The sequence below is a fragment of the Trifolium pratense genome, linkage group LG2 (assembly GCF_020283565.1).
Source record: "Trifolium pratense cultivar HEN17-A07 linkage group LG2, ARS_RC_1.1, whole genome shotgun sequence".
In the NCBI taxonomy this organism is placed as follows: Eukaryota; Viridiplantae; Streptophyta; class Magnoliopsida; order Fabales; family Fabaceae; genus Trifolium; species Trifolium pratense.
In genome coordinates, this window is record NC_060060.1 from 58,085,943 (window position 1) to 58,197,910 (window position 111,968).

General features: G+C 32.0%; 8 protein-coding genes and 2 pseudogenes across 9 annotated transcripts; 3 read left to right on the forward strand and 7 right to left on the reverse strand.

The window, feature by feature from the left end:
• Positions 1 to 11,798: 11,798 nt before the first annotated feature.
• On the reverse strand, positions 11,799 to 12,740 carry LOC123905108 (uncharacterized mitochondrial protein AtMg00810-like). The gene has a single exon (XM_045954750.1). It carries the CDS (start codon positions 12,738 to 12,740, stop codon positions 11,799 to 11,801), a length of 942 nt encoding a protein of 313 aa, XP_045810706.1.
• A 9,749-nt stretch (positions 12,741 to 22,489) lies between these two features.
• Positions 22,490 to 27,264, reverse strand: LOC123910162 (homeobox-leucine zipper protein HDG11). Its single transcript, XM_045961221.1, has 11 exons — positions 27,185 to 27,264; positions 26,516 to 26,679; positions 26,261 to 26,378; positions 25,803 to 25,991; positions 24,881 to 25,351; positions 24,666 to 24,767; positions 24,303 to 24,512; positions 24,045 to 24,225; positions 23,485 to 23,750; positions 23,316 to 23,405; positions 22,490 to 22,932 (listed from the first exon to the last, which is right to left on the reverse strand). Exons 2-11 carry the CDS (start codon positions 26,653 to 26,655, stop codon positions 22,504 to 22,506), a joined length of 2,196 nt encoding a protein of 731 aa, XP_045817177.1. The 5' UTR covers positions 26,656 to 26,679; positions 27,185 to 27,264; the 3' UTR covers positions 22,490 to 22,503.
• Positions 27,265 to 40,417: 13,153 nt separating this feature from the next.
• On the forward strand, positions 40,418 to 42,911 carry LOC123905109 (uncharacterized mitochondrial protein AtMg00810-like). The gene is made up of 2 exons (XM_045954751.1): positions 40,418 to 41,533; positions 42,813 to 42,911. Exons 1-2 carry the CDS (start codon positions 40,418 to 40,420, stop codon positions 42,909 to 42,911), a joined length of 1,215 nt encoding a protein of 404 aa, XP_045810707.1.
• A 9,029-nt stretch (positions 42,912 to 51,940) lies between these two features.
• Positions 51,941 to 58,128, reverse strand: LOC123910175 (beta-amylase 1, chloroplastic). Its single transcript, XM_045961244.1, has 4 exons — positions 57,348 to 58,128; positions 53,921 to 54,131; positions 53,039 to 53,149; positions 51,941 to 52,924 (listed from the first exon to the last, which is right to left on the reverse strand). The coding sequence occupies exons 1-4, from the start codon at positions 57,941 to 57,943 to the stop codon at positions 52,136 to 52,138; spliced, it is 1,707 nt and encodes a 568-aa protein (XP_045817200.1). The 5' UTR covers positions 57,944 to 58,128; the 3' UTR covers positions 51,941 to 52,135.
• LOC123908568 (ribosomal protein S12, mitochondrial) lies at positions 55,811 to 56,185 on the forward strand (the record flags this gene model as incomplete). The annotated part of the gene is made up of 1 exon (XM_045959239.1): positions 55,811 to 56,185. A coding segment is annotated over one exon (360 nt), but the record flags the coding sequence as incomplete, so codon positions are not given.
• Positions 58,129 to 60,817: 2,689 nt separating the features above from the next.
• Positions 60,818 to 71,119, reverse strand: LOC123910174 (annotated as a pseudogene).
• Positions 70,869 to 75,019, reverse strand: LOC123910166 (TMV resistance protein N-like). The gene is made up of 5 exons (XM_045961227.1): positions 74,333 to 75,019; positions 73,018 to 74,122; positions 72,607 to 72,894; positions 71,723 to 72,514; positions 70,869 to 71,644 (listed from the first exon to the last, which is right to left on the reverse strand). The coding sequence occupies exons 1-5, from the start codon at positions 74,839 to 74,841 to the stop codon at positions 71,120 to 71,122; spliced, it is 3,219 nt and encodes a 1,072-aa protein (XP_045817183.1). The 5' UTR covers positions 74,842 to 75,019; the 3' UTR covers positions 70,869 to 71,119.
• A 1,002-nt stretch (positions 75,020 to 76,021) lies between these two features.
• LOC123910165 (disease resistance protein RUN1-like) lies at positions 76,022 to 80,733 on the reverse strand. The gene is made up of 5 exons (XM_045961226.1): positions 80,004 to 80,733; positions 78,497 to 79,619; positions 77,966 to 78,259; positions 77,088 to 77,873; positions 76,022 to 76,998 (listed from the first exon to the last, which is right to left on the reverse strand). Exons 1-5 carry the CDS (start codon positions 80,513 to 80,515, stop codon positions 76,378 to 76,380), a joined length of 3,336 nt encoding a protein of 1,111 aa, XP_045817182.1. The 5' UTR covers positions 80,516 to 80,733; the 3' UTR covers positions 76,022 to 76,377.
• A 5,502-nt stretch (positions 80,734 to 86,235) lies between these two features.
• Positions 86,236 to 90,643, forward strand: LOC123910173. Of its 2 annotated transcripts, XM_045961243.1 has the most exons (8): positions 86,236 to 86,939; positions 87,027 to 87,089; positions 87,453 to 88,214; positions 88,334 to 88,468; positions 88,918 to 89,001; positions 89,811 to 89,870; positions 89,958 to 90,044; positions 90,138 to 90,643. In XM_045961243.1, the coding sequence occupies exons 1-8, from the start codon at positions 86,616 to 86,618 to the stop codon at positions 90,429 to 90,431; spliced, it is 1,809 nt and encodes a 602-aa protein (XP_045817199.1). In that variant the 5' UTR covers positions 86,236 to 86,615; the 3' UTR covers positions 90,432 to 90,643. The 2 variants fall into 2 exon arrangements, with proteins under 2 accessions (XP_045817199.1, XP_045817198.1); XM_045961242.1 differs by having other exon boundaries at positions 86,478 to 86,939; positions 89,811 to 90,044.
• Positions 90,644 to 92,135: 1,492 nt separating this feature from the next.
• LOC123905111 lies at positions 92,136 to 99,877 on the reverse strand (annotated as a pseudogene).
• Positions 99,878 to 111,968: the final 12,091 nt, after the last annotated feature.

The window sequence follows — 111,968 nt, forward strand, 5'->3', positions numbered from 1 at the left end:
ACGCCAAGATTTGCCTACAATCTTCTAACATACACACAACAAACCTATGGTGGACTTTGAATTAACCCAATTCAATGGACCTTTTCACAAACCATCAACCACTATGATGAACCACACAAATTGGCTCATTATTTCCCTCACATGGAAACTCTATGAGGATCACTTTTCTCTATTGAGCAAGTCTCTCTTTCTCTATTGCTTCTTGTTGTTCTTCTATTGTGTTGAGGAAAATCCAATTCCAATTGATGTTGATTCTGATGAAGACTCACAAGTTAAAGAGGCAGACAATGCTGGAAAACCTAGACGTTCTCATGCTTGGCTTCATTTTCAAAAACAAGGTAAAAGGGCAATGTGTAATTATTGTAAGAAGACATATGCTGCCGATGGTAATACTCATGGAACCACAAATCTCAACAAACATTTTAAAAATTGTCCAAAGAATCCAAATAGGGTAATTGACAAGGCACAAAAAACTATTGTACTTGGAAAGTAAGTAGAGGGTGATAATAATGTGTCTTTTAAGCTTGTTGAATTTAATCAACAAGAGTGTAGATTAGAGCTTGCTAAGATGATTATTATTGATGAGCTTCCCTTTAAACATGTTGAAGGTGTTGGATTTAAAGGTTTTATGAGTCGTGCTCAACCTCGTTTTAAAATTCCTAGTCGTGTTACTATTGCTAGAGATTGTATGTAATTGCATAAGGAAGAAAAAGTGATCTTAAGATCTTTATTGTCTCTCAACCATCAAATGGTTTCATTGACCACTGATACTTGGACCTCCATTCAGAATATGAACTATATGTGTGTGACAGGTCATTTCATTGATGACAGTTGGGAATTACAAAAGAAGATCTTAGGCTTTGGGTTGATTGCTAATCATAGGGGTGACACCATCGGTAAAACCTTAGAAAAATGTTTGAAAGATTGGGGCATTACTAAAGTTTGCACAGTTACAGTAGATAATGCTAGCTCTAACAATGTTGCTTTATCTTATTTGATTAGAAATATGAGTGCTTGAAATGGAAATACCTTGCTTAAAGGTGAGTTTATGCATTTACGCTGTTGTGCTCACATCTTGAATTTGATTGTGTCTGATGGATTATATCTTATAGATTGATCCATTTCTAAGATAAGGGCTGCTTGCAAGTATGTTAAGGGTTCTCCAGCAAGATTGGCTATGTTTAAAGTGTGTGTGAAAAATGCAAACATTTCTAGATCCAAAAAGGTTATAACTGATGTAGCAACAAGGTGGAATTCCACATATTTAATGTTGGAGGTAGCTTCGAAATATGCAGAGGCATTCAACCGCTTAGAGGATGAGGATCCTTCATATGTATCTGAACTTCAGGTCATAGAAGGAACTCCAAATGCGTATGATTGGAACCGTGCATGCGTGTTTATCAATTTTTTGAAGATATTTTATGATGACACTCTAACTTTTTCTTCTTCTTTGCATGTAAGTGCTAACTGCTTCTTTAGAAAGTTGGTGAAGATTCATAGTGCATTGGCTTCTTGGATTCAAGGTGGAGATCTTGTGTTGAAAAACATGGCAGTGACTATGAAATCCAAATTTGACAAGTATTGGAGTGATGAGAGTATAAATTATCTATTGTTTGTAGCAGTTTATCTTGATCCTAGATACAAGCTTGAATATCTTGATTTATGTTTTGAATGGATGTATGGGGCTGAAAAGGCCAAAACTATTGTTGCTAAACTTGAAGAACTCATAAGTAAATTGTTTGATCATTATAAGTCATTGCATCCTGTTGGTTTTGTTGATAGTGATGTTACCTCTAGCTCCAATAATACCATTCAAAGTGATGTTGTTACTATGAGTGTTGGAGGTAATGTGGATATGGATGCTTTGCACAAGAGAAGGGTTAAAAAAAGGCAAATTGAACAAAAATCAAGTGACTTGGTTAGATACAAAGAAGATGAGGTTGAAGATGATTATGAAGGATTTGATCTATTGAAATGGTGGAAGCGTAAGACCACGAAGTACTTTGTTCTTTCTCTCATGGCTAGGGATATATTAGCCATTCCGATATCTACTGTGTCTTCTGAATTTGCCTTTAGCACTGGAGGTCGTGTCCTTGATCCATATCGCAGTTCTTTGAAAGCTGAAACAGTTGAGGCTTTGATATGCACACAAAGTTGGATCAAGCCTGTAACCAGATTTGTTTTAGATGAAAATAAAACTTTTGATGTGGTGGAAATTGAAACAAGTATTAATTATTTCTTAGCTTTTAATTTTAGCTGTTCATTTCATCTTTTATTTTTATTGTAACATTTTTTTTTGTTATGTCACAAGAAATGGCAGATTTTATTGGTCTTGAGGACGAGGAGCCTGCAGCTGAGTCTCTTGATGAGTAAAGTAACTAGGTAGTACTTTCTTGTCTAATAGTTTAGATATTGATATAGCTAATTTGGTTCTACCTTTATCATGTAGTTTTTTAGTATTGTATTAGTATTATATTTATGCTTATAGTGTTATCAACTTTCTGAACAAGTTCTGCATCCTTATTTCTTCAAATTATCACACTCATTTACTTATTGAACTATGATTTGTCCACAGATCCTCCACTCATTAATGCAGAAATTCACAACATCAATGACAAGATACATACAATACCAAGATGGCAACGAAGCTCAAGCTGTTTAGATATTCGATTCATGGGCAACATAGCTTAGTCCAGTGGATTTTGGACTATGTTTTGGACTCTTTATATATTAGTAATTTGATGTATTTTAATTTGGTTATTGCAATTTTAGTCTCTTAAACATTTGCTATTATCATTTTATGATGAATATTTGCAAGATTTTGATGAATTTTGATTTGCTTAGTGCAATTTTAGTCTCTTGAACATTTGGTATGATTATTTTATGATGAACATCTGCAATTCTGCAAATTGCAAGTAATTTATTACTTTGATACTATCATTTTATATTAAAAAAATAATAAAAAATTATTTGAGTAACCCACTACCCAACCCAATCCAACCCGAAAATTAGTGGGTTTACCCAACCCGGCCAAATGTTATAACGGGTGGTTATTTTCTTGGACCTAATCCGGAGTACCCTATATGATTCGGGTTTTGATTTTGGCCAAATTCAACCCAATCCGACCCACACACCCCTAACTACATACATAATGATAATTCAGTCGCTTTGACATCCACCGTAGAAATAAATAACCGACTAGTCAAGTTTTATCACCTAAAACAAATTAAACACTAACCAACAATTCAATATTTCTTCTTTTACCTTCAAATGTAATTCTCGATCACCTAGAAAAAGTTGTTGTTGTTGTTGTTGGCCCATTAGCAATCAATTGAAAACTCCACAATATTTACATATATTGTTAGATTAGATCTATTCAATTAATAAATTAATAAAATAAAAACAACTGATTTATTGTGTTTGAAAGGTAAATTCATATATCCACTGAATCATGCGGCACTTTGGATATCCACGTATGTGACCATGGGTGGTGGTGGTGTACATGGCTATATAGATGAGGAAAAGGTGTTGGCTTTGACGATTATGGTGAGGGTTTCGGCGAGGGTGGTGTTGGTAGCAGGTTCTAGACGGTGCGGTCATGGGACACTTGTGAGTTTTGTGTTTGTCAATGATATCTCAATTATTATTATGTGGCCATCAAATACAGGATATGATAAAATAATCATATCATATTTGTTATCATGTGACCATCAACCACATGAGGTACGAGAAGCTTACTATTTTTTTTTTTAGTTTTAAACTTTTTTTTATTGTTAGTTGGACGATTGAATAAATAGAAGTCTTAGGGAAGTGGTAAGAAGTTCAATATTTGACTCTTGCATATGAAATTTTTTGATTGAGAGGAAAGAATTCACCTTCTACTCTTCACGAATTCCCCAATAAAAATTAATCACCGCATAATAATGGTGAAATCTTCGTAGCTATAACATGATAACAAAAAAAAATTATATGTTGTGTCAAAAAAAATTATATGTACAATATTTATAATTATAAAACCATACATAGAAAAATTAAATTGTTTTTGGTTTGTCCATTGAAAGTATTTTAGGATATATACTTGAACATTTATTGTTTGCATATAGTGAGATTGTTGGGCTTGTTATACTCTTTTGATTTTTAGTTAGATTTTTTTTCGCGCCTCCCATCGTTTCTCACGCGCCTCCTGAAATGACAAAAATACCCTAATAGCTATATAGGTAGCGGACTCAATTCGCACCCTACATAATAAGTGGCAATATTTTTTACTCAACCCCAATGTATGCACCCTTCACGCCCCCATTAATGAAAAAAAAACACACACACACAATCACTCGTTATAATTTAACTCCTGCATATATAATATAATGTCCTACCAACTGAGCTAAATTCACGATATTATTTCGTGTAACTTATTGGGGTCTATATTATTAAATTCACTATGAGTTAAAAAGAAAGTTCAATATAATATTTAATTATGAAATTTTTTCACCTAATGACTAGTTTTTTAGTTTGACAACTTTTACATGAGCTATGATTATAACAATTGTTGTTTTAATTTTATAGCAAATACTAGTAGATAAGTGAAACGATAAAAAAGAAAATGACTATCATTAAGTCGATATCAATAGAGTGAACACTTTCGTGGACTTTAACTTTTAAAGGGGCAACAAGCCAACAACATTATATGAACACATTATATGAGTAATGAAAAAAATAATCAATGTTGTAAAGCTTAAGCATAAGATTCTACCACCTAATATACTAGTATTTTGAGTTGTTTTATTCTCATGGGCTCAATTCATAATAGGTCAACAGAAAAAGGCAAAGGTAGTTTACAAGTTAAAGATTTCGGGGGGTGTAAGAACCAAAAAATCTGAAGATCCATGTAAACTAAATCGAACCAAACGAATCATACTTGACATCTATTTATTTGGAAAATTTCTTTTGACGTTCTATGAGTTTTCTCGTGTGCCCTTATAATTTCTATTTTTACCCTTTCATTATATAAAGTAGCAGATATTATAAAAATAAGAAATATGACACCTCTTGTAGTTTTATATTTAAGTAGCAGACGTGTAAAATCTTGAAATTTTCAGGATTTTACACTGTTCTCTACCGAAAACAAACTAGAAACTACATGTTAGTATATAAGTAGAAATACAGGTCCCTAAAGAATTTACAAAAAAATAAACCTTTGTATTAATATATGAGTTGAAATATAGGTCTTTATATAAATTACAAAATAAAAAACAGGTCCCCATATTGACATGAGTATAAATATCATCCCGGGTAAATTAGAAGGAAATAAATAGATACTCACATTAATATGGGTATAAATATAGACACCATTTAAATTACAAAATCAACTGGTATCCTTATTATATGAATATAATTATAGGTCATTGTAAAGTTTTACAAAAAAAATAGCCTCCTATATTAACATAGAGTAAAAATATAGATTCCCGCATAAATTATAAAAAAAAATCATCTATTAATATATGAATAGAAATACATATTCCATTGTCAAAGAAATAAAAGTACGTTCCATAGAAATTACATATTCCGTATTGAGGCGGATACGAATTCTAGGTCTCCTATCATGCACAATATGTTTTATGCATTGGATTAAATGTAGTAAATGATATTATGGTGTACTGTCATTATTATATTATATTATTTATTTATTTACTTTTTATTTAATCGGCAATATATCTTCTTTTTTTTTACTTTTTAGTTTTCTAGGTAAGAGTGCTTTATGAGTCTGTTTGGTAAGACCAATAAACAACAATTTATAGCTCATGTGTCTTATATTTTATAAACTAAAAGATATGTCTGATAACAACCTTTTTACCATTAGTTTATAACTTATTTTTCTTATATTTTCTAGACGCAATTTTTATTTTTTATTTTAAACAAAAGAGACTTGCAATAAGCAAGCCCTCAAAATATATTGATAAAAAGAAGAAACTACAAGAGAAGAGGGGGGGCAAAGAACATGACCCTCAAGAAAAGAAAAGCATTAATAAAACCTAAAGTACGACATACCAAGACGGTTTCTAATAAAATCACCCTGCAACTCTAGGGGAATATGATTCCACCAAGTGAGACCATGTAAGGATAAACCTATATACGCAATTTTAAATAGTTTTTGAGCTTATATGTTATAACTTTTTCTTCCATTTTTGCCTTTCTTACTTTATCTAAAATTCAATTTTATCCTTTATAGTAATTATGGTGTATTGTCAACATTATATTGTTTTTTTTTTCAGTCTTTTTTTTTTTATCAGATACACCATATTATATTATTTTTAACTTTTTAATTCTCAGGGGAAGGGTCTCTAATAATTTAGAGTTTGACTAAAAAAAATAAAGTTTGTTCAATAATTACTTTTATTCTAACTTTTTAATATCGATTTTATTTTGTCAAGATTACTTTTATCCCATTTTTTAAATCGTTTACAAAAAAAGTTAGAATAAAATTAGTTCTTTTTTTTACGGTAAAAGTTAGAATAAAATTAGTTCTTGATCAATAATTACTTTCTTGTGGTTGAATTTTAAATTATGGCTTTGTTCGGTAAAAATAACGAATGACTGATAAACTAGTTGATAGCTTATAAGTAATGACTGATGACAGATAGCTTATAGTTAATAAGCTAAATGAAGTGTTAATAAACAAATATAATAAACGTGTTTACATTTGTCATATTATAATTTTTTTATCCATATAATATAATAAATATTTTGAGATGCATGGGAGGCACGATGTAAATTGCATTTCCTTCAGACGTGATCAAAAGTAAAACGTTTGCCAGTACCAAAAAAAAAAGTTTACCAAAAAATCTGTCAAAAAATAATTATTTGCCAAATAAAGTATAACATTTCGTCAAAAAAATAAAGTATAAGATAAATAGTAAAAAAGAACAGCATGTTTGTTAGGTAGAAGTATTTCATATTCAATTATAAAAAATAATGCCTATAAAGGATAAAATTGGATTTTAGATAAAGTAATAAGGGTAAAAATGGAAGAAAACATAAATTGCATTTCCTTCAGACGTGATCAAAAGTAAAACGTTTGCCCGTACCAAAAAAAAAAGTTTACCAAAAAATCTGTCAAAAAATAATTATTTGCCAAATAAAGTATAACAATTCGTCAAAAAAATAAAGTATAAGATAAATAGTAAAAAAGAACAGCATGTTTGTTAGGTAGAAGTATTTCATATTCAATTATAAAAAATAATGCCTATAAAGGATAAAATTGGATTTTAGATAAAGTAATAAGGGTAAAAATGGAAGAAAACATAAATTGCATTTCCTTCAGACGTGATCAAAAGTAAAACGTTTGCCCGTACCAAAAAAAAAAGTTTACCAAAAAATCTGTCAAAAAATAATTATTTGCCAAATAAAGTATAACATTTCGTCAAAAAAATAAAGTATAAGATAAATAGTAAAAAAGAACAGCATGTTTGTTAGGTAGAAGTATTTCATATTCAATTATAAAAAATAATGCCTATAAAGGATAAAATTGGATTTTAGATAAAGTAATAAGGGTAAAAATGGAAGAAAACATAATAAAACCTATAAGCTTAAAAGTTATTTAAAATTGCGCCTAGAAAATATTATTAAAATAAGCTATAAGCTCGTGGTAAAAAGATTGTTACCAAACAAGTCTTTTAACTTATAAGATATAAGACATAGGGTATAAATTAGTTTGTTTATTGGTCTTGCCAAACAGTCTCATAAGGACTCTTCCCCTGAAAACTAAAAAGTAAAAAACAAATTGCTGATTAAAAAAAAAGTGAAAAAAAAATAAAAATATTATAGTGCTGACAGGAAGCATCGACACCTTTATGATTAGGTGTGTCGCGGTGTCCGACACGTGTCGGTGTCTAACACTCGTATGACACTCGTCCGACACGTGTCAGATAGCTCATATCGGTGTCAGAAAAAATTCAAATTTTCCTTTAGTTTGACACTCCTTTGATCGGTGTCCGACACCTGTAAGACACTCGTATGACATGTGTCGGACAAGTGTCCCAAAAATAATTATTTTTTCTTTGCTTATACTCTCCTTAGGCCCATATCAAACATATCTACAAGAGTTAAAGATGTGTAGAAACAACAATATTGAACAATGAGAGATTGAAGACATTACATTTTGATTACGATATTTTTAGTTTTTTTGATCGTAGATGGATAAATAAAGGTAAAATACTATCATATCTTATTTTAAAACTTTTTTTAAAAAAATAACTTGCTCAAATTATATTTACATGTATATATTTTGATTCTCAATTTATATGTTTTATAAATATGTAGCGGTGTCGGTGTCCCATATTTTTTACATTAGCGGTGTCGTGGTGTCCGTGTCCATGTCGTGTCGCGGTGTCCGTATCGGAGTCCGTGCTTCATAGCCATAATATCACGTACTATATGTAATCCGATGCATAAAACATGTTGTGCATGGTGGGAGAGATGTTAGCACCATTCCCACATCAATTATCAATTATTTGGAAGGAAAAAAAATGGAAATGAATGTAAAAAATAAAAGAATCAACAATGTTCGTAGAAAAAAGGAAGAGAAAAGGAACAAATTAATCAAACAAACAAACAATAGATATATAGATATTAATAGATTATTAGCTCAAGTATTTCACAAAGAAGCAATAGATTAATGAAACAAACAATGCAAAACGTATAAAAGTGAAACTAAGGACAATTGAAAGTGAAAACTGAGAATCCTAGGCACAAGCTTTGAATTTTTTTGCTTTTAATAAATGTCCAATTTCCATTTCTTCTTACTAAAAACATATACTGAACAAACCCAAGAGAATGTCCAAATGTTGTGAAGGGAACAAGTAACTATGTATGTTGCAAGCAAATGTGACAGGGGACACAAACATTGATTTCATAAGTACAAATTGGTTTTGAATTTTAAATGTGAAGACATGTCAACACTGTTTTTCTTCAATTGGTGCACTGGCACCATGAATGAGCTAGCTAGCTATAGTAATTCTGAATTGTGTTATTTTTTTGCTCCCATAACCTTTGTACAATGTATTTTGTTTCTTCTTTTTGAGGCCTCAAACTTGAATTTCTTTTGTTATTCATGATGGTACATGCATGTGAAGTGTATTCAAGAGTCATTGGTGTTCATAAAGATGTTAGCTTCTGAAGATTACATAAACATCGTGATAATGGGAATTTTGACTTCTAAGTGTAAATAAAAAAATTTACTAGCGTGAAATTGGGATCTAAATACCTCTTTTTTAAATGTGTAGTAGTGAAAAATCGACTTATGAAATATATGTTGTGCCATTTTTTCGATTAATCCGATTATTTAAAAATTTGACTTAAAGTAATGTATTTTTGTTAGGTATGACACATAGGTACTAAGAAGTGGGTAGGGACGAACGGAATATTTGTTGCATTATGGCTATGAGTACTCTATTGGTGAATCACTTTGAGCTCTTCTTGGTTTGTCTATAGGCCATTGGTTTCTCGTACAAATCGGATGGAGATAGCAACATTATGAAAAGGACTATAGATAACATTAAGTATTTGTGAACATATAACGGGATAGGGTACATTGATTCAAATTTCTTGAAATTTTGTATGAAACAACATATTTAGAAGTATTTTTAAATTCGAAAGAACCACGATATAATGACGTGGCAGAAATGATGAACATTTCTTTAACCGAAAGACAAGATGTTTCCGGTTAAATTTGGACTCTCTAATGTTTTCGGTTAAAACAATCCGTTGAAACAAATGTGTGCGCATCTGAAGGATAAACTTCCTACGATGAGCTAATTCAAGTGAGCAACATGCGAGTATAGTTTATAAACCAACAAATGTGTGCGCATCTGAAGGATAAACTTCCTATTGATTCTATTTTGGAGGAGATGGAGTCCATGAAGAAAAATTAGATATGAGAGCTTGTTCAACTTTCTAAGGGAAAAGGGTTATTACTATTAGTTACAAGTGGGTATAGAAGTCATAACAAATATTCAGCGTCTTAATGGAGTTTTTTTTATTTTTATGGGATTTTAATTTAGTTCATTTATTGTAGTTTTAGCTAAGTTTTGTATAGAATTGAAAAAGTTTATAATTGTGTGAAAATGTCAAATTAATGCTTTAATTTTCTTTAACCAGACAAGTATGTAGTGTAATTTGTCTTTGGTATTAGACAAAACAAGTTGATCGATCAAGATCGGTGCAATTATGGAAGTTACAAAGATGCAAAGTCATGTCAAAATGAAGAAAATAATACTTTAATTAGTGATATAGGGGAATTTTGTTCCAAGGGCTTGTTGGTGTAGATGAATAGTTTTAATAAAACTTGGTACTTTTATTTAATTATTTATTTATAATAACAAGCCATTTTTTTACTCCCTCCAGTCCTTAATATATAAGAAAAAATTTGGTTTTTTAGATACATTGAAAAATCGATGTATCAACACTATATTATAGACTAGATACATTCACTTTTCAATGTATCTAAAAAGTCAACTTCTTCTTATATTAAGGACTAGAGGAAATATTACGTTTGTTTAATATAACATTAAATGCGACTTAATTGTGAGGCCCTATTAACATAATACACTATTTTAAAAGTATATGTAGTCAATTTTTTTTTTTGACGAAAGTCAAAATTTTATTATGTAGTGGGATATTAGTAAAACGTAGAATTTTTTTTTTTCAACGGCTAAATTTTATTAACAATACAACCTAGCCCAAGACGAGCACGGTACCCATACAAGTACAACACAAAGGAAGAAAAATAAACTAGCGTAAAACTCTAGTCCACCAATACCCATTACAGGCCCTTAAAAATCCCTGAACAAACTCTTAAAATTGAGTATTGGGCCTAACTCAACCTTACAAAACCGGTTTGTAAGGTGAGGATTGCCACTTGTATATGAACATTTAGTCAGACCATCTCGCAATCGATGTGAGACTTCTTAACACACCCCATCACGCCCAACACTCTTGGGCTTGGTGCGTGGATATAAACGGTAGGTGGCCCGATAGTGGAAACCTGATAACAGGTGGCCCAACGGATCGTGGATAGGCTCTGATACCATCTTAGAATTGAGTATTTGGCCTAACTCAACCTTACAAACCCAGCTTGTAAGGTGAGGATTGCCACTTGTATATGAACACTTAGTCAGGCCATCTCGCAACCGATGTGAGACTTCTTAACACAAACTGCTCCAAAAGTACAACCAAATCAAAATAACCGCACACCAATGCCCCACGCATCCCCCTCAACATAAACCTCGTCGCATAAGCCAAACAAGATTCGCTGCACCAAACACCAACACCAACCTTTGAAAGACACCAACGTAGAAAATATTATGTTAGTATGTATACCGAAGACCACATCTCACGGGACATGAATATGATATATCAAATCTTCACATAAATATAAATATTAAGAGTAATATTTATATTAGATTGATACGTCATGATAATACTACATAATATGTTATGTAAGTATCATAATTATTTCGCAGTTATAGTGATGTATACCACCATTTGATCTGAAACTACACTATGGATCCTAGATGTGTAGTCGAATGTTTGTTGCCTTTCAAACATTATTTGTAATAGGATTGTTAACAAGATTGAACATGTAGAAACATAGAGAAAGACCCTTGAATTTAGGGTTTCAATAGAATGTAACAAAACTTAGAAACATAAGAGTTACAATATAGTATATAAACTAAAGATTTGAAAATACTACACTACCCTTACATAATAATATAATTATTATTCTCTAACATCCCCCCACAAACTCAAGATGCAGTGATAGGAAGCAACGAGAGTTTGTCAATCAAGAAACGAAAACGTTTAATAGAATGCGTCTTCGTGAACAAATCAGCAATTTGCAAGGATGAAGAAATAAAAGGCAAAGTTATGGTGCCATGCTGAAGATGATGACGAGTGAAATGACAATCAATTTCAATGTGCTTAGTGCGTTCATGAAATACCGAGTTGTGGGCAATTTGAATGGCACTTTTGTTGTCACAATACATAGGAGTTGGTTCAGAAAGAGCAACACCCATATCAGAAAGTAACCAACGCAGCCAAACAATTTCAGTTGTCGTGGATGCCATAGCACGATATTCAGCTTCAGTAGAAGAGCGGGAGACAATGTCCTGCTTTTTGCTCTTCCAAGAAATGAGAGAATCTCCAAGAAAGATACAAAACCCTGTGGTAGACTTACGGTCAGTAGGATCACCAGCCCAATCTGCATCAGAGTAAGCACGCAACTCTAAGGGAGAAGATGATGGAAACAAAAGGCTTTGAAACTGAGTTCCCCGAAGATAACGAAGAATGCGAAGCACGGCTGCCCAATGCACAGTAGTGGGAGAAACAACAAACTGACTCACAACTTGCACCGCATAAGCAATATCAGGTCTAGTAATAGTGAGATACACCAAACTTCCAACCAGAGTACGATACAAGGTGGGATTTGATAGAGGAACGCCATCTGATGGAACATATTTCACATTCAACTCTAGCGGACTATCTACTGCTCGAGTATCAGAGAGGCGAGCTTGCTCAAGAATGTTGGAAATATACTTGGATTGAGATAGAAGATAACCCCGAGGAGAGTATGCAACTTCAATTCCCAAGAAATAGCGAAGAGGACCCAAATCCTTCATCTCAAATATTTTTGCTAACTGTATTTTCAATTCATTAATTCCATCAACATCATCACCTGTAATAATCATATCATCGACATATAAGGAGAGTATAATACGACCATGAGAAGTTGTCCTAACAAATAAAGCAGAATCATAATCACTAGAGCTGAATCCAAGAGATATAATCACAGTAGAGAACTTCTGAAACCAAGCTCGGGGAGCTTGTTTTAGACCATATAATGCTTTCTTCAACTTACACACTTCCCCCTGATTATGAGAAACACCTGCTGGAGGTACCATATAAACTTCCTCCTGAAGATCACCATTTAGAAAAGCATTTTTAACATACATTTGACAAATATGCCACTGACGAACAGATGCAATAGCAATAATAGTACGGATAGTAGTCATCTTGGCCACAGGAGCAAATGTTTCTTCATAATCTATACCATATTGTTGAGAGAATCCCTTAGCCACCAAACGAGCTTTGTAGCGCTCAACCGACCCATCAGACTTTGTTTTAATCTTGTATACCCAACGAGACCCAATAGCACGTTTTCCTGGTGGAAGAGGTACTATGTCCCAAGTATTTGTCTTGTGCAAAGCAGCAAGTTCCTCATCCATAGCCTTCTGCCAAAGGGGATCAAGAATAGCTTCTTTATAGGAAGATGGCTCAAATAAACTGTGAACAGAGGTTAGGAAAGAAGCAAAAGAAGCAGAATAAGTTGAATAAACAAAATCAGGCAACTGAGTAGACTTACGATCACGAATAGGATAACGAGGAGGAGGAGGAGGAGGAGGTAGTGGTGGTGATGGAGGAGGTGCAGTAGGAACAACAGTCACATGAGGTAGTTGAGTAGTCGTTGGGGAAGAAGGGACATATGTATCTGGAGTAGAACTAGTATCATCCCTGCAATTCTCAAAATTACAATCACTAGAAATATCATCATCAATGCCAAAAGGATCAATATTAGTTAGTTCAGACATGCTAGGAGTATTCGAATCAGAGGAAAGAGAGAAAAAAGGTATGTGCTCAAGAAACACAACATGACGAGAAACATACAATTTTTTACTTAAAGAATCATAACAACGATAACCCTTTTGACCTTCACCATAACCAAGAAAAACACATATTGTTGAACGAGGAGACAATTTATTACGTTCTACTTGTGGACGAAGAACGAAACAAGTGGAACCAAAGACTTTCAAAGAAGAATAATCAGGAGTGGAACCATACAACTTTTCAAAGGGAGACAAACCTGAGGTGATTGATGACGGAATTCTATTAATAGCATGAACAGCTGTGCGAATTGCTTCCCCCCAAAACTCACATGGAACTGAAGCGGACAACAAAAGTGAACGAGCAGTTTCAACAATATGACGATGTTTCCTTTCAGCAACACCATTTTGTTGAGGAGTATCAGTACAAGAAGTTTGATGAATAGTACCATCATAAGCAAGTAACTCAGAGAATTTATTAGAAGTATACTCACCACCTAAATCACAACGGAAACATTTTATGACAGCATTATGTTGGGTTTTAACCATAGCACGAAACATATGATAAATATCAAAGAACTCAGAACGATTTTTCATAAGATAAACCCAACAATAACGAGTATGGTCATCAATAAAGGAGACTGATGACAATTTTAGCAAGTGTACTAAATTCGTCGTTAAGTAATAAAATTTATAAGATTCGTATCCACAGGGATTGTTCTTATTTCAACGAAACAATTCAATGAATTTAGGATTAATAAATAAATTGCAAAGGGGGGTTTTCAGATTGATTTGTAGTAACAATGACAATAATTAAAATTGCAAGAAAGTTGAAACGTGAGCTTTTATGAGAGAAAGACGATTAGAAATTATTTTGAATCATCTCTTTGTCCCTATCTGGTACTCTAGGTTCTAGCCCTCAACAATAAAATTCTTATAATTACGATAATTTAACAAAATAGACCGAGTCCAATTCCTTGGCTCATCAATCTCGTTTATCTAATATAGCACCCTAATTCCTTAGGTGAAACTAATATTATCAAAAGCATGAATGGACGTTAAATTCTTAATCATACCAATTAATTCTTTATTCCTAAAGCAATTACGATTGGCAAACAATTAATCTAGTTCCAGTATAAACCCTAGGGTCAGTAGTGATTTATAACTTAAAATCAATTCGAAAGTGATCAATTAACGAAAAGCAATAAACACAAGATTAACTGAATAATTATAAGTTTTTATTGAATAAACTAGAACACGTAGTTACATGGCTCAGATAGTTTCAAAGAGAATCATCTATAATTCCTAATATGATGAGATTAGTTACTCATAATAATAATTGATATAACAAAAGAGTTAAGAAAATTATACATGAATAACCGATGAAAAGTACGACGGCGAAACCCTAGAATTGTCTTCTTCTCTTTTGCTGCAACGTGATTCTTCTCTCTCTGCCCAATGATAATCCACCCTCTGAATATTGTTTGTTGTATATATATATAGGCTGTAGCCAATAAGCATATTGATCCTCTCCTTTTGACACCTCGCGTCCCTATTCATGCATATCAAAAGCAATTTGTTGTTTTAATGACGTGTCAGCGCACCATAGGCAGGTTGCATGGCTGGTCATATACATGTGCAGCAGCAAATCGCACCCCTATGTGATCCTTGTAGCAGCGCGAGAAAAACAGGGGTGAGAATCACCTCAAATTCAAGTTATTTTTCTCTTTTGGTCTTTATCTTCAACTCTTTTGAGGTGTCAATTTCTTCAAATATTCTTTTCTCTGACCATGTAAAACTCCTTAAAACTAACTAAAAAGCATTAAAATTACAATTAAAAATAACAAATGACCGAATGTCATCAGAGACATAATATCTTGACCCACCTTTGGTAAGAATCGGTGATGGACCCCACACATCAGAATGAACCAAATCAAAAGGTGCTTTGGACACAGAAACACTTTTGTTGAAAGGCAAGGCAGAAAATTTGGCAAGTTTGCAACCACAACAATCAGAAATATCATTAATTTGTAATTTTCCTAAAGCTCCAGTAGAGGCTAAATATTTTAATCTAGATGCTGAAACATGACCAAGACGAGAATGCCACAAATAAAATTTAGAAGATGATAAATTCAAACGAAAAGATGATAAATCAATAGTGGAAGTAGAAGTTGAGGCTGCGGTATCTGGAACTTTCAGCTCATCCAAAACATAAAGTCCCCCATGTCTACGACCAGTTCCAATCAACCTCCCAGATTGTGTATCCTGCACATAACAATGAGTGGAAGAAAACATAACCGAGTAACCAGAATCACACAATTGACTAACAGAAACAAGACTCAATGTGAGATTAGGAATATAATAAACATCAGAAAGAAACAAATTAGACGTGGACACTGACCCAACTCCTGCTACTGGCATAGGAGTACCATCAGCAGTCATAACTGACATGGATGATTTAGAATTTAAAGATAAAAAAGACTTATGATCATATGACATATGATGTGATGCTCCAGAATCAAGGATCCATATAGAAGAAATACTTGAACAATTAGAAGGGGTCAAACTTTTAATAGGGGAGACAGACGTTGCATGTGGCTGGGTCGCGAGAAATTTTTGAAACTGTTCAGCAAGATCAAACACTCTTGAAGTAGTCTCATGTGGATATACATGATCAATACCAATACCAATAGGGAGAGGAGCGGCCAAAGGAGACACATCCATACTATCAAACAATCAAATGAACCAACACAATTACCTCAGCCGTAAAAAAAATAATCCAATCAATCACCCACAATGCCAAAACAACAGAGCCAACCAATAGAAATTCAATAAGCAATATACCAACCAACCAATTAGACTTCAAATTGCTAAATATTGCAAACGAAATCAAATAAAGGCCAAGACCAATTGTTCCGTAACCAGCTTTCTAAACAACAATTAATCAAATCACAAATAGCATTATACCAAGACTTCCGTAACCAGCTTTCTAAACAATTATTAATCAAATCACAAATAGCATTACTCTTGAAAAATCAAAACCTGAAGATAGCATGATTAAATCTTAAACCAAATTGCTGATCTCCTTCAAAATTGGCGTTCGAAGTACGTAGAAGCGGTGCTTTTGAAAAAAGTGTGCAATCCAATAACAATAACAATTCACTACTATCCAAAATAGCAACAAGCCAAAGCCAACAATACACCCTGTAATTTATCTTCAACAAATTGTTAATGGATTAACCAAGCTCTTTGATACCATGTTAACAAGATTGAACATGTAGAAACATAGAGAAAGACCCTTGAATTTAGGGTTTCAATAGAATGTAACAAAACTTAGAAACATAAGAGTTACAATATAGTATATAAACTAAAGATTTGAAAAGACTACACTACCCTTACATAATAATATAATTATTATTCTCTAACAAGGATAACTATAAATTCGTTTCTTGGATACTCTATGAAGACAAAAGTAACCTAGATAAGATTTGTCCCTCTTGTATAATAAGAGTAATATCTACGTACGGGCCTCTCAATCAACTATGACTATGAAATGTATGTGTGACCACATCGAAATAACTCAATGAGATATTGGACTTGGATTAAGTCATACTTCTATCAACATAACTACTCTATAAGGGCGGTGTCAACCTTAGTAGTTAATAGGGAGATGCATTTAGAGCACATGAAGACAATTATTTTTGTAGTAATCTAGATTATAAAATTCAGGAGCAGGTAGAGTGTTTCAATCAATGATATTAGACATGGAGGACTAATTTGTAAACTAAAGCGGTCTCTGTATCCTTTAAAGCAATCCAAGGATGTGGTACAAGCATTTTGATCCATCAATGCTTTAAATTTGCTACATGTTTGAGTATGACTAATGTGTTTATGCTAGTAGTCTTGGTTATGGCTCTTTTCTTTTTATGTTATTGTATATTGGATGACATGTTTATTGCTTCTAATCATTTACAAGATATAATCATGCTGAAAATCATGTTTATTGCTTCTAATCATTTATTGTAGATACATTGTTTTTTCTGTTCAACTTTTAAATTCAAAATATCTTTTAGAGCAACATCTTAATAAAGAGTAGTGTTACATTACATTAGTTTGAAAAACTCATGAAACTTATATTTTATTGTATCTTTCTTTGCTTTATTTTAATTGATAGTAGTGACCATTTTACAAATTAATGTCCCACAGAGAATTCAAACTTTATTTCTGCATATTTTAAGGTTTATACATGGTACTTCTTTTTAACAATAACCTTTTTCTCTTTCATTTATTCTTTTATTTTAGATTTTGTAGTAATATATATGTTTTTTAAGGTTTAAGGTTTATATACATGGTCTTTGAGATAAAGGTAGTGTGATATATATGCATTTTACCAGAACCTAAATGGTTAGCAATGCAAAAAGATTGGGATAATATTGTCAAACTCAAGTTTTTACTTCTACCTAAATAAAATTAGTCGTTGTAAAATAAAAATACATATATACATGACACATATACTTATATAATACTATACATGTATCAATAATTCAAAATTTCAACTTAACTATAAAAAAAATAAATCAAATTACCTTAATAATTATAAAGTGTCATGCTCATAGTCCCCGTGAACTTAATTAGCTCAATTTGCAGGGACATCGCATAATATATGCAGGAGCTGAGGTCTGAACCCTGGACACTCCATTTATTCACCTTTAACCTTTAAGATGGATTTTTTAGTCACTAGACTATTTGACAAAAACAAAAGTGTCATGCTCATAAACTTGTATCAAAGTACATAAATTACTCCACCAAATCATAAAAACATCGGAAAACAAAAAGAGTTTCATAGAATAGTTGTAATGTAGCCAACTACTAATAACCTCAGGAGTTATTTGATTTATTTTTCGTTTCAAAGAACGGGGTGATCAACAATTAGCCCGTTATTACATCGCACTCGCTCCTGTTGAATAGGAGAAGATAATGTTATCATTCAGTTCACGTCGCACTAGGGTCGTTGAATGATCGTAAAATAGTTAGGGTTTGAAATGAAATGAGTTGACAGGTTGTGTACCATGTAGTTTTGTGTGCTTGCTTCTTTTTTTCCTTCCATTTCAAAACAAGTAAAAGAAGAATTTGATTTGGGAAATAAATGGACATTTTAAATGTAGAATTTAAATGTAGAATTGAAAAATCATGTGAACTCGTCCGATTATGTCTGGTAGTTAGTAGAGTTAACTACATGTTTTAATTCGGATAAAATTAGAATCAACTCTAGTTTTACTCATATTTGTTTTTACAAACAATTTAATTCGATGCTTCTTTCTTCAAGAATGATGGCGTTACAGATTTAAGATTTCTTTTGTAGAGAAGGACGCAAGTACAAAGCTTTTTCACTATTGTATGGTGTATTGGAAGGAGAATCTCTCTCCTTGCCTCATGACATTCGTAAAATGATGGAATTTAGCAAGGTAGTGGTCAAATTGATGATATTAGGTGGATGGAGAGGTGATCGGTGGTGGTCAAAATAGTGGTCAATGGTGGTTGGTGGTGGTCGTCGTGTTAATTATAATAGCAGTCAATAATTGAAGATCAGAGGTGGATAAATTGGTTATGAGAGGTGTCATATTAATGGTTGACAGTGGTCAGAGTAACGGTTGCTGGTTCTTAAAATAGTGTCTAGAGTAGTGATCGACGATCATCAATGGTGATAGGGGCAGATCTATAGCCCGGCAAACTGGGCACTTACCCGATCTCTGGTAAAAAATTTTGGTAGCGTTAAAACAAAAATATAAATTATAAAACCATTTTTTTTTTAGCAAAAAGTATATAGATATAAGTCACCTATCAAGTCTCAACCATATACTATATGTCAATTCAATTCACATTAGTACATTAATAATATCCTATAACCATACAACAAAATGATCATCAAACTCATCAAAGGGAAGAAAAATCCCATGAGCAACCATAATTAACTTGGACAACCATGATGAATGAGATATGATGGAGTTAGTTATGCTGTATTAAAAAGGCTGCAAAAAAATATGCATTGAATGAAGGTGAATGGATATGTTATTTCAACAATCCTCAAAGCACATCAAGTTGTCAACCTAAATGCAGCAATATGTCATCTTTTATTCAAGTTTCAATTAATCTCTTGAAAATACAATGGAGCCCATTAATGATGTGAAGCCACAAAAAAGTACCCAAACTGTCAATATCTGCCTCCTCTACACTCTCTTTGTATAAAATCCCTGACCCACTTTGTAGAAAGGTGTAATGTTGATTAATTTCATTTGGGGTTTTAATGGTAATATTTATTTTATTTAATGGTATTAATTTTCTTGTTATCAATTTTATTTAAAGTTTATGGTTTGCATTAAATTTTGTTTTTATTCATTTATTATATAGTATGAGATATTTAATATATACACCATAAAATAAAATATGTAATAAATGTTAAAAAATTACTGTATAAAATATTAAATATCTCACCCTATATATATAAATCAATTGTTACAAGTCAGTCACAAATATAATATTGTTAATATATATAGTAATAATTGACCTTTGAGTTAAAAATGTTTGCACAGTCTTGACCAACAAAATAAAAATGCTTGCATAGTATCATAAAAAATTTCTAAGTTGCCTGCGTTTTGAAAATATACACTAAAATGGGAGAAAGGATCCTTTGCGGTAAATTTTGCCTGCAGTCCAATATCTTCCATTCATTTTATTACTTTAGTAATTTTGTTTTTATTTTTATTAAAATGGATGGCCATGATTGAACTGCACCTCCTGTAGTACCGGAGGGAATCCAGATCCACTAAAATGGAATATGACAATAGAAAATTTCAAAAATATTTGGATTAGTATAATAATAAAAAACTAAATTAATAAGGTTTAAATAAAATAGCTGCTCCGAGTATGGTTCACTTATTTATAGTTGTCGAACTTTACTTAGAAATTAATCTGACTATGTAGTAGGTTTTACTAGGTGAAAAATGGTAGCGCTCATACTCTTGAAAGAGCAACTTTATCTCATGCTTCTCGCGTTACATTTGATGTTATTCCCAATTATATTGTTTCTCTTATTTTGAATAAAATGCTATAAGTTTACTTGCACAAAAAATAATATTATCATATAAAAATATTTTCTTTTGTCAAGTAGCGTAGTGACTAAAAATTTCACTTAAATATGAATAAGTGAAGTATATATTCAGGGTCCAAATCTCGACTCTTGCATGTATAATACGATATCCCTAACAATTGAGCTAAACTCACAAGGGCACAAATATAATAATAATAATTTTAGTTAATAGTTATCAGAAACATTATTAAAGAAATCAGAATTTAAACCCGTTTTCAATTAAATTGTGAATCTAGTAAAAATAAATAAAAGTAACATAATTATTACGAAAAATGGTAGCAACATAAAATGTATTCTCTATTCTCTATTATACACTGTTTTCAAAACCATGTCACTAAAAAAAAAGTGTATTGTTCTTTGCAACCATCCTTTGTTAAAAACAAAAACAAAAAATATATCTCATTAGTTGAAATTGGTGAATCCCGCCAAATTCATGGGAGTATAGTATGATATATAGTGAGCATCATTTTTTTTTGGTCAAAAATATCGAGTACTCCTATATCATTTTAAAACAACAATGAAATTCATATGAATTCTCATAAATAAATAAGTGTGTTGAAAGGCTAAAAACGTGTGCTTCTAATATTTACATTTTTAAGTAAATTCCAAAACATTTCATCCCAATACTATTTTTTTTTTTGTATTTCTAGTTTTTACAATTTTGGAGTCAAGTTTTTATGATGTTTAAAACCACTCTAACATCATACATCATACATAAACTTTGTTTTTGTTTTTGTTCACAACAATAAATATATTTCTAAAGAGAAAAAGAAGGTAGCAAGAGTTATTACAACAAAATGTCATTCATGAAAGCAACAACAATAAATTATGAATATTAAAGTCTCTGCCACAAGAAGTCAATGCCCGAACCATACACAATTTTCATGGCTTATCTAAGATTGTTGAGTAGGATATGACCAAGTATGGTGCGTTCTTGACTCCCTCTTCTTAAGACATCAACAACTACATCTTACTCCCACCACCCTCCAAATCTACTGTTGTTCATATCATAACAAATATCGTCGCTGAGACCCAATTCACCTAAACTTTCACAGCAGTCCAAATTATAACAAACTAAAATTACTGAGACTCAACTCAACTAAACTTTCGCAGTAGCCCAAATTATAACAAATCAGAGCTACCGAGACCTAACTCAACTAAACTTTCGCAGTAGCCCAAATTATAAGAAACCAGAGCTACCGAGACTTAACTCGGCTAAAATTTAGCCGCCGAAATAAAAACAAACCAAAAATAAAAAACTAAAAAATGAAAAATGAAAAGTGAAATTACACCATAGTGCCTTAAAATAATAATAATAATCCTTAATTAACCTCAAAGAAAAAAATTAAAAATAAAAATTGGTAGTTGGTGTGAAATGTAATGAAGCTTGAAAGATGAAACAACCTTTTTTGAATCCAAAATACAGCTCTACCAGCAACAACAACAGGAGCAGCAACAGCAGTAAATAATTTATGTCTTTGTGATCAATGTCTTGATGAGAAAGCATTCAAGTCTCTCAACTAACTTAAACTTCAAAACACTAACTTCTCTTCTCCCTCATATTGATTACCACCACCAGCACAAAATAAACTCTTTCAGGTTCTGAAACCATATTTAAGAATATATTTATATATAAAAAAAATAAAAAAACTTGTCCAAGTTTTTTTTTTCCTTTTTTTTTTATATATATATATATATATATCATCAAGAACTAGGACAATTCAAAGCAGCTTTTATGTGTTGGACAGTCTCACCAATAAGTCCATTAACAGTTGCAACAGACTCCATGTTAAGTTTTGCAGATGGTAAACTGCTTACCATAATTTGAAATGCAACTGTTATTAATGATCCACCTGATGACTTATTTCCTATGTTTGTGTTTGAACTTGTTGATGCTCCGTCGCCATTACCACCACCACCACTTTGAATATTGTTGCTGTTGCCATCGTATTGGTTTCCGTCCGATGTAATTGTGAAACCGGAGGGGAGTAACGGAATGTGTGAAGGATCTTCGCCGCTCATTGCTGTGTTGATAGATGTTAAATCAACCGGACAATAGACTACTAGTGAACCTGATGAATCCACACAGCTTTCTTGTAGGATCAACATGTTGTTCTGACTTGTGTTGAAAGCCTATAAATTTGAAAAGTCACAACAATAATGAGAAATTAGATGAAAACCCGGGGACTTAGGGTCTGTTTGTAACAGTTTTTTCTTCCAAAAATTAATCACTTTTAAAAATTTTCATCCGTTTGTTAAAAAATTTTCTTAAAATTTTCTAAAAAATAATCTCTAACATATTGAATATCAAAATCACTTTTTTATAATCCGTAACAAACGATCGCATACATGAGGGTCCCACCAAGTGGAGTTCCAGGGTTTGAACTCGTGACCTCTAAGTCAGAAGGCGGAAATATTTTAGTTGCGCGGCGGTGTGGAGGATCGCCCTCAACCATCAAAAACAAAATTGATATAGACAAAAAAAAAAAAAGATAAATGGAGGAAGCATGTCTTACCCTAAGCACAGAAATGCAGTTACCAGGATGTGCACCATTTGCTATATGAGCAACTTCTTGAACAGCATTACCATTAGAAAGAACATCCCACTAATCAAAAACATAAAAAAAAACTATTTAATTCTTAGATCATAGCATAAAATAAATATTAATTAAGCATAACACAAACCTGTGGTCTTTTCCTTTCATCTTTGAAGAAATTGAAAACAGTTTGTGGAGGTAAAGGTAGCCAAATGGTAGTAGCTGCACTTAGCACAACACCAGATTGACCTGGATCTGTACTCTTTCTTACAGTTACTCTGACTCCAATCTCATTCAAAGCTGAAAGTGTGGTCCATCTATGACTAGCTGATGCACTTATGCTTGCACAGAAATTAGTTACCATCCTTTGTGCTAGCTTCATCATACTCCTTTTTCCCTCAGGTGATGGCATCACTAAAAAATTCCACAAAAAAAAAAAATACAAGTTTTAGATCAAGTCAATAAAATTAATTATGGTCGCAACTCATGCACTAAATTGCAGCTGTAGTTACACTACAAACCACATTTGTCTGCATCTTGCAGTAAAGTGCAGACAAATGTGGTGTGGTTGCAGTGCAACTGCACTGTGGTTGCAGTTACGCTGCAAACCTTTATTTATGGTAAAATGCAGACAAATGCGGAAGATGCAGCCATATTTGCGGTAAAACTATGTATATGTATATATTAATATGAATTATATGTATATACCTCCACCGAGACCGGGAGTAGAGTTAGCAGAAACCATAAGACAAGCAAGCCTTTCACACATTCTCTGAAGAGTAGTCAAAAATCTTTCAGCTCCAAAGGCAGCACTACTATAGATAACATTTCTATAAAGCCTATGAACTGGATTTTTGTCTTCAATTTCCAAATGTTCAATCCAAGTAACCTATAAAATAAACAAAAGTGACTCAAAATGTTTCTAACATAATTAGATTTTAATGTGTTGAATTAAAGTTTAATTACCTTGGAATAGCCATTAGGCATGTCTTGAATGAAGCAGCCAGAAGGAAGACGATGACAGCGAAATTGAGGAGCAAATTGGTTGTCTTGAGGAAAATCGTACGAAACATCAACAATTGCCCATAAACCTTGCTCAATTTGTTGACAGTAACGCAGAAAGTAAAATTCTCGAATAGGAACGAGTGGTGACAGCACTTGCAACTCTTCATACATCTAAATTAAATTGCATAAAAAATAACTCAATGTGAAAGTGAAAAGAAAATTAAGTGCACAATTAGTTTAATCAGAAAAGAATGAAACATAAAATATAAATAAAGACTGTATACAAATACGGTGTCCGACATGTTTTCTGATTAATTAACATACCAGTTGCAAAGAACCACTGTGTCCACCCATCATTCCAGAAGCTATAACTTCAATTTTCTTTGCCATTGCCACAATAGTAGGAAAGAGCTCCATCCACTTGTTCTACAAAATCGATCATTAGATTTTCATGATTAAGTTCATTAAATTGAATGTACTATTATTATTAATAAATATCAAATGTAACAAAAAAGAGAAAAAGCATAAAAAGTTCTTACAGGATCCATAAACATCTCAACCAAAGTTAAGCCATTCATGATAACAACACCGGAATCCCTAGAAGCTTCAGTACGAATATTCGGATTCTTCAACCGATTATTAGCCTTTGGAAACATTCTATCATAGGTATCAAGATTAAGAATATCTCTTCCATCAGTATTTGATTTCATCCACAAAGGCTCATCAGTTTGCAAAAGCCTAACCAATTCATCCATAGCATTTGTCGCAATGTCAGACATTACCGACTTTTCCATTTCAGAAAGACAAGCCGGTTGGTACGGAACATTTTGCATTGTTGATGAACTTCCCGGTAAAAGATCAAGATCAAGTGACGGTCCTCCTCCCATTCCATGCCCACCAAAACTTCCCATTGATAAATCCAATGATGAAATGTGAATTGGTGTTACTGGTGGAAGCTGTGAAATTGGTCTTCCTATGTATTTTGCAGCAATGCTTGATACTCTATCAAGCTACAATGTTCAAAAATCACTATTTCAATTCACCACAAGATAGTACTATACTAAAAAATTTAAAATATAGCACAAGTAAGCGTGGTTTTAAAGTGTGGTCCGTAGCCGCAATTGCAGCCAAAAAAGTAAAAGACTTTGAGGTCTACAACGACATTTTGCCATAAATAAAGGTTGCCGCGTAATTGCAACCGCAATTTAAAACCAGGTTAAATACGTTTTTAATCGCTATAAAATTCACAATATTTCAAGTTTAGTCTCTAAAAATTTTGTTGATCTTTGCAAGGAATAAAATTGAACAATTTTTTTTAGACTAAACCAAAAAAATTATAATTATATAGAGATTAAAAATATGTTTAACACTTAAAACTATACTGTACTTGTAAATGAGAGAGCACAAATAAATAATTTTTTTTAATTAGTTGTTGAAATTTAATTGATAAATTTTTGTTACCTCTTCTTTGAGTTGAGCATTTTCAATCCTCAATTTTTGTTCATCAAAATAACAATCATCATTGATTGGAGGTCCACCACAGGAGGGGCAGATCACATTTTTAAGGGCTTCCCTTATAGCAATATTCTCACATCTTATCTTATCATTCTCTGCCCTTAGTTGACAATTATCAGCTCTCTCATGCTGTGCCTGTTTTGTTCAAACCAAAACACAAACCATAAAAATATTGTAAAATAAAAATAAAATACGATAATAATCTCATTTATAAAATACTCAAAATCCTGACCCCGATGAGTCTCGAGACCAAATTTTTCTAAGCTTTATAAATCTAAAAAACACAACAAAAAAAAACTGCTTAAAAATACACAATTACACCCTACACTACACATACTAAACCAAAATAAAGTAAAACTTAATTTTATTTTTTAAAAAAACAAAAGAAAAAAAATAAATAATACCTTCATCTGAGTCCTTCTGTTCTGAAACCAAAATTTGATCTGTCTAGGAGCCAAAGCTAATTCTCTGCTTAACTGCAATCTTTGCTTCTCATCAGGATGTGGACATTCCTTGAACATACTGAGAAAAAAAATTAAAATTAAAGGGCTATATCAAAATTTGAAAAGGGTGCAAAAAAAAAAAGAAAAAGAAAATTTTGACTGTTGATAAAGAGAGAGAAAAAAAACACAAAAAACAAGAAGAAAAAAGACTATTACGCTTCAAGCCTTTGAATCTGATTAGCAGTGTGACGGTGGTAACGTTTCTTTCTTCTCTGAGAATCAGATGAACCATCATGGTGATGATGATGATGGTGATGATCACCAGGGGACCCACTTCCTCCACTGTGATACTCCATTGTTCTCTTTTGATCAACAAAGTTCTGTTTTTTTTTTAATTACAACAAAAAAACCATTGAGAACAAATGAAATATGAAAATGGAAAAAGAAAGAGATTTTGAAGATGGGTTTTTGAAAAAGATGAAAACTTTTTGATGATGAAATGAGTAAATGTGATTTGGTTGGAATAAAAGCTATATGGGCTATTAAGCTATATAGCTATGGTGGTGGTGGCTATGTTGAAAAATAAATATACTCACTCATTTAGCAGTGATATATGTATGATATGATGATGATATTGATGATGATGATGATGATGATGAATAACAATATTAATTAACAAAATAATTTATTGATTTACATATTTGTAAAAAACGTATCAAAAGATAGTGGCATGATTTTTGGCGTGTGAGTGAGTTATGACAAATCTTATGGAAGAATAAGATCATATCCATATATTCATATTCATACTCATATCAATATGTTATGATATGATTCAATAAAAAAAAAAAATTAAAAAAAAAAAGATAAGAACAAAAAAATACTCACAATTTTTTTTTTCTCTCTTGCACTCTTTTGTGAATGTGCTATGAATGAATGCTATAAACTATGGAGTGTGTGTATTAATTTATATATATGATGAGTGAGTGTGTCAAAGGGTTTTGAAAAGAAAATGTAACCGATGGAAATGAATTTAAAGCATTGAGGAAGAAAAGGAAGAGACTTTAAGGTGCTATTCTATACTTATTATACAACACTATACTACAAATATTATTATTTATTATAAAATATTTTAAAATATTACAAAATCAACCCATTTTTTTTTCAAGGCTCCCTAATTTCTCTCTCTCTCTCTAGAAATGGTAGAGTATAGAGTGGTACTGATACAGTCATCAATCAAAAGGGTGTGTCCCCCCTTTTCACTTAAATGACTTCGCCGGATTTTTGGTCGCCGGTGCACTAATGGTTGAAATGACATAAAAAACCTTAGCTAAGCTTTTTTTTTTTTATTACTCTTTCTGTTCAAAAATAAATGACATATTTTTGACTTTGTATACTACTCTTATGATCTCATTTGACTCTATTTTTCTACTAATATGTATATGCAAATATTAGTATATGAGATCTTGGTTGATTTGTCTCAATGACTATTTTCAAAATATATAATTTTTAATAATAGATAATTTAATACTCCCTCTAGTCCTTTTTTATAAGAAATATTTTGACAAAATCACACAGACCAAAAAATGTAAATTTTCTCATTAATGATTCTAACATTTTATGTTATATTCCAAAACTAACCTTTGACTAGCATGAAAAATAGGCCTCTCTAATTAATGCACTAGCATTAGAATGAATTATTTGATTGTATTTAATAAGGGTACAAATGAAATTGTGTCAAAGTATTTTTTATAAAAATGACCAAATCAAAATTCCAAAGTGTTTCTTATAAAAAGTACCGGATGGAGTATATTAATGATCAAAGTTGGGCATTAAAAATAGTCTACCAGGTCATTTATTTTGGAACGAAGGAGGAAATGTTTCTCTTTCATCATTTATGTTTGTGCCTTAATTCTCTCATATATGCTCTCTCATTGTTTTAATTTTTGCATACTAAGGTCACATACACACACGATGCAATGTGTTAAAAGTCAAACGTTGGTGTCCTATTGGAGGAGTTAAGGTATAGGATACACCAAAATGTGCCATTTTTCTGTTTTGGTTCTCAATTTTAGTAATGGATGACACATAGTATAAAGTAATGTTGTGGTAACAAATTTTTTCTAGCTGTTCTCTATTGAGTTTTTGGCTTTGGACATGTTTGAGGACTATAGTGTAAATATCTTATTTAGTAACTAAAAATTATAGGGCATTTTTTAATTTGATCATGAAATTTAACTAAGACATTAATTTAATTAAAAATTTATTTTAAAAGTTATGACGACGTAATGGAACATTTTTCGATAACAAACGAAATGTATTTCAAAAAAAGTATAAGAGATATTCGAACTGCGATACGTAAATAAAATAACTTATGCAACAATGAAATATATGTCAAAGTCAGCGAACGACTTTATTAAAAGACTTTATCGCGATCTATGAACCCTTCGTGAAAAAGGTATTAATATGTGTCGCATTTGACTTTCTTAAAAATTAGTTATGTAGATTGTCATCTCGAATTAAATAAATAAGATAAATGTAATTGCTAAAAAATTTAACTAAAAATATGCTTTTAACAACCATATGATGTCGTCTACAAATCATAACTTAACTAACAGAAATGTTAAAATTATTAGGTCAAACATTATTATCGGCATATAAACTTTTGCCTCTCTACTTTGTGTGTTTCCATGACTTGTTATTTCATATATATACAAAAAAAACTACCATATGACGCCTAATAATAAACGGAAATGTTATTTTAATTCTACTTCTTTTTCTCAACCGTATTTATCTTATTTATATTTATTTTTCTCATGCAATTGTTTATCTTATTTAATGATAATAAAACTCAAGCTCTAATTTTGTCCCAAATAAGAAAAAAAAAACTCAAGCTCTAATCAATTGTAGTTAAAAAAACAATTTTAGTTCTATCTTTTAACACCTTAGTAACAAGTATGAAGGGTTTTTTTTGGGTACAAAATATGAAGGGTTTTAAGAAGCACTTTAAACTTTCTGGGAAAGTACACACCAAGACAGTATATTATTGAGTTCTTAAATCAATATAATTGAAATATTTTTTATTGTATCTATGTATCAGTTATTTATTAGTATTTCTTAAATCAATATAAATGAAATATTTTTTATTGTATTTATGTATCAGTTATTTATTATTCTATTTGAATTTGTGCTTGAGTTCATTACAATTACATTACATTCATATAAGTGATAATCGTCATGTCTTGATTGTTAAGTTCTAATGCTCCAAAGATATATCCCACTAGTTATCCGGAAAAAAGAAAAAGATAAATACCACTTTGATTTTAAAATCTAAAGTTGTGAAATGAGAGCAGACAATTAATTTTGAGTTTAATGAACACGCGACGTCAGTGTAATTTAATTTTATAAGGACAATTAATCAAAATAATTCAATCTTCCAGATCATATCAAGAATGCGGAGTTAAGTGGAGTTACGACATGACAGAAAACATTGTTATGATTGGTTGATAATGTAAAATTATTTTACAATGTCGGTGCATATTTCTTTTCTCATTAATTTTTTGTCAAAAAAAAAATAATAATAATTTGGTCAATAAAATCACATTGAAAATATATATAAAATTTATTTTACCTAAAATTTTATCATCGTGTGATATCAATTTTTTTGTCACAATAACTAATACATTAGGTTCAACTGGTTAATGGATTTATTTAAAATAAATTGTTTGAGAAAAACCAAGTTCTACTTTTATAGCGTCAATAATTCTATGTCAAACTTTACTTATCTAGTAGCAGAAATCTGGATTACTAGGTCTTATTCTTCTAAAAACAAAATTATTAATGCCAAAAGAAAAAATTGGGTAGCAATAAGCTAATGATAACGCTAATTGTTTAGCTTGAGCTTCTATCTCTTATGCTCCCCACAATGATTGTATCTTGAATGCTTTGAATAATGATATGAGTTAACTTTGATTTGAGTAAAAAAAAAAAAAATTGGGTACGATTGTACCAAAATATTTACTTATGGTAATAAATAATATAAAAAACTTTCTTATTTGGAAGCATACAAAATCTTTTATATTCATACTAAAAATATCTAAAATATTTTCTTATTAGTTATTAAAATATTGTCAAATTCTAATATAGAAAAATATTTCAAAAGGATAATGTTTCAAATGATTTTCGTGTACGGCAAAAATAATTAACACACTCTCTAAATAATTTAATTAATTAATTGAGTAATATAAAAAGTGACAGTTGTGTGTAAATTTTTTTTGGGACTAAAAGTTGTATGTAATTAATGAATAATATAAACGGACTATTGAAAAAATACCATTAAATATGCTATCAGCATTTAAAGTCATAATTTTAACGTTTGAGATATGGTCGTTTGAATGGTAAAACAGTCAACAATACATGTTTTATTAAGAATGTATTTCCAAATAATGTGCAAACAAACAAACAAACTAGAAAATTAAAATTTTGATTGATTTGATTTTTTTTTTATTTGTTAATTTTTTTTTGTTTAACCAAAGGTATCTCTATGTACAACTCTGACGATTAATTTCCTCGAAATAAGTGAGATTCATTTAAAGAATTGACATCTTCAATATCCTTGGTTGAGGATCGAACCCCAAGATCAAATGGTTAAGGGTTCCAATCCACCATTTGTGTCGGATCATGTTGTTTTATTCGACATTTTTATTAAACGATTAGAAATATATTTAAAAAAAGATTAAATATTATTTATTTTTAAATAAATGTTAAATATTTTTTTGAATAAGCTAAATTAGCCCACACAAATTGGCACCAGAGAGAATCGAATCTCAGACCTCAAGAGGAGCACACTCCCAGGTCCCAAGCCAATACCAATGCACCAACCCAAGTGAGTTATAAGTTATAGGGAAAAATCTCCACAATGTGCTAAAAAAATTTTTAAAAAAAAATTATTTATAATGTCAAAATATAAATATAAGAGATATTTATAAAATTGTTAATGGTATCACGTTAAGGAAACACTTATTTTAGTATTTTCAATATTTTTGTGTGATTTTGTGAAATAAAATAAATAAAACAAAGAAGAATTAAAAGTCACAAGTATTTGGTCCCATATTAGTATTAAATACATTGGACTTTTTAGAGCGTTTTCCGTTCTTGTAATATGGGTGAATTTAGGTTTTAATCCTTAAAAAAAACTTTCATTTTTCTCCTATAAAATCAGATTCCTTTCATTTTAGTCCTTCATTCAGACATGTCACGCAAAAATGATGACAAATGCATTTGGTGATGTGTCATCTACCACGTGTGCAAGAAATGATGACTTGACATATTTTTTCGAGGCAAAGTGTACTTTTCTTTTCTGGGCAAATTATTAAGTCTTAGTATGTGAAAAAATTCATTTGTTTTCCCCTCTAATGTTAAATTATTATCGTTTTTGTCCCTCGTTTTATTTTTGGCACATCACAAAAAAACGCTAACATGATTTGTGTCTGTTGACTGCACCACTTCCACGTCTGCTTTTAAAACTGACTTAACATTTTTATTTCCGTGACTCAAAATAATGTTTTTTTAAATGAAAAATAAAATTTGACAATGTATTAAATATAAAATAAATTAGTTATTTTTCATCTCTTCAACACTACTTCATGTTCTTATCATTTTTTTAGTCAATCTTCTTATCCTTCTTAAACTATAAATTGAGAAAGAAAAAAAAATAATGAAATTGAACCGAAGAAGATGAGAGAAAATTATTTCATCACAACTTATCTCTCGACACCCTACCCACACGATCTCAATTTCCATCTTAAAAAATAACCACTATCACCCGAAAACAAATTTTCAAACTCCATCATCAAAATAACATTTTTCAACCGACATAGAGTGATATAAGTAATAGATACTTGAGCCCCATAATCATTTAGTCCTGGATTCGATCCTTGGCCGGTGTGTATCGAGAAAAACCAATGTCGAGAAATTGAAGGAGTAAATGAAGGGGTGTTTAGGGTTTGAAAAGGTAATTTTTCTAGAAAAACCAAGAAAATCGGGAGGATGCTTCTCTCAAACTTTCACAAAACCATCAACACTATCAACAACAAAGGCTTACACCAAAGTGATACTTCTTGCTATAATGGCGGTGATCCTCTCTGTCACCTCCATCGCCTCCGTTGATGAGGCTTCGGCTCTCAGTCCCGCCTCTCCAGCAATCGTTGTTTTGTTGAATGTGTTGTTATGTTGTTTGAGATTGTTTGAAGTCCCACATTACTTAGGTTCACAGGATGTGAAGTGTATAAATATGTGAGGGCAACCTCACCGTTTGAGCTAGCTTTTGCGGATGAGATCCAAACATATTTAACATGGTATTAGAGTCGGGTTAAGGACTGCAAATGTGGGCATTTGACCTAGGATCACGACCACGCTAGGCGTGAGGGTGGGTGTTGAATGTGTTGTTGTGTTGTTTGAGATTGTTTGAAGTTCCACATTGCTTAAGTTTCCGGGAAGTGAAGTGTATAAATATGTGAGGGCAACCCCACCCTTTGAGCTAGCTTTTGGGATGAGATCTAAGCATATTTAATAGTTTCGCCGTCGCTCGTTGCAAGTTTGGTTGTTACCGTTGCTGCTTTTGCTTTTGGCTCTACTATTCGGATCAGAGTATTATACTCTAGGAGGATGAATTTACTTTTATTTGTGTGGATTTTTAGTAGATGATGAGATTTGACTAGTAGTAGTATATAAAACTCTTATCTCTCGTTTTTTCTTTTGGATCTTGCTTTTATGTGATTTGAGGAATATTATCGTTGTTATATATCATTGTTTCTGGTACACAATAATGGATATACTAGACCCTTATCCGTGCGATGCACGGATATGATGCGTTGTTTTATATTATAACGTGAAAAATACAATAGTAACAAAATACAAAATACAATAGTAACAATTTTATAAATAATTTTACTTTTCGTTACATGGCATGTGCACCGGTTTATCCACCAAATCATTAAAATTCCTTCATAAAGAAACGATAAACTAAAGTGTTAAAAATCAATTTCCAAATAAAAGAAAACTACTAAAGTAATATAGATATAAAATTGCGGCTCACAATAAAAATGAAAATACTTCACATTATCTTTAATATGAATCTCTCAAAATAATCTATTCAAAAGTTTGTATAAAATAATCTTCAAAATCACTTAAAAAGATGACAAAATATACTTACATGAGCTACCATTTTTCATAATCTTGATCTATCTCAAAAACATATCAAACGATTTTAGATTTTTATACAATTCAACATATATGATCTATACGATATAAGCTTTCAATCCAACGGTGAATTTTGTAAAATTTGTATTCGTTAAAGCGTTATTGAGCGGTGTAACATTACTCAAATGTTACACCGGTGTAATTTGATACCTCCCCTATATATATATATATATATATATATATATATATATATATATATATATATATATATATATATATATATATATATATATATATATATATATATAAAAGACAATACGTTAAGAATTCACATGAATTTTTATTTTTATATTAGCCTTTAGAGGAACATTGTCCTAGCTACCCGAACCAAAAAGACGGCAATACTTACACGATCAATCATTTTTCATAAGCAAGGATACAACAAAAGTGAAAATAGAAGTCTTCTATTATCTTCTCTCAAGTCAAATAAAAAAAAAGTCATATATCACAATAGGATTAAAGAAATTAAAAAATAATTAAAGTTACAAAATATTAGTGTTAAAGATACACATATACTTACATGAGAAACTATTTTTTATAGACTTCCCGAACAATAATGATGCAACAAAAGTACAAAATAGAAGCCCCCTCATTTACATGAAAAATAGTCATGAGTAAAATTCTCTTCAAGATATTAAGAACAATTGTACTACAAATAGTTACATTTTCTTGAGAATAATAATAAAAACTATACAAAGTTATGTTAACCTTCCTTCAAAAGAAGTTGTCCTACCTCAACATGAAAGTTGGCAATACAAAATGAAAAGGCTAGGTGTAAGAATGAAACTAAATATATATCGAAGGATCACATCACTTGGTCTTTAATTAGTGCAAATGCAAATAAATATGTGAACTGAAAAGTTACTTTGCATTAGAGAAAGTGATGTGTAATTAAAATATATTGTTATGCAATGAAAGGTCTCATGAATAAGAATTATGAGTAAACTTTTCAATTTTTATAATAAAACTTATTTATAAGAATATGGTTGTAGGTTTATAACATAAAAAAGAAAAGAAAAGAAAGGATAGATAGAGATGACAATAATGTAAGGAGAAGTGATGTGGCATTTTAAGTGGCTGACGTGGCTAAATGAAAAAATTTCATTGGTTTAAATGAATTAGGGTTTAGAAGAGTAGTAGGAGAACTCTCTAAGATTTATATATATAGATTTCTTCTATATTTATGCTTGTTCTTCTTTATAATCGGATTTGGATCCTCCTAGTTTTCATTTATCTCAATCTTTCCAAACAATAAATCCTGGTCATTATATTTAATCTAACGGTCAAAAGAGAAAAGTACCTATGCTATAACAATCAGATTCCCTATAGTTTGCAATGTGCCTAGTTTTTATTTTCTTTCTTCAAATTTTTATTTAATAAATATTCAAAAGAAAAATGCTAATAAAGAAAACCAATCCATTTAGAATGGGTTCCAGAGTGTTGGGAAAAACCGGCATAGAGAAAATAAAAGAATGCAATCACAACACAAGAATATAACGTGGAAACTGCAAAACCGAAGAAAAAACCACGATCGTTCTCTAAACCTACAACCAGAGAATAAACACTATGTGAAAATTGTTACAACACATAGACTTCACTCTCAACCACCCCATGCCCCAGTACACCCACACTCTCCAAAGTAAATATTTGAACTACATCTCAAATACTCTAAAACAAGAGCATAAGAGAAAAGAAAAAGAGACACAAATATAAACTTAAAGTGTTTACAAGTGTTACTACTTGGTGTGTTGAAACAAAGAACTTGAGGTCTCTTTATATAGCATTGAGTTCCTCCACTCTTCACTTCTATAAGCTATGTGGGACTTCTTAAATATAATTTTCTTGACATTTTTTTCCTTCATTAGCAATGTAGGACTTACATTGTAATAAACCTCAACAATCATCACCTTGATTCAATCTTCATTGTCTACACCGACAATCATTATCTTCCGCTTCCATTGTCTATATCAAAAATCATTGTTTTCACCGACAATCATAATTCTCATTGTCTATACTAACAAATTAAATTATCATACTCCGCCATAAAAAGTACACTGCACTTGGAACTAAACTATCCCAAAAATTTTCTTCACTTGGAAATAAATCATCCCAAGAATTTCCTTCACTTGGAACCAAGCCATCCCAAGAATTTCATCTCGAAACCTTGCTGAAAATTTATGGTGCAACTTCCATGTTGGCTTTCCCGGAAGTTCATCAGCCATCGAGATAACTGCGTACCTTGCATCAATGTCAACCAATGCCCGCACGCTATCATCACACACCTTGCATCCAAGTCAACCGATGCCCATGTGCCACTTGAACAACTTCAAGCTGCTCTGAAACCACTTTCAAGCCATTTGTTAGGCTCCAACAATTCAAGTTTAGTTACATCACCTAGTAAATCTTGTTTCACTAGTCCAACTAAACTCATGTCACTAACAAGTACCCACCCGAAGATCCACAACTTAACCAAAATATGAGAATCACCACTAGTAACCGATGCATAACCAATAAAAGTAGAACTATCTAACAAGTATCTACCTATTATCTATGCATCAAAGTTCAAGAAAATACATCGCATCATGTTAAGAGAAACTCACCCATACCTTGAACCTTACAAGCTTTCCCGTCTCCAAGATGAACAACTCCACCTTCAACTAGCTCTAGGGATTCAAAAATATTTCTTCTTCAAACACATGTGATATGAGCTTCCAAAGTCCATGACTCAACACTCCACCGATTCCGAACTTCCACTAGCACATCTGCATCCTCATAATAAGTTGTTGTTTCATACGTAACTCGAGTATTCTTATCACCGCCTCTCCAGACTGATGTCGAGTATTATTACCACCGCCTCTCTAGGCTGATGTCAAGTATTATTACCACTACCTCTCCAGGCTGACCTTATGTAACCCTGATTGCATTAATACATCCTTGACTTGATTTTCCACAAGCCAAACATCAATTTTCTCTAAATTTCACAACGGAACTCCGTCCTCCTGAATCAAACTAAGAGCTCTGATACCAGTTGTTGGGATGAACCGACATAGAGAAAATAAAAGAATGCAATAACAACACAAGAATATAACGTGGACACTCCAAAACAGGAGAAAAAACCACGGTCGTTGTCTAAACCTACAACCAGAGAATAAACACTATGTGAAAATTGTTACAACACATAGACTTCGCTCTCAATCACCCCATGCCCTAGTACACCCACACTCTCCAAAGTAAATATTTGAACTACATCTCAAATACTCTAAAACAAGAGCATAAGAAAAAAGAAAAAGAGACACAAATATAAACTTAAAGTGTTTACAAGTGTTACTGGTTGGTGTGTTGAAACAAGGAACTTGAGATCTCTTTATATAGCATTGAGCTCCTCTATTCTTCACTTTTCTAAGCAATGTGGGACTTCTCACATATAATTTCCTTGACCTTTTTTTCCTTCATTTGCAATGTGAGACTTACATTGCAATCAACCCCAACACAGAGTTAGCGACTTTTGAGTTTCGTCTTCATGTGTTTCGTATAAAGGATTTCATGGTAGCTCTGAAGCAGCGTCTTCTTGAGTTATGGTTATTTAGTTTGAGATGGACCATGGACCGTACTGCCCCTCAGTGAGGCTAGTGTCGGTCTTCCAAATGATATAGTTGTAGATAGATGTGCATGGAATCACTAAATATTTGATGAGTACGGTCCTTCTTGATGATTCGGTGGTTCCGTCATGAAATGTTGTTGGGAGGACGATCGTGCCAATTGGTTGAGTTGGAGATTCGTCAAAACCTGTTAGGCGTCCACCTTTTTATGGTTCTAGGTGCTCTGTTTTGGGGATTTGTATGGCATAGAGAACGTTGTTGTCTTTCCCAAGGACGGACCAAGGGGGGGCAAGCAAGGGATCTAACCCCACCCCCCCCCCCCCCCCCCAAATGCATACATGTTTCACATGTATAAGCTTCCATGTATACGGGTTGCTAATGACATCTTTTAATTTATTCACTCTTATTTGAGGTGCTCGTACATAAATTATTGTGATTTTGTTGAATAATTTTTACTTAAATATAATTTTAGTCCTTATAAAATTACAAGTTTTTAAATTTTGTCGCTCAAAAATTTACTTTAAGTCTATATTTGTATTTTATAAAAACTATTTGAGGACTAAAAATATCAATTTTTTAAAAAATATTTTCAAATAGGGACTATTCATACCAAACTACAATATTTTAGAGGATATTTTCGGCTAAAATTTAATATGACTAAACATAAAAACTCGTTATTTTATAAAGAAAAAAAGTATATTTAACCATATTATTTATTTATTAAAAAAAGAAATTCGACCCCGCGTATGATTGATTTATGGATCCGTCCCTAGTCTTTCCCTTGAGTAACTATCACATGCTTGGTAGCATGTATTAGAGCTTTATGCCTTTGAGCTCTAGTTGTATTGGGCTTTAGTCCTCTGGAACATTATCAATGACAAATATTTATAATTTATCAAGCAATTTTATTTTTATATTTATCAATATATTTATCCTGTATTTTTTATATAAGAGTAAATAAAAATAGAGTGAAATTGAGTGAAAAATAAAAACATGTTGCTTGTTGCTAAAATTGAGGAAAATTCATATAACGAAAATAATAAATCTATGTCTAATTGAGTTATTTTGACAAAATTATCTCATATTTTGTTTCTGTGTCAATTTACTAAATTATTAATTTTGAGAGTAAAATTACGTAGAAGGATAGAATATTTGGAAGGTTTGCTTAAACAAAACCCACCGCAACTGTTTGCAACACTCTACCATCTGACGGCTGGAAAACCGCTGCAAAACCCCTTCCATCGCTTTTTTTACGTTTCAGGCCGCTTTTGGCCGCTGCAAATGCTGAAAATTCTTGTATTTTGGAAAATGTTTTGGGAAAAGTGTGTATGCATAATAATAATTAGATGACACAATTCTAAAAATTTATATTAAAAAGTGAAAATATCAAGTAACACTAATTTTAGGTTCTGTTTGAGAATAACAAAATTTTGAGTTTATGTCTTATAATTTATATTTTATAACTTCATTTTGAAAGAAAAAAAGGATATGTTTGGTAATTTTTTTCTCATGACTTATAGTTTATTTTTATTATCTTATAGCTTATTTTAATAAGCTAATTCAATTAGCTTTTAAGGTCCGTTTGAATTGGTTTATTTTTTGAGTTTATGCGAAATAACTTAAGTAAATAAATAAGTTTTTATGTATTACTATAAGTTTTTCAAGGTAGTTTATGATAGTTATGAATTATTTGTATAAGCTATTTTCATAAGCTAAAAAATAAGTCAAATTCAAACGGACCCTTAGTTTAAAGTTTATGGCTTAGTTTAAAAAATAAAGATGTTTAATTAATATTTAATTTTATTCAAGTAATATTTTTTTTAAGTCAAAAAAAATATTACTTGAGAAAAAAATTATTTTTTAAGTCAAAAAATATTACTTGAATAAAATTAAAGATTAATTAAACATCTTTATTATATCATTTCATATCTATAAGTTAATTCAACCGCTAATTTTACCCAAAATTACAAATTCAAGCAGCTAACTTATCCGCTATAAATTAACTTATCATCGGCCATAAACTATAAATCCATTCATTATAAGCTAAATTATCAACATCCGTTATTTTTCATCAAAGAGAACCTTAAAATGGAGGGGATACATATATTGTTAGTTGATCTACTAGCTTAGATAAACTATAAGTTCATTCACAATAAGTATAAGCTAATTTATCAACTATATGTTATTTTTTCGTCAAAAAGAACCTTAAAATGGAGGGAATACATATATTGTCGGTTGATATACTAGCATAGATTCAATTGTCCTATATACTTGCGTCCTCCTCTAAATGTTTCTTCCCATGCATCATGATGATTATAATGATGACGATGATAGGCACCCACAAGCACAAGATCGTTTGGACTTTAGAGAGTTCATAGTACACACTAATTATACATAAAATTTGATGATAACTACTCACACAAACTGTGTAGTAAAGAAAAGAGACAAATAGGCATGCTAATGTACGATAGGAATGTGACTAATCATTTGTAAACGAGGGAGGAAAATTATAAAATTAACAAGAGGCTAAAATTACGATACTAATTTTGATTTAGTATGATGTCCTAGATAATGACTATTTGGGGTATTAGGAATGGTGATTTTTTCTAATATTTATAAGGTTTTAATTTATTTGATAGTCGATCGACATATTTAAGATGGTTTTTGGTGCGTTCGTTTAATATGCAAAATATAAGTAGTGAATAATACAAGACAGAATAATATAATACAAAGTTAATGTATTGAATAAATTTTGTCTTGTACGCTGTTTGATGGACAAAATGTTATTTTGATGTTTTAAACAACTTGTACAAAGAACAAAAATGTGTCATGATCAGTAGGAGACAAAAAATTTAGTTTGTGTTCAGTTTCTTGACTCAAATTTGTCCAATTCCAAAAATAATTTTAATATCAAACGTAGTATAGCTGAAATTCTCTCGTTTAATCCTAAATAATGGTAGGATTGTCACATAGGCTCGTGATTTTGGCTTTTGACTTTTTATTGAATCTAATTTGGTGTCCCCGCTGTAATATGGATTTGATTACCTCCCAAGAATGTTCTTTTGATATTTTGAATACTTCTTTGAAATTAAGAAAAGACCTCTTAACCATCTGTAAGTTTTTCCAGTGATGAATGATGTTGAACTTGGTAGAAAGAATTATGATTCGATCCCCTATAACTGCGATTAGGGAAACCAGAAATCAGTTGATGTCATAACTGACCCTCGAAATCAAATTAGGTGGTTTACTGAACTGGTTAACGATGGTGTACAAATTGAAGAAATCACTGTATGGATTAAGACAATCTCCAAGAGTTTGGTACAACAAGATAGAAACTTATTTCGGTCAAGAAGGATTGGAAAAATGTCCTCATGAACACACTCTATTTGTCAAGCATAAAACTGATGGAAGGATCATAGTGGTGAGTTTATATGTTGATGATTTGATCTTTACAGACAATGATCAGAAATTATTTGATGAATTCAAGAGCTCCATGGAAAGAAATTTTGCAATGACTGATCTAGGAAAAATGAGATACTTCCTTGGTGTAGAAATGAAGGAGGATAATAATGGAATCTTTTTGCATCAACAAAAATATGCAATTGAAATCTTGCAAAGATTTGGAATGTATGATTGTAACAGTGTAAGTAATCCCATTGTGCCTGGAAGTAGACTGCAGAAAGATGAAACAGGACAAGCTAGCAATGCAACAATATATAAACAAATGGTGGGCTGCTTGATGTATTTGCTTGCCACCAAGCCTGATCTTGCCTTCTCTATATGCTTAGTAGCCAGATACATGGAAAGACCTACTGATATTCATATGACTGTTGTGAAAAGAATACTCAGATATTTGAAAGGGACTGCTAGCTATGGTCTCAGGTATGAAAGAGGTAAGGGAGAAGAGTTAGTTGGCTGGTCTGACTCAGATTATGCAGGAGACATTGATGACAGAAGGAGCACATCTGGCTATGTGTTCATGATTGGCACTAAGGCAGTTTCATGGTCATCTAAAAAACAACCAATTGTAATATTGTCCACCACTGAGGCAAAATTTATTGCTGCAGCTAGCAGTGCTTGTCAAGGAATATGTTTATCCAGGATTTTGGCTCAAATTGACACAAAAGGGAAAGGCTACATTACCATTTACTGTGACAATAGCTCATCAATAAAGCTATCCAAGAACCCTGTGATGCATGGCAGGAGTAAACATATAGATGCGAGGTTCCATTTCTTAAGAGATTTGACTAAAGATGGAACAATTCAACTGGTTCATTGCTCATCCTTTGAGCAAGTTGCTGACATAATGACCGAGGCGTTGAGCTTCGAAAATTTTAGCAGAAATAGGGACAAGTTGAGTCTGTGCACTCTGGAGCTGGTAAATTGATCTAGAAATGGTGTTCAATTTAGGGGAGCATATATATGTTAGGGGTCACTATTGTATAAGTGTTGTAGTCTTTACTTGTGTACATAGTGTTTAGCTTTTGTTGCGTGGGCCTTAAGTAAAGTCTAGCGCGCGTGTGTCAAGAGTCTTGCCTGCGTGCTTGGCCTGTGTTGTGTTGTGTTGTACTAGTGCCTAGCCTATATAAGGCTTGTATTGTGATTAATGAAAGGTGTGAAGCACGTTTTGCTCCAACATTGTTTAGGTGAAAATGAATGTTTTCTGTTGATGTCACAACTTGAGAAGAACCATTTTTAATACAAAATCACTTATGCGACAATAATAATCACTTATGGAACAGTGATGAACTCCAATTACTTGAGGAGATAATGATTCTTGAAGAACTTTTTGTATGCAAGTGCTAATCCTGAAAGGATAAAACAATTTATATCTTGTAGAAAACTCTTGAACAGTTGTTTTTGTTCTTTTCAACTTTGCTTCAAATGGCTTCTGATCATACTTAGTTGACAATCTTTGAGAAACATAAATATGCTTCTAATATTCAATGCTTATGATCATTTGCTTATGATGAATATGATCATGGAACTCCAATTTCTTTGAGATTTCTTTGAGATAATCATCTTTCTGCTAAATCGCACTTAAAGAAACATATTAGATAACAAAACATATCAGAAACGTAAATGATTCTTAAGTCCTTGAGTTTGTTATTATTAAAACATCAAAGGAATTTTGGGATATTTTCTCAACATGAAGAACGGAAATAAACCATTAGTATAACGAAATTAATATTTTTTTTTAAGAAGCTAAAGTATTGAATTAAAACATCCTAGCACAAGATGTGCTTAGAATGACAAGGATACATGAGTTCAAACACAATAGTTAACCAAAAGCTATACAAACAAAACAACTAACAAGTCAATGTGTAAACCCAATACAAAACATAGGATGAATCCACCACATATTAACATTATAATTGAACCCCAGTTTCTTAGTTTTGAGCCACCACCAAACCGTAATCTTAATTTTGTCCAACAATTGAGCTTGAGATACCAACAAAATAAAGATTATCAGGGCCGCTTCCGAGATTTTGGAGGCCCAAGGCAAATAATAAAAATGAATCCCTAATAAAAAATATAAATTTTCTTTTGACGCAAAATATAATGTTTTTTCTTAAAAGAACATTAAAATTAATCATGTGTATCGGGAAGCGAATAAATGTGCAGATATTCTTGCTAATATGGGATGTTTTTTACAGGGAGGAGAAGAGGTATTTGACTGTCCACCTAGAGAGGCAATACAAGTGTTTTCTGATGATAATAGGGGTGTGTCTTTCTCCCGAGTAGTTAAATTGTAGTTTTCTTTTCTTTCTTTGGACTTTAACCCCTTTATCTACCAAAAAAAATAGTATTAAAAACATAAAAAATAATCATTTATCCGTGTAACTAACATAAAAAAATTCATATTCTGCATCATTGAAATTGAACCGATAAATAAAAAATTAAGAGATAATTAATAATTAAAATTAACATTTACACAACAAATAAAATAAATAATAAAATACCTAAATGTTCAATGAATTCAATTCCCCACAACTTTTCTTTAATTCCTTAATTTTTTTAATAAAGAGGCTCTGAAAATAAAATAAAATAAAAAATAAACAAATCCTCACAAAAAGAAAAAAAAAAAAAAAAACAAAAATATAATTGGGAGAGAGTCTAACTAGAGACCTCTCCATCTAGGAGTCTTTACTCCCTGCACCGTGCATGCTGCTACCGTTGTGGTAAATTATATTACTTGTGATTTTATGTTACAAAATATACTTAACCAATTATATTAATAATGAGTCCAAAACAAATTGAGACCCCATTATTTTGGGAGCCCTGAACTGGAGCCTGATTGCCCTGGCCCAAAATCGGGCCTGAAGATTATATATAACCAGCTAGATTAAGATTTTATAAGAGAATAATAGCATTCGCTCAAAAAACCCGTACCAACCCATATACAACTTGCACTTTTAATTGCATTTCGTCGCTCAACAAAGAATTTGCTCTTTTGTCAAAAAAAAAAAAAAATCAAAGAACTTGCTTGCTAAGCGAGCAAATGCTTTTCTTCACCCTAAAGTTTTTGTCAGCTATGCAAATTACCTTGTTCGCTCAGCGAAGGATTTTCCTGCTGATAGATAAATTGCAAGTATACAATTATCGTCAAGTAGTAATTAAGATATCGTGTCCACGAGGATTGTTGTTTAACTTTGAACCAAAACAATTAAACCAATGCATAAAAGAAAATAAAAGAATAATTGGGGAGATTTGTTCATAAGAATTTGTTGAAAAGGAATATTGGACTTTTATCGAACGGTTGGCGGGCGATTAGATCTTTTCGGTTCATCTCATAGTAATTTGTTTGGTGAATCATATTATATACTCATGAATTACTCAACTAGTTTCAAGATTGAATCAATAAAATGATTATTCCCAATCTCTTGGATAATAATCCTCTCACTTAATCACAACTCCCCAATCTCTTGGGTGAATTTGTGTTTAAGTGAGGTTTTCACAAGCATTAATTCCTAAATCACAATCAATAAACCTAAATCTCTAAAGTGATTATCAATTGTTCAATCATTCTTAGGTCTATAGTTAATTTCCATTTTCATGACAAATCAACTATTGAGTTCATCACACAATTTCATCAAATTGTATGAAGCATTAAGTGCAAAGAATAAAAGATTAAAACTAGATCATAATCCAATCATATAGAATCAAGTTCACATGGTTCAAACAAATACAATGAAATTCACCTAAAGATCCAATCTAAGAATCTAGAAACTCATATTAAAGGTAGAAATTACATGGAGAAGAAGAGATGAAATCTTCATGACAAGAGGTTTTGGAGTGTTTCCACCCTTTGTTCCTTGCTTGAATCCACTCCAATTGAGCTCCAATCTTCAATTTTGATCCAAAAATGCGTAACCCCCTTTCCAATGGGTGTTTTCCTCTTTAAATAGTGCAAAAATGGGTCAATAGAGTCAACATTGCGCCTCTGCGCCTAGGCGCAGCAAACAGCAAGAAAATGTGAAAAAATGATGCAGAATTGCGCCAGGCGCAGCCCTTTCAGCAACAGTTTTTGACAGCTTTTTAGGCCTTCAGCAACACTTTTGACAGCTTTTTAGGCCTTCAGCAACACTTTCGACAGCTTTTTAGACTTTCCGCAATACTTTTTGACAGCTTTTCCTTATTTCTTCCACATAAACCAACTCTTCAAAACCATGAATTTCACTTATTCTAAGCTTAAAATCTCATTAAAAGGTCCTCTAAACTCCCTTGAATATGTCACTTTTAGTGTGTAATAACGGAGTTATCACCTGCTCAACGAGCATGACATCATCTATTGGTTTGCTAGGTATTCGCTCAGCCACCATGACGGTATATGATTTTCTTCCATTTCAGCTCCTTTACAATTTAAGCTAATAAAACCTACAAAAATGATGGGAAATATGTAAAAGGCTTAAATGATTAATTCGCCCCTGTAAGTTTGCAAGTTTTTGGTTTTCATCCCTGTATTTTTTTTGTTTTAAAATAGTCCTTGAATGTGTAAATCATTTTGGTTTTAGTCCATAACGTTAAGTGTCGTTTCAAAAATGATGACGTGGCAAACAGAGGCTAACGTGGCAATGTCTGACGTGGAAAACGAGGATGATGTGTCAATGATGATGCCCAATCATCCACTTAGAGGGACCAATTCCAAAAATAAAATTGCAGAGAGGGACAAAAAAAAACGAAATTAAACCCAAAAACTTTTTTTTTTCTTTTTTTCTCTAAACTCAGAAATTGACTCATATTTCTCCGAGCTCATAAATTGCAAAACATGTTTTAATAAATTGCAAAACATGTTTTAACTAGCAAAAATTACTAATTTGCTAGTTAATATTTATAAATAGTTAAAAAAATTACTACAAATCGATTATAAAATAAGTGAATAAATACTTAAAATATATATGAAAAATAACAAATTTTTTTGTAGTTATCGCTTAACTCAACATTTACAAAAATTACTTATAAGACGATGATTGAATTCACATATAAACATTTGTGAGATTTTATTTCATATAATGTAAAACTCTTAACGTACATAAATTTAACGATCTTTATCTCAAATGTGAATCTCCCACATCTTGTACATAGTATCGCCGTTAATATATCGACTGAACAAAACTCTTAAGTCGCAAAGTTAGATTTTAAAACAATAGCATTAAAAAAATGCAAAACTAGTTAGATTTTACTTCTATAATCACTCTATATTTCAAGCAATTTTGATTTTAAAAAAAGTCAACTCATAAGTACGTTACAGTACTGTATATTCTTCTTTACTTTTCTTCTATTATTTTCTTTTGAACTACAGTAAAATTCATGCATCATTTCAAACCAAATACTAGAAAAAAAATGAAAGGCAGTGGCTTAGGCAGGACCATCTAACTTGGTCAGAAATTAAAGAAGTGTGGTTTAAGGCACACGGTGATCACGACCTGCCTTCTCACCTTCCTAGTCAGAGTTTGCTCTCCAATCTTCTTTCTCTATTTAAAGAAGAAAATGACCCTTTGTGGGGATTATTGAAGTCTTTTTAGGTAATATATATATATATATATATATATATATATATATATATATATATATATATATATATATAGGCGGCACTTCAAATGAGAGCAAGGTCTTATAGTGAGAGATGAGAGGAATAAATATAAACCATTAGATGTAAAAGGACGATTCTGATTAAATCTAAACTTTGATTAATAATTAAGATTCAATGCACGCTATAATAGTTCTCTCCGTCTTCCCCAGCGGCCTTCCATGTTTCAATTCCCAGTTTCCCACACACCTAATTCATTGTATCCATTCATAACCTTTCAATTATTTTGCACAGCTTTTTTAATCGAATAACTAGCTAAAATGTTTTGTTTCAATATCCATTGTGATTCAGGTGTCGTGCCAAGTTTTACCCTAAAAAAATTTGTGCCAATCATAATTCAATGGAGGATTGATTTTGTTTTTTAATTTGTTATTATTAAAAACATGATTGATTTTGTTTTGCTTGATCCTGTATGCATCTGTTGCTATATATATAGGGTGTTGCTAATTTACAACCAACTAAAAATATGTTGGTGTAAATAGCAATGCACATCTTTAATAATATGACAAAAAAATCCTTAATATTTACTTATTTAACACTATGAAATTTGGGGTTAGTTAGGTAAAATTTATTAAATGATGTGCATCCATTTGTTAATTTACACCCAAACAATTATAAATATATACAACCATAATAAACACAAGACAACCTAGGAAATCAATAAAAGACAACTTGAGAAAACCTATACAATCCAAATTCATCTTTTATTCAAGTTCAAAAAAAAAACCTCAATATTCAAGTTGATAGATTAATTAAAGCCATTGATTTATGTGACGTACACTTAATTTATTTTTTCATGCTCCAGATTTTTTCACTATATGCTCCAGATTTTTTTTAAATTCACGTAAAGTGACTAGATTTTCAATATATATGATCCAGATTTTCACTATAACATGAATTCCATTTCCGTTAGTTTTTTTTTTTTTACAAGAATTGTTATTTATATAAGGTTTTGGAGGCTATGTTATAATTGCTTTGCTTAGAAAGTACTCCATTCGGACACATTTATAAGAAAATTTGACGTTTTTGATACATTGAAAAATGGATGTATGTAGTCATTATAAGTCACATACATCCATTTTTCAATGTACCAAAAAAGTCAAATTTTCTTATAAATGTGTCCGGAGGGAGTAGTAGGTTGTTGCAGTCAATTCTCAATGAAGATGTCTTCTATATAAAATCAAGAATATAGATGTTGAGAGATGACCGTTTGAGAAGCTTCGAGCCGACAATTGTAATTGTACAATCCTTGGTTGTAATATTTGAAGCTTTTATCCAAAAAGAGTAATACAATTCCACTACTTATCCTTTGAGGAATATTCATTTAGAGTAATAAGGCATAATAGTACAATACACTCAATTTGATGATAAAGTTAAAGATAAGAATATTGTGCTATGATTATTCCCCGATCATATCCATTGTCAGACTCTTGGAAATATCCTTCGATCATTGTAGTTCATAGAATCTGACTTGATCAGCTTGTCATTCTTTAGAGTCTGGCACTTCAGGCCTTTTGAGGTCTTCAGTGTCTGAAACTTGTAGAAGCTCTAAATGCTTCAGAACTTTGATTTCTTCAGAGTTTCTTCAGAACTTGATTTTTGCATTCTTAAGAGTTGAGTTCCAAAACTAAAACCTTGGTTTCTCTTTACCAAAATTGATCAGTGTATATGAAATTTAGTACTACAAATTGTAAATTTAATACTTTGTTATCGTCAAAATCTATTTAAAAGCTTAAGGGTTTGTCATAGATTTTGTTCCAACATACTAGGCTCACGATTGCAGTTTGATGAATTAGACTAACCAGTGAAGTTTATGGACAAGTGTGAATTTTTTTTGCGTCCTTTGAATTTCCATAAATGTTCCCCTCGCATTCTAGGGTGAGAGCATGTTAAAAATAGAGCTTATGAAACAAATCGGTTCGCACCGTAGATTTCAAAACATATTCGCATTCTAGGGTTGGAACTTGTCTAGTATAGGAACTAGTGCATAAAATATGAACTTTTTAACAACAACAACATAGTACATTGAAACGAAGATCAACAACATAAACATAAATTAAAAACATCAAATTAATACAATCAAGAATATGGAAAAGCTAAACTAATTACTTAATCTCCCTCGGGTTCAACCATACACGCCGCAATTTCATCAAAGGTCCTCAGAAAAATCAAGATTGAATAGATATCTTCAAAATATTTCACCAAGGTCGTGTCTAACTCGATCAGTCCCTTGGTAATATAATGAGAGAAAATAGAGAACATGGTTATCACATCGTTCTATCAAGAAAAACCTAACCAAATAATTGATTGAGTTCATTCATATTCTTAAATTTTAAAATTATACTATTATATTCTTAAATTTAAAAATAAATGTTTCGGGAGTTTAGCTCAGTTGACAGAGATTTTGCATTATATATGCAAGGAGTGAGATTAGAACCCTAGTCATCCCACTTATCCACTTTAAATAAGTATTTCTCTTCTTAGATACTCCCTCAATCCAAAATTATAAGGAAAAAAAAAACAAAAATCACAGTTATTGAGAAAAATCAAAACATAATACTAATTTGTAGTATGTGTTTTTGTATTTTTCTTAAAATAAGTTTCATGGGAAGATGTACAAATAATTTTCATTGGTTATGCTATTGATAAAAGTGGAGAGAAAGAAAGTTAAATGCATCGCATTTAGTTTTATGAGAATAAGTACTAGTTCTTGGAAAAGAGAAAATTTAATTTTTTTCTTATATAATTTGGATGGAAAAAAAAAATGAGTTTTTTACCCTTATAATTTGGGACGGATGAAGTATGTCTTTGAAATCTTTTACAACACATTCATGCATTTATATTATTACTAGTACTCTCTCCAGTAAAAGAAAGACTTTGAAAAATCACAGAGACCAAGAAAATACATTTAACATAAATATTTCCATTTAATATTCTTATAAATTTAAATTATTTCATGTATACCCTTATTTAATTACTCTTTATTCAACAAACTTATTTTTAAATTCTCTCTCATAATAAATAAGGGCATAAGTGAAATTGAACATTTAAAACATTTGAAAATTGGTCAAAGTTTCTTATAAAAATGACTATTTTTTTCCTTCAAATGTTTGACCAATTTAGGGCGAAAAATTTGGTCCTTTTTATAAGAAACTTTGACCAATTTTCAAATGTTTTAAATGTTCAATTTCACTTATGCCCTTATTTATTATGAGAGAGAATTTAAAAATAAGTAAATTAGTTGAATAAAGAGTAATTAAATAAGGGTATATATGGAATAAATTTAAATTTATAAGAGTATTAAATGAAAATAATTATGTTAAATGTGATTCCTTGGTCTGTGTGATTTTCTCAAATTGTTCCTTATAAAAAGGACCGGAGGGAGTATATAACAAAGAAACATGCATGTAGTTGGGGAATACAAGACAACCTAAACTAATATTTTTATTAGGGTTTATGTTAAAAAAAATTATTGAAAAACATTAATTATTTATTAAAAAATTATGCATTTAATATAAAATGCATAAGTTCCAATACAAATTTACTATTTTAAACATTTTAACATGTGCAAATTTGTACACGATAGAAAAAAAAACAATGTTATGATTCAAAATATAAAAACTTTCATATATATATATATATATATATATATATATATATATGGGGGTTGCTAATTTACAACCAACTAAAAATATGTTGGTGTAAATTAGCAATGCGCACATTTTCACTTTATTTTACACTAAAAAATTGAGGGTATTAAATGTTGTACACTCATTTGCTAATTTACACCCAAACAATTATAAATATAAGCAACCTAAGTAAACAACCTAGAAATCAAACAATCCAAACACAATTCCTTTAGACATAAAAAAAGACAAACAAAACATTTTTATTTTTTTACCGATAGTCAAACTTTTTTTTTATAATAGTCAAACTTGTTTAATTATAGTATAAAAAAAACATCAAAGCAGCATTTGGTGAATTAAAAAAAAATGGAGCATTTTTTTTGACGGATCTGGAACATGTATTGTGAAAATCATAACAACCTTAATATCATATTAAATTTTGACCGGATTATTTTGAAGATTATAACTCGTTTCTAAACTCAAACAAATCCGATAACAAAATGGTCAGTTTTGTTATCGGATTTGTTTGAGTTTAGAAACGAGTTATAATCTTCAAAATAATCCGGTCAAAATTTAATATGATATTAAGGTTGTTATGATTTTCACAATACATGTTCGGTATTGTGGGTTAATAGACCCGGATACATGTAAAATATTTATGGGTTAATAGGTGTTTACTCCCCCTGTAATATGAGCGAATTTTGGTTTACCCTCTATAAACATTTTTTTTTATTCTCACTCGTAAAGATTCCATCATTTACTTCTTAGTGGACAACTTGAACTTGGAATCTTATTTTTTATGATGTGGTATAGTCTATTTCGATTTTATTTCATTTTGATTTATTTTTTGATTAATTTAATTAGTGACATATTGCCTTAAGTCCTTTTTATGTGTTTTGTCCTCCATCACACACACTTTATGAGAACTTCTCAAAATGTCATCCATCTAAAAAGTGTATGTTCTAACTCATGCACATTTAACTATGGAGTTTTTTTGGAATGTGCTAAAAAAATGCATCTTAGTTCTTATAAGCATATTCCTTCAACTATATAGTTTCATACCTACATAGTCTCAAGATCCATCTTATTGCGATGTGAATTCTGTTCGTTTATGTGCCCTCTTTTGACTGGAAGCTATTGTTGGAAGATGTGTAATAATTAATGTGTGAAACTTGAATAAATGTGATTGGAATATGGAACGATAACACAAGTTTTGGGACTTGAGATACTATTGAAGTATGAATTGAAAAAAGGGGAAGAAGTCCCACTACCACTAAAAATGTTTTAATTGTATGTTGACTCAGCAAAACAAATATGTTTGTATTTGATCCAATCCGTATTTCTATTCCATTTATTTTAACGTGTATCTTTTGAGCATATCTATTACGCACACATTTTTTCTTTCTCCCCATGATACGATACTGTTATGGATCAAATTCGTCTGTTGGGCCTATCCCCATAATACTCTACCTATAAATAAATAAATAAATAAATAAAATTCGGTTGAAGGAGGAATGTTGCCACCCTCAACTCAACCCCAAATACTGTCACTGCTTAACATGTGCGTTGAGTACATGTTAACATGACCCTTATGTTTATAAAAAAAATGTACAGACCAAAGTTGTACCAACCCAAAACCATCGGTTGGAACTTGCAAGGGATTGAATCGTACACACATCTAGTAATTTGTTTGACTGTCGAAATAATGAAAATTTGAACACCTTTACGATTGAGAATTTATATTTGATTCTTCGTTATAAAAAAACTCAGCTGAGCAGAATAAATTACCTTATAAACCTTTACATTTTTTTTTACCATGATATTGATATGAAGTTTCCACGGCCGTTACCAATAACTAATTTCCGTCGGAAAATTCATGGGACACACTAAATGTGTCCTTTCCTCCCAAATGAATTTTTTCCGTAGCGAAAAATTTCTCCCCCTCCCAACTACATTCAGTACATTTTTCAAATGAAATTAATCACTAAGTAACGATAGGTACTTCATTTTTATATTTTTGACTAAACAAAAGATACTTCATACAATGTCATAAAATAAATTATATATGTACTATATAAATTATTTTAATTATAAAAGATAATTATACAGAAGTTTTAGGTGCAATTAACAGATGCAGTAGAATACCAAAATACAATACAAATTTATACAATCTTTAGACACAATTAAGCTGATGGTTCACTAAAACTTTCACCGCCTAATTGTGAGTGTGTCTGTTTCCTAAACCTATGATATCAAACAATTCTTAGTGCATCATTGCAACAGCCTCTTGCACAAGGGGCTGTGTAACATGCACAAAATGCTCAGCTTCTCTCTCCACTTGCTCCCAACATTTATCAGTACTTTTCCCTTCTTTCATCTTCTTCACAAATGCCACAAATTTTCTCCAATTATCAGGTTGAAACAAATGCTGGTTCATCCTCAGGTATGTGAAGGCACACATCTCTGTCTCATCCGACAACTGGGAGGCCTTTAATATCTGGTCGTGTGCATGCTCATCGTACCGCGGCAATGCATTCTCCCCAGCAAGATGAACCTGTGCCTTTTGGGTAGCTAAAGCGACTTGATGCACAAGCTTCTCAGGTGCACATTGAGCATCCTGTGGCTGCTCGTGATCGCGCATCTCAATACACGTGAAATTGAAAACAGCCCCGTGACGTGCCAACATTTGAGCAATCGGGAGGTAGCCATCACGGTTACGGGTGTTGTAGTATCCTGCTGTGAGCTCTGGAGCATGAGACCTTGTACCGTAGTGCCAATGAATACCAGCAACTTTAACTGATATCTTAACTCCGGTGTTGTCGTAGATTGATTTTGCTGATGTGAGAATCCTCTCACCATGGTTCAACAGCATCTGAGAGTACCATGTGAGGAAAAATTCCCCGTACTCACCGTCCCAGCCTCCGCCTTCTTTGCGGAAGAAATTGGTGTCTTCTGGCCAGTTGTTGTAGTGACCTGCATCAGTAGGACCTGTGCTTCCCCACTCCGGCTTATTTGCAGCATCAGCAGCAGCTTGTAAGCTACTCAACATATACTGCATTGAAGTGAAACTGAGAATGTTAGAAACGCAAAAAAAAATGAAACTTAAAAACAAATAAAAAAGGAAGAGTTCGAAAGAGTAAGGGGAAAAACATAGATATATAAATACCTTGTCATAGCATTGGAAAGCACCAATTCCTGGGAATTTCCATGTACCATTTTGTTCTGGGTATGATGGATAACGTAGCTCACCAGCTGGTCCCATACCAACTTGGATTTCCTGAATTGTGAAAGCAATAGAAATTCAGGTAAGAAACTATACATCATATATCAAACATGATATCAGAACAGTGTTTAGAATAACATTGAATTTCACTAAATCAGTGGCAAAGTACTGTTATTAAAGCACAACAATTTTAGTCAATTAATGTAATTAGCAAGAACTAAGTAACAGTGGGTCAGATTGACCAGATTGATTTCAAAGATTTCATTTTCTATGCAATTACAAAAATTCCATTATGTTTTACATTGTTTTCTATTTCTAATTTGATATAATAAATAGTGAAAACATCTTTTAATGTCAATATTTGAGGATGGATCATCATAAGTAACTAAACATACATGATATAAAGAACGCTGTTTAGAATTACATTGAATTTGTCAACATTACAGTGGCAAAGTAGTTTTGTTAAAATTTTAAAATATAGTCTGATCATCAATCCAAACAAACACAAAGTCACAATGAGCTAGATTGACCAATTGATTTGAAAGTTTTCATTTTCTAAGCGATTAGAAATTCTCGATTTGGAAGTACATTGTCAATATTTGATGACAATTCATTGTATTGACACGTTTCTCATTTAATGGCAGTTTTTTAAAACAACAGCCAATACTTGATTCTCCTTTATTGTCGGTGTATAACTAGTCTACAAGTAATGTGACATTTTCATAACTTACCTAACATTTGAAAAGGGAAGGGCAACAAAAGATACATAGCAGATAGCACTACAAAGAGTGGGTAGAATTGTAAACAATGGGGGAAGATATTTACCACAATGGTATCACCAAGAAGGTGTTTGAAATTGTCTCTGAAAGCACGCATGAAATCAGCATAACATTGAATTGGAGTTCTACCCTTGAGCACTGGCAAAGTGTCACATCCAAGTGATATATATTCATAGTTTCTTCTTCCCCATTGATCAGTATATGCAAGATCTGGATCTTTATCAATCTCCTCTACAGCCCATTTAGGCAAGGGAATACTGGCAAACAAATAAATCTATAAGCCCATAAACAATATGCCAGATGTGGAACTTTATCAATCTCCTCTACAGCTCATTTATAATAAACTAGTGAAAATAATAAAATCAAATTAAGCAAATAATGCAATTAAAAATTTAGACTGAAAATAAATTACCAACTGGTACCAATTTAGTTTTAAAATCAAACCCAGCACAACTGAAATTGTCTTGTCCAATCCCTTATTTTTAAGAGATTGAACGCACCCGGTATGTTTAACTTATAAACTAGTAACTTATAAACTATTTTTAATCTTGATACCCAAACAATATGAAACTTTTGGAATAACAAATTAATGATCAAATAATGAACACTCAAGCCCAAATATAACTTTACACATAGTACTATGTATAAGAGAAAGTTTGCTTTTTAGATTCATCATAGAGTTAATGTATTTAGACTATGATGAATCTAAAAAGTAAATATAGGACAAGAGGGAGTATTATTATTACATCATGCGAATATGTCCTCTTTAAGGTATCCAAAGATAAAAAATTTGCATTAAATAATACAAAAAAAAAAAAAACTCCTTTAACATGTACAATAAAATGCATGTTAACATTTTGCTATTGTTAGATAAACATAAACTCCTAATGTCACACTATTAATTATGGTTTTTTCTAGATTACCTAAAGAATTATGGGTAAGATATTTATATAGTTTGTTTTTGTTCATTAAATACCTTCTATTCTTCAAGAGATAATTTATACCAACTTTTAATTATTTATTGAAATTTTTTTGAATAAACTAATTATAACTCATCATGAACTTAACTCAGTTGATAGAAAGCATTTTATATACAAAATATGACTCTACCATAAAGTCAATATATAAAACTGCACAAATCACAAAAAAAAAAAAAAATAACACATTGGGTCCACAAATCACAACGTAGCCCGTCCAATTATTTTTGTGGCGACGTTGATGTGATTCATGTGAATTAGCTTTGGTCCACCCACGTAAAGGGCCAACTTTTCCATTACGAAACCATACATTTAATGGAGACCACAAATATAAGAAAGACTCGTTGCATGCTTAACACGCCTCGTTTCCTTTCCTTTTTTCTTTTGTTTCTTTCGAAATAAATAATGATTTTTTTTTAATTTAAAATGAATTAAGGAAGTTCAAACTTATGATCTTATATATACTATTAAAATCTTTTATAACTAGACCAAACATAATGGTAGTTTATATAAATAATGAATTTGTGATTAAAGATACACATCATCCATGTCAATTAATTTTACATTGACAATGAATAATAATGTTTCAATCTTTGATATATATTAAGACCGTATAATATTGTTATTACAATGTAAAAAAATCTTCAATGTCATATTAAGATGGTGGGAGAAGTGACAGAAAATATAATTGTTATAACAATAATATTCTACTTTATTGTTGTGTAAAAACAAAGATTGTGATAGGCAGAAAATAAAAATCATCATCAATGTAATAATCTTCCGAATGCACTTTGCAATGTCATAAGTAGCAAAAGTCAAATTTTGAAGTAATACCAAATACTCCCTCACCACTACACTCATACTCTCTCTGTCCCAAAATAAGTGAGTCACTTTAATTATATACACTATTCACATATCTTACTTTGACTCTATTTTTCTACTAATAAATAAAAACAAATATTCCTATATTAAATCAATTGATTCCCCATGGTAGAGAAGAAAAACTGCGCACGGACCGTACTCGGGCTTCGGATCAATGTCCCCAGAAGCAAGGAGTACGCCCGCGTATTTCAACGAGAACACCGAAAAAACCAAATTCAGCTCCACGTAAGATAGCCAAAGTACGATTGAGCAATCGACATGATATATTTGCTCACATTCCGGGCGAAGGTCATAATTCATGTATTTTTAAAATATCATATTTTTATAAATTTTATTATTATACAATTAAAAATATTAATCGTCAAAATTATGCATTGACATACATGACGTGGTCAACTGACTTACTCGTTGTGGGAGTGGTGGAGTATGTCATTTAAAAAATATTCATGAAGACAAATCTAACATCTTTAATAAGTTATTTGAATAGTACATATAGTCAAAAGTGTGACATTCATTTATTTTGAGACAAGGGAGTATAAGTTATTGCCTAAAATAAGTAAATGAAAGCCCAAATACACTTTTCAATGTCACAAGTAGCAAAAAGTCAAATTTTGAAGCAAATCAAATATGGAAAGTAATTATTAAATTTTTTTGAGACATGTTAACCACTACTGTAATTCCTCCAAGTACTTTCGAGCCCTAGTAGAAAAAAAAATATGAAAAGTAATTATTAAAAAAATTTGAGACATGTTAACTACTAATTCCTCCAAGTACTTTTGAGCTCTAGTGGAAAAAACAAAAAAAAGTAACTTTTATATTAAAAATAAAAAAATTAAGAGGTATATAATAGTACAATAAATAAATTTAAAATTAAGATTTTAATTTTCATATAAATAAAAAAAATTAGACTATCGAATTATTTGTATGACTTTCATATTCATATAAATTATATAAATATAAATATAAACATGTATTTGTTTGACATTTGAAGTTCTTAAAATAAAAATCCCATGTACGTGTAAGACTTGAGAAGTTCTTAAATTAAAGTCGAATGTATAGTCTAAATTATTTAGACTTAAAGATATGTATACAAATTAATTAAATCCTAAATTTAAAATGAAATCTATCTACAATTAGAAAATATAAGATTAATTTCTATTTATTTACGAACTAAATTATAAATTAAAGTAATACCAACTATTCTGTCAAAAAAAAAAAAGTAATACCAACTATCATCACTTAAAATAATACTATAATTATGGGAACCCTATAATTATCATCTACTGGCAAAAGAAATAACATTTATTAAATACATTTATAAACATGACAGCTCCTTCTTAGATATATCTCAGCTATCATCAATTGAAATAATATAATTTCCATTTATATATTAAATACATTTACATTTATAAACATGACAACTCCATCTTAGATATATCTCAGCTATCATCAATTAAAATAATATAATTATGGGAACCCTATAAATATTATCTACTGGCAAAAAAAATACAGTAGCAAGCAAATATGAATTAAAAATTAGTAACAATAATTTTGCAAAACGAGTAAATAAATAATAATAAAAAAAAAAAGGAAAGATGAAGAAAAGAGACTTACGTCACAGAATCGCCGACGTTACCACCACATTGATGAAACGACATAACCGCCTGAACTTTAAGTCCATGCTTCTTCGCCATTTCCATAAGCTCATTATAACCACCCCAATTATATTCCCCTGGTCGTTCTTTCTCCACCAATCCCCACCACACATCCATCATCACTCCTTCCACACCAGCACTCTTCAACGCCGCCATCGCTGCATTCACCGCTTTCTTCCTATTCACACCGTTCCCCATCGTTACACTATCTAACGGCATCATCACATAAACCGGTACACCGTTATTCCCTTTCGCTTTCTTCGATCTCGATCCTGCAACATGCTCCACCTCTACTGGTTCCATAGTAAAAGCTTGACACGCTGCATTCAGATCTGGTCTGATTCCGCCTAGTACCGGCGATCTACACGGACTCATCGGCGGTGATAAACCGTCAGTTACAGTATCCGACCTACTCGCTTTAACTCTTAGATTCGTCGCTGGTGTTTTCCATACAGCCGCCGCACTTAAAGACGCTGTTGGCTCTCCGGTGGTTGATTCCGTCGGTAGTGGAGTTCCGACGAGGCTCCCGATCTGATGAGTCATACTCAACGCCATTAAATATCAATTAACAATTAATTAATCTGTTAATTAGAACAATACTTGAAAGAATCGGAAGAAAATTTGAGTTTGAGTTTGATTTTGATTTTCTCTCTGAAGATAGTGAGGAAAAATAGAAAGTGGGGAGAATGAGGTTTTATAAGCAGAGGAGAAGAGAGAGAGAGAGAAAGAGAGAGAGAGAGGGGTTGAGGATAAGATAAAAATATTAATATTTATGAGTTGACCGTTGGTTACGTGACACGTGTCCAAGTGTTGCGTGGCGGAGTTGTGGACGGTTGAGTGAGAGAACGGTGGAGATGGTGTGATTGGTTGATGGAATAAACGGTGAGATTTTGGTTACGCGTGAAGATACCAGAAAATGCGATGCTGAAATATGGGTGAATTGGTGAATGGGAGACACGTGTTTGATAGTGATGGCTCACGTGTCGTCATGGTGGTTTTGGTTGTGTACGAGATAAGCCAAAGAGTGGGATGATTCATGTGAGATTGAAGATTTGGCACGTGTATGGCGCTAGTTCAGTTAATCGAGCGGAAAAATCTTTTTCAAGTTTTTCATTCAAAATCATTTGAAAAAAAGTTTTCATTCAATTGGTGTGATTAGACTTTTGTTTATTGATATGGAGACACATATCTTTAATTTTTTGTTTCATGTTAAGTAGGAGTAATTTTAATCGTTCACTCGCTTTTTTTCTTCTCACATCTTAAGTATTATTTTTTTTTTTATGATTTATCAAATATTGAATTAAGAAAATGAAAGATATATAACATGAGAAATACAAATTGAAGAGGATCGAAATTTATATTAATATAATATTAAATATAGATTTTGTACTGTGTCACTGATTGTGTGCAATTATATAATCGATGACATATAACTCCTTTAAATTTGATAAGCATGTAACTCTTTACTTGATATTGGACAATGTTATATCAATAGTTTAGAAAACAGATTATGTAAAATATGCAATTAGAGAGAATATCATAAGAATATATTGTCTGATGTCAAATTTAAAGGAGTTCGATCCAAATTAGAGATAATACAATAAAAATTTCTGTTTGATGTCAAATTTAAAGGAGTTGGATCCTTTCTTGCCTTAATGTGTTCTGTCATCTCTCTCGCCTTAATCCAACGACATGCTGATTATAAAAGAAAATAAAGTGGTTTGGAGATAGAAACAACAACAGATATCCTACGGTTGTAATTGGTGCATGACGAAGAAGATCAACAAGAGAGGATTTGAATCCAAATTTAAATCTCCAAATTATATTTTTAAATTAAGAAAATAAGAGATTGGTGAAAAAAACATGAATTTAATTCGATATTTATATATCTATTATTTGTGCAACGATAACTAATCAGTCAAGTATGAAAGGGGAAAGACTCATATAACTTATAAGCAAAGTAACACTAGCCACTAGGTATGTGCTAACATTCTTTCGTTGTTATTATTTTATTTATTTTTTTACGTTTTTTTTTTACACAATTTTAGACTATATTTGATATGGGCGGATTACTTTGAGACTAGATGTAGTTATAGCCACTAGTCCAGCCTTTTTTTTTTTGAAGAAGCTAAAATGATATATATATTAACTAAAGAATAGTCACCTCAGCACAAGGTGTGCCAAGATGGGCTACCAGAGTTTACAAAGTGACAGAAAAGAAAAATATAAAGATCAAAATCATACAAGGCCCAAACATAACAAAGGACTAGACCACCAACTATGGTAGTTTAAAGCCAAAGTAATATTCTTCGACTTTAACCACCTATAAGAAAATAACTTGATCTTGTCCAATAACTGATGTGAAGTGCTAGTTGAGCTTCTGAACAATCTGTGGTTTCTTTCCGTCCATATAACCCAAACGCTGACAAGCCAAACGAGCTGCAAAAAAGACCGGCGTGCTCGAGATCCACCACCTGATGATGTGAAATGAGCGAAATGATCCCGAACAGTACTGGAGTCCGTCAAAGGAATGTCAATCCACGATCTCTTGAATGACAATGCCACTAGTCCAGCCTTGAATCCAGGATCTCTTGCATACTACTCAAACTTCTTACTATTAGATCAAATCCAGCGGTTTAAGTGATTAGATTTTTAAATGAAAGATATGAGCACTAGTTAAGAATATATATTATCTATTACTAATATATTAAAATCGATTACCATCAAAGTTACTAATTTATCCTTATTACTTTTAACCACGTTACAAATCTTTCATTGTAATTTCACTAAAAATAAATAATAAAAAATATATAAAAAGAAATACAAAAAAGAAGATGGTATGGTTAAAAATAGAAACAAAACAGTTTATATATTGGAACAAAACAGAACAATCTATAATCATAAAATTAACAACAAAACAGAAATTATAGAAAAAAAAAATGAATATGCATAAATTAGGAATATAGAAATAGAAACATAAACAATATTTTTTATCAAAAAATAAATAAATAAATAATGTTAAAAAAAAATCAAAAAATAAATAAACAGTATACTATTAACTATTACTGTAATAATAATAATCTCATTTAAAAAAATAATACAATAAATTTTTTTTTGACTTAAAATAATAATACAATAAAGTTAATTACTATCAAATTTACTAAATTAAATTTCTAATTTTTTTTATTAAAAAATATACACGGCACTATTATTTGTTACAAATACATAAAAAATTGGATAATTTATCATTGATAATTATAATCAAATATATTCATTTAATAAGTTTTTCAAAAAATAGCACAATAGTTTCACTTATATTTTAACAATATTATAAAACAATTTTTTAAATATTTTATTCTAAATAAATTTTCTACCATAATATAATAACAAACTTAATTTTATCTTTTATTTTCTTTTTTGGTATGTTTAACAAGTGTTTAACATAACCCAGGTCTTAAATATGTAACTTACAAAACCAATTTTTTGAACGCGACATTTGAAACCTAAAAGCCATTAAAAACTACTTATAGCCTAAACTGCATTCTAGCCCCCAAGGCAACCAAAAAGCCGGCAGTTATTGCCTAGAGGGCAGCACCTCGAGCCAAGGTGCTCGCCCAGCCAGTACTGGGTAAGCACCCGGTTTTTCAACTTGTTCTATGTTTTTGCATCCTATAATCGATCTCGAGTAATCTAATATATCTGATATAATTTCATTATTTTAGATGCCCCTCGCATTTTATGTATTCACAAGCAAATGAATCTAGGAGTTGTAGCTATAACCAAACATTAGAGTACAACCATTTGCAAAATGTAGCTAAATCATATTCATATAGAATAATGTTACAGCCTATAACTTCAATGTTTGATCTGATAACTTTTGACGTTTCTTCCAATATCTCCATGCAACCTGAATTCTGGTTGCTGCAAGGGATCTCCAATAAGGTGGTTCATACCTAGCATAATATAATAATTAAATCATTATGTCAGATTAATGGTTTTCATAACATAAATTAAGACTTTTCACAAGTAAAATCAGAAACATGTGACTTATATACTATAGTGGGAAATATTTCCTTCAATTTTCCTTTTTGAAGATCTATAAGAAGGAAAAATATAATACTTAACAAGGACAAATCTTAATGAAAATGAACTATTATAAATAATCTAAGCTATTTACCACTCTTCATGAAAGATATAGTTTATTTTCAATATAGAAAGTCATTAAATGATTAAGAAAAATTATGTCTAAACAATGAGCAAGACACAAACACATTGGGCTCAAGAGGTTAATGAGCTCCCTCTAAGACGAAAGGTTCGAGAGAATCTGAGTTCGATTTCTAGTGGGAACAATTCTTGATCAGACTTTACTTACCTCATAGCTGAACTCTGGATTACCGAAGCCTCATTCTCCCAGGAACCAGATGGTTAATGCAAAAAATAAATAGCAAGGATACAACAAAACAAGGAAATGAATTACCTTAAAGGTCCTTGAACAAGAAAACTCCTAAAGGATCTCATGAAAATGGTTGTGACTTCTTCAAGATCTGCAGCTTTGAGTGAAAAAGCTTCCACATTTGTTAAGCACTTTACTGTCCTGTTGCTAATCAACCTCTGTCCCGGAAGCCTTACTTTTTTACCATCTTCAATAGAGAAAAATCGTCAATGAATCGCCGTGTTGTTTCTCATATGATACTAAGGGTTTATGGTTAAAATTAAATTGAATGTAAGGTGATTTATGTTTAGATGAATTCGTATAGTAGTAGTAGTAGTGAATTGAAAAATAAATTCAAGATTAAAAATCAATTGTAGAGACATTAGTTCCAAATTTTAGCTTCAAGATGGAATCAATTTTGGAGACAAAATCAATTCTACTCATAAACATCTCATAATGAATTCTATACTTTTGCAAACTTAGTTTCTTCTCCACGAAAGGTGGAACCAAACATACACTAATAAGCTATTCTAAACCACAAGCTTATCTTGGGACATGTTATGCTATCAATTACTGTTATACCTCTGCTAACAGAAGAATGTTCAAGATACCATGTAAGAAGTTCTTCACCGCAAGCATCACCTTCAGCTAAAGAAACTCCAATTCCATTTTCACCATTAATACTCTCCAATTTTCCGCGAACAACAAACACCATCTTCTCAACTACACCACCTTGACTCATAACTCTACTTCCACTTATGTATGTCTTCTGTCTTAGTCTCTCACAAATTGCTTCTAAAATAGGCTCATCGATCAGAGAGAAAATCCGAATCTGCACACATATAATTAGATTCTTAACATTATATAAATACAAATTGATGCAAATTAGAGAAGTCATTATCAAATTATTGTTTCCTTATGCACCAATTGTATAAGGGAAGCAAGACGAGGTTTAAGAAGGAAACGTAACACTTAACTTACCGACATTTTTCTATAAAAATCTTGAATAAAAAGTTATATTCAGTGATAATAAGAGTAAAAAAAATATTTTATTGCATACTTTCTTAATAAAATTGAAAAGATGACGCCTAATGTCAATCTGAAGATCTTCCGGCAAATTTACAAGAAGTGTTTCTTCGTTCACTCCTCTTGTTGCAGCCCAATTGTATCTTTCAGCCTGTCGTACTCTCCTGCAAAAAATCATATCTATCCCTTGTAAAATGGTCTTGTTTCGATAAATAACTTAAGTAGGCGTATAAAGCATAAACATTATTAACAAGCATCGACTTGCATAAGTTAACAGATATTTAACAGTGTAAGTGTCACTGATTCATCATTAGAAGAACTATAGCATTTTATTCCACACCTTCTTAGATTTTCAGGTAAGCGACGATGCCTCATCCATTGCTCAACATCGCGACTTCTAAGTAGCATTTCTAGCCTTCTGCAAACAACATGCATGGAACAAAATATATCATTTACATTGCTAGCCTAAGGACTAAACATATCAGAGCTTCGATCACTATCAAAGTTCAGTAATAAGTTAAAACTTGCAGCATCGTAAATGTTATAGAGAGAATATAGAAGCTAACTAGAGAGAATCATTTTCAAAATACTGAAAACAACATTTTGAAATGTTTTCAGAAACTTAAATAATGTCTTCTCAAAAATGATAAGTGTATCATTGTCATCAAGTTAATATTTTAAGGGAAACAATATTTGAGAGCAGTAAGTTCTACCTTCTTCCAAGGCCTTGAAGAAAGTTCTGTATGTTTCCAATGAGAAGTGCAAAAAGCAAGAGTCCCAATCCTATGATGGAAATTTCAAAAACGACTTCCCACACAAAATAGCTTGGTGTTAAACCACCAGCCAGAGTACTGATTTGCTGCAATAGAGATCACAGAGTGATGCATTAAAAGATACTATGATCAAACCGTTTACATTGCTGCTTAAGTTAGTGGTTGTCCAAGATAGGCCTTAATATGATATTAGAACACTCATGATCAAAGTCCTAAAATCTAAAGATAGAAATAGGTCATGCCGGCCATCAAGAGGCGATGACCTAGTCTACACCTTCCATGAGAAATTATTATTAATTAAAGTGGTCTTAATAGTCACTTTACAACCGTTTTCCAAGAGATTTGAACTTTGTCTCTTGAGAATACAAGTCAAACTCTTACCACTGAGCTGACATATTACGGACACACTTTCACTAAACTAGTGTCAACTTATTTATTAAATAACTAGGTCAATACTGTTAGAGTTCAGAGATACAAACTAAGATAATAACAAAGGAGGCAACTAGGGTTACATAATATTAGAATTGCATTACTTAACAAAATAAGGATTACAAAATAATTTATAATAATTCCTAATGGACTACTAAACTACTAACATATAAAGCCCAATACTTAAAGCCCTAATAATATTATTATCTAACACTTCCCCTCAAACTCACGATGCATTATCAGATAATCATCGAGAGTTTGTCAAACAAAAAACGAAAATCAAACTACTCTAACTAAATATTTTATTTCTAATACTACCCCTCAAGCTAAAGCGTACTAAGCTTTGAGCTTGTTACAAATCAACCCGAAAATAAACTAAATTAACTAATAGCTTCAAATTCAACTTCTTCAGATTTCAGACTTCGAATTGTGAGTATTCCCTCACCGGATTCAATGTGAGTATTCCCTCACCGGATTCAATGTGAGTATTCCCTCACCGGATTCAAATTTCAAATTGTGAGTATTCCCTCACCGGATTCAATGTGAGTATTCCCTCACTGGATTCAATGTGAGTATTCCCTCACCGGATTCAAATTTCAGATTGTGAGTATTCGCTCACGAGACAGACAGATTGCGAGGAATTGTGAGTATTCCCTCACTGGATTCAATGTGAGTATTCCCTCACCGGATTCAATGTGAGTATTCCCTCACCGGATTCAATGTGAGTATTCCCTCACCGGATTCAGATTGTGAGTATTCTCTCACCACACAGATTGTGAGCTTTCGCTCACCAGACAGACAGATTGCGAGCTTTCGCTCACCAGACAGATTGTGAGTATTCCCTCACCAGACAGCCAGATTGCGAGCTTTCGCTCACCAGACAGACAGATTTTGAGCTTTTGCTCACCAGATTCAGATATTCAAACGTAATCAAATATAACAAAACAAAACCAACTTAGTCGGAACCAAATCAAATCAAAAGGAACTGAACTAAACCGATCAAACCAGGACCAAACAAAATGGAATCAAAGAAACACAAGAGCAGCAACCGTATGCAACTTGCAACGAAACTACCTTTAAGCAAAGATCCTAATTTTTTTCCCAATTTATTTCTTCAAAGCCAATATAGATCTCCTAGAACCATATGCAACTTGCACCGTTTGAACAAAAGCACCAGACGAATTTAACTCAAATTACAAAATTCCCAAGCAGCAAGCTTTCATATCCCACCATATAATAATATGTTCCAAATTTTAATTGCTCACCAAGCATCAAAGACAAAGTTCCCCAATTTGATAGCATCACAGGCGCACTATGGCAACCCTGTTTGTTATCATTTGATTAACCACACCATATTTCCACCATTTAATCAATATAACAACAAACCAAATTGCAGCACCGACAAAACACAATCCGTTTGATTGCAGGGAGAAGTCCAATCAATCACAAAAATTCAGAAACGCCCAAAAGTAAATAAATTGCTTCTGCTTCAACATTACCCAATTTCTTCTATCATGTAACTTACAAAACCAAATGTTGCAAGTCCAACAACAAAAAAACACAAACGGCAGCTCCAAGGAAATAGACTAAATCAAAGTAATAAATCTACTACGCCAACTAAATCAAAAAGCAACAAAACTATATGAGACATAAGCACTATGTGGCCACCAAAAAGAACAATATCGACACACTCACATTTGTTTGCAGAACGGAAAATCACATCAAGAGAGATCCAAAAACGCAGCAGCACAAATTCAACCGAACAAATATATTCATTCTCATCAGATTTTCAGCAACAAATATATTCCCAATCTTTTGGGAATTCGAAAGCGGAAGCGACAAATAGTTCAAGGCGGATCGAACCTTGCTCTGATACCATGTTAGAGTTCAGAGATACAAACTAAGAGAATAACAAAGGAGGCAACTAGGGTTACATAATATTAGAATTGCATTACTTAACAAAATAAGGATTACAAAATAATTTATAATAATTCCTAATGGACTACTAAACTACTAACATATAAAGCCCAATACTTAAAGCCCTAATAATATTATTATCTAACAAATTAATACTTCTCCACAACTCACAATTGAAAAGACTAATTTATTTTGAGGATTTTGATAACATTTAAGCATTTTATCTCCAAAAAAAAATGATGAATTTTTGTAGGGACAAACCGAGAATTGAACCTATGGTCACATGTTTAAGAGATCTGACTATTACTATAAAAGGAATTCAAATTGGAAAAATGTGAAATGCTAACCTGTAATCCCCAAAAATGAGAATACACATATTTCTTGACCATGTTAGTTTCAAAAGTAAGTGGTACAGCAGTGACATAGATTCCATAACGAAAACCATTGACAGAAGGATCCAAACAAGCTATTGCATCTGAATTGTTGCTCCACATAGCTGATGTTCGGTCTGCTGACTGGTAACTTTGATTACGACCATGTCCGCAGTCAATCACCTCAATGCATCCTTTGATGTTTGACATACTGCAGGCATCTCTCAAACATTGATTTACCCTCTAGAAGATGAAAAGAAAAGGAGAAAAAGTTAATATTTAAAGTTAGATATACTATTTAGTTACACTAATTTGCTAGTTACACTAGTTTGTTATATTATCTCATTATGAATATAATTTCGATATTTTCACGTACCTGTAGACCAAAGAGGTACCAGCAAGATCCGACAACATGGCTAGCAAGCATAAACATGAGAAGATTTATAATGAAATTTGCCCTTGCTGACTAAAATATGAATCCTGTTGGAGACCTGCCATTTAGCAGATTCAAAATCCGAAATAATCTTGGAATGTACTGCACAAGGATCACTGCACGTAGAAGATTCTTAGCATAATTTGCTCCTGATAAACCCAAGTGCCTTGGTAATACAGATAGTATCATTATCTGCGAGCACATATTTCACTTTATGTTATATGGCATGTAGTTTGATGAGGTATACATAATACTTTGCTTAACGAAATAAGCTGAAAACAGCTTATGAATATGTCATAATTAAGTTGTTTCATTAAAATTTCTCAAACAGTCTCACAAGTGTTAGCTCAACTGGTTAATTAAGTTAGTTGAGCTAAGGGTTAAGGAGTTGGAGGTTCAGGGTTTAAGTCCTGACAAGGAGAAAAAACTAACCTAACATTGTAATATACTAACAACTAATAATTTGTCATTCAAAAAAAAAATAAAGTGTTTATGCCGGTGTATAAGTTCAAATGAATCAATTCAAATAGGCTTTTAACATTTTCGATGATTGATACATAAATGGCTGCTTTTCCAGCTCTATAGCACCGACACTTCTAATGGAAGGCGTATGTGGTGTCCAACACCGACACATGTGATTTCGTTGAGTTAATTCTTTTTTTTTTCAAATTTTTACCAAGGGCGTGTCCGTGTGTCAGTGTATGTCCGTTTCTGTATCAGTGGTTCATGGTATTCCAGCATATTCATAATTTGCTGTGTATGTGCACTTAACATCAATAGTTGATTTATTGGGAAACAATTGAAAATATTCACAGTGACCAAACTTTGTGCATGTTTGGGGACAACGAATTTAACAAAATTATGGTGGCACAATGAATTTTTAAAAGCTTCAAAGTCTAGATTTTCTCAAAATCATAGTGATCGATATATCGTGATTCACCCAAATTCAACTTCAATTCAAACATGCACTTGGCCTAGAAAAGAAAAAAAATAAAAAAGAAATTTTGTCCTTAAAGAATAGAAGAAGAGAAGAACTTAACTTGAGGAAGAGGCAATACAACAAACAAGTCAATAAGAAAATAACTCTTCAGGTAATGGACAGCAATTTTCTTGGGTACATCAACTAAATCACCAGCACCAACCACCCTTGACTCTGGAGAAACATAGGCCAACCTAAACTGAAAGGGACAATTAGATAAAGTAGTTAAAAACTCAACAACCATATTCAAAATTCAATGTGCTTGAAGTGTATTCAGTGTCCGACACTGATACATGCGATTACATTAAAAGCTAATTAGAAATTACCTGGAGAAGAATGTTTAAGAAATAAACAAAATCATTCATGCTTCTAAGTAAAACTAGTGTTTCTGTCATTGTCCAGTTGATAGCAATACAATTAAAATCCTGCACACAATGAAAGGGAAAATGGAATTTAAATTTTGAAACAAAAAACAAAAAAGTAGCAGGGAAGTATGTTTTTCAATCAAATAAAAGGAAAAGAATTATACCTTCTGCACATATATTAAGAATAAAAATAATGGATCCACAAAAATTGCCACCATGCAAAAAATGGCTAGAAATTTGTTCCATTGTTGAACAAGTTTAGTGTGAGGATTTATAACTCCAGGAACACATGAAGAGAAGAAAGACAAAAGTTTTCTTCCAAAACCCTTGGCATCTCCATAAATTTCACTTTGGAACTGTAAACATTCAAAACATGGACAAAATTATGGTTGGTAATTATGTGAAAAAGGAATTGGAAAACGTCACATTCAGACATGGACAGTGGACATAGCACTATATCTGGACACCAATAATAATTTAAGAAAACATATTGAATGTAATCACATGTTTTGGTGTTGTGTGACACATGTCAGACACCAGACACACCTTCAATCTAAAATGTCAGTGCTACTTGACTCGCAACCAGAATGATGCAGTAAACTTTGTCATAGTGGCCTTTGAAACAGAATGCTTTTCATAGAAATACCATTCAATATCTTGTTGACAGTAAACATGCAATTATGATTAGATTCAATGATGTAGAAATGCAAAAGGCCAAAATTATTTAAAACTATATTTATGCTTTTGTCAAAATCATAACGGCACACTATGATTCTGACAAACTCACCGTCAATCCAAACTAGTATTAAGTAAACTTCAAAATCTGAAAGGAATCTATTTCTAAATTTAAAAAGAAATAGTTATATATATATTTTAGGAAGAAAGATACCTTGGGATCATATTCAGTTGAAGCTTTGAAGTAAGTAGGACAAGTAGTACAATAAGGATCATCACACATTCCTAATGCTCCAGACTTCCCTAAATGTTCATTTTCTCCATCACATGTGACATGGAAAGGAGAAACTTTTTCTTTCTTCAAATTCTCTACTTTGTTACCTATCACTACTACACTACAAAGAGCACCAGCATGTTCCTTTAGACTAATTTCTTTCTCATATGACTCCATGGAGATCAATGGAATAGAAATTGATGCACTTTTTGTTCTTGATATAGGCCTATGAAAAATAGAATCCATAAGTTGAAACATGTGAGGAAGAAGGTGAATTATAAAACAATAAACATAACTAACCAATGTGATATGAAAATTGAAAAGTCAAAGAATATGCACTGATCAGTTTAGTAATGCATCATATGAAGTTTTGACATAGACACGGACAACAGATACGACTCAAATACTAGCACATTGACACCAGTACTATTTGGAAAAAAAAATTGAAATTATTTGACATAACCACATATGTGTCAATGTCGGACATCAGATGCACCTTTAATTTGAAGTGTCGATGCTAGAATTACTTATCTCGTAAGGAAGTAGTGAAACTTAAAAAATAAAAATGAAAGTTTATTATTTAGTTTTTTTACTACATATACCAGTACTTTTAATGTGAATTGGCGGTGTTATAAGTTGAAGTGTTTTACTTCATGTGCCTTTAGTTATTGGACTATGTGACAAATGCATGAATAATTTATGGAATTTTGTAAACTCAAAGATGAACAATGATGTTTTGAACACATACTTTTGAACACATGGTCATTGACAGAAAATGTTTGAATACAATAATTATTCAATGAGATATTGAACACATACTTTTGAACACATACTCATATCATTTTCAAACTTGAATACAAACTTATATTTTGGAATGTATAACCATAGAGGTAAAACATTGCAAATACCTTTAATGTAATAAAAATGATTTTAAAACCAACAACAGCAGTTAAGATTCAGTAATAATTACACATTGTTAAAGGGATAACCTTATGATCAAAAACCAGCAACTCAATGGACTGTTTTCCATCCTTCAAGTTACTCCATTTTTCTTTGACCTTAACTGAAATCTTCCAAAGATCTTTTCCATCGTTGATATCTTTGACACATTCGAACTTTCTTGCCATTTTCCTGGACCAAAACATCAAATAAAACTGACATTAATCCTTGTGTTTAAAAAACCACAAATAAAATTAATTTGTCATAGATCTTCTCTTTGGTAGGTGTTATACAAAGAACATGAAGTTTCAAGAAAGAGGGACAAGTTTTTATAAACCATGAAACAACTTCAACTTATATGATTAAGTTATAAACCATGAAACAACTTAATGAAAAACTTTGCAACCGTTGATCCGAAAGTAACAAATATTGCAAGAAGCATGACTTGAAGAACTTGAAGAAGATGAAGATGTACATGAAAGAAGACGTCTTACCTTTGGTTTCCGGAGAGAAGAGTTTGAGATGATATCGGGTAATGTGAAGGAAATGAACAGCATAGGGAAACTGAAGTTCTTTTGTCAGTTTGAAAAATTTCAAAGGAAAAGTTTATGATGTGACATAAAGTAAAAAATTGGAAACCAATTGGTAGACTTGATATGCAACCATGGCTTGCATAAAAGTTGCATTTTGTCTCACAATATCTTCATTTGGCTTAGTTAGCCAGCCATGTGGCTCGGTTAGCCACCAATCTGGTTCCATTACTTAATTTTTGGACTGCATTTGCCCTTGAAATGGACACTTGGCAATTTATGAAGGAAGGGCAAAATTGATTTTTCCATAGTAATGAAATTTCTTATATTGTAATAGATTGTTGGAATTCTGTGTTCATTGCACATGTCTTCATACCTTGAATGATATTGTGTCCAAGCATGATCCATTAGTTGTTGTTGCAGCTCAAATTGTGACAAAAGTGATGGAAAATGAAAGTCTGAATAAAAATTATAACATTTAAGCGAGGTGATCCACATACTCATTGTCTTAGGGTTTTGAGGTGAAGATGTTGCGTTCAAATCACTTATGTTGTTGCTCATAGCCTGATGAGAGATATCCGTCAACATCTAATTTTCTCTATTTTTATTAGGATCAGTGAATTGAATATCCTCCATGTTACTTTTCTGTTTGAAGACGTGGATTCCGATTTCTATAAGGAGTGGAATTGTCTCCTTATTTTCACACGTAATCTCTGCATGGTTCCATTCATTTTTCAAAAGTGCTTTGTCCAGTTTAGGTTTTTGATCCTGGTAATCCTCTGGTGTAGATATGCCTAATTTCCAGCTAGGTTCGATGTCTTGTAGATGCAAATCAAATAGATATGTATGATCCAGTAAAATCCAGTAAAGAAGGCCATCAAACGGACAATGAAGATCCAATTTATAGCCATTGATGATAAGACTAACAACTGATGAATAAAGTAATCTGCTGTCGGCATGTTTCAATTTACTAGTGACGAAGAGAACAATGGAAGGAATGTTGTTACGAAACCAAAAAGAAGTTGACCATCCCCTACTTTGGTGCTCAAACCACTCTGGAATCGATGCAGTTCCTGGCAAAGAAAACATGGTTCCTCCAGCTTCATGCAGTTCCTGTCATAAAAAACTCGTAAGTTTAGAAAGATAATGTGTGCTACGAAATATGAAGTCAAATACGAGAAAAAACAATACCTGGTTTATTAGCATGCTTCTACATGAGGAACTCAAAGATTCACAATTTAATGCAGACAAGTATTTTAAATTTGGCGGAATCCCTCTAATTTCTTGAAGACATTTGCAATCATCCAGACGGAGGCTCCTTAAAGAGCGATGTTCTTTGATACATTCCGGAAGAATAGTGATATTAGTCATCGATAAGTCTAAGTGTGTCACATTAGAAAACAACTTGAGAATTATTGGAAGAGATTCATCGGTTAGGTTGCATTTTCTAAGCCCAAGAGATTTTAGTTTTGAGGACACCATGGAACTTGGTTTATCACACTGGTTTGGCAATACATGATAGCCATAAAGACAAATGTGATACAATTTTGGCATCATGAGAATCCAGCTTGGTAACCTAATCAACATTCGATGTCCTTCTACTACTAATAGTAATTCATTAAGCCTAGTGAGATTTTGAAATGAATCCGGCAATTCTTCAATGGAAGTTCCGATCAAATCAATGTCTTCTATGTTGTCCATTTTTCCTAATATTTTTGGAAAATTATTAAGCCGATAACAACATGAAAGTTCAAGTTTTTGCAGAGAAGGCAACTGAATTGGTGGAAAACTCCTGAGCTTGCTACAACCTTTAGCGTTCAAGATTTTAAGTTTATTCAGGAACCCAACAGAATCATGAATCGTAAGTAAATTCTCACACCTTTGAAATGAAAATTCTTCTAAATTTTTGAGACTAGATATGTCAATTATTTCTGTTAAACATTCAGAATTGTCTAGATGTAAAACTTTCATACCGAAGAACGTCTGCAACAAATAAAAAAGCGAAAAGAAAAAAATGAGTAATCAGATTAATGAGTTAGCCAAAGAACCCAAAATGAGGGAGTTGAAATCATTACCCTTTCCTTCAACGAGTTAGCCAAATTAAATGATGTAAGGCCACTGTTGGGTAACTTGCATATGGAAAGATTCTTCGGACAAAAATCAGACGGTATATATTGTGAAGGATACCAATGCCATATCAGTACTCTTAAGCTATTAGGAAGATGATGAGGTTTGAAAAAGAACTTATTTATTGGTATAACAAGTGTTTTGAGGTTTTTCATCTTCTTGAATTCATTTCCTGTCCACTCTACTATTTCCTCAGGTAGTGAATTCAAATGTATAATTTCAATTTCACTTGTTCCCTGCAAAAAACACAAATCAACCAAAACTTAATCAAGGTCACAAGCATTAGTAGCACTAATATACAAAGAGCTTAATCAATGTAAAAGATATAAAACGCGAAAAAATATCTCTGTTAGTCTTACGGAATTTCCTTCTAAAACTTGAAATATATCCTCATGGAACCACAACCTGCTGCGTTTCCCAGGTTCTTTTGGTGATTCTTGTCTTACAATTTCTTTACCTATGACCTCTATCAAGTCATGTAATGTCACATAACCCTGCCAACAAATTTTTAGGAGAGATTTTTCAACCAACACTCCAATATGATATTTCATGCATTGACCATAATGAGCACAAAGAATATCTTCCACCTCATTCAATTGATACCCTTTAAAGCAACAAGCAATGTCGAGAAAAACACTCTGCTCATCTTCTTCCAAAGCATCAAAACTCACTTTAAGTATCTTTTGAATCTCTTTGTTAGGTATCTTTTCACATCGATCCAACAAAGAGTTCCACTCTTTTATATTCTTTCCAAATAAGTTGGAACCTAATATTTCTAACGCCAGTGGAAGGCCAGAAGCATACATTACTGCACGGTTTAAAATGTGCTCATAACTTGAATCAACTTGCTTACTTTTGAATGCCTTCCACTTAAGCAATTCAAGAGCTTCATTCGTATTTAATTCATCTATTTCATATGTAACTTCAATGTCATGACTTGCTAGCAAATGTTTGTCTCGAGTGGTAACGATCACTCTACTACCAACACAAAACCAATCAAGCCCTCCAGCCAAAACCTGCAGCTGCTTCAATTCGTCAACGTCATCGAGCATCAATAGAACCTTCTTTCGGTGTAGCCTTTGCTTTATGATTGGAATTCCCTCACTACTATCTCCTAACTTAATGTCCAATCCAACTGTTGTGGATAGAAATTCCTTTTGGAGATGCTCTAAACCATGTTTTGCTGAATTTTCTCTCACATTGTGAAGAAAACACACACATTCAAATTGATCAGCAACGCCATTATAAACCGCTCTTGCAAGAGTTGTCTTACCCATTCCACCAGGTCCATAGATCCCTAGCATCTTGACTTCATCATTAGATCCAACTTCTAGAAGTGAAGTTACTTTTAGGACTCGACACTGCAAGCCAACGGGGTGATCGACAACATATAAAGGAACACGATTAATCTTGTTGGATACATATTTTACTATTTCTCGAATAAACTCATATTCATATCCATTCCTGCGCAATTTGTTAAATTTGAATAAATATGACATTCATCAATGTATTTTATTATTACTACAATTCATATTCGTTCTTTTTTGACATAGAAATAACTAAAACTTTATTCAATAGCAAAAGAGAATTTCTTTCCTAGTCAATCTTTAAGATGAAATTATTAGCCAGAGGAAAATGAAAGAAATATTATATAATAGGAAGGAAGTAGGGTACCTAGGATTGAAATGGTGGCCGGACAAGTTAGCTGCTTGGTTAAGAGCCATCTTCCATTTATGCAGCCTTTTCATGTTTTCATTATACTTTTCTTTGTTATTTTGAAACCTCACTTCATGTTTAGCTATTGCTTCACCATAACTCTCAGTGTGATGTCGCATGTGAGAAGGTTCCACATCATAGAAAATGGGCAAAACCAAGCAACCTTTTACCTTGAAGCAGTGAATGATGTGGACAAGTTCATCCAAACAAAAGGAAGAAAAAGCATAGTTGATAGAGAAAACTGGAATGAAAATTCTGGACTCTTCGATGGCCTTAACAAGTGATTGTGTGATTTCGTCACCTCCATGAAGCTCCCTATCATCAATGAAGGTGTGAACTCCACCGTCACATAGAGCTCTATAGAGATTTCCAGTAAAACCATAGCGAGTGTCAGTGCCTCTGAAACTGAGGAACACATCATAGGTAAATCCATAAGAGAAAGAGCAAGATGATTGGAGAATATCCATGAGAATAGAAAAGAAATTACATGGATGATTGTCTAAGGTCTCATCTCATAATTAATAAAGAAGTGAAATTTATAGAAATGGCAAAATGGTTCATTCATTCATAGACCAAAGACTGTTGTTGTGAGTTTGAAACTTCCTTCCCATTTCCTATCTACCAAATACAAGAGAGAAACCAAAGAATTCAACTAAGAGTGTAATTGATGGAAATACACAGACATTTAATAATAAGAAAAGATAAAGAACAGCGACAGAAATTGGACAATAACAGAAACTAAAAGACAACAGAAAATATAATACAAATTTGATTGGCAAGTGGTTAATATATAATTAAAGACAACAAATTTATTATTCTAAATGCAATGTGCTTTAGTTAGTAGGTAGGTATATATGACTAACACCAAACATTCTATTAGCGTACAAAATTAAAATTTAAAGATAGCTTATAATTCCTATTCTGAGGTATCTGAATAGAATGGTTCCTCCTGTGAGATAAGGCTTCGTGAAACCATCATATTAATGTTAGCATTCCAACGCTTAAGTCAGTATTCGCTTAAGAATATCAATCAGAAAGTGAGACCATGATATTAATTGAAGGAAAAAAATGCACTCACGGATGCACTCAGAATCAAAAGAATGTTTTTCAATAATATATTTTTATCTAGATTTTGTTGTTTGATAGAGGTAAAGTTTAATTATGTAATTTGTTCTTTTTTTTAAAGTTTATTTATCTCATCTTAAATTGATGTGAATTTTTTGTCAAAAAGAAATTTGTATGTTTTGTTAAAGTTATCTATTAATAGTGAATTTTATCTCAAATTGCAATTCAAGTGCTTTGTTAAAAACTTCAATTTATTGTTAAAAGCTTCATTTTTTTTGGTTTTGTTAAAGCTTTATTGTATGAAATGTATTGTTTGAAAAAATAATAGCACACAAAACATTAAAAAAATTATAACAAAGAATACATAGATGAATATAATATTTGGAAAAGACAAACCGATTTGTTTAGTTCGATTTATTTTTTGGAAACATCAAAACCTGAACCGAGTCGAACCAATGGAGAGTTCATCTTTACCAAAAACCTATCCAAAGTGATCCAATTGCCCCCTACTTTTCAATATACAAATACCAATGGGGATCAGCCAACCATAGAAAAGACAAAAAAAACACTAGTAAGACTTCATTTTTCCACTCAATCATCAAGGGATAGCAATGCATGTAATTAAAACAATAACTCAGAAATATCACATCATGCAACAAATCAAAATGCACATAAGAGTTGGCAATCATTTAAACAACATATTGATACTTGATAGCCGCCAAAGGAGATGATTATACATAATATGATCCAGTTCTGCTCCTTATTTGTGTTGACATAGTTGATCATTGAATCATCATTCACAATATCATGCATTGAATGCATTGTTGGGGATGGACGAAAACCTTACATGACCACTTTCTCATGCATGACAATAGTTTCATTCCTTGTTTCTGAATCTATGCTTTAGCACCAATGGGTGGTTTTGTGATTGGCATGAACTATTGTAAATAGCGGTCAACATCATCAAGAACATCATCAACATCATAAAAAACATCATCATCATCTGCAACATTATCATCATCAACATCATAAAAAACATCATCATCATCATCATCATCATCATCATCAGTATCATCACAAAAAACATTAACTACATCATCATCGTCGTCATCATCTTCGAATTGAAAATCCCTCATGCTACTTTCTTGTTTTAATATGTGGATTCGACTTTTCTTAAAGAGTGACTTCATTGTCCAATTCGTATATGTAACCTTCGCATGGTTCCATTGATTTTTTAAAACTGCTTCATCCAATCCTACCCTGTCTTCTAGTTGCAAATGAAATAGATATGTATGATTTCGTTCTACGTAGATATTAACATGACTACATGGATCGTCAAGAGCGCATGCATCGCCATTGATGATTAGCGTGGGAGGGGATAAATAACAAGCACAGTTTATGCCACAGATCCATTCAGTAGTACAAAAGAGAGCAATGGAAGGGAGTTTGTCACGAAACCAGAAAGAAATTGACGATCCCCTATTTTTATACTCAAACCACTCTGGAATCACTGCAATTCCTGGCAAACAAAACATGGTGCCTCCACCTTTATGCAGTTCCTATTATTAGTCATAAATAACTTGTAAGTTTAGATCGAAAGATAAAGCACAATATGACATTTGAAGTCAAATACAAGAAAAAACAAAACCTGATTCAGTAGCATGCGTCTACATGAGGAACTCAAAGATTTACAATTTAATGCAGACAGCCATTTTAAATTTGGGGGAGTCCCTCGAATTTCTTGAAGATACTTGCAATCTTCCAAATTGAAGCTCCATAAAGATTGATGTTCTTTGATGCATTCCGGAAGAATTGTGAAATTACTATTCGATAAGTTTAACTCGGTCACATTGGCAAACCACTTGAGAATTATTGGAAGAGATTCATCTTGTAATTTGTAGCAACCGTTAAGCACAAGAGATTTTACATTTGAGGACACCATGGAACTTGATTTATCAATCTGGTTAAGCAATACATGATAACCTTTGACATAAATGTTTAACAGTTTTGGCATCATGAGAATGCTACTTGGTAGCCTCAACATTCCATATCCAAATACTGCTAACGTATGAAGCCCAGTGAAATTTTGAAATGAATCGGGCAATTCTTCAATGAGAGTTTCTGTAAAATGAATTGTTTCTATGTTTTCAATCTTTCCTAATATTTCTGGGAACTTCTTAAGCCATTGACAGTATGAAAGTTCAAGTTTTTGAAGAGAGGGCAACAAAATTGGTGGAAAACTTCTAAGCTTGCTACAACCTTTAGCGTTCAAGATTTTAAGTTTATTCAGGAACCCAATGGAATCATGAATTGTACTTAAATTGTGACACCTTTGAAATGAAAATTCTTCCAAACTTTGGAGACTAGATATGTCATTTATTTGTGTTAAATATTCACTCTCATCTAAATGTAAAACTTTCAAATCAATGAATATCTGCAAAAGAGGAAATTCAAAAAGAAAAGGAAAATATTAACAGTCTGAAGTTAATGTTTTTGTATACCAGATGAGGAAGATGAAATCCTTACCCTTGTCTTCAATGAGTTAGCCAACTGAAATGATGTAAGGTCATTTTTGGGTAACTCGAATATGGAAAGATTCTTCGGACAAAAATCAGACGGTATAGATTGTGAAGGATACCAACGCCATTTCAGTACTCTTAAACTATTAGGAAGATGGTGAGGTTTGAAAAAGAACTTATCTACTGGTACAACAACAAGTGTTTTGAGGTTTTTCATCTTCTTAAGTTCATCTCCTTTCCATTCTACTATTTCATCGGGTGGTGAAAAACTCAAATGTATAATTTCAACTTGATTTGTTTCCTACAAAAAGCACAATACAATCAAAACAGGTATATGTTACAACTTACACACACTTCCCTAAAGAAACTTTAATGATATAAGGGTTACATAGCGATATATAGTAGCTAGCACTAATTTAGAAAAATTTATAAGGTAATAAAAAACTGTCACATAAGCATTAATTGCATTAATATTCAAAAGAGCTGAATTAATGTTAACGATAAAACAAGGAAAAAATAATATCTATATTAGTCTTACTGAATTTGCTTCAAAAACTTGAAATATATCTTCATGGAACCACAACCTGCTACGTTTCCCGGGCTCTTTTGGTGATTCTTGTCTTACAATTTCTTTACCCATGTCTTCTATCAAGTCATGTAATACCACACAGTCCGGTTCCATATGAAATGTATCTTCAATAATCTTTACAAGAGATTTTTCAACCAACACTCCAATATGATATGTCATATCTCGACCGTAGTGAGCACAAAGAATATCTTCCACCTCTTTCAAATGATACCCTTTAAAGCAACAAGCAATGTCGAGAAAAACACTCTGCTCATTTTCATCTAAAGCATCAAAACTCACTTTAAGTATCTTTTGAATCTTTTTATTAGGAATCTTTTCATACTGATCCAACAAAGAATTCCATTTTTCTATAGGCTTTCGAAACAAGTTGGAACCTAATACTTCTAACGCCAATGGAAAACCAGAAGCATAATTTACAGCACGGTTTAAAATGTTTTCGTAACTTGAGTCAACTTGTTTACTTTTAAAAGCCTTCCACCTAAGGAATTCAAGAGCTTCTCCCTTATCAAACTCATCTATTTCATATGTTACTTCAATGTCATGACTTGCTAGCAAATGTTTGTCTCGAGTGGTAACGATCACTCTACTACCAGCACTAAACCAGTCAAGCCCTCCAGCCAAAACCTGCAGCTGCATCAATTCGTCAACGTCATCTAGAATCAATAGAACCTTTTTCCGGTGTATCCTTTGCTTTATGATTGGAATTCCCTCACTACTATCTCCTAACTTAATGTCCAATCCAACAGTTTTGGAAAGAAAATCCTTTTGGAGATCCTCTAAACCATGAATTGCTGAATTTTCTCTCACATTGTGAAGAAAGCACACACATTCAAATTGATCAGCAATGCCATTATAAACCGCTCTTGCAAGAGTTGTCTTACCCATTCCACCAGGTCCATAGATCCCTAGCATTTTGACTTCATCATTACATCCAACTTCTAGAAGTGAATTTACTTTTAGAACTCGACGTTGAAGGCCAACGGGATAATCAACAACATGTAAAAGAGGACGATTAATCTTGTTGGATACATATTTGACTATTTTCGGAATAAACTCGTATTCATATCCACTCCTGCTCAATTCAAAAAGTTTGACTAAATATATGACATTCATATCAATGTATTGATAATTATATTATATTATTATGGGTAAAATAGTGTATACCTGATCGAAGATTAGGTAGTAGTTAATTAAATAATTTCGATATTAATGAGAAGCAGCAGTTAATTAAATATTATTAGTTGGACATTTATGTTATTGGGTTGTCTAATTGGGTTTTATGTCCTTAGGCCTATTACAAGTCTTATATACTTAGTGTTCTTTCATATTTTAACCTAATGAATGAAATGAATGAATTTTTTGTCCCTAGTTATTCTTTAAGATGAAATTAGCTGGAGGAAAATAAAAGTAACATTAGATACATATGTATATTGCATAAGAAGTAAAGTGGGGGTACCTAGGATTGAAATGGTGTCCGGACAAGTGAGCTGCTTGGTTAAGAGCCATCTTCCATTTATGCATCCTTTTCATGTTTTCATTATACTTTTCTTTGTTATTTTGAAACCTCACTTCATGTTTAGCTATTGCTTCACCATAACTCCCAGTCTGATGTCGCACATGAGTAGGTTCCACATCATAGAAAATAGGCAAAACCAAACAACCCTTTGTCTTAAAACAATGAATAATGTGAACAAGTTCATCCAAACAAAACGAAGAAGAAGCATAATTGACAGAAAAAACTGGAATGAAAATTCTGGACTCTTCAATGGCCTTGACAAGTGCTGGTGTGATTTCGTCACCTCCATGAAGCTCTTTATCATCAATGAAGGTGTGGATTCCAGCTTCACGTAGTGCTTTGTAGATATTGCCAATAAAACCATAGCGAGTGTCGGTGCCCCTAAAACTGAGGAACACATCAAAGATGAATCCATAAGAAAAGGAAGAAGAAAATGATTGGGGCTTAGCCATGAGAATTGAAAAGATATGGATGTAAGACAAGAAGGAAGAGGAGAGTGTAGATCTAGTCAATTTTTACATTTGGAGTAGGTTGAGTAGAGAGACGAAGAAGCTTAGAAAATGAGAATGATAAGGGGGGAATAGGAATCTGACTATAGTGAGTGAAATTTCCTTCCCATGGCCAAGGAGATCCATTGACCAGAGATTATGAAATACTAATAAATAAGTATAAAAAAAATTATCGATAAGTTAAATCATTTTTATTTTATTAAAAATGAGAAAATTTATTTAATGAATGTTTTAGTTTATAAGAGTGTGTTTGGACGAGTGATTCTAGAAATTTAAGGGATTTTAAATACTAGGCAATTCAATTGATTCAATTGAATTCACTTGATTTTCAAATTCCAGTATTTGGATAAAGTGTTGAAATTTCATAAATTGTAAAATTCTTTGTTTGGGTAATGTAATTGAATTTCCATTATTTAATTTTATTTATTTTAATAAAATCGATCCTAAACCCAAAAAAATTGCCGAAAAACCGAAAAAATCGGCGGAAAAACCTAAAATCGGTCAAAAACCATAAATCGGCTGAAAAACCTAAAATCGGTCAAAAACCATAAATCGGCTGAAAAACCTAAAATCGACTATAAACCATAAAATCGGCCGAAAAACCTAAAATCGGCAAAAAACCATAAAATCGGCCGATAAACCGAAAAAATTGCCCGAAAAACCTAAAATCGGCCCAAAACCCTAAAATCGACAGTAAACACAAAATCGGCTGAAAAACCTAAAAAAGACCAAAGCCCTAAAATCGACTATAGACTCTAAAATCGGCTGAAAACCCAAAAATCGACCCTAAACCTAAAGAATCGGCCGAAAAACCTAAAATCAGCGAAAAACCCAAAAATCGACCGAAAATCGAATATAAACCCTAATATCGGCCGAAAAATGGGTTTATAGTCGATTTTAGGTTTTTCGGACGATTTTGGGGTCTATAGCCGATTTCAGGATTTTGGGTCGATTTTAGGTTTTCGGCCGAGTTTTTTGGGTTTATGGACGATTTTAGATTCTTCGGCCGATTTTTTTGATGTTGGCCGATTTTGGGGTTTTCGGTCGATTTTTGGTTTTTCGGCCGTTTTTTTGGGTTTTCGGCTGATTTTAGGGTTTATAGTCGATTTTTTGGATTTTGGCCGATTTTAGGTTTTCGGCCGTTTTTTGGGTTTTCGGTAGATTTTTGGTTTTTCGGCCAATTTTTTGGGTTTTCAACCGATTTTAGGGTTTATAGTCAATTTTTGGAATTTTGGCCGATTTTAGGTTTTTCTGCCGATTTTTTGGATTTTCGGCCGATTTTAGGGTTTATAGTTGATTTTTGGCCTTTTGGCCGATTTTAGGTTTTTTCTGCTGATTTTTTGGATATTCAGCTGATTTAGCGTTTATCGTCGATTTTAGGTTTTTCGGCTAATTTTAGGTTTTACGATCAATTAGTAATTTTTAAAAGTTTATAGAGAAGAAAGAATTTCAAATTCTTTGGTTTTAGGTGTCATTTTGAAATTCTCTAAATTTAACTTGAACAAAATACTTCATAAATTTCCATCATTTTGAAAATTCTTCAAATTTTCATCCAAACAATGGAATTCACCTCAAATCATTTGAATTCCCTCAAAACATTACTTTACTTCAAAAAATTCCCTCATCCAAACACACTCTAAGAATATAAATGGTAAAATATCATTAATTCATCGAGCATCATAGAATTCAAATAAGCAGCAAATTGTCTTCAAGAGTTTTGCATGTTTAAAAGTCAATGATCGAACTTAACATTTGATTTAAGTTAGAAAAGACTCGTGTTATCAACTTAACAACTGTCTTCAACCATGTTTTTTAGACACTTGTAACAACTTTAACGTAATCCTAACAACACTTTCTTTTAAATATTTTTCTAACTTTCAAGATCAATATTTTTTAGAGTCTTCATTTTCATTTTCAACTTCAAGTCTTCCATTATATTTATTGAAGACACCGTCTTATTTGAAATTTCATTTTTCATTTTCAACTTCAAGTCTTCATTTTCATTTAATTAAGACATTTGTGTTATATCGCTGTTATATTTGGTAAAAAAGACACTATGCTATATGAATGACAATGGATAAGGGTAAGTTATTTTTATTTTTTTGAAACTAAGGGTAAGTTATTTGAAACTATTCATTCGAAACTTTACATTTATTATTTTTATAACTACGCACCTTAAGCACAGCTTTATGGTAACTTTTAACACGTGTCAAGCTCACAACGCTGCAGAGCAAAATCCTAGCTAGACAAAAGGACGAAAATCACACTTCTTTAGGCAATTTTTTGAATCTTTTATCCCGCCTCTTATGTTATGCGAAACTGGGCCAAAGTAATATAGTCCATCACAATCTGGCCCATCAAAGCTCAGTCCATGTGGAGGAAAAGCTTGAGGCCAAACAAAAAAAATTAACAATTGTGCTTCAGAAGCATGCTTGAGTCATCCCTTTCATTGCAGAGTTTTGTGTCCTTCTTAGGTCCGGCCACTTTCACTTTCACAATTCACAAGTAACAAGGCTTTTATCACCTTACTACACTATAACACTAACAAACTAGAAATTCTTTCATTTGAAATTCAAAAACCTCTCTCCTTTAACTTCCTCTCTTCTTTAGATTCTTTCATTTCTCCCTCTCTTTTGACAAACTAAGAGAACGAGTGATGAAGCAGGGAACATTCAAGTTCCACTCTTGTAAACATTTTTCAAGTTTCAATATAAGATTCTTAGTTTATTTTCTTAGTTTAGTTTATTGTTTTCTTAGTTTTGGTGGTTATTCACCATAGCTAGGTGTGAGTAGTTCACCCTGCCTTAGAGTTGCAGGGAGTCCCTTGGTGGAGTAGTTCACCCTTTCTTATGTTCATCCTAATTTGATGTTTTAAAGATAATAAACATCTTAATTATATTTTAAGTTAATTCATATCTTATTGTGATCTAACAAGTGCTTTTGAGTGATTAATATAGACATGATCTAAATCTCATTCATTATATATCACTCTACTTGAAATTGTTGAAAATTGCAAGTTTATAAGAAAGATTAGATAACATTCTCCAGTCTGCACTTTTTCTCACGTGCAAAGCTATATCTCAACAATAAGCACTTATTTCATGACATTTGGACAAATGACAAAGAAGCACTTTTGCAAGAACTTTATTGAAAAGAATCTCTACAAGATATAAGTCATTTAAGGCAAGGATTAAATGATAGCAAAAGAAATTTTCTTATTTGGTCATGTTTAAGGAATAAACATGAACATGTCTTGGCAATTTATTTCTCAAGCTCACATGCTCTCATCAGAGATTATTTGAAGACATATTATGGACCAATGAGATCTATACAACAGCTCTGAAATTGTACTTCTCAAAGGACTCATCAATATATATTCTACTATGTCCTTCTTTACAAAGAGAAAAGAGTTGTACTTTCGTAGTACACATGAATAGTAATTGGATAAGAAGACCAACTATTACATTCTGCCCTTCATGGTTATCTTGAAGCCCACGCAACAAAATAAGCAAGCAAGCCTCTTTGATCTAGGCCAAGTATCAGTATTTTTCTGGAGAATATTTTGAGAACGTTCTTGGATTCAGACAGCTTTTCCTGCACATTCTTTGATGATATACTCCAGCTGTCTCTAGAAATTGTTTTTGAATATTCCATCTCTCCTACAACGTCTTTCCTTGGAGAACAAGATTATACAGCTTGATACAACTCATGGCTAGCTAAACACTCACGCTCCTCAACGTTCCAGCAGAATCATTCTCTCTCATCAAATATTATTTGATCTGCTTTTTTAATGGAACAACGACTAGTTTCTTGCTCCATATCTATAAATAGCACACTTGGGTGCTTTGAAGATTAAAGAGTTTACACTGCAACTTTCTATCTCTACTTGTCTTTTTCAAACAAGTGATCAAGCTCTTCCACTCTCACTCCCAGCTCTCTAAATCATACACTTGGATCTATATACTACTGAGTGAACTGAGTGACTTTGTTCTAAACTTCTCAACTTGATTGAGTTTTATTTGTAAGCTTCTGATCCAACAAACTCTTTTGTAAAAAAAAGGATTGACTCAAGTCAATACGTAATTATTGATTGAGTGACACCTTTAGTTTGTAGGACTAAGGTAGTTATTAAGCTTGGAGGGCTTAAGGTTTATTGATCTTGGTTTAGATCAAGGAGGTTTGTAATTTGAGATTACTAGTATCTCAATATTATAGTGGATATACTCACGGAGCGCGAGGACTGGACGTAACACATACTATTCGGGGTGAACCAGTATAATTGGTGTGTGTTGATTCTCTCTTTCCCTATCTTTTATTTTGAGCAAACACAAAACACACAATTCACTTTGAATTCGTTTTACTGCTAACCAGATCCTTCTGATATTATTCTAACGTTTTCTTTTGAGTTTCAATTTTTATAAAGAAAATTTTAATAGGTTCACAATTCAATCCCCCTTTCCTGTGAAAAATTTTGTTACTTCAATATTATTATTATTATTATTATTATTATTATTATTATTATTATTATTATTATTATTATTATTATTATTATGCTTATGGTATTATATTATCTTGGATGCATTTAATCAATGTTTGCATGTTTTAGTTAGAGATCCGAGGACCGAGAGGTGAAGATTTAAATATGAAAAATATAAGACTAGACAAGGGGTTCTATGCATGAGAATAGCTATGGTTCCTTGAGATTTATTTAGGGAGAATGAAGAAAAGGGCTTAATGGGTTCACCAATTTAGTAACCATGAAAATATGAAAGTAGGTTTGGGTTATAACACATTTCCATGGACATTTATGTTAATTATCTCGAAAGAGCATAAGTAATTTCAGTATCCCATCTTTAATCAAACTAATAGATCGTTTTTGGGTGAGAATATATTTAATCAATATTGTTGTGATGACTTGTGTTTTTAAGGTGTTTATCTTTTATATAATTTGTTCATTTCATATCTTTACAAACCAAAACAAATCATTCATCATCAATTATTACTTTTTCTAACTTAACATATATATATATATATATATATATATATATATATTAAAAGTTCAAAATAAGAACGGAGGGTCGTACAAGAAAAAAGGGTCTGATTTGGGTTTGGCAGTTTTGAAAAAGTATTTGTTTTCTTTTAACAACAAAATAATAAAAATATTCTTTATCAAAACATTTAACTTCTATATGCAACACAGAAGAAGAGAAGTTAAACCATAAAGAATATAGTGTGCATTTGACCCTGCTTTTTTAAGGCTTTAAAACTACAAGTTGAAAATAAAAACTTTAAGCTTAAAGTTGTAGTATTTACAATATTATTTTTTTCAACTTAATTATCATTTTTAATACAAATTTATCGTAAATAATAAGCTTATGAAATTCATGTTTTTTTGATAAAAAAATATTATATTATATAGAGACATGATTTTTAAAAGATATTATCTTAATAATAACAAACTTAAAAAACTATGTAAACAATATTTGGATAAATATAACAAAAATAATAGTAATAACAAAGCCAAAAAAAAAAATAACAGATAAGTATACTACTAATAACAAACTTAAAAAAATACTAATAACAACTAATAATAATAATAATAACTTAAAAAAAATAATCATCATAATTTTTTTAAGTCATTTATATTGTGTTTTCTCAATTTAAAAAACGAGGAATGATGACTTTATTTTTACCGAAAAAGTTCTAGAGCCGGTTGAGGAGGAGGAGGTGGTTGACTTGATCAAAATAAGGTCCTGAAAGTGGATAACATGCGAGAAAATAACTTTATTTTTATAAAAAAAAAGAAAGAGAACGCGCGAGAAAAACAAGATGTGTAAAAAAAAATCTCGAGATGCACACGTGTCCAGGATTGAGACAAGTGTAAAAGGATACCCTTATTTCTACCAAAAGGGGACACACACGGCCACTTATTTCTTAATTGTGTAAGTGAGAGAGCAATTAACAATTAACAATTAACAATTCATAACCCAAACCAAAGTGGTTTCATTTCATTGCATTGCACCATTCAATCGATCAGAGTAAAATGGTTAATCGACGCTTCACTCAGGTAGCCACCAGCGACGAAGATGAAGACGAAGCACCACCACAACCACCACCTCAGCGGAATTCGAAGCTACGTAATCGGAAGAGAATGAAGCTTCTAGATGAAGAAGAAGACAACGATAGCGACAACAATAACAATAAAGATAGCGACGATGATGGTCAGAAGGAAGAAGGAAAAAATGAACCGCCGCAGACTGTAGATGATGCAAAACCAATAGGTGATCCAATTAGGGTTTCTGGAAAAGGAAGAGGGAGGAAGAGACATTATGAATCATTTGAATTCGATGGAAATCAATATTCTCTCGTAAGTTTCGTAAAGTTTATTTGTAATTTGATTTCTTGATTCATTTGCCACAACACAAATTGTTCTTATTCTATTTTTTTTTTCCAGGAGGATCCTGTAATGCTTGTGCCTGAGGATAAAGAACAAAAACCATATGTTGCTATAATTAAGGTATTTTTTTCCCTTATCAATTGTTCATTTTGCAATCACTCTGATTGAAGAATTAGAATGTATCAGTTTTTGACGGAGGCAACTAGCATATAGAAAAATTAATTTCGCCGTTATAGAAACACATTTAGATCCTTTCATGCTTGCTAAACCCTAGACCCTAAACCCTAAAATGTTGTAGAGGGATGTAGAGAAAAATTGTGGGAGAGGATCAAAACCCTATCAAAACATGTTTGTGCTGCCTTGATGTTGTAAAGGGTTTCCCACCGGCCTCTCTTTATCAGCAATTGTTATTTACTCGTCGTTTTTTTTTGTTGATAAATGGATGCTTTCAATCTCAGTGTTTTGGTATTGCTCTGCTGTCAGGACATTATACAGAACTTTAGTGGCAGCATAATGGTGTTGGGACAGTGGTTTTATCGTCCTGAAGAAGCTGAAAAAAAAGGTGGTGGAAGCTGGAAGTCGTGTGATACAAGGGAGCTTTTTTATAGTTTCCACCGAGATGAGGTTCCTGCAGAGTCTGTTATGCACAAGTGTGTGGTGCATTTTGTTCCCTTAAACAAACAGTTTCCAAAACGTAAGCAACATCCTGGCTTTATTGTACAAAAGGTGTATGACACTTTGGAAAGGAAACTCTGGAAGCTGACTGATAAGGACTTTGAGGATGTTAAACAGCAAGAAATTGATGAACTTGTTCAGAAAACTCGAAAACGCATTGGTGAGCTACTCGACATTGAGCCTGAAGAAGCCCCTCCTGCTGATCAGGAGGAGGTGACGAAAAATAAAAGAAGCTTAAGGAGAAAGAGCATTTCTCCCATTGATGTATCAAGGGAGGAGGAAGGAAATCCTAAAACTGACCAACATTCAAAGCCTGAAACACCAGGGAGCTGTGTAAATAATGACTCAAAGTATCATCGCATATTAGTGAAGTTCAATTCACTAACTGGTAACATTCATCGCGACAAATGGTTGGAGAGGCTGCTTCAACACATTCAGTACATGTGTAATTATGATGAGAGTATAGAAAAGGGAAAAGAATCAGGAAATGCTGATTCTGATGAAATCAAGAATAAAAACAATGATAAAACTTCAGAAATAGCAAATGACTGTCCGGACAAGGGTCAGAAGGTATGAAATTAATGTATTATTATGGTTATCAATTTTTATTTTTTCATCCCGTTCTTACTAGTTTCCCTTACCTTGAGGATTATATGAAATCTGTCTTTTCTTCCCTCTTCACTCTACAGAGTTCCAAGTCCTTTGTGTGGCCTGATGCTGCTGTTTCAGCCATAGTTTCTCTTGAAAAAGCTTCACATGAGGCTCTATCAACAGATTTTCAGAAGTATAACCAAAAGTTGCGGCAACTAGATTTTAATCTCAAGGTCAGAAGCTGGCATTCCGCATATATAAATGATACCCTTGAAATAATTATAATTATGATAATTGAGTCATTGAAAAAACTGCATTTTAAATTGGGACTTTCAACCTTGTATTGATTTTTGTTCATATAGTATTATAGTATCTAATAAAGATTAATGTCTGGGAGGTTAAAAGTCTGAAATAAAAGTATTGTCTTTCTATTCATAATAATGAAACAATAAATTGGATTGTTGCATACTAAGTTACATGTCACACAATGTTATGTGCAGCATCTTTTGCAGTGTTTTTTACCGAGAAATGAGAATTCTGTGTCGGAGCACAATGGTGATAGTGATAATGTTTTTGGCTCAAGTCAATTTTTCTTCTTCTTATACATATCATCTTTATATATGCTTCTCAGCAGTGGTAATGATTAACTGAATATATCATTCCATTTGTATATTCTTTGCAGAACAATGCGTTGCTAGCACGCCGTCTGTTAAATGGAGAGTTGAAACCTTCAAAAATGTTGAATATGACACCCATTGAATTAAAGGTACCATATCTGTCTAGATTTATTATTTATTTATTTTTCAATGGTCTAGATTTCCCCCTACTGTTTTCCAATTTAACCTAGCAGCATCCGGTCTGGGTTTTTGTCACTTAGTTTTTATTGATACCTTCTACAGAAGTCTCCAACTTATTCTGCTCCTTTAATTATCTCTTTATCCCAATAAAAGAAATGAGTATAGAAGAAGTTGGAAAATTTAATTGCGCAAAGACTATCTTGAATATGTGAAAAAATATGAATTAAAAGATGCGCAGCATTTGGATCTATTTCTAGGGGAAATTGGGAAGATTTTAAACCTCTTTCCTTATATTGTCGGGAAACCACCTTTTTTGTTGCATTTTCATAGAGGTGTCCTTGTTGGGTTAAATGGCTATAATATTGCATAATATTATTATTTGTTGTAGATGAACTTTCAGCATTGCAGACAAGATTCACGTAGAAACTGTAGTCCTCTTGAATGCTTGTGTCGTATAAAATTGCTTTTGTAGTTTGGTTCTACTTATTAAAACATCGGTGTAGTTAATATAATATTGGTAAGTTCTCAGAATATTGCGAATGGCTCATGCTTTTTTACAGTGCTTTGAAATCATGTTAGTTTTGAAAAAACTGTTCGCCCTTTTTCTTTTATTGAAACAGCAAGTAATGCACGCACTTCATAAAACAACTATGAATTGAAATACCATTGATTGTTTTGGAAAGATTAAAAGATGCTCAATAAAAGATGCTTTTGGAAAGATTAAACTGCCTGTTGATTGTTTTGTTTTGTATGGTCATCAACTAAATATGAACTTCAGGAGGGATTGACTTCCGAGGAATTAACCAAGAAGGAGCCTGATGAAAAACAGCACATGCAAGTAAGTTTTCCTCACTTTCCCCCACTACAATTTTATTCTTTGTTGTGTGCAAATCTGCTGACTTTAGCTTTCCCATCCCTCAAACAGATGACAGATGCCCGCTGCTCAAGATGCGCGGAACTTAAGGTGGGCTTGAGGGAGATTATCCACGCTGGACACGGTGACCGTTATCAGGTTTGTATTTTTAGTCCAGAATTTCAAACGGACCAATGTGTCCTGTAGCTTTAGTGCCTGGTCTGATTGCTTGTTGCTCTGCCTTTTATTCAGCTGGAATGTGTTGCCTGTGGTAATTCCTGGTATGCCTCCCGGGATGAGGTGTCTGCACTGACCATAGACGGATCGGATTCAAAGAGAAGCATAGGCACAGCGCCATCAGCCACTGCAAAATTTGAAGATGTTCAGAAGAAGCTGGCGAGTCCCCGTGGATCTGAAAACCCAGCCGATGACATCTCTAAGAAAACAAGTGAACCACGTATGCCTGTTTTGGACACCCAGAAATCATTTGGCAAGCCCAGCAAAGATGACAATATTGAGGCCAAAAGACATGCTGATAAGGAATGATCTATGCTGCGCTCTTTAGAGTTACAAATTAGAATTTATGTTCAGGCTGAAAACCAACAAAAGGTTGTGCATGTAGAGTTCTCATGTTTGATCATAGAAGAGGGTAGTGTTAGTAGTAAATTGATTTTGGTTTACTTTGACTCTTCAATGGTAAACCGTTTAAACAAAATAAAATAAAATGTCATGTGCTTTTGCTTTGTCTGATTGGAAAATCACGCAGTGGCATCACTTTCAACAAAGTTTAGTGATTTGCCACGTAAATGGCAAAATCTTTTTCTCATTGGAATATTTTATTACCAATCACTAATCATTTTTCCACCAAGTGGAAGCGGTGGACGGACAAGAACAAAAAGCTTATTCTAACTTGGACATACACAATATAATTGTGTTTTATCATCATTGCAAAAGAGTTATTTATTTACATTTAGTACAACATGGAAGGCACTTGCATTAAGGATCTCAGTAAAATAAATAAATTAATAGTACTCAAATAATAAATTAATAGTACAACATGGAAGACCTTTCCAATGAATTTATAACGTAAAGTTTCTCTTATATTTAGGATCGGAGAAAGAAATTAGGATAAGAAATGATTTAAGAAAACTTCTAGGTAATCAAAGTTTTAAGGTTTTGTCTTCTTGAAAGTATCTCCCTTCCATGCTAATCTTACTTCTCAAACTTCTAATGACAATGAATCCATACATATAATAATTTGGCTTAATTGTATATTTGGTCCGTTGAAAGAAAAAAAAAAATCAGCAAAAAGAGTTTTACATTGACTGTCGAGATAACTTAAGGTTCACATTTAGAGAAATTTATGAGCAACTAAAAACTGTAAAAAAAAAAAAAAAACAAAAGGAATCACTATCAGTAATAATTAAAGAGATAAATCAAGGTTATAAATAAAAAAAATCAAACCATCTTATATGCATGTCTTACTCACTGTATTTTCATCTAAAACTTGAATTTGATCTTCTTCGAACTAACACCTGCTGTGTTTTTTTATGATCTTATGGTGGTTTTAGTCGGACAATTTATTTATCCTTGTCCATATAAAAATGCATTTTAACAATTTTAAAGCAGTGAGATTCACTTCAAAATCCATTTTGGTCCAAATTGGAACATATACATACAGAGTAAAAAGAATGAGAAAATCAAAAGAGAATAAACAGATTACAACTTTTGGTTGTCATTAGTGTCAAGCTTGTTTCAACATCCAATGATCAAGGATCAAAACAATTATCATCTAATCAAAGACATAGGATTACTGACAATCACATGACCAAATTCAAAATAGTTCTAGTACTTGTTTTATATTGTTCCATTTATGTAGAAGAGACCAAAAACCTCTCACTTATAAAGTGTTGAACCTCTATTTTTCTAAGCAATGTGGGACTTAACCACTCACACTTGCCACAACAATCTCCCCCTCAAGTGTGAGTTGATCCACTCTAGGATATGCTCCCCCTCAAGCGGAAGCTTTCTTCATCCTACACTTGTACCGCCGTTAGTCACACTGCTCAACGGAACCCGCCGCCTGACCACCTGTCAGGAAGACTTTCGATACAAGGAGCCAGTTCAACCCTTCGTCGAACCACCAGCTCTGATACCACTTGTTGGTTATCAAAGGGTAATCAGCTAGTTTATTCATTCACAAACATGCCTTATATAGGCAGGAGTACAATAGCTTGTAACACAAGCCAACTAACACAAACGCAGGCCAAGGCAAGGCAAGGCAGACACAGCGCGCCCTTGCTCTGGCAGTGCAAACACAAGCACAATACACAACAAGCACAAGATACTAACAGACACCTAACAGGTTGTTGTCGTAATCATCATCTTCATCTTCATCATCATCATCATAACCATCACCACCACCTTCTTCTTCTTCTTCTTCTTCTTCTTCTTCTTCTTCTTCTTCTTCTTCTTCTTCTTCTTCTTCTTCTTCTTCTTCTTCTTCTTCTTCTTCTTCTTCTTCTTCTTCTTCTTCTTCTTCTTCTTCTTCTCATCCCCATCATCATCACCATCATATTTCGTTTCATACGGATTGATAAATTGAATATCATCCATGCTACTTTCTTGTTTGAATATGTGAATTCGGCTTTCCTTAATGAGTAATTCCATTGTTGAATTTGAATCCCCATAGTCATATGTAACTTTCGCATGGTTCCATTGATTTTTTAAAAATTGTCCCTGAAATCCGTATAGTAGTTGCAAATCAAATAGATATGTATGATCTGGTTCTATCTTGAATTTAGTGTCACCAAATGGAAATTCGTATTGAATTTCACGACGGTATCTATAGCCATTGATGATTAGATTGGGAGAGGTAAAACCAATTGCTTTTCTGCCATTATTTTTATCCATCCACCCAGTAGTACAGAAGAGAGCAATGGAAGGGACCTTGTTACGAAACCAGAAAGAAATTGATGGTTCTTTATTTTCATACTCAAACCAGTCTGGAATCAATGTAGTTCCTGGAAAACGAAACATGGTGCCTCCAACTTCATGCAGTTCCTATTAGTCATCATAAATAACTTGTAAGTTTAAAAAGATAAAAGTACACTATGAAATTTGAAGTCAAATAAAAAGATAAAATATATAAAACCTGATTCAGTAGCATGCTTCTAGACGAGGAATTCAAAGAATCACAATTTAATGCAGACAACCATTTTAAATTTGGTGGAATCGCTCTAATTTCTTGAAGACGCTTGCAGTCATTCAGATCAAGTCTCCATAAAGAGCAATGTTCTTTGATGCATTCCGGAAGAATTGTGAAATTACTGTTCGATAATTTTAAATGTGTCACATTAGCAAACCACTTGAAAAGTATTGGAAGAGATTCACCTGTTAGGTTGCATTCCCTTAGCTGAAGATATTTTACTTTTGAGGACACAATGGAACTTGGTTTATTACCCTGGTTTGGCAATAGAATTTACAACCATAAAAAAGAATCTTTTCCAAGTTTGGCATCATGAGAATACTACTTGATAACTTAAGCAACATCGCGTCTTTTTTTACTGGGCTAATGGAACTTGGCATCATGAAAAGACTACTTGGTACCTTAAGCGCATCACTACTCCATAGTATATGATATAGCCCAGTGAGATTTTGAAATGAATCAGGCAATTCTTCAATGGAAGTATCAATCAAATAAATGATTTTTAAGTTTTCCGTCTTTTCTAATATTTCTGGAAAATTCTTAAGCCGATAACAACATGAAAGTTCAAGATTTTGAAGAGAGGGCAACTGAATTGGTGGAAAACTGGTGAGCCTCCTACAACCATATGCATCCAAGATTTTGAGTTTATTCAGGAACCCAATAGAATGATGAATTGTAAGTAAATTCTCACAATAATTAAATGAAATTTTTTCTAAATTTGCGAGACTAGATACGTCACTTATTTCTGTTAAATATTCACACTTGTTAAAAAGTAAACTTTTCATATTCAGGAACATCTGCAAAAAAGAAAGGAGAAAAATTTAGGTGGAAAATATGAATAGTAAGAATGTAAGGCCATTACCCTTAAACTATTTTGTATACATGATGAGGAAGGAAGATGAAACCATTACCCTTTCCTTTAATGAGTTAGCCAACTTAAAGGATGTAAGGCCACTGTAGTGAAACTCACAGATGGAAAGATTCTTTGGAAGAAAATCTGAGGGTATATCTTGTAAGGGAAATTTATGCCATTCCAGTACTCTTAAACTATTTGGAAGATGTACATGAGGCTTGAAAAATAAACTAGTTTTAATAATAAGTGTTTTCAGATTTTTCATCTTCTTGAATTCATCTCCTTTCCATTCTATTTCTTCTTCATCAGGTAGTGGAAAATCCAAATGTATAATTTCAATTTCACTTGTTCCCTACAAAAAACACAAATCAATCAAAACGTGTTACAATTTTTCAAGTTCTCTGCATTGGAGATGCTATAGCATTAATATTCAAAAGAGCTAAATCAAGGTTAAAGAAAAATGGAAAAAGAAAAATTTATATTAGTCTTACCGAATTTTCTTCTAAAACTTTAAATATATCTTTATTAGACCACAACCTACTACGTTTTTCAGGCTTTTTCGGCGATTCTTGTCTAACAATTTCTTTACCCATGTCTTCTATCAAATCATGTAAGGTGACATTGCCAAGCCTACAAATCTTTACAAGGGATTTTTCAACCAACACTCCAATATGATATTTCATGCATCGACCATCATAATGAGCACGAAGCATATCTTCCATCTTTTTCAAATGATAACCTTTATAGCAACAAGCAATGTCGAGAAAAACACTCTGCTCATCTTCCTCCAAAGCATCAAAACTCACTTTAAGTATCTTTTGAATCTCTTTATTAGGGATCTTTTCATATTGATCCAACAAAGAATTCCAGTCTTCTATATGCTTTCCAGACAAGTTGGAACCTAATGTTTGTAACGCCAGTGGAAAGCCAGATGCATAACTTACTGCACGGTTTAAAACGTGCTCATAACTTGAATCAACTTGCTTACCATTAAAAGCCGTCCCCCTAATCAATTCAAGAGCTTCTTCCTTATTTAACTCATCTATTTCATATGTTACTTCAATCCCATGGCTTGCTAACAAGTTTTTGTCTCGAGTGGTAACAAACACTCTACTCCCGGCACCAAACCAATCATGCCTTCCAGCCAAAGCCTGTAGCTGGTTCAATTTGGCAATGTCATCGAGAATCAATAAAACTTTCTTTTGATGTAGCCTTTTCTTTATGATTGGAATTCCCTCACTACTATCTCCTATTTTAATTTTCAATCCAATTGTTTTTTCAAGAAATTCCCCTTGGAGATATTCTAAACCATGTAGTTTTGCTGAATTTTCCCTTACATTGTGAAGAAAGCACGAACATTCAAATTGATCAGCAATGCCATTATAAATTGCCTTTGCAAGAGTTGTCTTACCAATTCCTCCAGGTCCATAGATCCCTAGCATCTTGACTTCATCATTAGATCCAATTTCTAGAAGTGAGTTTACTATTAGAATTCGACACTGCAAGCCAACGGGGTAATCAGCAACATGTAAAAGCCCATGTTTAATCTTCTTGGATACATATTCAACAATTTTCTGAACGAACTTGTATTCATATTGATTAATCCTGCCAAGTAAGACAAATTTGAGTAAATATATTACATTCATATAAATGTATTGATAAATATATTATTTATTATTCATATTTTTTTTTGTTTTCACCACAAGTTTAATCTGGTCAGGTGGTCAATTCTGACATCAAGTGGTTACAGCTCTCTCCCGATCGCAGTTGCAGGGGATCGAACCGTGGTCCTCCCAACCAAGTTCAACGCCAATCACTACTGAACCAACTAACGATCGGTTATTTATTATTCATATTATTATTACTACATACCCATGTGGGTGTTAAGGGTAGAGTCTATTACTAATATATTAAAACTGATTACCACCAAAGTTGTTTTAAAAATTCTGCGCAATACAGAGCAGATAATGCTGTACTTGTATGCTTACAGCATCGTGTCCAGCATTTGGCTAGAGTTGGCTTTTGCAAAATGTAACCAATCATAAAAACCCAACAATCTTCCCCTTTGGCAAATTTTGGCTAAAACAACCTTAGGCCAGTGCATAGAGAGATACGGTCTAAACTTTCCTTCGAGTCAACACAAGCACACAACTAGGAAAGAAAGTAATATTGCTAAGCTATATAAAAAAAATCATCAGATGATAGATAGCTAGCAAGTAAACATCAGAGGCATGCAACAACAGAACATAACACATCTAGCCTCATAGAGTACAGTTAGAGAGAAAAAACTCTCACAAAGTGAATTCAAGATAGGAGAAATAAGCTCCTTCATTCAGAGCACAAGCAACCTTCATAATATAGAGTAGCAGAAAAATAAATTCTACTCCCCCTCATTTCATGCATTCACTCCCCCTCAAAACATGCATCATCATAGTAGTATAACACACTACTACTACATATGCCAGATGCTAGAGCATCTGTCTTCACATCATGCACAAACTTCAGATCAGAAATTACTCCTCCTTTTTTGCCACAAATTATGACAAATAAAGTCAGTACCATAGAATAGGAGCAAATCACAGAGTATCAGAGAATAGAAAAACCACATAGTGCATATTACAGACCAGAGAGCATCAGGGCATAACCCACAAAATTAAAATCCAAAAAGTACATGCAAATAAAGCATTAGCAGGTCACATAGAAGGACTTGCATCAGAGTCCTCCTCCTCTACCTCAATCTTACCACCTGCATCATCATCATCATCAGGAACAAAAGGACTAGATTGGGAAGGTCCTTCTCCAAACCCAGCAACTGGTTCCTCAAGCTCCAAAGCTTGGATGACACGATCCACCGTATCCTTCTTCTCACCCAAAGACTTACTAACCTCCTTGAGATTAGCAATCATTTGCCTTCTAGTCATAGTACCTGTTGGCTGCTTGACAGATGGTGCAACAATATCTGCAGCATGTGTACCCTCAAACAATCTAAAGTCCAAAGACAAATCAGAATTTCTCTTGCTAGGCACATCAGCCTCAGTACAAATGCCAGGATGTTGAGCTAGAATAAGAGATGGAGACACCCTCCTAAGAAACTAAACTTCACTCTCGCTTAAAAGCTCTCGAGTGAAACACACACACTAACTTCGTACTTCAAAGCTTAGGAGTAGTTCACAATTAAAACCCAAGACACAGTCCTAAACTTGCATCAAAGTGACACAAGAAAGGCTCACAATTAACGACACACTCTAAACCCTAAAACTCACACTTTTTGCAAAACACGGTTTAGATTACATGAGTAAAATAGTTCAGAGTCTTCACGTATTTATAGTCTTCAATTGTCTTGGTGTGCAAACTAGGTTTACAGACACACAGCCTGTAAGAATTGCGGCAAGTCATAGATTGTTTTAAAAATAAAACAATATTTGATTTAATACAAAAATATATCACGATATATTTTTGTTTCAAATAATAACACATAAACTGTCTTCAGAGACTTGGAGAACAAGACGCAGTTTGACTTGGCTCATAAGCTTGATCATGAAAACAAAATAAATCTTCTTGCGATATGTTTTAAAAATTCTGCGCAATACAAAGCAGATAATGTTGTACTCGTATGCTTATAGCATCTTGTCCAGCATCTGGCTAGAGTTGGTTTTTGCAAAATGTAGCCAATCATAAAAACCCATTAATATTGACTATGAGGGTAAAATAGATTTTTGAAATCCTTAATATTGGTTAAATGGTTTCAAGATGTTATACACTGAAATCATTATTATTGTTAAATGGTTTTAAATAATGATTATTACTAAAACCATAAATATGGTTTAATGGTTTTGATAGTCTTCTACGTGAAACCAAAATAATTGTGTAATGGTTTCTATTAAAATAAAAGAACAATGAAATTATTATTAAGAATTGATATTATTATGGTTCAAAAAAAAAAGAATTTATATTATTAAGAATTGATTTCGGTGACGGTGATGATGATGATGATTTCTGTGATGGTGATGAATGATGATTTCGTGTTGTTGTTGGCGTTGGTTTGGTTTTGGACAGAAAAGTGAATTAGAAATGATAACCGTTAGTTGCAATTAGTTTGGAGATGGGCTTGGGGGTGTATGACGAAATGGACTGGGGTGTACGAAACAATTTTGTTGGGGGGTGTATGACGAAATGGGTTGGGGTGTACGAAGCAATTATGTTGGGGGTGCATGAAGAAATGGGCTGGGGTGTTCGAAGCAATTATGTTGGGTGGATGTATGACGAAATGAGATGGGATGTACAAAACAATTATGTTGGGGGTGTATGACGAAATGGGCTGCGGTGTACGAAACAATTATGTTGGGGACTTGGGTGTAGGAAACAAATGGACTGTGGTGTAGGAAGCAAGCTTATGCACGGTGCATAAGTTTGACTTATGCACCATAACCAGACCCCATTGAATGCGGAAACGAGCTCTAAAAAGTACATGCTCAAGATACCATGTTAAAGTGATGAATTAACATTGAAAGAAGAAGCTTAAGAAACTTTGTGAAAGAGGTAGAATGATCTCATAGTTTGTTATTGCATCACACAATGATTTATATACAAAGTGGAAAGAGGAAAAAAAGGCGGGAAAGGTAGTTCAAAGTTAGTTACAACTAATTTTGATAGTTAAAACCAACTCTAATTAAAAGCTTCTAGAACAAGTTTCAAGTTACTTCTATTTTATCTTCCATCTTTGATTCTAATAATTATTAAAAAAATTAAAAATTAATTAACGCTGTTAACAAACACATATGTTTTGTTATTGTTCTCTGTCTTCTTCCTCTTAGAATTTATCAGTTCTTACAGCAAATTCATTCATATATCTTCTATTCATCCCACTCTTCTCAGATTCTATAACCCCATGAATGATCCCAATATTATTTGACACTAATCATCAAAATTACCACCACTCAAAATCTCTTTAAAGTCTTAGAAATAAGTATTGGGCCTAACTCATCCTTACAAAACCAGTTTGTAAGGTGAGGATTGCCTCTAGTATATAAACACTTAGTCATACCATCTCTCAACCGATGTGAGACTCTTAACACACTCCCTCACGCCCAGCACTATTGGGCTTGGTGCGTGGATATAAACGGTAGGTGGTCCGATAGCGGAAACCTGATAACAGGTGGCCTAACGGATCGTGGAGAGTCTCTGATACCATCTTAGAAATGAGTATTGGGCCTAACTCATCCTTACAAAACCGGCTTGTAAGATGAGGATTGCCTCTAGTATATAAACACTTAGTCAGGTCATCTGTCAACCGATATAAGACTCTTAACATTAAGACAATCACCATATTTCTCCTTGACAAACCACCACCATCTACTTCACCTCTAACAACATATATAAGTCAAGAGAACCATTTTCCTCAACCAGTAATGCATTATAGATTTAGAAAGAACCACCACACCAAAAATTAAAACTGTGACTCTTAACCACAGACTTATGAACAACGTCAATTCACCGACTTTTATTCACTTAATAAAATAAAAAAGCATTTCCTTCTTAATTAATCTTTAAGATGCAATTATTAGGCAAAGAATATAAAAGAAGCACGCACAACAGGAAGGAACTCATGGGAAGTACCTAGGATTGAATTGGTATCCTGACAAGTCTGCTGCTTGCTTAAGAGCCATCTTCCACTTATGCAGTCTCTCTATGTTATCTTTGTTATTTTGAAACCTCTCTTCATGCCTAGCCAATGCTTCACCATATATAACTCCCAGTCTGATGTCGCAGTTGAGAAGGTTCCACGTCATAGAATATAGGCAATACAAAGCAACCCTTTGTCTCACGACGGTGAATGATGTTGACAAGTTCGTCCAAACAGAACGAAGAAGAAGCATAGTTGATAGAAAAAACTGGAATGAAAATCATGGACTCTTGAATGGCCTTGGCAAGTATTGTAAAACGGTTTACTGACTTTTTTAAAAAACAGAAAACAGATTTTCAAAATTGGCAACGAATTAAATTATTGGCTGAGTCGCGTACTAGGTCGCTTTCTTTAAGACGTTTCGCGGAACTACTCGAAGAAGTGCACTGTAGTATATCGACCGCGAAGTCCCAGGATAAAACAGCCGTTTTCAATGAAAATACCGATAAACTACTGCACTGTGGTATCGGTCAAAATAACACCAAGTATGGTCGAAAATTTCGAACCACTCTAATTGATATACGAATATCAATTCTACGGTTTACAACCGTTCAAATTATGAAACAACAAAAATTAATTTCGAAGAAGAAAATGAGAGAAGGAAAGAAGCAGTTTTCTCAGAATGCAGAGAAAAAGAAGTGATTGAAAACTGAAGAAAATAAGTGGTATTTATAGGCAAGCAGGGAGCTGGAATCAGAGGATTTTCAGGAGCTGAATTTGCTCAGTCAAAGTTCCAAACGTGGCACAAAAATAGGGACACGCGGGACACATCATTTTTGACCGTTTAACAGATATAAATCCGTTCAAGACTTGGTCTAAGCACATTTAACATGTGCGAATTAAGGGACACACTAAAAGAAATTTAAATTCAAAAAATTTCTTTTTCTTAGTATTAAAAAATTAATATATCACCCAAGCCCAAACCCAAACAGAACGAAGAAGAAGCATAGTTGATAGAAAAAACTGGAATGAAAATCATGGACTCTTGAATGGCCTTGGCAAGTGTTGTAAAACGGTTTACTGACTTTTTTAAAAAACAGAAAACAGATTTTCAAAATTGGCAACGAATTAAATTATTGGCTGAGTCGCGTACTAGGTCGCTTTCTTTAAGACGTTTCGCGGAACTACTCGAAGAAGTGCACTGTAGTATATCGACCGCGAAGTCCCCAGGATAAAATAGCCGTTTTCAATGAAAATACCGATAAACTACTGCACTGTAGTATCGGTCAGAATAACACCAAGTATGGTCGAAAATTTCGAACCACTCTAATTGATATACGAATATCAATTCTACGGTTTACAACCGTTCAAATTATGAAACAACAAAAATTAATTTCGAAGAAGAAAATGAGAGAAGGAAAGAAGCAGTTTTCTCAGAATGCAGAGAAAAAGAAGTGATTGAAAACTGAAGAAAATAAGTGGTATTTATAGGCAAGCAGGGAGCTGGAATCAGAGGATTTTCAGGAGCTGAATTTGCTCAGTCAAAGTTCCAAACGTGGCACAAAAATAGGGACACGCGGGACACATCATTTTTGACCGTTTAACAGATATAAATCCGTTCAAGACTTGGTCTAAGCACATTTAACATGTGCGAATTAAGGGACACACTAAAAGAAATTTAAATTCAAAAAATTTCTTTTTCTTAGTATTAAAAAATTAATATATCACCCAAGCCCAAGCCGAGCCGGTCGGACGGACGGCGGCGGCGTGCGCGTGTGTGATATTCGACATTGTGTGTGGTCTCCCTTTCTTACAAAAGTGGGTACCCCAAGGGCACACCCTTGGTTGCCAACTTGTGATATATAAACACTACCAAGTAGTGTGATTTTTCCAATGTGGGACTCAAAGAGCCTTTTTTCAATTCACACTACACATGGTTCTAACAAATGTGTTTACTTCAATACCAAGTTTCCTCTTTATTCCTTCATCATGTTCCAACAGCAAGTGATGTTGTGATTTCGTCACCTTGAGGAAGCTCTATATCATCCATGAAGGTGTGAAGTCCACCGTTACATAGAGCTTTGTAAAGATTTCCGGTAAAACCATGGCGAGTGTCGGTGCCCCTAAAATTTAGGAACACGTCATAAGTAAATTCATAAGAAAAGGAATAGGATTTGTCAAAAAAAAAAAGAAAAGGAATAGGAAGATGATTGTAGCATAGCCATGAGAATAGAAAAGAAATGGAGGTAAGAAAAGTAATTACATGGATGATTGTCTAAGGTCTCATAATTAATAAAGAAGGGGCAAAATGGTTCATTCATAGACCAAAGACTGTTGTTGTGAGTTTGAAACTTCCTTCCCATTTCCTATTTACCAAATACAGGTCATGGCTAAAATGAAAGAGTGAGACAATGGTAATATCTCGATAACGAAAATAAATTTTATAAAATTCACCGTTGGATTGAAAGTTTATATCATATATATCATTCATATAAACACTCTAACACACCCTCTTCTATTGGTTAAAATTTATATGGGTCCCATAAAAGTTATATGGGTCCATATTTTTTTATGGGACCCATGTGAATTTCAACCAATAAAAGAGAGTGTGTTGGAGTGTGTTTGTTAAAGAGTGTGTTGCTAGCATTATTCTATAAATTTTTAGAAAAATTGAACATTATTTGATATGTTATTGAGACTCATCAAGATTAACGGTTTATAAATTTTTACTGAATACCGTTAATTTTGGTGGGTCTCAATAACACATCAAATGATGTTCAATTTTTCTAAAAATTTATATAAATAATCTATATGATATAAAGTTTCAATTCAATGGTGAATTTTATAAAATTTATTTTCGTTATCGAGATATTAATAAGTGGTGCATCGTGCATCACTTGTCTCACTCTTTCATGTTAGAAGTGACCACCAAATACAAAAGAAAAGACAATTCAACTTTTGTTATTAAAAACATAACTGAGAAACCAAAGAATTCAACTAAACAAAGAGTTTAAAAATAAATCAATAATTGAGACTGATAAAAATGGCAACACGGTTTGCTTTTTAAGAAGATGCATTGACCAAAGACCATAAGTGAGTGAAATTTCCTTCCCACTAGCCAAAAGACCGTTACTACATATATATGTTTGCGTGTTGTAATATCAATTTGAGAAAATAATCTTAAAGTTAAGAATATATGCGTTAACGGTAGACCACCTTCACAAGTGGTCCATCGTGGATTTACGTTATTTAATAAGCCGTTAATTTTGATGTGTCTCAATAACATATCAAATGATTTTTAATTTTTCTAAATTTTTTTATGAATGATTTATATGATATAAAATTTGAATCCAACGGTTAATCTTGTAAATTTCGTATTCATTACAATATTATTCATGACTGGTACACCATGTTTGTTTTTGTACATTATTTTATTCTGTTTTTATAAAAAAAAAAATCAAATTTAATAATAGTTTTTTTGTTTTGATAAGCTAAATTTAATAATAGTAAAAGGGTTCGAACACAAGCCTTTGAGAAAAATGCAAGATTTCTATTTTTTCTAAGAAAAAATACAACTATTTTTAATTAAACTATTTTTAATTAAAAACAAATTTAATACAGTATAAGGTCTCAAAATAAATAAATAAATAAATAAGAGTTTAATTATTGTGCACTATAAAATTATTGGGTTATACTAACGACTATCTCAATTTGTTGACTTCACACATTTTCATAAATTATTTATAAAAACTTACTATTTAAGATGGTTAAAGAGTGTCCGGGGACACTTGTTAGCATTTTCCAAAAGGTGAACACTCTGGTACATAGTTTAAGTTAATGATTGTGATTGGTCCACAAATAGTATTTAATACAGAAAAATCAATAAATACTATTTTATACATAATATGTGTACCAAAGAATTCACATTTTCAAATCAGAATCATTCACCTTAGCAAATGTACCGGTACATCCACATAATATGTGTACCGAAGAATTCACATTTCCAAAATTATTTTATACATGCTTCCAAAAATATGTTACCACATAATTTAATGAATATGATAAGTCATGTGTTTTAAAACATATTACATGATATGTCAAAATATTATTGAATGCATGTGTAAAATAATTTTACATCAATGATGAATATAAATTAAATTCAATCAATAATAGAGACCCATAAAAATGGCAACACAGTTTGTCAAAAAAAGAGGATGCATTGACCAAATTACCATATAGTGATAGTGAAATTTCCTTCCCACTAGCGAGAAGACCGTTGCCGATACGTATTAAGCAATATAATTTATTTTATTTTACTTATAAATACTAGTGGGCCAGGCAAGCGCGTTCCGCGCCTGCCTGTGTCTAACTTATGTAAAAAAAAAATGTCTTATTCTATTGTGAGTTTGTTAATAAAATATTTTTGTTGCTACTAAAAAAAATCAAGGGTATTGTTAGTATTATTGTTAAGTGTTATTTCAAATGATAGTAAAGGGCAAAATTGACCAAAGAAAAAGTCAGCACAAACTCCCCTTTATTATTATTATTATTATTATTATTATTATTATTATTATTATTATTATTATATTTAGTTTTGAAGGGTAATGTTGTCATTAAGAAAAGTCAACACCATATATGAGAGGGTAAATGTGGAAATAATAAAAATCCACACCAAATTGGAATATCCCCTTTATATTTGGTATTATTGTTAAGTGTTATTTCAAATGATAGTAAAGAGCAAAATTGACCAAAGAAAAAGTCAGCACAAACTCCCCTTTATTATTATTATTATTATTACTAGCGGCCAAACAACGCGCCTATTTGTATGATCCAAGTTTTCTATTTTATTAACGTAAATAAATTGTAAACAATAATTTATTATAAGTTTGATTTTTTATCTAAACTAATTTGTGAAAGAGGATTGTGCTAATAAACTAAATAATTATCATTATATAATAACAAAAAAAATAATTTTATAATAAAGTTTATTAACCTTAATAAATTTATTTTTTTTACTTAAAAGTTTATTAACCCAATCCTAATTATTTTCTAGCGCCCAGACAGGGCGGGTTCTGCGCCTGTATGTGTGATCCATATTTTCTATTATGTATGTTGAAGATTATTCTAAATTTTTTATGAATAATTGACTTATGGAAAAAAAAAATTAAGTTACATAGAGATGCCGTAAAACTAAAAAAAAGTCACATAGAGACGTTGAATCAAATGTAAAAAACTATTAAGTAAAAATGCGTACAAAAAACTCATTACAAAAATGAAGATCAATGCGTTCGAAAACTATTTTAGTAAAACATATGCTAAAACAATTAGCTAAATTCAAACTAAAAACCGTAACGCTTAATCCGCTTGTGTGATTAATGTTTTCTATGTTGCTAACGTATATGAATTATAGTGACTATATTATACAAATACCCTTGTGTAAAAAAATTACACAAATACCCTTGTAACGCCCCAAAAATTAGAATTCATTTTATTTAATTATTTAGTTGTTGTGGTGTTGATTTTCTTATTGTGGTGTTGATTGACGATGTTTATGTGGTGTTGATTGACGATGTTTATTTTATTATTTTGTGGCGAATAATTAAATAATGGCAAATGCTAAATAGTGCCCCCGGGGCACTCTTTTAGCCCTTAAATAGTAAGTTTTTTATAGAATTTTTCTCGGAATGCGTAAAGTCAACGCATTGGAAATTGTAGTGTTTAACTTTTTGAATAAAAAGTTTCTTTAAATTGAATGCTTAAAGAGTGCCCCGGGGGCACTCGTTAGCAAGACCTTTAAATAATTGATAAATAAAAATAATAATGTTGCTAAATAAAAATTAAAAGAAGAAAAATAAGTAGAATGTTATATATTGAGGTGTTGAGAGCATATGGTGTTGAGAGCATATGGGGGATGTAGATAGGAAAATAGTAGAGAAAGGGATAAATGAGAAGAAACATAATTTTAATTCCCATTAAAACATTTCAATAATAATAATAATAATAATAATGTCATATTTTAATAATAATAATGCAGTTGTCTATCCGATACAATATAAGAATATTACTGTCCCTGGTAAACTAAATCAAAGCAAACCGAGCCATATTTCAATCTAACTGAGCCGGTTACTTGGTTTTGTGAGACAAAAGATAACTTTTTGTTGAGCCCAAGGTGAGCCATGGTTTCAAATCAACTCATTTAGTTACTTAGTTTTCAACCACTTTTTTAGAAAAATCTACATGTGACTTCAAAAAGTTGTAAATAGCTGTCAAAACTATTGGGGGCAAATTCTCAATTTCAAATTTTAAATTAAACTATATTTATATCACTCAATACTCTCTCATTCATTCATTTACCTTTTAACTCTTCATCTTCTTTCTTTGTTTGTATTCTTTCTTTTTCTATTCACTGCATTTTTTTTTATAAATTGATTTTTTGTTTGTTTTGCAAAAAAATAAATTGAATTCATCTCTATCTAACAAAAACAACAATACAGGTAAACTCATTTTTTTCATACTCATTTCAAACTTCCCCTCTTCTCTCCTCTTTTATTTGTTCTTGATTTTTCTTACTTCAAATGCATAATCTAAGCTTGAATGAATATTTTTTCTTTGCTGGAAAGTTGAAAGTATTTCACTCATCACAACAAACAAGAACACGGGAAAGTAAAATATTACAACACTTTTCATGGTTGAACAAATTCTACACAAGATTCATGAACAAATTCTATTTCAAGGTATAATCTTCACACAATTTTATATATTACTTTTTCATCAAAATAATTGTATTAATCTATAAATAATTACAAATACTTTTCATATTCATAAGTTCCTTATCAATAACAACTTTTAATCTATTTTTTTTCTTAATTTCAACTACACTATTTTTTAGGTCAAATGAAAAGTGGCTGACATTGATGTAGTATTTGTAGTATAAGTGATGTAATGAACTTTTCATTAGTATAAGCTGTAACTACTCTGTTTTAATTTAATATTGTATATTTGATGTGATTAGTTAGGTATGGTAGTAATAAGACAATGAATTATTTATGCAAAACTCATGAAAATATTAATTTTATTTACTAAGGAATGTGCAGAAGAATAATAGATAAAATATTTATTCTATAATTATCTGAAATGGATTTAAAAAAATTACTAAAAAGAAAAAAATTTATTTTTAAAAAAGATCAATTAATATTAAATAAGATGAAGAAGAACGTAAATCATTAACAAGAAAATAGATCTTATTTCAAAAACTTTTGTAAGATTTAAAATCTAAAAAGAAAAATTCATGGATCTAAAAAAATAAAGAAAATAGAACTATTGTTTAATCCAGTGGAAGATAAAAATGAATTTTTGAGAAAGGAGAAAAAAACAAACGAATATCAGAAGCATGATAAAGAAATAAAGAACATTAGCAGTGAAGTGAGAATAAATGAATTCTTTTACAAATTTATTTAGATCCAAATCCAAAAAATGTAAATATACTTACCATCTACCTATTGTTGATTTACAAATAGAAACATATCAAACAAATGAATTTTCGTAGATTCAACAAAATAAGATTCTTTCTTTTAGTTGCTCTAATTTTGTTGTTGCATTCGTGCAGATCTCCTTACCATTTACAGAGAAGCAGATGAAGGTAATAGTTTTTGGATACAAGAGAGTATATTTCTATTGTAATAGTTTTTTGAAAAAATATTTGTGGTCAAGATCTAATTGAGAAGTTGATGGTTGTAAAGTTTTAAAATCATGTAAAAATAGGACTGTAAAGGAGGAAGAAAGGCTTAAGATGGCGTTGTGGAGTAGTCATTTGGTGGCGGCTAGGGTCTGACGAAGGAGAATGGAGAATTTGGTGAGAAGAGGAAAAAACGCAGATACAGAGAAATGTGGAGCGGCGGCTAGGGTTAGAAAAAACTGAGTTGGATATATGTTTGAGTGTTGTTAGGTTTTTATTTATTTTATGGGTTGGGCCATATTAAGCCCAAATTGACACTATGTTCTCTTTTTTTTTGTCCTCCTCCTTCTTCATATACAAAGAACATATTATTGTTGTTGAATTTTTTTAATTAAACTATTATATACAGGGAACAAATTGTTGCTCATGAAAATTTTAAATGATTCGAGGAATAAGTTGTTGTTCATAAAAAAAATTAAATTAACTATTATATACGAAAAACAAATTATTGCTGATGAAAATTTTTAACAAAATATTATACACCAAGTACAAGTTGTTGCTCAAACCCTTTAATTTCAAAATAACTATTATATTAATATATTAATTATATCATGCGTGAGACAAATTATATTATTGATTCATAGTACAAATTAAACAAATTCAGTTTTTTTTTAAAAAAATTAATTAGCAAAGTATAACTTCTAAAAATAGAGGCGTAACGTTACGATTCGTGCGATATATGACTTTCTATAAAGTATACTACACTAATTTATACGGGGAACAAATTGTTGGTGATGAAAAATTTAAATTAACTAATTTAGTGAAGTATGAGTTCTAATCAAGTGGTTGACAATGACTTTTTGTCCACAATTTGCGCATGTTACTTTGTTTTGATACCTACTTTAGGTTATGTAACAAAATGTATATTTGAAATTTGAACTTGATATGTATCGATATATTAACTTATTTGTACTAAACTCTTTGTATTAACCATGATTTGTGTCTATGTTGTAATTGGTATTCAATGTTAAATTACTATTAATTGTTAATCATTTTTGAAATAATCATACTACTTAATATTGCTAATGAATATATAATTTGATTACTTTTGGAATGTGGACTTAACAAAGTGTAACTTAAAAAAAATACGGGTAATGTTACGACCCGTGCGATAGCACGGGTCTATTACTAGTTGACATTAGTTGATAGAAGAAGAAAAAATCAGTATGAGGATCCATAACAAAAACAAACACATAGAAAAATAGTGTTGGTGAGTGAGAGAAGAGAGAGAGCTCATGAGAGATTGAAGAGAAGCAAAGGAAGGAAAAACTTAACCTCAATTTAGGGAGTTCACTGCAATCCAAGTAAGGGAGCTTTATATTCTTGAAATTCTGAATTCAATAGGAATACTCATTATTTATTATGTGTGTTCAAGTTGTTGATCTTATGCATGTGATGTTGTGGTTGTTGTTGTTTGAATTTATTTGAATTTGTAATTTGGATTTTACTATGATGATGATGATGATGATGAGCTTTGTTATTTGGATAAAACTGTGCCTTATTTGTTACCGATTATGAGTGAGTTTTGTTGAGTTCATGGTCTTGTGTTAAGTTATAAAAAGAAAAATAACTATTTTACTTAAAATATGAATTTTGAGTTGTTAATTCATAAGTTGAGTTTTTACATAGATTTAAATCTTCTAATCGGTTTATGAACGTTCCTGGGAAGTTTTTAAATCAATGAGAATCAATTTAGGGTCGTGTGGTTTGGAATTAAGAAATATTGAATCACAAAAATCTTCAAAACTCTAGTGTGAATTCCTTTAGTTTCAAATAAGATTTTATCGCCTATTTTAAAAACAAACACCGGGTATCTTCCTAAAATTGAATGGGGATCAAAACGGTATAAAGAACGTTGGTTTTCGTGGAGTATACATGGAGAACGAAACGGGTCAGAACTGGGTCGGGCAACCCGTTTACAGGGAAACGGGCGAGGAAGACGATGAACAGTGTCGTCGACCTCGCCCACTCGCGGAACAAGCACGTGGAAGCGCGTGAAGAGTCATATAGACTCCATAGTTGTTTTATTTTTTTATAGATAAATAGTAAATAAGTTTCTTGAAATTTTGGTACCTCTTTTGGGAATTTTTGGACACCTGTAACTATTTTTAATTAATTAATTGAGGTAAAAAGGTGATTAAAAATATTATAATTTTATAAAAGTTTCCCAAAAGTTTTTGTAGAGTATTTTAAATATTTTGGAACTCTTTGGTGTACCTCACTCTCCCTAGTTTTATATGCTATTAAGATTTGAATTTATTTCTTAATTTTTATTAATTAAATTGACTTAAAATTCATACGTTTCGTCGGTAAACTAAATTTGAATCGAGAAAACTACCATGAGTTTACAGTTATTTCTTTTAAAATCTGCTTATTATAGTTACTTTCCCTTTTTTTTTAATAAAAAAATAACAATTATTAAAGGGTAAAATTGGGATAATGAAAAATCCATACCAAAGTCATATATCCTATTTATTATATGTATAGATATTTAGTTTTGAAGGGTATTGCTGTCATTTAGTCTTGAAGGGTAATGTTGTCATTAAGAAAAGTCAACACCATATATGAGAGGGTAAATGTGGAAATAATAAAAATTCACACCAAATTGGAATATCCCCTTTATATTATGTATAGATTATTATATTTAGTTTTGAAGGGTAATGTTGTCATTAAGAAAAGTCAACACCATATATGAGAGGGTAAATGTGGAAATAATAAAAATCCACACCAAATTGGGATATCCCCTTTATATTATGTATGTATAGATATTAAAAAAATTTAGTGGCGCATTTTAATTTATATTAACTAGTATCCAGACCCGTGCCAAGCAAGGGTAAAAATATGTTTGTAGAATTATTGACTTATAAACAATATATTTTATTTTATTTGGTAATGGAAAATATTTTATTTTATTTTTTAGTCAAGTAGCGTATTGGCTAGAAAATCCACCTTAAAGGTGAATAAGTGGAGTGTCCTGAGTTCGAACCCGGACTCTTGCACATATAGTGCGATGTCCACCTTAATGACAACTATATAAATATTTACAATTTTATATAATTTAATAATTAAAATAACTGTAAAATTTATGTATAGTGTCATAGATTTTTTTAGGATGAATTAAAAAAAAGTTTGTGTATCAATGTATGAGTAGAAATATATACTACAATATAAATAACAAAAAAAATTGATTTCCATATTAATATTTAAGCAGATATATAGATTACTATTGGAATTTTATAAAAAAGTCTCCCTATTAATATATGACTAAAAATGTAGATCTAAGTAAAAATTATAAAAAAAGTCATATGTATTAATGTATAAGTAGAAATATATGTTCCCGTAGCAATTACAATAAAATAAAATCGATCCCGTATTAATATATGAAAGAAATATAAATTTATATGTAGTAATTAAAAAAAGTAGTAATCATATAATATAAGTAAAAATATAGATTTCATAAAAAATATAAAAAATATGGGTATTGATCATATTATTATATATTAATAAAAAGACTTTAATGCACTTTTGATCCCCCTATTTTGAAAAAACTGAACTTTTGATCCCCCTATTTTAAAAACCGACTTTTTGATCCCCCTATTTTGAAAAATATGAACTTTTGATCCCCCTAATTTACTGATTTTTTTAATTTTAGTCCTCAAACTCAATTTGGTCAAATTTTTGCTGATGTGTCAAACTTATTATTGACGTGGCAGTGCCATGATGACAAAACGTTTTCATGTCTTTAATTTTTTTTACATCAAATATTTATCAGTAAAATTAACCTCTATACATATACATAATAAAAAAATCAGTAAATTACCCAAAAAAAGTTAACGATTGAAAACAAAGTCAATGAACGATTGAGAGGGAGCGAACAAAGACAAAGGATGTTAACACGAGCGTGATAATTTGTGTTCAAAAGTTAGCTTTTAAAATTGGGGGATCAAAAGTTCAAATTTTTCAAAATAGGGGGATAAAAAAGTTGGCTTTTAAAATAGGGGGATCAAAAGTTCAAATTTTTCAAAATAGGGGGATCAAAAGTGCATTAAAGCCTAATAAAAATATAAGTTCCCGTAGAATTACAAAAAATAAATAAAAAAATAGTCCTTTGTATTAATAAAAAAAGAAAAGAAATTTATCTTATAAAAAAATAGGTCTCCGTTTGGATGTATGAGTAGAAATATGGATCTCATACATTAAAAATTTATCTTATGATTATATCAAGTACGTACACACTCAAAGTGCAAGTAGGGCCTATAAAAAATAAGCATGCGATAATATATAAATTTACATGACATTTAATATAAGACTAAATAAAAGAGGATAAGAACATGTTTAATTTATTGTTGTCTCAATGTGAAGGTAAAAAGAAGATTGTGTTGTTGTTGTCTTGTTATATTTAGTGTTTAGAAGTGTGTTTTTTAGAGAAAAGTTTAGTTTGAACATGGGCAAAATTTATATAATCTATAAAGTGATAAACATAATGTAATTAGAGAGGTGATTTAGGGTCAATTTTAATCCGAAATATCGTTTTTTATTTTTCTTTTTATTTAAATAAGGGATTTTCATCTAACAAAAAAAAAGTGATTTTCACATAATTTTAGGTTTCATTTAAGTTTTCTTCTTTATGATTTCTTCGTTTGGTGTTTTCTTCGTTTGGTGAT

What these genes read in the sequence shown, in the direction of transcription:
- LOC123905108 (XM_045954750.1), bottom strand. Translation starts at nt 12,740, where the DNA reads ATGATTATTACAGGTGATGATGTTGATGGAATTAATGAATTGAAAATA.
- LOC123910162 (XM_045961221.1), bottom strand. Translation starts at nt 26,655, where the DNA reads ATGGAGTATCACAGTGGAGGAAGTGGGTCCCCTGGTGATCATCACCAT. An exon ending in TTGAGATGTTTATGGATCCT is followed by an intron (nt 24,768 to 24,880) that starts GTAAGAACTTTT and finishes TCGATTTTGTAG; the next exon opens with AACAAGTGGATGGAGCTCTT. An exon ending in TGCCTAATGGCTATTCCAAG is followed by an intron (nt 24,226 to 24,302) that starts GTAATTAAACTT and finishes TTTATTTTATAG; the next exon opens with GTTACTTGGATTGAACATTT.
- LOC123905109 (XM_045954751.1), top strand. Translation starts at nt 40,418, where the DNA reads ATGGTGTACAAATTGAAGAAATCACTGTATGGATTAAGACAATCTCCA. An exon ending in GTCTGTGCACTCTGGAGCTG is followed by an intron (nt 41,534 to 42,812) that starts GTAAATTGATCT and finishes TGTTTTTTACAG; the next exon opens with GGAGGAGAAGAGGTATTTGA.
- LOC123910175 (XM_045961244.1), bottom strand. Translation starts at nt 57,943, where the DNA reads ATGGCGTTGAGTATGACTCATCAGATCGGGAGCCTCGTCGGAACTCCA. An exon ending in AACGTCGGCGATTCTGTGAC is followed by an intron (nt 54,132 to 57,347) that starts GTAAGTCTCTTT and finishes TTTGTTTGCCAG; the next exon opens with TATTCCCTTGCCTAAATGGG. An exon ending in TTCTTGGTGATACCATTGTG is followed by an intron (nt 53,150 to 53,920) that starts GTAAATATCTTC and finishes TTCACAATTCAG; the next exon opens with GAAATCCAAGTTGGTATGGG.
- LOC123910166 (XM_045961227.1), bottom strand. Translation starts at nt 74,841, where the DNA reads ATGGATATTCTCCAATCATCTTGCTCTTTCTCTTATGGATTTACCTAT. An exon ending in CTAACTCGTTGAAGGAAAGG is followed by an intron (nt 72,515 to 72,606) that starts GTAATGATTTCA and finishes TATTTGTTGCAG; the next exon opens with ACGTTCTTCGGTATGAAAGT. An exon ending in GAAGCATGCTAATAAACCAG is followed by an intron (nt 71,645 to 71,722) that starts GTATTGTTTTTT and finishes TTTTTATGACAG; the next exon opens with GAACTGCATGAAGCTGGAGG.
- LOC123910165 (XM_045961226.1), bottom strand. Translation starts at nt 80,515, where the DNA reads ATGGCTAAGCCCCAATCATTTTCTTCTTCCTTTTCTTATGGATTCATC. An exon ending in GGACACCATTTCAATCCTAG is followed by an intron (nt 79,620 to 80,003) that starts GTACCCCCACTT and finishes TGAATTGAGCAG; the next exon opens with GAGTGGATATGAATACGAGT. An exon ending in CTAACTCATTGAAGACAAGG is followed by an intron (nt 77,874 to 77,965) that starts GTAAGGATTTCA and finishes CCTCTTTTGCAG; the next exon opens with ATATTCATTGATTTGAAAGT.
- LOC123910173 (XM_045961242.1), top strand. Translation starts at nt 86,616, where the DNA reads ATGGTTAATCGACGCTTCACTCAGGTAGCCACCAGCGACGAAGATGAA. An exon ending in AACTAGATTTTAATCTCAAG is followed by an intron (nt 88,469 to 88,917) that starts GTCAGAAGCTGG and finishes TATTCTTTGCAG; the next exon opens with AACAATGCGTTGCTAGCACG. An exon ending in GACACGGTGACCGTTATCAG is followed by an intron (nt 90,045 to 90,137) that starts GTTTGTATTTTT and finishes CCTTTTATTCAG; the next exon opens with CTGGAATGTGTTGCCTGTGG.